At 44.0% G+C, this 144,179-nt stretch overlaps 1 protein-coding gene across 3 annotated transcripts; it reads left to right on the forward strand.

Annotated features, from left to right (window-relative positions):
* Positions 1-17,189: 17,189 nt before the first annotated feature.
* LOC147638515 (Sodium Bile acid symporter family) lies at positions 17,190-117,914 on the forward strand. 3 transcript variants are annotated; one of them, XM_086798430.1, is made up of 8 exons: positions 17,190-17,708; positions 58,076-58,164; positions 65,596-65,662; positions 89,697-89,730; positions 89,850-89,904; positions 90,301-90,384; positions 116,927-117,214; positions 117,508-117,914. In XM_086798430.1, exons 1-8 carry the CDS (start codon positions 17,273-17,275, stop codon positions 117,685-117,687), a joined length of 1,233 nt encoding a protein of 410 aa, XP_086654556.1. In that variant the 5' UTR covers positions 17,190-17,272; the 3' UTR covers positions 117,688-117,914. The 3 variants fall into 3 exon arrangements, with proteins under 3 accessions (XP_086654556.1, XP_086654557.1, XP_086654555.1); XM_086798429.1 differs by lacking the exon at positions 65,596-65,662 and adding an exon at positions 65,867-65,960 and having other exon boundaries at positions 17,191-17,708; XM_086798431.1 differs by lacking the exons at positions 58,076-58,164; positions 65,596-65,662.
* Positions 117,915-144,179: the final 26,265 nt, after the last annotated feature.

Below are 144,179 nucleotides of genomic sequence, written 5' to 3' on the forward strand. Positions count from 1 at the left end.
AAGAACTACATTTTTTCAAAGGCATTATTACTAGTGACAAGCCATTGTTACTACCTTGGATCATAAACATGACAAGCCATTGCTACTACCTTGGATCATAAACATGATAAGCCATTGCTACCCAATCCATGATGCGTCTAGTGTGGTCAAATCAGATCCAAGGTCTCCTTAGATCGCCATTCCCTGAATACCTCATTCTATTGACGAGTTCGACACCTAAGGCTGGTCCTTTAGTAGACATCTTGAAAACAAAACAACATTCAGTTTCATTGCCTTGATCTGGAAATCGGCTTTCATGGAAAAAGTCATAATTGTAATCCCTCTTTAAATGTAGCAAGTCATCATAGCCAAATGATGACTTGGGTGGTCCTTGGCATGCATGAGGTACTAACCTTCGAAACCTACAAGAAAGAAAATTTTAATTACTTTTGTATATATGGCCTTAACAAATTCTTCTCTAATTTAAGTCACCACTTGTTCTCAACAGTGGGCTGAGCTCTTCTAGCACATTATTGAATTCTTTCTTTATCTCCAAGCTCATGTCCTTGATCTCCTTCTTGAACTAATGAAGTTAGCACCAACTTCTTGGCAACACACATCTGCACCTTCCTTGGACCAGAACCTTCATCAACTTTAATTACTCTTTCAACCATTGCTTTAGTCTTATCAAGCAATGCCTTTGATATTCCGGCCTGGACACCATGTGAGTGAATTCTGGTGTGTATTAGAAGCCATGTTAGTCTATCATCACTAGGCATGACATAATACACGTAACATGCGCAAGATGCCTTGCAAGTAGCTGGCTTTTTGTAATAGTGACAATCGAGCTTTCCATCATTAATGGCTAGGACCCCAACTGCACAAGTTTTCTTTATGCACCCTTTGAAACTAATGTCATTCGGGAAGCCATTGTTCAAATACCAAGGGCATGTGGTGTGTAAACAATGCATTTCACCAATGCAATGGCTTATCCTACACACCCCTGGAAAGTTAACATTCGATGTGGTTACCTTTGTCCACAGGTGACCATCGTACTTATGATCCATGCCATCGATTCCTCCTCCAGCACCCATGGTGGCAGGAAACTCAAATATTACATACCCATCATAGAATCTAGGAAGCTTATTCACTTACCTGTGGTATACATCTCACCAGCTTTTTCAAAGTGTTCTACTTCCTCATGTTCAACAAGAACTCTACAGTGCTTTTCGATTTCAAGGGTGAAAGTACTTCATGGTTGGGTAATTGGGTGTATAGAGGCATTGCATCTAATATAGATGTCTTATGTATAGCAGACTCTCATCAAAATTGGTTGAACTTTCACTATTCACATAATTAGAGGTACTGATTGATGTATTGGATTTTGAGCTTACGCATATCTCATATGTAAGAGATATCAAGTCATCAAGGAGGTAGAGGTCCTTATCTTCTATGTCTTGTAGTAGAACAAGGGAAACATGTGTCTCCATATTTGCTGTGATTGTGATCGCCTCTAAAGAAGATAATTGTGATAATAAACATTTTCGAATAAGAAATTCCTTGGTCACAAAGCCTTTGCCATTACTCAACGGCACCCTCATTTCATTGTTGGGGAAAATAAGCTTGGCATCCATAATAGGGATAGAGATAGAGATGTGTGTGTGAGAGAGAGATAGATAGATAGAGATGTGTGCATGCGTGATAGAGATAGAGAGAGAGAGAGAGAGAGAGAGAGAGAGAGAGAGAGAAACACTATTTAGGAGGTCCTAAATAAATGATTACCAAATATCTTTTACGTTACCATTTGCATTAGGGTTAGGGTTAACCTGATTTACTTCATTGTTTTAAAAAAGTGAAAACTTTGAATTTTTAATTTTACTAAAAAATGATAAAATATCTTATTTTTTATTATTTTATTTTTTATTTGGAATGTTCCCTTATCTCTATTAATCTATCATTTAAGCCTTGCCACAATAGGTAATATGTTATATTTCCTATCTTATAAGCATTTCCTATAATTCCTTTTGAGTAGACATGGTAATCAGAGTGATGGTCACGTTAAAGTGTTATGTATCTAATTTTCTTTGTTTCATCATCATATCTTATAAGAATTTCTACTTTTTGCAGTATCAAATAGAAAAAGATATTGTGAGGAGACTTATTATTTTCTTCTATTCTAAGCTTATCTGCTTTTAGCAATTGGATTTCTGCTCTTCGTTGTAATTCTTTAATTTTTACTTTTCACTTGGAACAAATACATTAAATGCAATAGCTGAGATCTTAGCAAGTCAAAGTATTGGGCAACCTAGTTCTTTGCGCTTATCACTTTCAAGACTATATGGATGCAAGTTGGCAAGAAAACCAAGTTGACCATTCCACAACCACTTGGACAAAATGATCAACTACTACCACTAATATTGTATCATGGTTCCTTTTAGTTTTTAGTTTAAGGTAGTCCAACTATAAAGTCCATAGATATACTCTACCATTTCCTTTCAGCTATCAACAATGTGTGCAACAAACAGGGAAGAAGACTCAATTAGATAATTATTCTTTGGTAAGGTGGACTCGAAACCTATGTCTTGGACATGGCTTTTAAACTGGTTTTTAGACGTTTGAAAAAGTCATTTTCTCCAACATTTTGTACACCTGAGAAGCCTGAAAATAAAAAACAGTTACAACTAGCTCGTGGTGCACTCATTTCACCACCTCTCGCATCTCTCTCTCTCTCTCTCTCTCTCTCTCTCTCTCTCTCTCTCTCTCTCTCTCTCTCTCTCTCTCTCTCTCTCTTTCGCTTACCCACTCTATCTCTTTCCATCTCCTCTGTACCCTAAACCTATTGTCGCCTAGGTACAAGAAGAACAGGAGCACAATGCAATTCATGGTGCAAATGAGCAAAAGCATCAAAAAATATGTAATGACGTTGTTCAATACTTTAATCAGTGGATCAAGGGTCTAGATGAGAAGACCAGGTTTGATATATTAGCTCAAGTTCTCCAACATCGCTCCATGAAGGAAATTTCGAGCAATTTTTCCACTTTGGAACCAAACAAGTCTAATAGAGGGCATAGAAAATACACTTAAAGCATTGAAAGTGCCTAGAAACTCTGAGGAGCTATTTCTTAAAAGGTCTATTCCAATGATTCTTATGAATGGTGTCGGCACAAATACATCCTCTCTTAATATTGTAGATGCTTTAAGGCAGTTGAACATACACATACATAATTTCTATGCAGCTAGAGAGTGTTTGCAAATCTCTTCTTATGGTATTTTGCCATTATCTTCATGCCATCGGCAAGCCCATGTAGTAGGCATAATCAGTGAGATGAGGTGAAAGAGCTTGTTTTTAATTTTTGGTTAAGCTATACTCATGTTTCACCCAACAAAAAGGATGTATTAAGCATTTGACACACCTTCTTGATCAATCTCAGGTAATAGCAACAACCCGTGCTCCCAAACACCTGTGTTGATTTGGTGTGCTTTTATACATTACATATTTCTTCAATATAGATTTACATAATAGACAAACAAATGCCAAATTCTCTACCTTGTATGTGCGTTGTTTCCTTCTTTTATCATGTGTCTATGTGTATTATGTCTAATTATCAGATTTCCAGTCAGTCAACCTATAACTCTTAGATTACTTGAGGAAGTTAAGGCTGAAATATCAAGCAAATAAAAAGAAACCATCCTCCCTCACAAGGCAGGGCAATAAACAAAACCAGTAAGAGATTGGTGTTAAACTAGTAAGATACATGATCGAAAACAACCTTTATACACTTAGGCTATAGCAAAAACAATCTTAATAGGATTTTCACCAGTATCACACTGCTCCCAAACCAATATGATACCGGTTGTGGAATGATAGCTAAATACAACTAACACTACAGATAGGGAAAAGACCAGCTATACTGGTTAAACACTGCTATTATACTGGCTTAAGAGCATGGTCCCCTCTAATGTACTCTGTATGTAGAAAATTTTCTAATTGGTATTATATCGGTTGAACACTGGTATGATACCGGGTAAAGACCTGAAGGAGAACTTGGGGTGGTCATATGATACCAGTATTTTGTACCGGTATGATACCCATTGGAACATTAGCTCTATGCAACATGCATTAGATATAAGGTAAAGATCAACTTTGCTTTAGACAACACTAGTTTTGAAACAATATGATTCTGATGTTAAACTAATAAGATACCGGTTAGTGAACCAACTGCATACACCTAGGAACCTATAACTACAAACCAGTTTCAAACCAAATGCTTAACTTACTACGATGGTTTTGTATTGCAGGTTGAACTATATTTGTTGTTTTAGGAGATGCATCCACATGCACCGGTTCATCAACGAGCTTTTGAGAAATTAAAGCCACACTTTATGCACAAGCTTAAGTATCGATACACTTATTGCTGTATAACACATGTTCAGATGTCATTCTTAAAAGATGTCATTCTTAAAAGATGCGATAAACCAGATTAGAGGAACTAATTTTGGGTTGCATGGCAAAGCATGTCAATGTGATTGTGTCATTTGTAATGTGGGTTCTCAGCCAGGTGGGTGCAAGGCTACATAGAAGTCCTGCAAGAGCATCACAAGGGCATGGGAGTTCATCATATGTCCCAAAGATGAAGGTACTATTTTTCATGATTTGAAGTGTCTGATGGGGAGTTGCACTGTCTGTGGTCCTCGAAACATAGCAGTTTGTCCAGTTGAATTTGCATATGTTGGTCAACTTGTCACCTTGAAGATCTTTTAGGGTATAGACTGTGGAACCACTGATGATGACAAGACAAAGAAGAGGAAAGAGTTAATACATAAGGAAATGTCATGCAAGGCACTGAATCAAATGTTCAACGACCAACTCGAAAATTTTATCAAACATAATTTTGTGTATAATACAAAGAATGCTTGTCCAATTTTCTCGAAGATGTGGTAATATTTGTTGTAGACTTTGCTGAGAATTACTCTTTTAAGGAGTAAAATAAGATATAATCAATGCACGGGTATTCAAGCAAGTGTCCATATTTGTGCATATTACATACTTTCACATTGTAGGTGATATCCACAAAACGATACACTTTTATATCTCTCATGATAAGAAGCATGATACCCATTTTGTGCAACATTGTTTCATACACTTTTATATCTCTCATGATAAGAAACATGATACCCATTTTGTGCAACATTGTTTCATGCTACATTATAATTAGGTATTACCCTATGGTACTCTCGTACAATGTCATTGGGTTTGGTCTGATGGCGCTTCATCTCAATTCAAAGCAAAAAGGCCTTTCTACTTTGTTTCTAGGTACACTGCCATCATAGGTTTGCAAATGACTTGTAATTTCTTTGGCTCTGGTCATGGAAAGAGCATGACGGTGCAGGGGATGTGGTGAAGAGAGCACTAACTCATGAACAACTCAAGCCTAATGGTGCTAAGCTCCAATGTGCAGCTAATGTCGTAAAGTTTTTGCAAGGAATGCTCACCACTGTTATGGGCAATTAAGAGAACTCCAAAGGGCAACAGAGTAAAGTGTTTGGGTTATATAGGTAGTAGTAAATGTGGTCACATGATTGTAGGATGTGCAAAAGGAGTGCTTGCACCATCATTTTTTTCAACAAGGTCCCATGCTGCTTGTAAGACTAGTCAAATGATGTGGTTTTACAATAATGACATCATGCATACATGGGTTGTGGACAAGAACATTGACCATCCCCCACACAATGTGCCTACTATATGGCCAGTCGTCGCTGAAGGCACAAATTTTAGAGTTGAGGAGGTAGACGCATTGGTGCTTTTGTAGGCTACAACTTACAGAGTAAGCCATTGGGAAGGGAGCAACAAACTCCATTAAGCTCAAGTCAACCAAAAGTGCCTAGAGGAGAGACACACATTCAAAAATGATATGTCATGAGATGGTCATCACACAAGATACAAAACTGGCATTTCAGAAGAAGCTGCAAAAAGGATCAAGAAAGCACTAGATATAAATACACAAGTTACACAAGTGCAGGTGCTTCAATCCTCCAAACATGAGGCTTTCACCATTGAGACGTTTGGAGAAGGTTCTCATGTGGGAAGTTATGATGTTCATATCAAAATGCATCCATCATGCTCATGTCCATATTTTTTGGGAAGGGTCAACAAGCAAAAACCCTACTTAGCATGCAAGCACTTGTACTTTGTGTACATGAGAGTCATGGGATTCCCAAAATGAAAATATGTTTCTTCACCAACCAATTTTGACAGAAAGGGAAGTAATTTGAATGTCTACGTAGAGAATGAACCTATTGTTCTAGTGGACAACTCATATTCCTAATTTAACTTTAGAAATGTATGGGATGTGTAAAAATGTTAGGGGGTATCATTTTATTGAAACAATTTCCATGGAGTAATTTTATTAGAGCTTGTATCATTTTATTCGAGAAATTTTATTTTTCTATTGAGAGAGATAGATAAGAGATACAAAAAAAAATAGAGAGAGAGAGAGAGAGAGAGAGAGAGAGAGAGAGAGAGAGAAATAAAGAGAGAGAGATAAAAGATAGAGAGAAAGAGAAAGAGAAAGAGACAGAGACAAATAAAGAGAGGTTGAAAGAGAGAGAGATAGAGCTATAGACTAAGAGCCCCCCATTATTAAAAACCTACTCACCATATTTGGGTTTATGCTCGCCTGAATTTTCTTGCCAAAAAAATCCCCCGCTCCTAACCATAAGATCCATTATCACTAGACTTGCTCCCATCTCCCCTCCACGCACTTCCGTCAGCTCATTAGCCCTATTTTCCACCTCATGTTGCACGTCTTAAGCCACCCTCATCCTCCCTTTTGATTCCTTCATTAGGCACACGTCACCCTTCTCAAAGTTCCATCAACCTATTCCGACAAAGGCCACTTCTCCCGGTCGGCAAGACATCCTCTCCACACACTTCTGCCTCTCCCCTTCATGTTTTCCCTTCATCTAGTCACTATGTCCGGCCACCACACAAGCTCAATTCTTACACCATGCCCATGCCAACTCCCCTAGCCCCTGCCATAGCCCAACTACCAATGTCCTTTTTTCAATAACAACCAATGTTGTCTTTCCACTAACGATATTACTCACTTTACACTAATGTCCCTCTTTCACTAATGATGTTATTCACTTTACACTAATGGTCACCACGTTAGCCATTCACTTAAGCTCGAAGGGAGGGGTAAGTGCCAAATCGGTTTGTCCTTCAAGTGAGCCTTCCTATGTTTGCAATGTGTTTTGCGTACTAAGAGCAATACCATCTCTACCCTGTGCAATGTTACAAAACCTATTCGTAGGATGTATACTGACCAAATATAATCATTTATATTTCCACACATACAAATATATAAATCATGTATATTTCAATACATACAAACCTGACCACACATTAAGTGCAACAACCGTAAAACAAATCATGTATATTTCAATACATACAAACAGACCACACATTAAGTGCAACAACCATAAAACAAATCACATGGATCCTTTTCTAGCCTTCCAAACCATGCCAAGACAATATGAAGCATGTAAAGATCTTTTGTAACCTACTTTGGCTATGTACAAAGGCCATGTGAATCATATAAACCATATTGGATGATACCAAGTATGTAAAGATCTTAATTTTCTTGCTTTGACCATGTATGATGTATATGGATTGTATAGACCGCAGCAAGAGGACACCAAGCATGTAAAGATATTGATCAAATCATTCCGACCATATGTTGACCACAGTTGTAGAGCATAACATTCTGACCATGTGGAGAGACCACATGGAATATGAAAAGCACACCATGAGAAGACTAAGCATATAGAGACTACATGAGCCCATTCTAACCATATACATACTACATGAACTATACAAAGAACACCTGGAGATGACCCCAACCGTATGGAAATCACATACATTCCAATCATACACTTGCTATATGGACCATGTAGACCACATGGGGATAATTTTGACCATATAAAGATAATATACAGCCCATCGCCACATTATACTAACTAGAAAGACCATCTATGGATGACACAACCCATCCCACACATATATAGACCATGTACATGTTTCCACTATACAAGCCACACCAAGGCAACAACGAGCATGTACAGATCTTGGAAACTTGTTCTGAATATATATGGATCACATTGAGCCCATTCCTTTAATGTTACAAGGGACACATGGATGGCACAAATCACACAAAGATGACATCAAGCATGTAAAGATCTCAGATATCCCATTCTGACTATGTACAGAGACTACATGGACCATGCATAGCGCACTTTGAGAAGACCAAGCATATAGAGCTCATATAGAGCCCATTCTAACCATATGTGGGATCACATGGACTATAGAGCACACAAAGATATATAGAGCTCACATAGAGCCCATTCCAACCATATGCGGACCACATGGACTGTATAGAGCACATTCCAACCATATGCGGACCACATGGACTGTATAGAGCACACCAAGACAACATTGAGCATGTAAAGATCTTGGTAGTCTGTTCTGACCATACACATACCACTTAGACTGCCATGCAGGGCACATCATGAGAAGAGCGATCATATAAAGATCACATACAACCCATTCTGACCATGTACAGGACATATAGATGATATGGATCACACTGAGACAACATCGAGTATGTAAAGACCTCTGTAGCCTATTCTAATCATGTACAAAGACCACATGGACCATGTAACAAAGGACACCATGGGAAGAAGCATATAGAAACCCATTTTGACCATGTACAAATCACATGGACTATACATAGCACACCACGAGAAGACCATATGTACAGACCATATGGAGGTCATCATGTGGATGATGCATGTATATCGATGTTACACATGATAGCATGTATGTCCATGCCATGTTACATACTAGCATGGACTCATTACATGTTGACATGGGACACATAAAATTGCCATATCATTAAAGTGGTCCACATGAGCAAAACCCATGGAATCAAAGCTTATAAAAAAAGAGCGTGCCACCAAATGCTCACCAAATAAAGGTCCCCAGACATAAAGATCTCATGCAACTTGCTTCAGCTATGTACACAAGCCATATAAACCATAGAAACCACACCGGCGGATGCACCAAGTATGTAAGGAACTCAAGATTCTTCTTCTGACCATGTATGGGGCATATGGACCATATAGACGACAACAATAGGACACAGAGCACATAAATATCTTAATCAGCCCATTCCAACCATGCGCAAACCCTATGGAACATGCAAAGCACACCATGAGAAGACCAAGCATTCAAAGATTAGATAGAGACCATTCCAACCTATATAGACCACATGGACTATACAAAGCACACTTGGAGATGACCAACTATATGGATATCACATACAGTTTGATTATACACTTGTTGTATGGACCATGCAGACCACATGAGGGAAACCCTGGCCACATAAAGATTGTGTGCAACCCATTGCCACAATGTACTGTCTAGAAAGGCCATAGAGACCATACATGGGCTATAATAAACACACACACACACACACACACCAAGTATATAGAGATGATATAGAGGCCCATTCCAACCATGTACGGGACATATAAACCACACCAAGACAATAGTGAGCAAGTAAAGACCTCAAGAAGCCCCTTCCAACCATGTACATACACCACGTGGACCAAGTAGTATAGCACATCATGAGAAGACCAAGCATATACACACTCATTCTAACCACGTGTGCGGATCGAATAAACTATACAAGGCACATCGAGAGAAGACCAAGCATGTGAAGATCCCACACAACCCATTGCATAGAAATGATGTATGGACTATATGAAACATCCAAGTCCATGATCAATGGACGGTACAACCCATTCCACACATGTATGGACCATCCAGGGGCATATGGACAAAACTATGTAAAGATCTCGAGCATTCCATTTTGACCACGTACATGCCATATCCACCATATAAGCCACACCAAGGCAAAAAATGAGCGTGTAAATATCTCAGGAAGCTTGTTGTGAATATATGCAAATCACATGCATTGTGCAGACCACATCGAGATGACATCAAGCATGTGAAGATATTGATAATCCGATCCAACCATGCACACCGTGAGAAAAGAGAGTATACAAAGATCGCATAAAGCCCACTCCACCCATGTACAAGACACATGGATTGCACATACCACATTGAGACGATACGACCATGTACAGAGACTACGTGGACCATGCAGAGCACACTATAAGAAGACCAAGCATATAGAGATCACATAGAGTCCATTCCAACTGTATGTGGATCACAAGGATAGTATGGAGCTCACTAAGACAACACCGATCTTGTAAATATTTTAGGCTGTTCATTTCAACCAATCCAATCATATAGAGATCACATAGAGTCCATTCTAATCGTAAGCAGATCATAAGGATTGTATAGAGCGCACTGAGATGACACCAATCATGTAAATATCTTGGGTCATCTGGTTCGACCATATACATACCACGTTCACTGCCTTATCGGGCATAATGTGAGAAGACTGAGCATATAGAGATCACAATTTTGACCATGTATGAGAAATATAGAGTGTACAAACCATAACAACATGTAAAGACCTTAAGCAACCTTTTCTAACCATGTACAGTGACCACATGGACCTAAAGTTATGATCCTTATGTCCATGATGTATACATGTCAATGATAGATTAGCATGTTTGGTACTTTAATAGTGGTGCTAGCAAGCACATTACTTCTTAGCGTGATTTATTTTCCTCACTTGGGTCTGCTCCTCAAGGAGGAATAGTCACATGTGGCAAACAACTTCTCATATCAAGGAGGAATAGTCACATATGCAAACATCTCCTTGTATGGTGGAACAATCACGCTCTCATAAGTCTTATTTATGCCTGGCATCAAAAAGAAATTGCTGTCAACCTGTATTATTGCTAGGACATGCCTAGTGGTCAGATTTATTAATGATGGACATGTGTAAAATTCATGACCAGAGTGATGGAGATATCAATGTAGTATCTCGTACTCTAAGCCATGGGCTTTATACATTGGACAGGTATGAGAGATTGGCATATAATGCTAGTTCAGTTATCACTCGTGCTATGAGTAATACAGAGCTATGGCATGCCAACTTTGATCACTTGAATTTTGGCAGTTTGTTACACCTTAAAAGGAAAGAAATGGTATCAGAGTTGCCAAATCTTAAGGCCCTATCAAACATGTATATAAGGGATGCATGTAAGGCAAGATGCAATGGGCATCATTCCCGAAAGATGGATCAATTAGGGCTATCCAAAATTTTTAGCTTAGGCAAAGTCAAAGGTTTTTACATGATTTAGATACTTTATTTCTATGGCTGCAAATGTGTATGCATGTAAAGTTGGCACACTTTGTACATATTCAGGGGGAGTATATGTCAAAGGAGTTTCGTGTATATATGGCTGAAAGAGGCATAAAGCATCAATACACGATACCTTATACACCTTAACAAAATGGTGTGTGACTGAGAGGAAGAACAAATCTCTTATGGAGATGGCACGTTGCATGGTTAAAGGCCAAGATTTGCCTTATGTTTTTTTTTGTTAGAGGTAGTTATGTATGCCATTAATGTGCTAAACAAATGTCCCACCAAGGCTTTGCAGATAATTATCCTTTATGAAGCTTGAAATGGAAGAAAACCTTGTGTGGCTCATTTTCATGTTTTTGGTTGTCTTGCTTATACTCTTATTCCTGAGTAGCAACGTAATAGATTAGAAGGTTGTAAAATGTATTTTTGTGAGATACAACTCAAAAAGCAAAGGGTATAGACTCTACCATGGTGAGTAGAGATATTATCTTTATTGAGAACTCAGTTCAGCCCAATCTTTTATGCAAAAGCTAGCAAAATGTATGCTCACAGGACATCTTTGATACACTCCTACCTTTGTACAATGCCGATAAGCCATATGCGAAGCAAATGAATGCAAATCAACCCATACCGGCTGAAAGTTAGCTTAAATTTTAGTCACAGATCAGCCTATTGATGAGGCAATTATGGATGATGCATTGGATGAGAAAGGTGAAACCATACATGCATCCAAGAGTACACAAAATGGCTAGTGCAGATATTGCGGGACAACAAATTAGTTCCTCCTTTACCTAGTAGGACACATGTAGGTTCTCATCATTCATCTTATTCTTTTGTGGATCATGTTCTCATTTCTAGTATATGCAATGAAGAGGAGCTTGTTTCCTTTAAGAAAGCACAAGAAAATATTCATTAGATACAAGCCATGTATGAGTATGATCCGATCCTCAAAAATGACACTTGTTATTTAGTAGATCGGCCTTATGGCAAAAAGGCCATTGGTGCGAAGTGGGTTTATAAGCATAAGCGTAAAGCTAATGGTAGTGTTGATTGTGGTAAGGCTTGTTGTAAAGGGTTATGCTCAAAACAAGGGTATAGATTATAAAGAGACCTTTGCACCCACGTCTCATATGATTACGATCATAGGTGTATTTTTGGTCATCGTTTTATATGTCGATGGCTTGCTGCTCTCATAAGTTCTAATGAGGAGAAGATTTCAGCCTTAAAGGCTGAATTACATGTTTCATTTTAGATAACAGATGTGGGCTCATTATGTTACATTATTATTTGGGCATATAGTTTATACAGTGTGATGTTGCAGTTAAAGTACATATAGATGTTTCTTACATGGTTTTGTCTGGAACTATAAGCCTATTGCTACACCAGTAGAGACATGTGCTAGGCTTAGTCTCCATCAGGATACAAGTGAACCATTTGATGCATCACTTTATCACAAAGCTATTGGATGTCTGAGTCGTACACACTCCATAATCATTGTAAAAGCTACATTATATTTAGCTTCATAGCTTGAAGTGGCCACTATCAGCTGCTTCTTTACTAAGCCATGATATACATGAATCACCAAGGTGAAAGCAAGAGCCACTAGTGGACACTCGCATGTCATAACATCGAAATCACTAAAAGCATGCTGCTAAACATCACCCCCCTTAGTGAGCCCTTAACATAGAATAAGCCAATGGACTAAGTGCCCTTAGCCTATAAGTATCTAAATACTCGCTTGGCAACCTACTAGTGCTTACTTCTAGGCCTGTGCATAAACTTGCTCAATTGGAGAACCCCTAATTAAATGTCTAGCCTCGTATTACATAGCTGGATGAGACTTTTACAGATCTTGGTGTTGGACAATAGTCCCCATCTCCATCTTCACTAATAGCTAGAGTGCATTAGCCATTTTGTAAGGAACCTAATGTTTCATGCTCACATAAAGCATATTGAGGTGCATTATCATTCTGTCATCATGGAGAGGCTCATTGTAGGAAAGATTAGCGTGGCTCATGTCTCCACACATGACAATGTGGCATATATGTTTACGAAGGTTCTCTCACGAGAGAAGTTTGAAGCTTTTCGCAAAGCTTTAGACGTATTGCCATTTGGGGATCAAGCCACAAGATCCTTGTACATGTTTACATCATCACTCTATAGGGGGGGATTTGTTAGCTATTTATATACAGTAGTAACGTGTGGACGTAGGCTAATAATGGGCCAAAACACTTTTTCCCCAAGCATATGTATGCACTCTTATAAGTGTGTTTAAGTGACCTTATCATGTCACTTCACTCATTCTTATCAATCTATACTTTAATTGTTGTGCTTCCATCTATCTCCTCTTGCTTGTTGTATCTATGTGCATTTTGCTACATTGATTACAACTCCCACACATCCCCGTGCTATACTAGAGGGCCAAGATAAAAAGTATGGAAACTAATGAATTTTTCTTCAATTTGCATGCTCCCAAAAATTGATACCTACATTTCTTTGAAGGGGTGAAGAAATAAACTTTCCATTGCCCATTTCATTATGCAAGAGAAGCACCATTTGAAAGAGGCCGCATTTTGCTTGCTTGTTTAAAATTGTTGTTACACGTAAAGGCTAAAACTTAAGCCTTTACACTTTGACCAATGGATAAACTGTTGCTTTTTCTTTTGCCCAAAGGTCTAAGAGATAAGAGTTTTCAAGCCTTGATTTTTGTGAGTCTTTTCTGTAGACAGACCCTACAGCCTTTCTTTCTTTTTCCTTGTTTTAAAAATATTTTTTTTTGACCTCCAAACAAATGGCTTTCTATTTGTTATTTTTAATTCCTTGAAGCTCGAATTTTCTCCATAGTTTGCAAAGCTGCAAATTTCCTCCTTGAAATTTACCTAGGCTCTGATACCACACTGACAAGATCTTAGACAAGGAGAAAATCTCTCTCCTTATACATACTGTCAAAACCAAAGATTGAATAGACTAAGAAATTAAATCAACTCAAGAGCATGAGAAAAATAACATAAGATAAAAACCATTGGGTGTAAGCGAGTGGCTCCAACTCCCTCACGTGGGTAATCTCCTTCCATGTGAGTGGTTCTAACTCCCTCATGTGGGTATTTTTATTATATTTCAAAATTTAGCCTAAGGAGCCACTAGTAATAGCATACCTTTCCAAAATTAGGCATTGGACTTCTCACAGTTAATCTCAATATGATTACTTTTAATAGGCATGAAAACATAACAGCAAATGACACTAGCTCAATATTTAACACCGGAGATAAACTGGCAATACCAATATAAGACTTGCATGGCCTCAAATGCATATACAAATAAAACAACTACCAACATGGTACAATGGTATCTCATTGTCCCCAGCCAATCATAGAGTGAAATATCTAACATTTTTAATCATACAAGTCCTTTGATTTTTTTATATATTAAAAAGTAAATATCCTCAATTTATTGCTTACTCTAGTTAGATGTGATTTTGCATATGTTACAGCTCTCAAAAAAGAACCTAGTGACCAAGATAACAATATTTTTTTAAATCGAGCATAGGTCAATTTGGAGAGACGTGTCTACATAACAATAGGATTCCCATGGTTACACTGTAGCAATAGCAATTTATTAATATGTGCATGGTGGAGAGCCATCCAATCCTTGTTAGATCTTGATGATCAATTAGATATGAGTTTGTGATATTGTAATCATTATTCGTAGAAACACATGAAGATTAAATGATTTAAGAATATCTCTTGCCCATTTACCTCCACCAAAAGATCTCTTAGCCCCTCCTTTGAACTTGAAGTCTTTTTTTTTTGGCTACTAGAGCCTCTAGAGGCTTCGAAGAAGGATAAATTTTTTGGTGGATTTGGTGTTGAGCTTGTCGTGGTGGACACCCTCATCGAGACTACCGAGGGAATCTTCATTAGTATGTGAAGCATGATAAGAATGAGGTTGGGGAGGAGCAAGCTAAAGAAGATATTAGCTATGATAGGGCTCGAATCTATCTACAAGAGTAAGGAAAATGTAAATACAAAAACGTAAGTGTATCGTTGTTATTATATCGCTATGTAACAATTTGCTCTACTCTACTTTCAAGGCTTATGCCACTTCCCCACCATGCCCTCCCCACCATACCTTGTGTATGGTCTTTTTTTAAATCCTTCTTGTGAGTAATTCACACACATATGCATAGATGAAGTGTTGCCATAGTCAAAAAACGATAACATGTTGTAATGCAAGGATTATGTGTGAGGCTTCAACAATCGGAGAATCCATGTCATTTCTAACATAAGTTTTCACATGTGCATTTCTAATAGAATCCTTGTTTTTACGTTTAATGAGCAATCAAAATTATATTTTTTACTATAGTCTTGTGTTCTTCAATGAAGTGGTCTATGTTTCTTTGTAGCAAAGCTGGGAATTAACCTAGGAGACCCTTATTTGGGCATGACAGTGACCCAGTACCCTAGGTAGGGGTCCAGGTACTGTGGGACTTAACATCAATATACTCGAGTAACTTTCCTCAACAAGCAAAGCTAAAATTCAAAGATAGCCTCTATTTCTATACAATAAAGCTACTCATCAAGGTTTAGCAGTAGAGTGCTGGGTAAGGTGGTGGGTATCCTTCACTTTGTTGGCAACACAAGAGGCGCAAGGTTCAATGTTTTAGCTTGGATTTGTAGTAGCAGTTTTTCTTTTGTTGTCAAGTCTTATACCTCAATGCGCATTACGTAAAAGTCTCATTGAACACTCTCACAACACTCGACAACAATGCAACATCAACATCTTCTTGATGTCATCATGTTTTCATCCATGAACAAGTTCAAAATGAGCAAGTTCAATATGAGCAAGTAAGATGTTTGTTAATCATTATAAAGAATTTGATTTGCTCGACTTTTTAGTAAATGAGAAAATGGTATGTTCCCCTATGGCTTTAAGGGGATACTTGTGCCACCTCCCTACTATACCTTGTGTATATATTTTTTTCTTTTCTTTTTCCCACTCACATATATATGCACTTAATAAGCATAGCCATAGTCAGAATAGTTAAATTTACTAAAGACTAATGTTGGTTAAACATGTTCATGTGCAAAGACTCTTGTGTATTCAACGAATAGAGCATCTACATTATTTTTGACATCTATCTTTAGAATTCTAATAGATGCACTTCTATTAGCATCCTTGTTATTAGATAAAAAATTTCAACATGTGATTTTATTTACTAGAAAAAACATGTTGTAGCTCAATAAACACTCAACATATTGTCCATTGAGATGAAGTGTACACATACTGATCTAAAGCAAGTGTACGTGTAGTGATCTAGAGTAAGTATATCTGTATCGATCCCAAGTAGTAGCAATGATAATGAATCATTGACCAAGAAGTGCTTGGTGTCAACATCATAAGTGAGGCCACTCGGAGGAAGCTGGGGATCAAAGACATGCACCATTCAAGGTAAAGATGGTGGATCGGTGATGAATGATGATGCAACCACTTGGCATGGCCTGTAACCTCATAGTTTTCTTGTAAGATAAGGACCTTTGGGCGACTTTTAATGTCATTGAAGTGGAGGGACTAAAAGCTTACCCAATGTTGCTCAGAAGGCCCTAGCTATACGAGTCCAAAGTCATTCACGATTGGCCCAATGAAAATAGGGAAAGCATGCTTGACTTTAAGAGGAGTGGTAGTCCTGAGATGTCGTCAACAATAGATTAAGGGATTTCCTTGGCCTCTTTTTTATATTCTTTATTATGATTATCATTTTCTTAAATCAATGAATTGTTTATTATTATAATTACCATTTTCTTTAGGATCAATAAGTTGGAAGAGGATTAGCAATAAGAAGACTTTATGTTGCACAATAGGAGACCCATAAGCTGCATTAGAAAGCCATGAATTCTGTAAGACTTTATATTGCACAATAGGAGACCCATAAGCTGCATTAGAAAGCCATGAATTCTGTGGTTCGAAGCCCCGCTTTTGAGTCATCAGCATCAATTTCTACGAGTCGACATGTTCTTCATCTGCGATCTCCGTGTGCTTTCCTCTCTCAACCTGCAACAACCTCGACTGCATCCAGGCAGAGAGCACTGTCCTTCTCCTGTGTGAACCGTAGGTTTTACTACTCTGCACGCGGGCTCCGACCCGAGAAAGGCTTTGTTGCCTTCTGTGAAAGGAGGATTGGAGACGGGCCGTCTTCTACCTCAGAGCTGGGTGGTGCTGCCACACATGGCTGGGTTGCAAGCCTTTTGGTCCTTGTGGAGCTTCTCTCAACCGCCTTCCCTGTATGGGTCGCTCTCGCATGTGCAGCCGCACTCGCAAAACCCCAAGCATTTGAATGGATCAGAGGAGGCTGGCAGATCTATGGCCTCACTGTAACCATGCTGGGTTAGTACCATACATTGCTCACATTTTTGTTAAGCGAAAATTTTGGCATTTCACTTTATGTTAAATTATTCACTGGGGCTAGAGCGCCGTCAGACCTTGGCTCGCTGACGTGCAGATTCGAACCTTGGCATCTGTTCTCCAATCCTCCCCCCCAAAAAAAAACACACACACTTTTTTTATATAGTAATACTTATATTACTAGTGGGAAACCGCATTGCGAGGTGAAAACCCACCATGATGCAACCGAGGTCCCTTTGTAGGCCAGGGATGTGACTGCCTAGAAGCAATCAAAGAAGGCCATGTATTGTTGGTTGTCTATTTGTTGCAAGTTTTGGCAGTCGTGTATAAACTGTCTCAACAAGCTTCGGAAGTAAGCGTATTGATCAAGAGGAACGTGTCCATAATGCATCTGGGTTCTATTTTGCCTTATTGTCCATAGTGCCCAAAAAGTAGTCCATGCGAAGAATACCCTGAAGGTGGTGTATTGTTGCGGAATCTGAGCGAAAAGCCAAAATGTCTTCCCAAATTGAGCTCCCGGGAATCGCATGCAAAGATGCCCTGACAGTGTGGCGGGTCGCTCCACCACAAGCTACAAGGTTACATGAACTAACAGCTAAAAGGGTCTACATCAAACTGGTTGCTCCTCCTTGGATCGTGGATCATGCTATGCACTTTGGACAATGCACAAAACAGATAGATGGTGGAGTGATTGTTTGAGGAGAATATGGAAAAATGGTTTGCCACACTGAAAGAAAGACTGTTCCTTTGGAGATGCATCGTGGGAGTTCTGCCAGTCGGTGTATTCTTGGAAAAGAGGCACATTGCTGTGGCAAGATGTCACCATTGCATGATACGTGATGAGACAGTGTCCGATTTGCTATGGTATTGTGAAACACACACACACACAAAGAACAATGGAGATTGCCTCCTTGATTGATAGGTCATCCATACACAAGGATCATGTATCCACGAGTCTCTTTTTTAAAGCAGATCTTTCTATTGCGTGTGAGTAACATTAGGTAAACTCCTCTCACCCTATGTAATGGGAAAATGGAAACTACCACACTAGGGGCTTGTAAAATTACTCCTGACATTTTAGCCTTTTACGTTGGTCTGCACAACCCTTAAAGATAAGGCTTGATGTCTATAAAAGCATGTACTTGGGCGGTTCTAATAACATTGAGCATCATTTGAATTGTGCTTTCAAAAAAGAAAATGATCCAAGCAAAGCTTATCCATGGTACCCAAAATCTCAAACATTGTGAGACCACTTTGCGTCCAACGCGAAGGCTCACATTCCATTATTGCCATGTCAGCACAAAGACTTGCAAAGAAAGGTGTGGATGAAAAACTCTTGTTTGATCCAGCATTGCAAGCCTTGATACACTATCCTCCGATATCTCACGAAAAGCACACTCCAAAGAAAGGACTTGCAAAACTCCGCTATCCACACTCCGGCCACCAATGCATTGACTGAGATGGATTAGAATACCTGGCTACACCAACCCTATTGCACCTTGAAGGAAGAAAGTAGAACCAAATTTGAAAACTCCCAAGAAGACTTGCACCAAATTTGTATTTGTTGGTATTGCTCAACACTTGCATGCCTAATCCTTCATCCTGCAGAACATACTCCAAGTAATACTTGTGCTAATACATCGAAGCAAAAACTTCGATTGTTATCGATACAGTCTCCAAGAAATCTAGGCCTTGTGAAACACACCCATTGGCATATGCTTCCAAGGTGAAGACAAATATGGTGACATGTTCTCCAAACTCTACCCAATGCAAACGGTGTTGAGTATTTCAGAGTTAGTCTGGAGTCTAGTCAAGTCTCTTTAGTGGTGTGAACACACTAAGTGTGAACACCCTCTTTCACACCCTCTTATTTAGGGTCAAAGGAGGGTGCCTATAAAAGCCTGTATTTGGGTGAGTTGTGCAAACTTGCTCTCTCTTGGCTTGAGTATCTCATCTCTCTCTCCCTCTTACTTTCTCTCTATCTCTTCATCTGGTACAACTATTGCTATGGCTTAAACCTTCTTCTTCATCTCCCTTCCATACATCTCACTATGATGAACTTCAAGCCTCCATAGCTGCATATGTGTGATCTCCTGGATGCCAATATGGTATCAAAGCTAGGTTGAACCACATCTACATTTTTAGGGTTTATGCGTTTTCTGTGGGATTGTCCCACCACCAAACCTGTGTTTTTTCTTCCATTCAGCCTTGTTGTTTTTTGAACTGAGCCACCATCGTCTTGATCATCTAGGGTGTGTTTTTCTGAACTGGGGATGTCCAACGAGTTTGTTGACTTGTAGTCATCTGTGTTTTTATGTCGGATTGCTTGGAGCTCTATGGCTGCCATTATCTGCATCATTAAAAGTTGCGTTTTGATGTTGTCGCCAATGTTGATGATGATGATGCCAACGCCTTCACCACCATGTTGCTGCTATTGAGGCTGCTGCAGATACGTAGATTGTCGAGCACCAAGTCTCTACCTTCTGCACGTTGACTACTACATCGCCAGTCAATGTTATGTCTTCTTCTCCACGTACCTTTGAGCCTCTGCAAGCCTTGGGCCTTCCTCGCTGCCCCACGTGAGCACCGCCGGCTCCACCTCTTGGTGCTCCTCTACTCTTGAAGATTTTGCAACATCTCATGTGTGTAAGGTACTTAGTACTCATATCATTAACATCATCATGAAGGAGCTCCTGTTTTTCCTCGGGTCCTCTGTCTTGGCTATTTTGCCTAAAAGGATTGTAGCCATCAGTACTGAAGCACCATCATGAAGCATCTGTTTCTTGCAAGTATACGTCCCACACTTGATCATCAAGTGTCGGAATGGAAATGTCGGCACAAGAAAACGACATCAGATTATCATCAATGTTCTACCGTCGTTCTACCATGCGGGAAGTTTGTTAACTTCCGAAAATCTATCTTTTCAATTGTACGTCTTGGGTTCTCTCCTCGGGTAGTCTCCCAAAATCTGAGTTATATATCTTGGATTCTTTTGGATTTTGTAAGGCCTTGTTTCTACAAAAGGCTGGTCTCCATCATTCTCTTTTTGCCCTTGTTTTAGCCGGGGGGTAGGGGGGTGGGTTTGTTTTGGTATGTCGATGTAAGCGGTCTTTGTCCCCAGGGTAGGACTTGACCTCTGAGTCCTTTGCTCTGGCCATGCTTTATGAACCTTTGAGCCATGCTTTTAGTCCCTAAGCCATGTTCATGAGCCATTGATCAAGTTGCGGGGTCTCTGTCTGGTCTTTGCTTGTGTTGGAGTACGGGACTATTGAAGGTTATGTATGCAACTCCACCATCACTTTGAAGGGAGATTTGTTGGGTATTTCGGAGTTAATCTGGAGTCTAGTCAGGTGTCCTTAGTGGTGTGAACATTTTAGGTGTGAACACCCTCTTATTTAGGGTCAAAAAATAAGGCCTTGATGCCTATTGGATGATAGAAGTGAATATGAGGAGGCCCCTTATATAGTGATATAGGGAAGCTGGCCGACTGCATGTAGAGCTGGCCGACTGCCTCACGACCTACTAAAAGGAGAATAAATGGATAAATCCCAATAAATAGGCATGGCCCCAAAACACTGAGACGCACGATATTCTAACACCCCTTCTGCAGCTCAGAGTGTGCAAGAGTCTGAAGAAGATAAACTGATGAAGATGCAACCATGGACCCTTAAGTACTGTAGATATCGGAATCACCTTGGAGAGAGCACCTGCCAATGTGTTTCCTCAAGACACAATGCCACCACGAACAACAAAGAAATTTGCTTGGCTCCAAATTCCCACACTAGTGTGCCTTGAACTCCAAGGATAGAATGATGAGCCCATTATCCCCCAACAGCGGAGTGTGAACACATCATGTCCCAAAAAACCACGAATGATGAACTCAGAACAGATCCTGTCCATAGTCTCTGCCACACCAAAGCTGATCTTTTCTTGCTAGATTTTTAATGCTTGGAACTCCGACTCAGGGTTCCCATGCACTAGAAAATGGAGCTGCTACTAGCCCCCTCGCCCGCCCACAAGCCTCCTCTGGCTGGAAGCACATGGGGGAAACTTCATGTATGCTAGAGAAGAACATCTTCTTGGTACTCCCGAGTCGGAAGTGCCCTGGGATCCCTAGATGAGTCATTGGAAGTATCTGTGTCACTGTCTTGTGTTATGTTTTTGCCCTTCTTCTGAGATGAAGACTTGCCCTTGGTCTTGTTCTTCTTCTTGGACAAACAATCCTTAGACAAATGTGTTAAAATATTGCATCTTTCTTTTGTGCTGTTGTGGAGTTGTCGGCCTGTTTTCCTATAGCCGACTACTTCATGCACAAGTATATAAGAGGTGCTCACTTTATTCATTCCATCATATCATTCCTTGCCCTATTTGTTGGCTCTTGTACTCTGTAACCTCAAGCTAATAAAGCTCAGTTCTTGCTTGCAATCTTTTTCTCTCTCATGTTCATTGCTTCCGCTTGTGCACATTCTTTCATGGTATCATTCACCTAGGTTCTGGCTGCTGCACAATCTGTTCCTCTACGTTTTTTGCTTCCCTAGATTCTCCAAGCTGTAGATCTTTCAAAACAGTGGCTGCGTTTCTCTCTCTTAGCTGCGTTTTTGCTCTACAAGCTCTCCAGCTGCTGTCGGCCAGTCCCCAGGTTGCGTTTTCTTCTATAGAGGCAAGTGGAGGAGGTCTAGCTGAAGATTGAGCAAGTGCATTAGACAAGTGGCACATCAGCTCCTCTCCCTCCAAGATCCCCTCCCTCTTCCGGTAGGAGGTTCCCGGTGGTGTGTTCTTGCGTTTCTTTTGCTGCTGTCCAGCTTGCATCTTCAGAGGGGGCTATTAGTCCCTAGTTGGATTCTATGGAAAGGTGCTTGAGAGAGCACGTGGATTGCTTAGCTACAGAGGTTGTTTGAGACATAGCTTCTTTGAGGCAGACATGGTTCCCCCCTGCACGAACACGGAGGACAAGCTCAGTGGTACAAACTATGATCACTGGAAGCTACAGATGAAGGTCTGGTTCACACACAAGGGTCTCTGGGAGATTGTTTAGGGCCACGAACGAAAGTCCGAATGCCCTACCAGCTCTAGGAAGTGGACTCAGGACTAGGAGGATGCCTTTCTCACCGAACTTTCAGCTTGGGAGAATCAAGACTCAAAAGCTCACTCTGCACTTGTACGAGCCATCTCACCAGAGGTCTCCCCCGCCATGCAAACATTGGATTGTGCTGCTTCTGTTTGGAGAAAGCTGATAGACCTACATGCACGGGACTCTGCAATGCGATCTATCAACCTATTGGGTGAGCTCTTTTCTCTGGAGTTTACAGCAGGGACTTCCATGCAGTCATTTGTGATGAAGGTTAAGGTAATTCATGACCAATTAGTGGCAATGGGTACTGCCCTGACCTCTTCTCAGTTAGCTGCTCTCCTCCTCATCAGGCTTCCTGCAGATTATGACATGGTTCCCTGAGCTTTGCGGGTTCAGATCACAACACGTTCCCTCAAGTTTGATGATTTGTGTACTCTCCTCTTGGAAGACGAATCCATCCTAGTTTCTAAGGGGAAATTGAAAGTTTCATTGTCTATTGGACCTGATCAGGCACTCTCGACAGTAGAGAAGAAAGTTCGGAGTCGGTGTTACAAGTGTGGGAAGAAAGGCCACCTGTCAAAGGATTGTCAGTCAAAGGACAAAGGCAAAGCCAAGGACAAGGGCAAGTCTTCAAAGAAGGGCAAAGACAAGTCACATGACACTGACACAGACTCGTCTAGTGATAATCCCAGCTCTCCCAAGGCCTTACAGTCTGGAGAGAACATGACTGGTGTCTTGCTCTGATCCTAAGGGCATCCCCCTGCGTGCTGTCTTCCAGAAACGGCTTGTGGGCGGGAGAGGGGGCTTTCAAAAGCTCTCTTATATTAAATCTGGAGTATGGGACCCGTGTGTCGGAGTTCCAAGTATAAAGACAGGCAAGTTCACTTGATGGTCCGGATGAGTTCCAGGATCAACCAAGTTTCCTTCATGGTTCGGATGACTTCCAGAGCTATTGGTTAGCAGAGACTATGGACAGGATGTGTTCCATGTTCATTTGTTCGAGGTTATTGGATGTGATGTGTTCACAGTTCTACTTTGAGTTTGGAGCCAAGTAGATTTTCTTTTGCTCTCTATAGTGGCATTATGTTCTCTGAAGACAACAAGCTGACATGTGCATTTTCCGAGGTGTACTCAATACTGGCCATGCTGAGGTGTCCATGGTCGCACCTTCGTCATCAGTTTTCTTTTGACTTTTTTGCACACTTCAAGATGCAGAGGGGGTGTTAAAATATTGCATCTTTCTTTTATGCTGTCGTGGAGCTGTCGGCCTATTTTCCTACAGCCGACTGCTTCATGCACAAGTATATAAGAGGTGCTCACTTTATTTATTCCATCATATCATTCCTTGCGCCATTTGCTGGCTCTTGTACTCTGTAACCTCAAGCTAATAAAGCTCAGTTCTTGCTTGCAATCTTTCTCTCTCTCATGTTCATTGCTTCCGCTTGTGCACATTCTTTCAAAATGTCCTCTCTTCCCACGTGAGAAGCAACGACTCCGACCTTTCTTCTGTACTGAAGTAAGTGCCTGATTTGAATTGTTAAGAGACACCTTGTTGGAAATTATTTTATCCCCAGATGGACTTTCCCATGCATATTCATGCTTGTATCTGGCTCCATATGAAGCCTTGCATTGGCATATCTTAGCAGAGATTATTCAACATTTTTTCTACCATTTTTTGGTATTTTTAAGGCATTTTATAGCATTTTTTCGCTACAGCCATGCTGTCGGCCTGCTACTGCTGGCCGACCAACATACTGAGGTAGTATAAAAGGGCTGGCTCCCTTTTCCCTCAGATCATCTCTCTATTCAGCTTTTGCAGTGATAGACAGCATCTACGGGATCTCCCTCATGCTACTCCACATGATGTACTACCTTTTCTGGTGATATTCAGCAGTGATCTTCTTTTCTCCTTTATGCTTGCTGTCCATACACAGTGTTGTACAGTTCTTGCAGCATTTCTTTGTGGGTATCACAGTAGAGTTACCCATTCTTTCACGGTATCAGAGCGGGTAATATCTACAGGGACCTGCGTTTTCTATTCCCATGCTGCTGTTGACTGTTTACAGCATATAGGAGCTGTTTACTGCTGCGTTTTCTTCATCAGTAACCTGCATTTTCTTGTGGAGCTGCGTTTTCACTCGGGACTGCCTCAAGCAGTGCAATTTCTTTCTACAGAGCTGCTTTACAGCCTTTACCACTGGAGAGTCATTCTGTTCTCCTCTTTCTGGTTCCCTCCCGCCCACCCTCTCTTCTAGTCTTTCTAAATGAGGCTTGGGTTCTTGGAGGTGATGGCTTCTGGAGATGACACTTTCTTCCTGAGATAGTCTGCTTCTTCTATTTTCAGATTCCCACCCTCCCTTCCCTTTCTTTCTTCTTTCTCTTGTTGTGCATAGCTTGAGAGGAGGTACTTTGCTGTTTTTTAACAGCCCACTTCAGTAAGAGAAGGATTCTTTGTTAGAAGATAGGGCTACTAGAGTATTCTCTACTCTCGTTGCTTCTCCATACTCTTGTGCACTGTAGCAGTGGTGCTTAGTAGGTTGTCAGCAGACCACCTGAGACAGAGGAGGATTATTTGTTGGCAGACATGGCTTCAGGAGACCACTTCTCTATTCCTTCTCCTATCTCTTCTCCCGCTCCATCACAGCTTGGATCCCTTGCTCCCGCCGCTCCACAGGTGGTTCCTATTTCCAATCTTTCCTCTCTGAGTTTCTCTCATCCAGGTCTTGCTCCCACCCTTGCCCACATACCATCCTACAATCCGCCCCAAGTCAGCGACTCCAATGTCCATGAAGCTTACACCAACCAACTATCATACTTGGTCTTTCTACACTCAGTTGTTGTTGGAAGGAGCCGGTGTGTGGATGGCTATCTCCACACTTCACTTGGTGGACCCGCTTTGAGAAGCATATTGGATGCTCGGGCTCGTCTTATCATCATCCATTGCATGACTCCATCCATATAGGCACAGTTTGTCTCCTCCCGGAGTAATGCTCATCAGATGTGGACAGAGATCCAAAGGAGAGTTTCGACAGTGAAGATTGCCAAATTGGAGTCAGATCTGGAGAAGCTTATCATCACTGAGTGAGATAACTTGATTGAGAAGACTGCAGAGTTCTCTCGTATCAAGCTGCAACTTGAGGAGTATGGGAGCACCATCAACAATCCCATCCATAAACTTCTTGGTAAGTTGCCTGCTTCCTTTGATTCTTTCAGGGATAATATTTATTTCCGTGATCCTCTCCCCCCTTTTGAGGAAGTCGTGAGTTATCTCCATGACAAGTGTATGCTTTGCAGAAAAGGCAAGTCGGAGTCTTCTTTTGGTGCCTCTGACAAGGGCAAGGGCAAAGGCAAAAGCGAAAAATGGAACTCCAACAACAACAAGCAGAAAGTCACCACAAAGTCATCTTGTGACGACGATGATTTTGATGATTCTAACAGCATCAAGGGTTCCAGGATAAAGGAATCTTGTGAGTTTTGTGGCCGACTTGGTCATTCAGAGGCCAAATGTTTTGCCTGACAGGTTGCTTCCCGCAAAGCTAAAGCCAAAGCTAAAGCAAAGCAGGAGTCCTCCTCCGATGGCTCAGACAGTTCACCCATGACAAATGGCTCAGATCCTTCACCATTCGCAAGCTTTTTGCCTTTTATGAGGAGGTTGTTCCTTCAGATTCTTTGGAGGATTTTTTGCAACGTGCTAGAGTTGGTCCACCCATCTGGCGTTGAAGAGGAGGTGTTGGAAATTATTTCATCCCCAGATGGAATTTCCCATGCATATTCATGCTTGTATCTGGCTCCATATGAAGCCCTGCATTGGCATATCTTAGCAGGGATTATTCAGCATTTTTTCTACCATTTTTTGGTATTTTAAAGGCATTTTTTTGCTACAGCCATGCCGTCGGCCAGCTACAGGTGGCCGACCAGCATATTGAGGTAGTATAAAGGGCTGGCTCCCTTTTCCCTTAGATCATCTCTCTTTTCAGCTTTTGCAGTGATAGGCAGCATCTATAGGACCTCCCTCATGCTGCTCCACATGATGTACTACCTTTTCTGGTGATATTCAGCAGTGATCTTATTTTCTCCTTTATGCTTGCTGTCCACACACAATGTTGTACAGTTCTTGCAACATTTCTTTGTGGGTATCACAACATAGTACCCATTCTTTCACACCTTGATCTTACCTTGAGAAACGAGGACAGACTCTTCTTCCAAGAGAAGGGAGCTAAGGTCATCAAAATCCAATTGAGTGGTGGTGACGTGGCACCTCAAAGCTTGAGAAACCACATCATACTCCGCGGGAAGCTTGGTGAGGATAAGTGCAACCAACTGAGCAGAGGACAACGCAGCATCCATTGCTAGCATGTCACGTGCATCCCGCACTTGTGCCACGTAGACATATCTGTACAGAAGGTGTAGGACCTGGGATGGTGAACTAGTCCCATGTGAGCCTAGTCCGGGACGAGTCAGCTAGGGATCCATCTTAGTTGTCGGAGGTCAGGTGTGCATTGTCCTGCACATGAGTCCAAGGTCAGGTGTGCACGTCCTGCACATGAAACAGTGCCAGTCCGCGCTGTAAGTCTCCCTCTGGAATGATGTCAGTGATTCTGTGTATCTGGTATGGTACCGGATGCCAGATCACTGAGTAGGTAGTTAGGGTTTGCTTTTAGAACAAGGGGCCAGCCCATAGGGCTATCCCAAGTCTTAGTGTGGGCATGGGGATGGTGTGAAACCACCCCCATGAGGGCCAGGAAGGCCCTGGCTGAACCCACCAGCCATGGAGGGGCTGTAGGACAGCCCCAGGGGCATGCCAGGGGCAGCCGACAGTCCATGAAGCAATTATTGGGCTGTAGGGCAGGTATGGGGCAGCCCATACAGGCTGTCCAGCCTCAGGGTACTTGCAAAATCAGTGCCCAGCCCATCTAGAATCAGGCGCATGATGCCCAGCCATCTAGGGAATGATGCGCAGCATTTTATGTGATTTTTCCAGCATTTAATGCTGAATATCAATCGTGGGACAAATCAGGGTTGGCCGACTAGACTTAAGCTGGCCGACTGCCCTTTGTGGAGTAGTATAAATAGGAGAGCCCACAATCCCATTGCTTCATCTCATTTTTCACCAAGAGCTCAAGCATACAAGGGCTAGACAAGCCAAGGAGGTGCTAAGCAAAAGGGTGAAGGACTGTAGGTCAAGGGCAGAGTTTTCTCAGCCAAGAAAGGTCAAGATTTCTGTATTTTCTTTTCAGATTTACATCATTCTATTAAAGCAAATACACCATCCGTGGTGGGGGCCCTACAGAGGGTATTTGGGACCCAATACTGTGTCCTCTCCATCTCTCCCTCTCTCTCTCTCTCTCTATTTTCTGCACATCTTCATTCAGTTTGTGTGTTAATTCCGTCGCGAAAAGAGTGTTGATTTCTAAGCATTGAAGTTACTGATCTTCTCCGAAGCTTCCGCATGTTACATAGTAATTGGTCATGGATAACCTTGGCCTTCATAAGGAACGACTGCATAGAACTACCATTAGGAAGTAACAGTGAGACCTCCTTTGTAATGGTATGCACAAGCACGGAGTGTGCCTTCGAATCACGATCCTCCTAGCCTTGTAATTCCGCAAGGAATTCATCCTCTTGGAGCTCGTTCCAACGCCTCGAGTTTTGAGGACGCTCGGGCTTCTTCTCACTGCCGTGAACAATCTCCCACAAACCCTTATGGATGAACGAGATCCGCATATTCAGCTTCCAATGGGCATAGTTGGTTCTATCCAACTTGTCCTCCTTGTTTGTACAAGGGGGAGCCATATCCACAGCAACAAAGTACACAAATCTCAGCACTCCAAGACTCCTTTTGAGCATTTTCCAATGAAGTGAGGCATGAGGATCAATCAGCCCCCTCTCAAATTTGAGGGAGAAAGAGGCTGGACAACAGCCAAACAATCCATCAAACACAACGAAAACACAAGTCTCACACCGCCTTCTTTATCTTGAGTTTCGCGAGTTTAACAGTCCACTTTTATCACTTCAAACTTTAAGAGATTTAAAGAGAGAGAGAGAGAGATCTGTACACCGTATGGGGTCCTGAATTACCCACTGAAGGGCCCCCTCCTATTGCTAGGAGTATTTGCTTTTATTACTTTGAAGAGAATAATTTTGGACTGTAGATAAGCCAAACGCAAGATCTTTGAAAGACCAAGAGTTGGGCTGAACTATACACGGCTGTAGAAGCACCAATGATGACCGATCTCAAGCCTATGCACTCTTCCCAATGGAATGTAGGAAGGCTGCAAATCTGAGGCTGAGATATGGGCTGATTGGGACTGGTTCTAGGCTGTGAATGAATGCTGAAAATGAATGTATGAATGCGTTTTACCTACACCGGAAGGGCTATAGCAAAATGATGAGTGTATGGATGCTGAAAACTGTGTAGATGCTGAAAACGCTGAGGTGGCTGAATACTGAATGGTGATGCATTTTGTTGATGAGGGCTGATGCTTCAATTGTTGATGCTCCTTGTGCTGAAGGATGAAACGCTTGAAGGCTGAAGATTGAATGATGATGAATGAATGAGGGGATGAGCAAGTGACGCTATTTATATGCACTCCATGAGCAGGTCGGCTGGCTGAAAGCTATGCATTAATTAAATAATGGTGATAAAAATGTTAGACAAATGATGTAAAATATGGGAAAAAATACTGGATAATATTTTGAGGCTTATGCAATGGTCTAGGTGGTCTAAATGCATATGGGATAAATGCTATTCAAAATGCAAACATGCCCTGATGCAAACCCTACGGCTTCTATGCATCTATATGCATGAATGATTCTCTCCAAGTGGGTTAAGGGACTTTGACTGACTAACTGACTTCCTAAGGCTGAGGAATGACCTACGTAGCTCGTGCGTGACATATCCTGGACTAGGGATTACAATGGGGTCACGACGTACGACAAATATCAAATTCTTTCTATCTTTAGAAGTGCATTTGCCCTATCAACTACTTATTTGTTGTACTAATTCTTTCTATTTGCTACTTCCCTTAGTGCCAGGCTTCATTATGGCTGAGTCTGCCCTGCATCTCCGGAGGTTTGATAGAAACTCAGTAGGAAGGGCTTTGTGTGAATATATGCTCTTATGTGTGTGTGTGTGTGTGTGTGTGTGGAGTGCGTGTGTGAGAGCATATCTTGATACAGAGTTCTAAACCCACTATTGGGCACTGATGACATTAGTGGGGATGTTGTAGTATGTAGTCCATACTATGCATAATGGAGTTGATAGTTATATAGTCTTGTGGGTTGACTACCATGAGTATATAACATGCACGTTCCTAAAAGGTGAATTTGGGCATGTTCCTGGATTCATCTAGGTATATAATTCAGTCGTATTAGCGGACATGCAGATTTCACATTGAGAAGTTTTCATTCAAGCTGCGGCTAGATGATATTGTGCTAATTCTTTCTATCTTTAGCGGTGCATTTGCCCTATCAACTACTTATTTGCTGTACTAATTCTTTCTATTTGCTACTTCCCTTAGTGCTAGGCTTCATTATGGCTGAGTCTGCCTTGCATCTCCAGAGGTTTGATAGAAACTCAGTACGAAGGACTTTGTGTGAATATATGCTCTTATGTGTGTTTGTGTGTGTGTGGAGTGCGTGTGTGAGAGCATATCTTGATACAGAGTTCTAAACCCACTATTGGGCACTGATGACGTTAGTGGGGATGTCGTAGTATCTAGTCCATACTATGCATAATGGAGTTGATAGTTATATAGTCTTGTGGGTTGACTACCATGAGTATATAACATGCACGTTCCTAAAAGGTGAATTTGGGCATGTTCCTGGATTCATCTAGGTATATATATATATATATATATATCAAATCCTAAAGGGTTCTAATACTGTACAATGTTGCACTGATGATGAGCCATCTTGTCACCATGCACTACAGTGCAGAGTGCATGTGACAAGCCAAATTGTTGGCATCGGTAATCACCTCGGAAGGATCATCCCATGAAGCCAATTTGAGAACTGGAGACTCAGAGACAACTCTCTTCATTGCATGAAATGCTTGGAGTGCTTTGCCTGTGACGGATGACGGACACCTTTTGAGAACTATATGCATGGCAGAGAATTACAAAAGAGCGGATCTTGTGAGCATTTTGTAACGTGCGGAAGCTTCAGGGAAGATGGATAACTTCAAAGCTCAGAAAACAGCACACTTGTCGCGACAGAATTAACGCACAAAACTGAATGAAGATGTGCAGAAAATAGAGAGAGAGAGAGAGGGAGAGAGGAGAGGACACAGTATTGGGTCCCGAATACCCTCTGTAGGGCCCCCACCACGAATGGTGTATTTGCTTTATTAGAATGATGCAAATCTGAAAAGAAAATACAAAAAACTTGACCTTTCTTAGAGAACTCTGCCCTTGACCTGCAGTCCTTCACCCCTTTGCGTTAGCAAATCCTTGGCTGTCCTGGCCCTTTTTTTGCGTTAGCTCTTGGTGAAATATGAGATAACACAATGGGTTGGGGCCTCAACTATTTATACTACCAATAAAAGACAATCGGCGAGCTATAATCCAGGCGGCTGTCTTTAAATCTGCCCACGATTGGAATAAACAGCAATTAATATCATTTAATGCTGCGCTTCTTTCCCTTGACTGGCTGGGCATTAGGCGCATGTGCAAAATAGGGTTGGGTACTGGCGCCTGCTGTATAGGAGGCTGGGCAGCCTGTATGGGCTGCCCCCATACTTGCCCTACAGTCCCCTAGGGCTGGATAACCAGTTGGTTACCCTTGCAAGAGCCCTGGGACTGTCCTAAAGCACTCCTATGGCCCTCCCATGGCTGGTGGGTACAGCCAGGGCCTTCTTGGCCCTCATGGGGGTGGTTTACCCTGGCCCCATGTGTCACGTGCACACCAGTCAGGTGTACAGTGACATGGCATCATCATATGGCATCATTAGCATCATAGATATTATCAGGCATTTAATCAGCATTTTACAGGCATTTTTAGGCATTTTATGAGGCAGCCGACTGGTTATATTGGTATTTTATGGAGACATGAACTGGCCGACTGCAGCCATCTGGCCGACCAGCCCTCTCACACACCTATATATAGGCGCCTCTCCATTCAGCATTCAGCACCTCAGCATTCAGTCATCAGGGGCTCAGCAGTGAAGTGCATCCTCCTCAGGATCAGTTGGCGTTTCAGCATATCAGCATCAGCCCTCATCATCAGTAGCAGATAAGGTAACGCATCATCATCTCAGCAGCATCATCAGTTAACGCATCATCCCCAGCACTTGTAGTCAGCAAACGCAGCAGCATACAGTCCCGAATCAGCCATTCAGGTCTGCGTTTTCATCATTCATCAGTATTCAGCCTCTGTTCCCAAAGCTCCCTTCAGCGTTTCCCTCCAGGAGACAAGGGAAAGAGTGGACAGCAGTTCAGCCCGCATATTCAGCATATAGGCAGCATATTCAGCATTACAGATCCATTTGGATCATCATTGTAACATCTTTCATTCATCTAATATAGCTGCATTGCATTGACACAATCTGTTGTCTCTTAAACATCATTAAGTGCAGTTAAGTGTAGACTAAGGTTGTGATTACTACGGTCATAAGCTCCCACATGTCACATTGGTATCAGAGCGTTACAGGGTAACCAGCCTTAGAGCATGTTCATTCCATCAGTCTTTCAGTCAGTCATCATTTTTATCGCTTCCGCACAGTTAAACCCAATTCTCAAAATTTTGCAAGCCACCCTTAGGGATTTTTCCTTAGGTCTGCATTAGTAACCCATCCATCTGCATTCTTGCACAGCATTTAGGGTTGCACATGGCTTGCATAGCAGTTATCACAGCAGTCATCTTAGCAGTCATCCTAGCAGTCAGTCTTGCATACATGTTACCCATGAACTCTCAGGGAAGAAGGACATCCATCGTCAAAGGAGCACATAAGTTTTGGACTTCAACTGGCAGCAGCAGGGAGTTTCTCTTCCACAGAAGACGGAAGTTTGCTCCAACATCGCCTCAGGAGGTACAGAGCTTCAGGTACGACGGAGATGGTAGGTGAAAGGTTTCCAGGAACAGGTCAGGGGTGACTCAGGTATTTGCCATTCAGTTCCCGCAGTACATAGCGTCTTGGCTCAAGGATTCCACTCCTGCAGACGGCCTCAGTCCCAGCAGAAGACAGAAGGGGGCAGTGGTTCGGAGGAGAAGGATCGCAGAAGAGTCGAAGGTTGCCAGGTTTATCACCCAGCAACAGTTTAGCAGCGGGGAATGTCACGTGCACATCAGTCAGGTGTACAGTGACATGGCATCATCATATGGCATCATTAGCATCATAGATATTATCAGGCATTTAATCAGCATTTTACAGGCATTTTTAGGCATTTTATGAGGCAGCCGACTGGTTATATTGGTATTTTATGGAGACATGAACTGGCCGACTGCAGCCATCTGGCCGACCAGCCCTCTCACACACCTATATATAGGCGCCTCTCCATTCAGCATTCAGCACCTCAGCATTCAGTCATCAGGGGCTCAGCAGTGAAGTGCATCCTCCTCAGGATCAGTTGGCGTTTCAGCATATCAGCATCAGCCCTCATCATCAGTAGCAGATAAGGTAACGCATCATCATCTCAGCAGCATCATCAGTTAACGCATCATCCCCAGCACTTGTAGTCAGCAAACGCAGCAGCATACAGTCCCGAATCAGCCATTCAGGTCTGCGTTTTCATCATTCATCAGTATTCAGCCTCTGTTCCCAAAGCTCCCTTCAGCGTTTCCCTCCAGGAGACAAGGGAAAGAGTGGACAGCAGTTCAGCCCGCATATTCAGCATATAGGCAGCATATTCAGCATTACAGATCCATTTGGATCATCATTGTAACATCTTTCATTCATCTAATATAGCTGCATTGCATTGACACATATCTGTTGTCTCTTAAACATCATTAAGTGCAGTTAAGTGTAGACTAAGGTTGTGATTACTACGGTCATAAGCTCCCACATGTCACACCATGCCCACACAAGGACTTGGGGTAGCCCTATGGGCTGGCCCCTTTTCTATAAGCAAAGCCTAACTATCTACACAATGATCTGGCATCCAGTACCATACCAGATACACAGAATCACTGACATCATTCCAGAGGGAGATCACAGCGCAGACTGGCACTGTTTCATGTGCAGGACGATGCACACCTACCTTGGACTCATGTGCAGGACAATGCACACCTGACCTCGGACGACCAGGATGGAACCGTGGCTGACTCGTCTCCCGGACTGGGCTCACATGGGACCAGTTTACCTTCCCAGGTCGTGCACCTTCTGTACAGATATGTCTACGTGGCATCCAAGTGCGGGATGCACGTGACACATTTTTGGGAACATCCCATTTGAGAATTGTCCTTACCTTTTCAGGGTGAGGCTAAACCCATCTGTACTGATAACATATCCCAGATAATGGATTTCTTCTACTCCAAATTTGCTCTTTTTTGCGTTGATGTAGAGCATTGTTTTCAACATCTTGCTCATGCTGCATTGCAATAGTAGAAAAGAGAAGTATATCATCTAAAAAGATGAACACACACTTTTCTATGAGCTCCACAAATACCTGAGATATCATCTTGTTAAATGTCACCGGTGCATTGGTGAGACGAATGGCATCACCACAAACTCGTAATAGCCACGTTCAGTCTTGAAGACTGTTTTTGGAATGTTAGCCGTAACGATTCGAAGCTGATGATAGCCACTCTTGAGATCTATCTTCGAAAAGAACTTTGCATCATCGAGTCACTCAAAGATATACTCAATCTTGGGCATTAGGAACCTTTTCTTCATCGTGAGCTTATTAAGAGCCTTGTAGTTGACACATAATCGTGTGGACTTGTCTTTCTTTTGCACAAACAAGATAGGTGCAACAAAGGGCAAGGATGAGAGTCGGATAAATCCAGCTTGGAGTAATTGGGAAAGCTGTTGCACTTGTTCGCCCTCCAATGCCTGAGAGAGGCGATAGGGGAACTTACTAGCGGTTCTATCCCAGGGACTAACTAAATGCGATGATCCTCAGGACGATTGGGTTGGAGCTGCGGTGGGAGATCATCAATTAGCATGATGTCCTGAAATTGTGCTAAGAGACCATTGAGCTTTTGCTTTAAGGGGGTTGCTGGCTGAACAAAGACTGTTGGCTACAGACATAAATCAACGCGCACTGGGCTCCTTTTGTGATAGCTCGTTGGGCTTGGATGTGTGAGATGAGTGGAATACCCGGAATGCTCCTGTCCCCGTGAATCAAGACAAGCTTAGGAACATCATCAACAATAGTGAAAGTGTCTTGCCTCCAATCAGGAATGGGTGCATAATCCCTAAACCACTAAATGCCGAGAATCATATCACACCCCAAAAGAGGTCAGACAATGAAGTCTCGCTGGAATGTGGCCTTTTGAACCATAAATGAGAACTGTTGAGCCTTATGAGATATATGAGTGCGAAGATCAAGTGTGAACCCGTCTACGTCCAGATGATGAGGTACAAGAGTACAACACATCTTCTTACTCAACTGAGGAGAAATGGCATCCTTAGAGCTTCCCATATTGAAGGGAACAATGAATTGTTGTCCCTTCATTGGACCATAAGCACGGATGAGGCCTTTCTTTTGCTCCTCAACCTCACCCTCCAGGCCATAAGCACAGATGAGGCCTTTCTTGTGCTCCTCAACCTCACCCTCCTGCTTATCTCCAAATACCATTGTGGGTTTTACGTTTAAGGTGGGTAAGAGTTGGATGGCGTTAGTTGGAGGCTTGTACAGCTTGCCACTTGGTAAAGTCTTTCTTACCATGTCCCACGGTATGGCAGAAGAAACATCTATTCTTCCCCTTATACAGCGTTTGCTCTTCTGGTTGGAGATATCCACCAGTGATGCCCTCCTTGGCCTTCTCCTCGGGTGTTTTCTTAGCATGAAGTTTTTATCCTTCTTGCCTCCTGAGGTGCTCTAGGATTCTTTCTTATTGTCTTTGCTATTGTGAGCTCCCTTCCCCCCCTTGAGATGATGACTGTTGGGTGGGGGATGACTGTTGTTGGGGTTTGGAGCTAGCATGGATCTGCTTGGGCTTACCTCCATTCAGTATCATTTCTTGATTCTGAGCAAGAGTGAGCATTGAGAGCCCTATCATAGGACCGTGGCTCAAAATTACGTAGAGTAAAGCTAATGTTATTATCCAGACATCTAATAAATTGTTTCAACTTATCCTCCTCGGACATACCTAACTGCTGTGCTGACGTGATAACTTTGTTAGAGTATGTCTTCACGGGTGACCCATTTTGCGAGAGTCTGTAAAACACATCCTCAAGGTTGGTCATGTACTGTGGAGGTAGAACCCGTTTTTTGAGATCGGACACAAAGGTGTTCCATACGTACTGCGGAGCCCCTATGATCAGGTCTACATGTAAACTTGAGTAATGCTTCCACCAGGTGAGTGCTTTGCCCCCGAAAGGTGAGGTGTTGCAAGGTGGACTCGATCTTGAGGATTTGAAAGCTTAGCCAATGGAAAATATGCTACAAACTAATGAATGAATTGCATTACTGCAGCATGATCACACTTACCATCATACTTACTAAAGTTTGTGAAGAGTGGAGAAGTGCCTAATTCTCATGGGCAATCAAGTGGTACACATGCATCCGATGCTTTGCGTAATAGATACGTGCCTTCAACCCATGGTATGGAACATGCAAATGTGGGCAACAATCTGGTGAAGAGAAGATGTATGAGGATGACCCTAATGTGTTAAGGGCTGAGATTGAACATGTAAAGAGGCAGTTGCATGCCAAGAAAGAGGAGCTGAAAATGTTGCATGAGAACCTGCAGGTTCACAAGCTCATAGAAGCTATGAAGGTTGCGTCTATGATTGCTCGCACGTTCAACTCCATGGTCAAGGAGTTGGGTATAAAACACAGGGAGCCAGCCCTCACATATCTTATTCACAATGGGGATGTGGTGGAAGGTAATTCAAGTGAACTTGGTTTCAAGAAGTCCTTGCGTGTGGAGCCCGATGGTGCAATCTCATGTTTGGACAAGAGGAAGAGAAGGCATGAAGAGGACGGCCACCATGCAAAGAAACTCAAAAGAGTTTACTCAAAAGAGTTTAAGGCCGGTGATAAATCGGTCAAGTTTTGAGTCTTATCACAGCGAGTATGATGCAAGCAAAGCAATAGCTTTCATTGTAATATGCAGCGGAAGTCTTCGTATTGGAGGATCCTGTCACACAAATGCTCACACCGTCTTCTGTATCCTGAGTTTCGTGAGTTTAGCAATCCACTTTAATACTTCAAACTTTAGAGAGAGATGAGAACTGTACACCGTATGGGGTCCCGAATTACCCACTGAAGGGACCCCTATCCCATTACCGAGATAGTATTTGCTTTATTATCTTTAAAGAGACTGACGGTGTGACTGACGAAAAAATTACAGCAATTTAAAAAAATAAAAAATTATAAAATATGCAAAAATATGGACTCCTAAAATTACAGAAGTTTTTTTAATTAATTTATTTTTTTCTTTCTTTCTTTTCTTTTCTTTTTTTCCTTTTTTTAAATAATTATTTTTATTTATTTTATTATTTTTTTTAAAAAAAAATACAAAAACAAGAAAATTAACAAAAAAATTAAAAATTAAAAATTAAAAATTAAAAAAAATACTAACCTTTTTTCCTGGCGCTTTCTCTGCGGATTTGCCTTCGCAGCCTTGTCTCTTTCACGTGCTGCAGTTTTCTCCTCAGATACTGCCTTCTCACCGCCTTAGCTTCACCTTCGGCGGTTACCTAACCACCACCGCTTTCGCCTTCACGCTCGGCTTCTTGCTGCCGTCACCTTCGCTCTGCTGCAGCCCATCGGCTTCTGCCTCTCCCGCGGGTCTTCACAGCTTTCCTTTGCTGCTCTGCTGTCTTCCTTCGCTCTGCTTCACCTTTTGCGCCGGCCTCCAGCTGCCAGCAGCCCCTTACCTCTGCTTCCTTCACACCTCAGTTGAGGCCCGTCCACCTCACGTTCGCACCGGCCTACTCTCGGCCAGTCGCCACTACGCCTTCTTCTTCTCGCCTGCTGCGGGTGGTCCGTTGCCTTCGCCTTGCACAGCTGCTTCTTCAGCCTTCACCGGCACAACCCTGCTGCGGCCCTTTTGCCCAGCTGCCACCTTGCGCCACCTACGTTGGCCACTGGTTGGCTTTTTTTTTTGTTTTTTATTTCACCGCCAAACGCAAGACCTCTGAAGACCAAGTGTTGGGCTGAACTGTGCATTGCTGTAGAAGTACCAAAGATGTCCAATCTCGAGCCTATGCACTCTTCCCAGTGGTATGAGGGAGGTATGCAAAGCTAGGGCTGAGAGAGGGGCTGTTAGGGACTGTTCTAGACTGTATATGAATGCTGTAAATGAATGAGAATGCTGCGTTTTACCTTCACCTGGTGGCTGGAGCAAAACGATGAATGAATGAATGCTGAAAACTTTATGGATGCAGAAAACGCAAGATGGACTGAAGGCTGAATGCTCAACTGCTACGTTTTACTGATGTAGATGGCTGAATGCTCATGCGTTTGAGGCGCCTAGGGCTGTAGGAGACAAACGCTAAAGAGAGATGGCTGAAACTGCAGTGGCCTATGCTCCTGGGATTGAGGATGGTAAGCGCTTGATGGCTCTCTTGCTGAATATGATGAATGACTAAATGATTATGCAATGGCTCTATTTATATGGGTTGCATGAGCCAGTCGGCTGGCTACAGAGCTGGCCGACTGCTTATGTCCATAAATAATGCATAAATGATGTGAAAAATGCTGAAAATGATGGGAAAATCACCAGAAAAATACTAGATAAATCTTGGATGCTGTCTGAGGTTCCTGCAATTGTCTAGATGTTATGCATGAATGATGTGCAATACGCAGGATGCTTTCTGATGCAATTCCTAAGGTTTCTACTGACTGTATATGCATGAATGCGTCTCTTTAAGTAGGTTAAGGGACTTAGACTGATCGACTGACTGACTATGGGTGAGAATGACCTACGTAGCTTGTGCCTGACTTATCCTGGACTGAGGATATACAATGGGGTCACGGCGTACGACAAATATCATCCTGAATGGAACTAATACTGTACAAATGTTGCACTGCTGATGATGAGCCAGTTTGTCACCATGCATTATAGTGCAGAGTGCATGGGACATTCCCTCCTGCTTAGCTTGGCGGTAGGTTCATGGCTTCCAAGTAGTCCGCCAACAACTGGGGGTACTCCTGGAAGAACTCCTCGTCTAGCCATATGGCTTCGTGGGTACCTTGATCTCGGAATTTCGTATAGAACTGACGTATCCGTCTATCGGAACCATGCTTCCAATGATGAAGAAGGATCTGCTCGGGCTCAATGACTTCTGCTTCGTCTACCACGTCTGGTTGTTGTTCATCTGAAACATCGAACACTTCTGGACCAACATATGGTTTTAGCCAAGAAACATGGAAAACATCATGTATTGTCCAACTGGTAGGCAACTTTAACTTCATGGAGACATCACTTAACTTCTTAACTATTGGAAAAGGGCCAAAACTACGGAATGAAAGCTTGGGACAACGTTTGCCCACTTGTTTCAATCTTTGTTTCATGATACGCAAATAGACCCAATCCCCTTTCTTGAAGTGGACATCTCGTCTAGACTTATTCGCCTGTCTGCTATATGCTTCTTGAGCTTTGGTCAAGCGGTCCTTGACTGACTCAATGATCTCAGAAAATGCTTCCGTGGTTTTATTAGCCTCTAAAGATGGAGACACCATTCTCGTCAAAAGAAAAGAAAAACGGCGACCAAGGACAACGTTTGCCCACTTGTTTCAATCTTTGTTTCATGATACGCAAATAGACCCAATCCCCTTCCTTGAAGTGGACATCTCGTCTAGACTTATTCGCCTGCCTGCTATATGCTTCCTGAGCTTTGGTCAAGCGGTCCTTTACTGACTCAATGATCTCGGAAAATGCTTCCGTGGTTTTATTAGCCTCTAAAGATGGAGACACCATTCTTGTCAAAAGAAAAGAAAAACGGCGACCAAAGGCTGCTTCATATGGAGTCCGTCCGACATTGGATGAATGAGTGTCGTTCAAGATAGCTTGGACCAATGGAAGATAATGTTCCCATTTGGTCTGCTGTTGGGGGTAAAGCTCTTGCTGAGCCCCTTGTCACATATGTAAAGTGTGTACATATAAACACAATCTGCAGGGAGTCGACTTCTTCTTCTCTTCTTTGTGTGGTGCTAAAACCTGCTTGAACCCTCACACATTCTCACCGACACACTCTTCTCTACACCCTCTGGCCTCTACATCTGCTGCTGGTCATGATAGTATAACTTGAGAACATCAAAGGCCAACTGGTTATAAATTTCTGTTTGGCCATCTGTCTGCAGATGGAATGCACTAGACAACTGCAACTTAGTTCCGAAGTTTTCAAATAATGCCCTTCAGAAATGCGAGGTGAACTTGGAATCTCTATCATATGTTATGGTGCTAGGCAAACCACAAATTGGATACCAATGCTTGAGAAACAGACGGGCTACATCCGCGGCTGTGACCGTATGCTTGCATGGGATGAGCATGCAGAATTTACTAAAGCGATCCACAATGGTAAAACATTGAGTGTTACGGGATCCGGTGGGTGCTGGTAGAGGCCCTACAAAGTCCATAGATATGTCGATGAAAGGTCCGTTGGGGATAGGCAAAGGTTGAAGTAAACCTGCTTTCTTTGTATGTTGAACCTTGACTTTTTGACAAATCTTACAGGCTTGTACATGTGCATAGACATCACGCCTCATCTTTGGCCAATAAAAGGACCGTTCTAATTTCTCGAGGGTACTGTTGATACTCCCATGTCCTCCAACTAAGGAGTCATGTGCATTGTGGAGAAGAGCAGAATGCTTTTCCCGAGTAACACAGACAGTTCTTGTAGAACAACCAACCGTTCTGTACTGAATAGTGGCCAGGCTCAGAATTGAGGGCCTAACTGTACTGAGTATCAAACTCAGGGAAGTCGACATATTGGTCTTTCATACTATCTAAGTCCTTTCCCGTGATTTCGAGAATGGTAGATTCTTGGACTGCCTGGATGCTGGCTTTTCGACTAAGAGCATCTGCTACTGGGTTATGCTTACCAGGGATATATTCAATCATTCCTCCAAACTGTTGGAAGAGTTGACTCCACCTCTCCTGTCGATCACTCCACTGGACACTGGGCATAGTGTGAAGCCACTTAAGTGCTTGGTGGTCTGTTTTCACTGTGAAAACCTGTCCATAAAGAAAAGGCTTCCAATGTTTGAGTGCTGTGATCACACCCAAAAGCTCCTTGTCATATATTGAATAATTCTTTTCGGCGACATCCAACTTTTTGCTGTAATATGCCACAGGTCTATTGTCGTGCTGGAGGACTGCACCTATGGCTACATTGCTGGCATCGGTGACGACCTCGAAAGGTTCGTCCCATGATGCTAACTTTAATACAGGTGCTTCTGAGACAGCTTTTTGGAGTGCACGGAATGCATCAAGCGCCTTGCCTGTAACTGAGACTTTCTGCTTGCGAGTCTTCACCCCCTTGAGCAAGTCGGTAAGAGGTGCTGTAAGGTTGGAAAACTGATGGACATGGGTACTATAGGCCTGACAAAGACCTACGAATGAGCGGATTTCTTGGGCGGTCTTAGGAATGTCCCAATCTAAGATCTCCTGAACCTTTGATGGATCCAGTCTAATCCCATTGGAACCGATGATGTAGCCCAAATACTGAACTTCCTTAACACCAAAGATAGACTTTTTGGCGTTTATGTAGAGCTGATTATCTTGCAAAAGTTGCAAGACTTTCTCCACATCTTTCTCATGCTGCTCCGCAGTGGCTGAGAAGACTAGTATGTCATCAAGGAATATGAACACACACTTCCCAATGTGGATTGCGAAAATCCTAGACATCATTTTATTGAAGGTTGCGGGTGCATTTGTAAGCCCAAAAGGCATGACTACGAACTCGTAGTGACTACGCTCTGTCCGAAAAGCTGTTTTTGGAATGTCAGCTTAAAAAATGCGGACCTAATGGTAACCACTCTTGAGGTCGATCTTAGTGAAAAACTTAGCACTGTCTAAATGCTCCAAAATGTACTCTATTCTTGGCATAGGAAACTTATTCTTGATAGTGAGTTTGTTTAATGCCCTATAATCTACACAAAGGCATGCAGACTTGTCCTTCTTTTGGACGAATAGGATAGGTGCAGCAAATGGGGAGGAAGAAGGCCGAATGAATCCGGCTCGGAGAAGCTCAGGTAACCGCTTTTCTAACTCACCCTCTAAAGTCTTGGAAAGACGATAAGGAAACCTGCTAGGAGGATCCGAACCAGGGACCAAATCAATGTGATGGTCCTCAGGGCGAGAGGGTGGGAGACCGTCCTTGAGCATAGTGTCCTGATGTTTGGCCAGGAGGTTTGCTAATTGAGGGACTGAAGATGAAATGGATGCTATCAATGAGGTAGAGGTTGTTTGAGCACGAATATAAAGTAGGGCTCCTTCTGCTCCCTTGCAGATAGCTCGTCTGGCCTGGAGATGTGAAATCAATGGGATGCCAAGAATGCTTCTATCCCCACGAATCATGACAGGCTCAGGAAAACATTTACAGATAGTAAAAGTGTCCTGCCCCCAATCGGGAATAGGCTCATACTGTCGGAACCACTGAATTCCTAAGATCATGTCACACCCAAACAGAGGCGAGACGATGAAATCTTGTTGGAATGAGGCCTTTTGAACTTCAAAGGCAAATTGCTGTGCCTTCTGGGAAATGTGGGTGCGAAGACTAGGTGTAAACCCGTCCACATCCAGATGAAATGGGACTAATGTGCAGTTCAATTTATTAGCCAACTGGGGAGAGATGTGTCTTCAGAACTACCCATATCGAAAAGGACTACAAACTGTCGGCCCTTGGCAGAGCCATAAGCTCGGATGAGGCCCTTCTGTGCAGCATCGCTCTCACCCTCTTGCTTAGCATCAAATACCACTGATGGCATCGGATGCATAGAAGGTAAAAGTTGAACTGCATTGGTGGTAGTAGGCGGGGCTGGAGGAGCTGGGGAGGCTGTGGCAACTGTGGCAGAAGGGGCTTTAGCGGTTGTTCCGCTTGCCATTTGTGGCAATCCTTCTTACCATGCCCTATGATGTGACAGAAAAAACATTTATTTTCTGACTGATACTTCTTTTGCTCCTCTGGAGGAAGATAACCTCCAGTAATGCCTGCTTTAGCCTTTTCATCGGGGGTTTTCTTAGGCTTAGATTCTTTGTCTTTCTTACCCCCTGAATTGGAGCTATTACTGCCGTCCTTCTTAGCATCTTTAGAAGATGCGTTACCTTTTCCTGGCTGTGTAGTGGATTGCTGCTGCTGGGGTTTGGTACTGGACTGAGATGACTGCTTGGGCTTGCCTCCGTTCATCTTCATTTCTTCATTCTGAGCGAGAGTCAACGCCCGCTCATATGTACTAGGTTGAAAGTTACGAACAGTGAACCGAATGTTAGGATCCAATCCACGAATGAATTGCTCCATCTTGGCGTGTGCAGATAATCCTAACTGTTGTGCTGTCACCAAGTGGCCGACCATTTGGTCCATCTCCAGTTTTGTCTCGTTCACTTGAGGTCAGGCCGGTGTCTCATGTGAAGAGGCCAGTATTTTTGCTTAACATGGTAGAGCCAGACTGGTGCCACCTGTGTGTTAGCAAGATGGTGTCGTATGGACGGGAGCTAGACTAGTGCCACCCGTGTATGACCTGTGTTGGGTTTTATGCTGTGTATGCACCCAGAGGAGTGCTAGTGATCATCAGTAGATTACTGGGGCACTTTTTACTTCAGTTAGTGGAGGTTTTTTCCCCCAGTTTAGCTTAGTTTCACTTATAAGCAGTTTATAGGTGTTTTGGTCCACCCGGCACATTTTATGGCCGGACATGTGAACACATCTCTTTAGGTCACTTATTATGTGGCTATTGTACTTCACATTTTAATCATCTAGATATACAGCAGTCGTGTTCTCTCTTTGTTGCTCTCCACGCCTGTTTGCAGCATCTCCAAACCCTAATCCCAACACTCCATTGGCCTTCATTTGGTATCAGAGCATTGTAGGCCTGCCCTTGCCCTGCCCGTACACTGCCACCTTCAGTTTCAGTACAACCCATACATCATTGCCCTGCCCGTACACACACTGTAAGCGCCGCCTTCAGCAGGTACACCACAGCTTGCAGCTTCCGTACCAGACGTCGACAGCAGCATTCCGTACAGGTACTTGCCCGGCGCCGACTGCACCTGTCAGCGCCGACTGCACCTGACAGCGCCGCCGTACTGCAGCTTCCGTACCTGTCAACGCCGCCGTACTGCAGCTTCTGTATCTGTCAGCGCCGCCTTCGTCAGTACCTGCACAGTATCAGCCTGCAGTCGCCTTCAGTTCTGTACAGTACAAGTCGACTGTACCTGCACAGTACAGTCAACTGTACTTGTTCTTTTGGTGGACTGTACTTGCATATGTACCACAACCTGCTCAGTCAACTTGTGGTAAGCATTACAAATTTTGTTTTTTGGGCAATTCTATTTTCTCTGTGAAAATCTACAGGCACTACAGGCAGACTTTCTAGCAAAGAAGTCTACAGGCTTTTTGCACAGTTTTGGGTGCAGTAATTTTGGGCATTTTTGGGGCATTTTGGCATTGTGTATGCCATTTTTGCTGCTCTACTCAGTCATTGGTGCATTGAGCTGCACATTCAGAGGATTGAGAGTGCAGGCGTATTTGGGTGAACTGTATTCAGTGGAGTACAGTTGTTTTCAGGGTTCTTGCTATTGGGTTTTTTGATACACAGGTACAACATTGTGCATAGGCATAATGGCAAATCAATAGCAGAGTGATGTATTCACGTATTTGTCTAAGGAAGACAAATTGGACGGCACTAACTACTCCTTGTGGAGTTTTATGCTGAAAAATGTGCTTGTGGCAAAAGGTCTTTGGGATTTTGTTAGTGGTGATGAACCACGTCCAGGTCCATTGGCTCCAGAGACTCCTCCCCAAGGGGGTGCTCGTGGACGAGGACAACAGGTACAGGCTCCAGGGCAGCCATTGCCTGTTCAAAGAACAAATGCTCAAAAGACAGGGGATGCCAGGGATGCACAAGCTTTGTCACTCATTGCATTGTCAGTACAGAGGTCTATTATACCTCATATTCGTTCAGCTGGCTCTTCACAGAATGCATGGGTGACTTTGGAGCAGATGTATGCTGCTCGTAATGAGGCTCGGATCTCATTTTTGAAAAGAGAGCTGGAAAATCAGAAAATGAATGAAGGAGATGATATGTCTAGCCACTTAAACAAGCTGCAGGATTTGAGAGAGCAACTCATCAATGTGGATGAGATTATTCTTGAGACAGCTTGTGTCCACCATCTTGCACTCTTTGCCAAGATCTTACTTGGCTTTTCATACCTCTTTGAACCTTAGCATGAGGAATGCTGTTGAACCCCTTAAGTATCAGGAACTTGTTGCTCTCTTGCTACAAGAAGGGCAAATGAGGAAGAATATGAATATGAACACAAGTGCTGAACAAGCATTTACTACAGGTCAAAAGGGGAAAGGAAAAACTCAGCCAAAGAGTTCAAATCAGAATTCAGGTGATGGTGGTTCATCTCAGGATACCAAGAAAGGTGATGGACAGCCCAAGAAGAAGGGCAAATGTCATTACTGTAAGAAGCCAGGTCACTACATCACTGAATGTAGAAAGAGGATTGCCAAAGAGAAGGCAAAGGAAGCTGGGATGTCTGTTAATGATGCTTCTAAAGCTCCTCTAGAGACTGCTTCTTTTGTTGAGGACAGGGATTACTGTTTTTATACATGCAGCTATGATGCCTCTTGGTCTTCACAGGCACTCAGTATGACAGAGCATGCATGTACTTGGTATTTTGATAGTGGTGCCTCAAAGCATATCACATCTCGCAGGGATTTGTTTAGTCATGTTGGCCCTGCCCCTGTTGGCAAAACTGTTCAGTGTGCCAACAATGCTTCATATCCAGTTCGTGGCATTGGGGAGATTCAGCTCACAACCATTGATGGCTCCATTCTCCACCTTACAGATGCCTTATATGTACCAGGGATAAAGAAGAATTTGTTGTCCATTTCTTCTTTAGCACATTGTGGTATGCAAGTCCACTTTGATGATGATAAATGCATGGTCAGAGACAAAGCTAATGCTTTGACCTTGATGCTTACTGGTACATTATGTCATGGACTTTATCAGTTGGATGCATTTCAGCCAGTGGATCAGTCTGCTTATAATGCATTCACTCTTACTCCAGCTATGGTTGATGCGGAGTTATGGCATGCTCGCATGGGGCATGTAAATTTTGGTAGTCTTATGCTTATGCATCGACATAACATGTTTACAGATCTACCTCTCATGGAGAAGCCTCCAGATCACATTTGTGAAGGATGTATTTTGGGAAAAATGCATAGGTTTTCCTTCCCACGTGATTAGGCTCTACGAGCAACTGCAAAGTTGCAGCTTATACACAGTGATCTTTGTGGTCCCATGCAGATGAAGTCATTAGGTGGTTGCTTCTATTTTGCAACATTTATTGATGACTTCTCTCGTATATGCTGGGTCTATCCTTTGACACAGAAATCACAGGTATATGATGCATTTTTGGCCTTTGTGGCACTTGCTGAGACAGAGTCAGGATGCAAGGTTAAGACTCTCCGTTCTGACCGAGGGGGGGAATATATGTCACACATGTTGAATTCCTTTCTTGGGAGTAGAGGTATAAAACATCAGTATACTACTCCTTAGGTGGAAGCTGTCATGTGTGCTTGTCATATTTTGAATCGATGTCCCACAAAGGCATTGGTTTCTATTACTCCTTTTGAGGCTTGGCATGGCCGTAAGCCTTCTGTATCACATTTTCGTATCTTTGGGTGTCTTGCATATGCACACATACCCAAAGAGTTGAGGAGGAAGTTGGATGATAAAGCCACAAAATGCATTTTTGTTGGGTATAGCCGTGAGAGCAAGGGCTACCGGTTATATGACCCACTATCCAGGAAGATATTCACTAGTCGGATGTGATTTTTGATGAAAAATCAGAAATATCCATGGCTGGTTATGATGCAAATCAGGCTGAAAATGATGTGTTTGAAGGTCTACTACCTATGGAGTTTCATTCCACAGTTGGTGATCCAACTCATGAGGGTACAGGACAGCCAGCAAATGATGAAGGTGGTGCAGAAATTCAGCAGCAAATTGAGCCAGAAGCTGAACCAAATATGGGGCAGCAGGCACCACAGGTCAGACACATACCTAGATGGTATTTGAGGACATTACAGGACAGCCATTTAGAGGGTCCTCTTGCTGGTCGTACTCGTAGGGAGACACGGACCAATGAGCATGCACACATCATGGATTTGAATCTGGTTATGGCAGCCAGTTTACAGGATGAGGATGAGCCTGATTCATTTGTGGATGCACGAGACAATGTGCATTGGAACAAAGCCATGCAGGATGAGCTTGATTCTATTAAAAGGAATCAAACATGGGATTTGGTTGATCTGCCCAAAGGCAAGAAAGCAATTGGTACTAAGTGGGTCTATAAGTTGAAAAGACATGCAGATGGATCCATTGACAGGTACAAAGCCCGTCTAGTTGCAAAGGGCTATGCACAGAAGAAGGGCATTGATTATGAGGAGACATTTGCTCCTACATCCCGTATGTCGACACTTAGGTGTGTCATTGCATTGGCTGCACATCGTGGTTGGGTTGTTCACCAGTTGGACATAAAGACTGCATTCCTACATGGGGACCTTGAGGAGGAAGTTTATGTATATCAGCCCATGGGTTTTGCAGAACATGGTCATGAGGGGAAAGTATGCAGGCTGAAAAAGGCCTTGTATGGTTTGAAACAAGCTCCACGAGCTTGGTATGCAAAAATAGATGCTTTCCTACTCACTCAGGGATTTGTGAACAGTCCATCAAAAGCCACTCTGTGTGTAAAGAAAGAAGAGACAGATTTGCTGGTCATCAGTCTTTATGTAGATGATCTCTTGCTCATGGGATCAAATGATGACAAAATTACAGCTATTAAAGAGATACTGCAACAGACATTTGACATGTCTGACTTGGGGCTTGTACACTACTATTTGGGCATACAGTTTGTGCAGGATAACAGAGGCATTGGGTTGTTGCAATCACGGTATGTTGCTAAACTTCTGGAGAAGTTTAAATTTCAGGATTGCAAGCCTATTAGTACTCCTATGGAGCGTGGGATGAAACTGTCACTACAAGATGACAGTATTTCCTTTGATGCCACTACATATGTTCAGGCTGTTGGGTGCCTTATTTACTTGTGTAATACAAGGCCAGATATTCAGTATGCAGTCTCTCAGTTGAGCAGATTCATGCACAGCCCGCGGTTGTCACATTGGCAAGCTGTGAAGCGTGTATTCCGTTATTTGCAGGGTACCTTGTCTCTTGGATTGCTTTATCCCGAGGGAGGTGACATGCAGTTATACGCTTACAGTGATTCAAATTGTGATTTTGATACCAGACATTCCACTAGTGGAAATTTTTTCTTTCTTGGCTCTTCATGCATTTCTTGGCTAAGCAAGAAACAGACCACAGTGGCCACTTCGTCTTGTGAGGCAGAGTACAGAGCAGCCCACACCACTATTGTTGAGTGTGTTTGGCTGCGTCGTCTCATGACTGATATGGATATTTCAATGGAGGAGCCTACACCTATCTATACTGATAGTCAGAGTGCCATTGCTGTGGCCAGGAATCCTGTGTTTCATGCTCGCACGAAACACATTGAGATTCACTATCATTTTGTTCAGGAGAGACTCCAGGCAGGAGATATCAGTCTGATCTACTGTCCTACAGATCAGAATGTGGCAGACATCTTCACCAAGGCATTACCACGTCCGAAATTCGAAGCATTCCGCACTGCTTTGAATTTGTTTCCTTTTGGTGGATGATGTACAGTGATCACATATCACTCCAGGGGGGTTTGTTGGGTTAACCCATGGAGCATTGTATTTGTTAAATACTCCCAATAATATATCATATATTGAGGGGGGGTTGGCCCGTTCTGGCCCCAGTGCTGGTGTCCTTCTATTTCATTTTAATTTGCAGTTGTTGTTAAGTTGTCCATTTCAAATTGTGATATTAAGTTTTGCTATTACGCGTGTGGGTGTCCAACGGAGTATATTCCCACTTGACGGGATCGGTTTCATTGGTATCAGAGCACGGTTATTTCCCTCTTCTTAGTGGGGAAACGAACTGTGTATTGGACACCCCGCTTCTAGCACACCTATCACAATGGACAGCCAAGGCAACCCTTTGGAAGTGCCTAATTCGAGGGGCCCATCAAGTGCCTCGCGTGGTTCTGAGGCTCTACGAGGAAGGCACAAGCCCCTTGAGAGGGTAAATGATAGTGATTCAAAGGGACAACTGTCTCGAGGAAAGACAGTCATGCAAGAAGAAGAGCCTGATGCAATGAGGGCTGAAATGGAGCATATGAGAAAGCTTTTGCAGGCACAAGAGCAAGAGCTGAAATTTTTGCATGAAGATCCCCATGTGCAAAGTGCCATTGAAGCAAGGAAAGCCGATGCAATGGTAGATGTGACTTTTGAGTCCGTGGCACGGGAAGTGGGCAAGAAGCCAAGGGAGTTGGCACTTTCCTACCTCCTCCGCAAAGGTGATATCAAAGAGGGGGAAGATGGAGAGCTGAAATTCAGAAATCCACCTTGCTTGAAGCATGGAGATCCCGCCTCTCAAAGGTTGAGGTCATTTATGCAAAAGGAAGAGGTGATAGTCACCTCTCGTCATGCATCTTCTCCACAAGGCACAAAGCCTGACAGGTATATGTATGCTAGTGCTCATGGAGGGCATGATGGTCACATGCATTCAAGACATGTATCCCATGGTAGGGGTGACAGGTCTGCCACTAGAAGAGCTTTGCCTTATGAGTTGTCTCATGGAGAGACATTGCCTTATGCAGGAAAGTCGCATGCATCCGATTCTCAAGTTCGTGGAGCACATGCCACCGTGCTTCATGAAACTTCCATGATGGCCCATGAAGCCCATGCAGATAGGGCTGTCCCGTTGGATAAGGGGAAAAGGAAAAGAGAGGACCATGAGCCTCATGCCAAAAAGCTCAAGGAATTTAAAGCAGGTGACAAGTCTGTTAAGTTTGATGTTTTTGATGGAGAGCAAGATGCTTCCAAAGTGTTAGCATTTGTGGCACAGTTTGACATTGCTTTTAGCGATGAGGACTTCACTAAGAAGTCTAAAGTACGCCATGCTAGCATGTTTTTGAAAGGGACCGCTGCTCATTGGTGGATCACTGAAAAGATCACCAAGGATTCCATTTGCACCTGGAAGGAGTTTAAGGATAGATTTTATGCACAGTTCTTGCCACCAAATGCGGAGCAAACTCTCACCCAAAAGTGGGATAGACTTAAGCAAAGAGATAATGAAAGTGTGCAACGGAATGTCAACAAGTTTTGGAAAGTGTTGCTGGAGGTAACTCCTTTTATGCAAATCACTGAGGATGAAAGAAAGAGGAAGTTTCGCTCCGGATTGCAACCAGCTTATCGTTCAGGCATCGAATTGCACCCGAAACATACTTTGCAACAGCTCACAGCCTCTGCTCTTGCTATGGAGCAATTGGTGCTCAAAATTAAGTAGGATCAAGGCGGTTCAAAGGGGAAAGACAAGGCTGTCCCAAATCTGCAAAAAGGTGGACAGCCACCTAAAAAGAACTTCCGGGAGACCCACAAGGGGGGTAAAGTTGAAAATACCTCATCTAAAGATCAAGGCTCAAAGAAGAACAAATTTGGCTTGACCCCGGAGCAAAGAGAGCAATATGCCAAGGAGGGAAAATGTTTTTCTTGTGGTAGCAAAGAGCACATGTTTCGACAATGCCCTGACCGCAAACCAAAGCACGAGGACAAGCAGACCAAGGCTAATGTACATGTAGTTCCCGATGTGCAGGGAAACACAAATCATGATGCAAAAGAGCGGATGGTATGCAAGGCTTGGGGTCAAATCAAGGATCAGCCCGCCTTATTCATGTTTGATGACTATGCAACTGATAACTTCATCTCTATACAAACGGCAGCTACCTTGGATATTGAGGTTGAGAACATGGGATCTCAGATTGAAGCCGAAGCTGCCTTTGTTGGTAAAGAGGTGCAGGTTACCCCACTGACAGGAAAGTTGCGCATACATATCCAGGGCTACCTTGATAATGAACATTTCTTAGTTGCACCACTAAATGGATGTGATGTATTGTTGGGCAAGCCATGGCATCATAGGCTTGAGCCCCACAAAGAGTACAAGACCAACATGATTTCTATTATGCATAAAGGCCGCATGCATTTCATTGATGCTCGCAAAGAAGGGGATTCCATTCCACTTGTATCTCACATCCAAATTAATAAAGCAATGAAAAAGAGTCTTTTTGCGTACTTGGTTTTTGTTCTTGATAGCATTGTACCAAGTCATCAAAATGTGGATGCTATGACTTATGATAGGCTGAATTTTCTTCATGTATTCAACGACTGTTTTGTTGATGCATTGCCAGGTGAATTACCTCCCCAAAGGCCCGAGGATCATCGCATAGATATTGTGCCAGGTAGTTCTCCACCTAACAAACCTGCATACCGTGTGTGCCGCACAACAAGAAGAGATCATGACGCAGGTAAATGAGCTTTTAGAGAAAGGTTTGGTTCAGCCTAGTTCCTCACCTTATTGCTCTCCTGTACTTCTTGTTCAAAAGAAAGACGGCTCATTCCGCATGTGTGTGGACTATAGAGCTTTAAACAAGCTTACCATCAAGAACAGATTCCCAATTCCGCGTATTGATGACATTTTGGATAAGCTTGATGGTTCGGCTTGTTTCAGCCGACTTGATTTGAAGAGTGGTTATCACCAAATATGAGTGGTGCCACAAGATGTCCATAAAATTGCATTCAGGACAGTCTTTGGATTATATGAATTTTTGGTAATGCCTTTTGGTCTCACCAATGCTCCTGCCACGTTTAATCGTATGATGGATAGGATATTCCGACCCCATCGCAAATTTATAGGAATATTCTTTGATGATATCTTGGTTTTCTCCAAGAATGAGCTGGAACATAGAACTCATTTGGTCATAGTGTTCGAAGAGTTGCGGAAGCATAAACTTTTCATTAAAGCCAAGAAAAGTGAGTTCTTCCTTTCAGAGATACATTATCTTAGTCACGTTGTATCCAAAGATGGCGTAACAATGGATCCTGCAAAGATAAGAGACCGTTCGGAATTGGCCAGAATTGCAAAACGTACATCAAGTACGTAATTTTTTGGGATTATGTTCATATTATAGGCGTTTCATAAGGCATTTTGCTATGATAGCCACCCCTCTACATGATCTCACAAAGAAGAAAACCTCTTTCAAATGGACTTCAAAAGAACAGGATGCTTTCTTGCAGCTCAAGCATGCTATCATATGTGGACCCGTATTGATTGTTCCTGACTTGCAAAGATCATTCGTAGTAGAATGTGATGCTTGTGGCGATTGTATAGGGGCTGTCCTAAATCAAGAAGGGCATGCAGTTGCATACGAGAGCCGTCGTTTGCATGATGTTGAGCTTCATATGGATATCTATGAGAAAGAGCTCTTGGCTGTAATTCATGCCTTAAAGATATGGAAACATTATCTTCTTGGGGCTGAATTTGTAGTCAAGACAGATCATCAAAGCTTGAGATAATTTCTATCTTAAACAAAGCTTTTGGAGAAGCAGATGAGAATGGCAAACTTTCTTTCCATGTTTCATTGTCAGATTGTGCATACTCCAGGAAAGAAAAATGTGGTGGTAGATGCATTATCTAGGAGGCCTTATTTAGCTGCAGTCTCAGTGGCCTCTCATGGCGACTTATCTGCTATGCGAGATTTGTTTCAATTGGATGCTGATTTTTGTCATATTTGGACTGATTTGATGGCTGGTCATTCACATGTCTTTTCTGTTTTCAACGAGGGTTATCTTATGAAGGATAATTGCCTGTGTGGTGAAGGATTTGCGTCCAAAGGTTATGGAGGAATGTCACGCTCCACCTTATGCTGGTCATAGAGGTATCATGCCTACTACACGCATGATTGAGAGATTTCTTTTGGCCAAGCATGCGTAAAGACATTGACGTTTATGTACGTGCATGTATTACTTGCCAAAAGGTCAAATTTGAGAGGCAAAAACCTCCAGGTTTGCTTCAGCCATTGCCTATTCCCTCGCAACCTTGGGAAAGTATTACTATGGATTTTATTATGGACTTGCCTCGATCCCAGCACGGGAATGATGCTATTTGGACCATTGTGGATAGGTTTAGCAAGCAAGCTCATTTCTTGCCCATCAAGAAAACCATTAAAGTTGATCATATGGTAGAGCTTTTTCTTGCTAATATCTTTAAGCATCATGGTATGCCTAAATTCATTGTTGGGAATAGAGATCCCAGGACTACGAGCCTCTTTTGGAGGGCTTTATTTGATAATATGGGTACTAAACTTGAGTTTTCATCAGCTTATCATCCCCAAACGGATGGCCAAAGTGAAGCTGCAAATTCAGCCGTGTTGGATTTGTTGAAGTGTTACGTGGCAGATCAAAAGACTGCATGGGAAAAGTATCTTCCACTTGTTGAGTTCGCCTACAACAATACGATCCATGCCTCAACGGGAAAGGCTCCATTTGAGATTATTTATGGGAGAGTGGTATTGCCACCCATCCTTCGTACAAAGGATGAGATTTTTGCAGCTGATGAATAGGTTCGTGACTTGGAAGTAGCCTTTGCTCAGGTGCGTACAGTCATTGCAAGGTCACAAGATAAGCACAAAATGGCTGCTGACAAGCATAGAAGGGACATGCAAGTCAAAGAAGGTGATTGGGGTTTGCTGAAATTTGAGAAGGCTAGGCTTCGGAAGAGGCCAGGACGAGAAGGATCATATCCTGAGCTTTCTCCTTGCTATTATGGACCCTTCAAGGTGATTCAAAAGATCAATGAAGTGTCATACAGGCTTGCTTTACCTAGTCATTGGAAGATTCACAACACATTTCATGTGAGTCTTCATTCTGAGCGAGAGTCAAAGCCCGCTCATATGTACTAGGTTGAAAGTTACGAACAGTGAACCGAATGTTAGGATCCAATCCGCGAATGAATTGCTTCATCTTGGCGTGTGCAGATAACCCTAACTGTTGTGCTGTCACCAATTGGCCGACCATTTGGTCCATCTCCAGTTTTGTCTTGTTCACTTGAGGTCAGGCCGGTGTCTCATGTGAAGAGGCCAGTATTTTTGCTTAACATGGACGGGAGCCAGACTGGTGCCACCCGTGTGTTAGTAGGATGGTGTCGTATGGACGGGAGCCAGACTGGTGCCACCTGTGTATGACCTGGACTGTGTTCTATCCATGGGATTGTCACGCCATGGAAGAGCCAGTATTTGTGCCGTGTCTTGTCTATGGGACTGTCACTCCATAGGGAGGCTCGTGCCTGGAACTGTGTTTTACCTATGGGACTGTCACTCCATAGGAAGACTAGGATTTATGTTTTTATGTCGTGCCATTTTTGTGCCGACAGATGTTTTGTACTTGTTCCATGAACGGGAGATATGTCCATGATACTTTTTGCACATGCACTCATGTTTTGCATGTTTGCAAATGTTTTCGCATGACTTGTATTCTTGTGTTTGCTTGCTTGACGTGCCACTTACTGAGCGGGGACGCCTGCCAATGAGTCGTGAAGTTTGCTCTGTCTTCTGACGAGTTTTGTTGCATGTGAAAACAGGTGGTAAGTGTATTGCACTTGTTGGTGTAATAGTTTTAATTCTACACCTCCCTTTTCCTCTCCAGCAGGCGGCTGCCTACTCTGCATAGCGGCTGCTTCTCCTACACAGCAGGTGGCTGTGTCCTGACTGTGCTCCTCTACAGGCGGTTACACCTCCCCTCCATAGGCAGCTACAGGTGCCTTTGCACCTCCTAGGTGGCTACACCTTCTACACAGGCAGCTCCTCCTCCTCCTCCTCGACGGGTTGTTGCGCCCTGGTGTCCCTCTCAAGTAGCTGCTTACAAACACCTCGGGTATTCGTCTTCCATTTGCGAGCTACAAGTAAGTGAATTCAGATTTAAGTAAAGAACTTTGTTATAAATCTGATAAAGGATTCTATCTACGGCTAACACCCGTTCGGTGCTAGGTAGTCCAAGCTTTTGGAGAACCACGGTCCAAAGGTGCCGAGATCGGGAGAGCCAGGCGTTAGTACGGGAGCGCCTGTTTGTGCATGGTCCTGGAACACCAGTGGGGCGCTCTCCGCGGAGTCCAGTGAAGGCACAGGACTGTAGAGACTGGACCACTCAAGTGGTCGCTCTACTTCGAGCCTCTTGTTTGGTACTGTATTCATTTGTACATGGACATCATCTGGTTCATTGAACCCATGGAGCATTGTATTTGTTAAATACTCCCAATAATATATCATATATTGAGGGGGGGGTCGGCCCGTTCCAGCCCCAGTGTTGGTGTCCATCTATTTCATTTCAATTTGCAGTTGTTATTAAGTTGTCCATTTCAAATTGTGATATTAAGTTGTGCTATTATGCGTGTGGGTGTCCAACGAAGTCTACTCCCACTTGACGGGATCGGTTTCATGTGCTAAAGTGATAACCTTTCTAGAAAACTGAAGCACTGGGGATCCGTTTTGTTTGAGTCTATAGAACTCATGTGCCAGACCGGTCATGTATTGGGGCGGGAGGAATTTGGTCTTCAGGTCATGGACAAAGGTATCCCAGCTGAAAGCTGTGACACTTGTAGTCTGGTCTCTATAGAGATTAGACCAATGCTGCCACCAAGTGACTGCCTCACCAATGAGATGGGGAGCCGCTACGTGGACTCTATCCTGAGGATCTGTGATCCTAGCTAATGGAAAATGAGCAGTAAATTGATGAATAAACTGATTTATTGCTAAATGATCACACTTACCATCATACTTACTGAAATTAGGTTGACTTCGAATGACGGTAGTTGATGCTGCGGACTGCTGGCTGGTGGCACCTGAGATTGGGGATGCTGAAGAGAGGTGCTAGTATCTAAGATGAATGGCCTCCTTTTCCCTTTGGTGCCCGAGTAAAACATATGTTCTCGATCGAGCTCTCGTTGGTGCTCCCGAGCGGCGAGTTCAGCTTAACGCCGGTCTTCGTCGATCCTGCGTTGGGCTTCCTCATAGTCCCGTCTTTCTGCTTTTTCTTGTTGCTTTCTAGCTTCTGCTTCTGTTTTTTCTTCCCTCCTTTGGTCCTCGTCCTCTCTCCTTTGTTGTTCCATCTGAAAGAAGAGGGAGGTGTAGTCGGGTGCTGCTGGAGGCATAGGAGGGCGTGCTGCTATTGCCTCCAAGAGTTGGAGACGCTCCATGAGCAGATGGTTGTGAGCTCTAAGAAGAGCTATGGTGTCTGTGATAGATGGAAGAGCAAGGTCTCCTTCGGGGGAGATGTCTTCCGGCTGATGAGTACTCTCCTCTGTTTGGTCATGCCGGAACGCAATCTGACCATCCAAGGATGCCCTCACACTAGGATACGGTGTGTGTGTGTGGGTGTGTGTGTACAAGTTAAATCTGATACCAATGTAATATGCAGCGGAAGTCTTCGTATTGGAGGATCCTGTCACACAAATGCTTACACCGTCTTCTGTATCTTGAGTTTCGTGAGTTTAGCAATCCACTTTAATACTTCAAACTTTAGAGAGATATGAGAGAGAGATGAGAACTGTACACCGTATGGGGTCCCGAATTACCCACTGAAGGCCCCCCTATCCCATTACCGAGATAGTATTTGCTTTATTATCTTTAAAGAGATTGACGGTGTGACTGACGATAAGCCAAACGCAAGACCTCTGAAGACCAAGTGTTGGGCTGAACTGTGCACTGCTGTAGAAGTACCAAAGATGTCCAATCTCGAGCCTATGCACTCTTCCCAGTGGTATGAGGGAGGTATGCAAAGCTAGGGCTGAGAGATGGGCTGTTTGGGACTGTTCTAGACTGTATATTAATGCTTTAAATGAATGAGAATGCTGCGTTTTACCTTCACCTAGTGGCTGGAGCAAAACGATGAATGAATGAATGCTGAAAACTGTATGGATATGCAGAAAACGCAAGATGGACTGAAGGCTGAATGCTGAACTGCTACGTTTTACTGATGTAGATGGCTGAATGCTCATGCGTTTGAGGCGCCTAGGGCTGTAGGAGACAAACGCTGAAGAGAGATGGTTGAAACTGCAATCGCCTATGCTCCTGGGGCTGAGGATGGTAAACGCTTCATGGCTCTCTTGCTGAATATGATGAATGACTAAATGATTATGCAATGGCTCTATTTATATGGGTTGCATGAGCCAGTCGGCTGGCTACAGAGCTGGCCGACTGCTTATGTCCATAAATAATGCATAAATGATGTGAAAAATGCTGAAAATGATGGGAAAATCACCAGAAAAATACTAGATAAATCCTGGATGCTGTCTGAGGTTCCTGCAATGGTCTAGATGTTATGCATGAATGATGTGCAATATGCAGGATGCTTTCTGATGCAAACCCTAAGGTTTCTATTGACTGTATATGCATGAATGTGTCTCTTTAAGTGGGTTAAGGGACTTAGACTGACTGACTGACTGACTGACTATGGCTGAGAATGACCTATGTAGCTCGTGCCTGACTTATCCCGGACTGAGGATATACAATGGGGTCACGGTGTACGACAAATATCATTGTGAATGGAACTAATACTGTACAAATGTTGCAGTGTTGATGATGAGCCAGTTTGTCACCATGCACTATAGTGCAGAGTGCATGTGACATTCATAGAACAATTTGATATTGCTTTTGTGGTGGAGACTTCACCGAGAAGTCAAATTCGTCATGTAAGCATGTTCTTGAAGAGCGTGGCTGTCCATTGGTGGATCACAGAAAAGCTCTCTAGCTATCTTGTCATTACTTGGGAAGACTTTCAAGAGAGGCTTTATGCACCGCGGCTCTCCTCCTCCTCTCCCCCCCCGCCCCCCCCCCCCCCCCCCAATCTTTTTCCGCATGCCACAACAGATATTCATGGTAGAGGTCAAGTGGAGGTGGTGCCCAATATAAATTTTTTTCTCATGTAAAAAGCTTCTTTCCGTATAATACTTCATTAGTGTTGGGTTTTTTTTCTTGCTCTTGGCATTAACTCCTTCAAAACATTCAGGTATGGGGATGACACTATCATTTGACGACTTTGGGGCTGCATTTGCTATGCCAAAGGAGCTTCTTGCTGGTGTCATGCTTCAATATACGGTATTTATCTTATTGGCTGTTGTTCTTTTTAGCAAGTATGGCCACTGAAAAAAGGAAAATAACTCTTTACCAAGATCATATCTATAAAGCAGTGTGAACTGTTCATGCTTTGGTCATTCAGGCTTCACCCACTCATTTGCTTCTAGAATTGTCTGTATCATAGTGGCATAAAATACTTGTACTTAAACCTTTATTCTGCACACTATGTAGAGCATTATATGGAAAGTTCAGTGCCATATGTCAAAACTTCTGAGTTCATAGATCATAGCATCTGAATTTCATGCTTCATCTTGATTAATCAATGGGCAATTGAGATGTAACCTGCGTTCATGAGCTTAAGCTGTCTTTTGTAAAAAGGATAGTTTGCATGCACGTACACGTGTGCACATTATATGTAGCAAATGATAGCATACTTGTCACAAATTCTTGATCAAAACTTTCATAAACTTCTATGGTTTGTGTATGCAGCATAATTAATGTCGTAAACCACTATGGTTTTGATTTTGTCCTCGCTACGTGGCCAGTGTGCTGAATGTTCACATTGATGCTATCATGCTGCTGCTTTGCTTGTTCCATCCACACAACTTCTGAAGCTGTCTTATCGCACTTAATTCTTGATCAAAACTTTCATAAACTTCTATGGTTTGTGTATGCAGCATAATTAATGTCCTCAACCACTATGGTTTTGATTTGGTCCTCACTACCTGGCCAGCTTGCTGAATGTTTACATTGATGCTATCATGCTGCTGCTTTGCTTGTTCCATCCACAGAATTTCGGAAGTTGTCTTATCGCACTTAATTCTTGATCAAAACTTTCATAAACTTCTATGGTTTGTGTATGCAGCATAATTAATGTCTTCAACCACTATGGTTTTGATTTTGTCCTCACTACCTGGCCAGCTTGCTGAATGTTTACATTGATGCTATCATGCTGCTGCTTTGCTGGTTCCATCCACAGAATTTCTGAAGTCTTATTTGGCCATGAAATGCCAAGTGGACAGTTGACATGCCTTTGAGGTTTGCTGCCAAGTTGATGTAGATGCCGTTCCAGCTGGTCTCTACCAAAAGCCTTTGTGAAGATATCTACAAAGTTCTTTGGTGTCAGGTAGTAAACCATCCCGTGCACGAAGGGTGATGCACCTCAATGTGCTTTTTTGAAAGTGTGGTTTCCAGTTCACTGTGCCCTTATGACCCCTAGAATTCTACTTTTAAATAATCCGCCACTCTTTGGCAGATGTGAAGCTTGTGGATTGAAGTGTCCATAAAGCTTCACATATGATGAAACTTAGAATCTTAGCGGTGTTGCAACCGTCATTTTCAACCGGTTCTTTTGGGTTACACTAGCAAAGGAAGTGAGCTCCTGTGAGCAATGCATTCTTGTATCAACCTAGCTGTATGGATTAACTGTGCCTCCTCATGAGAGGGGTGCCCTGCTACACCCTCCGTGTGAGTTTTCCGGCTACTTCACCTGGGTGGCTTATACAGGCACCACATCATCAACATGTGGCTGAATTTGCTCTGTTCGGCCTCCATGTGCTGCCCTTGATCAGCCCATGCTGCTGGATTTGTTTTGAGCTTGTCATATCCTTTCGGGGGCTGGTCGTGCTGATTTAGGGCTGTTCCGGGCATCCATAGTGCCTGTGGGCCGCACTCATGACCAGTCCTTTGATGTTCACATGAGAGAAATTCATCCACGCCTCTGCTGCTACTTGGTTTTGTGCCCGAGAGTGAGACCAGTGACGTGCGTGGACCCGGAACACCGGTTTCAAGATTGCTTCACTCCAATGATAATTGGGGAGTTGCCGGGAAAGCTCTACATTGACTGAATTATCACTGGCAACATTGTTTGGTATTTGTATTCATCTTTTATTTATGGCAAATCTGGCAAGCATAGCCCATGGATCATTTTGCAAATAAAATACTCCAATAATGTACTTGGTATTGAGGGGGGGGGGTGGGGGTCGGCCCGGGTTCCGGCCCTAGTGTGGTGTCTTTGAGCATATTTTATTTTTCAGCGTTGTCTATGTTTTGTGTTGTTTCCATTTCATATAAGTGATTGCTATTGACAAGATGGTGCAAAATTCGCGCTCACACCCAAGGGGGTGAATTACATTGGTGTCAAAGGATGGTTGTTTGCCTCTCCTCCGTGGGTAAACGATCTTATGGGCTTGGACACCGCGTAAATAGCAGACTTGACATTATGGACAGCCAAACAAAGTGTGAAGAAGTGTCCCAATTCTAGAGGGTACTCTCTTGCTACTCATGCTTCGGATGCATTTCATGGCAGGTATGTTGCAAGCACTCAGGAACCCAATATGGTTTTGGCGGGACATCCGTCCCCTGGCAAGAAGAGGAGCCCAATCCATTGAGAGACATGCCTATGCCAAAGAAGGTGGACAGCCAAGTGGTCACGCTTATGGAGGGCGTGCATCCCAGGACATGGTACATTGCCTATTGAATTGGCTCATGGAGAGACCACACATGGGCTGAGATTTTCCCCGTATATACAGGTGATGCACATGATGACAATATGCATGCAGGTAGGCCACTGTTGCCAAGGCCACCAACTCGGAGAGCACATGCCCTGTGTCTCGAGTTGCATCTGAGCCCCATGTAGCAAGGGCTGCCCCGTTGGACAAGGGGAAGAGAAAGCATGATGATGATGGGGACCATGCCAAGAAGCTTAAGGAAATCAAGGTAGGTGACAAGTCAGTCCAGTTTGAGTCATACCACGGGGAGTATGCATATATCAAAAGGAGCATGACTCGGTACAAGCATATATATCAAAAACTAGAAGATCCTCTTGGAGGTATTATTGTATATGCATATTAGTGATCAAGAAAAGAAAAGCAAGTTTGAGTCCGGCTTGCATCCCGCTTATCAATCGAGTTGGAACTTCATCCAAATCAAACTTTGCAACAGCTCATAACCTCTACTCTTGCCACCGAGCAACTAGAATAAGGATGGGCACATTAATAAGGACAATAAGAGGGCTGTCCAAAACCTGCAAAAAGGTGGATAGCCACCTAAATGGGTCTCAAAAGAGGCCAAACATGAGGGAAAATCTGGGAATACCCTCACCAAAGACAACTCCGACAAAAGGCATAAGTTTGGACTCACACCAGAGCGAAGGGATCAATATGTGAAGGAAGGGAAGTGCTTTTGCATGTAGGAGCAAAGACCATGTGTTGAGAGAATGTCCTCAATGAAAGAAGAATGAAAGCAACAAGCAACCCAAGGTGAACATTTATATAGTTCTTGATGTAGGGAATACTAGTCGTGAAGGCAATGAAAGAGTGGTATGTAAAGCTTGGGGGCAAATCAAGGATCAGCTTGCCCTCTTTATGTTTGATGATTGTGCCATGGATAACTTCAACAACTTCTCCTTTGGGCATTGATGTAGGGGACTTGGGACCCCAAATTGAGGCGGAAACCGCCTTTTTGGGCAAAGAGGTGGAGGTTACGCCTATCATAGGCAAGCTCCATGTGCATATTCAACGATATCTAGACCATGATAATTTTTTGGTTGCACCATTGAATGGAGTTGATGTATTGCTTGGCAAGTCATGTCACCACTATCTTGATTTCCACAAGGATTGCAAGACGAATTTTTTTAATGCATAAAGGCTGCATGCATGTTATTGATGCTGGCAAGAAGGGAGACTCTTCCCATTGTATCTCACATACTGATTAATAAAGCAATGAAAAATGGTATTTTTGCATATTTGGTTTTTGTTCGTGATAATGTTTAACATAGTGATGTGCATGTGGATACTCTCACTCAAGAAGCTTAAATTTTCTTGCTCAATTTAAAGATAGCTTTGCAGACACAATGCTAAAGGAGATACCACCTCAAAGGCCCGACGATCATCGCATTGACTTGGTCCTAAGTTTCTCCACCTAATAGACCCGCCTACTGCGTGAGTGCCTGTTTTGCAACAAGAGGAGATTATGAAGAAGGTAATGAGCTTTTGGAGAAAGGTTTAATTTAGCCAAGCTCCTCACCATTTTGCTCTCCTATACTTCTTGTTCAAAAGAAGGACAGGCATGTCACTCTGCATGTGTGTGGACTAACCGAGCATTGAACAAGCTCACCATCAAGAATTGCTTTCCGATTCCGTGTAGCTTGATGGTACGGCGTGCTTTAGCTGCATTGGTTTGAAGAGTGGGTATCACCTGATGCATGTGGTACTGCAAGATCTTCATTAGACGGCACTCCGGGCAACTTTCAGGCTTTATGAGTACTTAATTATGCCGTTCGGTCACATGAATATAGAATGATGGATCACATTTTCTGCGAGCATTGAAAATTCATAGGTGTTCTTTGATGATATCATAGTGTTCTCCAAGAATGAGGAGGAACATCAAGCTCGTTTGGCCATAGGTTTTAGAGGGCTTCACAAGCATAAGCTCTTTATAAACGGTAAAAAGAGTGAGTTCTTCGTTCGGAAATACACCGTTTGGGACACATTGCATCCAAGGATGGTGTCAAGGATGGTGTAAGGATGGATCTCGCAAAACTTGATGCCCTTTACAATTGGCTAGAGTTGACATCCATACATGAAGTATGAAGCTTTCTTGGCTTATGCTCGTACTGTCATTGCTTCATAAGGCATTTTGCTTGGATTGCCTTGCCATTACATGAGCTTACCAAGGTCCAACAAGCAAGTAATGTTCAAATGGATAGTGGATGAGAGAGAGATATTCCTTTGACTCAAGGAAAGAGTCGTAAGTGGGCCGGTGTAGGCGTTACCTTGTGAAATTTAAAAATTACCTCCCTATTGATGCAAAATGGTTTGATGAAGAGACGCTTTTCAGTTGAGGACAAATGTTTAGAAGCTGGGGACATGTCACCATTTGGCCACCTAAATGGTTCTCGCCAATTTCTTGTGCCACGTTTGTGGGCAGTGTGTGGGTCCGAGTGTCCGGGATCCCAGTTCTTCGTGCCCGTTTGTGGCCAGTGTGGATCTAAGTGCCCGGGATCCCAATTCCGCGCTTTTCGATGTGCTAGACTTGTGCCCGGAAATGCTGGTGTTGTACTTGTTCCATGATTGGGAGATTTGTTCATAGCAAAGTGCACATGCACACATGTTTGCATGTTTGAAACTGTTTTCACGTGAACTGCTTGCTATGAATGTCCAGTTCATGGGCTTGGGACGCTTACCCGTGAACTGTGTGAATGTCTTGGATTTTGATGTGTTTTGTGGCATGTGAACAAGTGGTAAGTGCACCCTAAACCTTTATTTTAATCTATTAAAATGCTTTGTAAGGTTTGTAACCCTTGCATATTCACACTCATTAAAAATTGAGTGGACAACTTATTAATGCACATCTCATTCTTCTCCATCTACAAGCAAAATCATCATCTTCCTACACATGAGCTCCCCATTGTTTTTGCTCATATTTCTGTGATCCTTATCAAAAGGGTGCCCTGCTACACCCCCCCACGTTAGTTTTCGAGGTACTTCACCTGGGCGGCCCATACGGGTGCCACAACATCAATAGGCAGCTGAATTTGTTGCTGTTGGGTCTCCGTGTGCTGCCCCTGATCAGCCCATGCTGCTGGACGGCCTGTTTTGAGCTGGTCAAATCCTTACGGGGGCTGATTTAGGGCTGTTCCGGGCATCCATAGTGCCAATTTGTGCCTGTGAGCAGCGCCTGTGACCAATCTATTGATGTTTACGCGATAGAAATTCATCTACGACTCCGATGTTGCTTGGTTTTGTGCCCGGGAGTGACCACCGGTGCCAGTTCTTCGTTTTCACTATTCCCATCAATCGAGGTGCTAGTACGAGCACACCAATGGCGCATGGAACAACACCGGTTTTGAGATTGCTTCACTCTAGTGATAGGTGAGGGGTTGCTGGGAAATCTCTACATTGATGGAATCATCACCGGCAACATTGTTTGGTATTTGTATTCATCTTTTATTTATGGCAAATCTGGCAAGCATAGCGAGTGGAACATTGTACAAATAAAATATTCCAATAATATACTTGGTATTGAGGGGGTTTGGCCCGGTTTCCGGCCCCAATGTGGTATCTTTGAGCATATTTTATTTTTTAACTTTGTCTACGTTGTGCTGTTTACATTTCATAAAGTGTTTAAGTGATTGTTATTTACGAGACGATACACAATACATGCTCACACCCAATGGGATGAATTACTTTACTGGCCCACAAGAGCCTCGTAGTTGGCACTTGGCTGCCGAGATGCGGTTGGTGTGACGTCCCCAAGGAGAGCGAGCGGCACTGCCTTTGGGATTGCCCCAAGGTCTAGTAGGTATAGCAATGCATCCTTTGACTCTTCACATTTGATTTGAGTGCCGCACGTGGGGTGTAGTCGTCTGGATAGCAGAGGCAAGCCATCGTCCGGGTGCTGCCGGTGTGGTGCCCATCGAGGAGAGCCAATGGTATTGCCTTTTGGATTGCCCCAAGGCCCAACAAGTATGGCAGCGCATCCTTTGAGTCTTCACTTTTGATCCGAACGCCGCAGGTGGGGTGCAGACACCTGGATAGAGGAGGCAAGCCAGGCCCTATTTTATGAGGATGACGGGAGTGGCTTAGCACTGATTCTCACCCAGCTCCACATCTCCGTTGTTACAGTGGCCACTGCCCCAGTTTGACTATGGGTTCTGCCCAGGAGGGGCACCAGCCAGAGATGGGAGCTCATTAGCAGCTTAGCAGCTTGGCACATCTGGTGTGCTCGCTATTAATGGAATGACTACCCCACCTGTGGAGACCATCCAAGCCATATGAGTGGATCCTCACACATTGAGAGGGCGCTTCAAGCGCTTGAACGACTGGCGAGTGGGAGCACATTCAGCAGAGGCAAGAGGCGTTCCTTCATGCTTGGACCCTCGGACCCTTCCTTTCCAGAAAGGACAGAGGAGTTTCCTGGCATTTTAGGCCCCCGTCTGGCTTTCCCCCCTGCCCCTCTGATGTAACCTCCCTCTGAGAGCGGCCAGCCGTGGAGGGAGGTGCCCCTTTCATGTTTTTTGTATATATTGACTACATTTTTGTGGTGTCTGTACTCTGCCACTTCGGCAGGCCTTTTTTAAACTAATGAAAGGATCTTCTCTTGGCTTATTGAGTTCAACAATACTTTGCTTAGATTTTTGATAGGTTTTACTCTTGTGCCTTCCCTCCACATAGAGGATGCATAATATCCTTCACATGTTAAAGAACTGAGTTTTGGGATTCTGCAAAGGTTTATTAACATGACTATAGTCTGCCCAGCAATGACCATATGCCTTCTATAGATAGCCAGAAAGAAGGCTGGTTTCATCCTTTCAAATTTACTTTTTATGGGGAGAATAATTCTAGACCATATGGAGTATTTACTCTCCTCTAAAGTTTTTGTCAAGTCCTTTTTTATAGCAATGTGGTTAGATGGGAAAATGATAATGCTGTAAGGGTGCATCTTATGCAGATCCTGCTTAACGTGCTTTTGAGGGCTCATTTCTGTTTCCTTTTCTATGAATCAGCCGCTCTAAATGGTTCATTCTTGTTCCCCACAATGATAGGATTTGTTTTTCTTACCAGTTCTGGTTGTCCTTGGTTCAGAATACTGAGTTGTTGGATTCTTGCATGGCAAAAAAATGATGTTTTGAAAAGCTTTAATGTGGACGTGTTTGCTATCTCTTTCCCTAATCTCTCTATTGAAATAATATAGTACTTTCTTTTCATGTCTCCTTAAATAGGTGATGCCAAGTGCAGGTGCATTCATCAGCCATTTTTTTCAGCTGCCACCTTACTATGCTGCTGGATTGGTTTTGGTTGCATGTTGTCCTGGAGGTTCTCTCTCTCTCTCTCTCTCTCTCTGTCTCTCTCTCTGCACCTCGACTTTCCCCCTTTATGCATCTCTGAATGTGGATTCATCAGAACATAAAACTGTCCTTCACAGTTGCACAAAAGCGAGCAGTAATTTTTGTTCAAGATGTTTGTGGAAGAGATTTATCTCTTAGTCTACAGCAAGATCTCTGAAGGCTAATTTGTGCCGGCAATTGAGCAGTAGGCACGTTGCCAAGTGTTTCGCCACTCATCATCAACCTCAAATTATGTTTCTCAAGACCTCTCTTCTAGCTTGTGAATATCTAATGATGAAAAAATTCACTCTATAGTATAAAGTTATGCAATGCAGTATAGAATGCATGGCACAATTTTTTTTTTGATGGCATTTTGGAATTTACAGCTTCTTTGTCTCCTGCCCTCACACTTCCTGCTATGTCTCGGATGGACTGTTTAAAATATGGAAGAGAATCATTTGAATTGCTTGAGGTCTTCATGTTAGTGTGTATGCAAAGTAGTCAATTGAAGGTTTGGAAGTATGTTATGGGTTTTTTTTTTCAAGTATGCTGCTTTTGCTAAATGATCAAAACAAGAAACATGAAATGAATCCATATACGGACAAGGTGGTAGCTTGGACAAGTTAGCCCTGCAAACAAAAAATACATCACAGAAAGCATAATTTGAAAGTTTTTTTTTGAACCTGTTAGTTTTGACAGCAAAAACTAGCCTCGCTTGAAACTCATAAGCTACAAAAGATCATCACGCTCTTACCTACAAATCAGAAGAAAATAATTACAAGCAATGTGCAAAGTAGTCAATTGAAGGGAAGGAAGTATGTTATGGGCTTTTTTGTCAACAAGTCTGCTGTTTTTGCTAAATGATCAAAACCAGAAACCTGAAATGATTCCATATATGGACAAGGTGGTAGCTCGCTTGCATCCAGACAAGTTAATCCTGGAGACAAAAATACAGCACAAAAATCTAAAAGTTCTATTTTTATCTGTTAGTTTTGACAACAAAAACTTGCCTTTCTTGAAACTCATAAGCTGCAAAAGATCAATCATGCTTTCACCTACAAATTACAGGAAAATAAATACAAGCAATGTGCATGCCATGAAAATATTCTTACTTTGACATCAAAAACAAAGAGAAGACTCATTGACTGACTTGACTGCTTGAAGAGCTCCTCCTAGACCTGCACACTGTCCCATTTTATAAAACATTGTTTTACTAGTCTGATTCTCACTGTGGCAATGAGCGTCTCTTGCACTCACTAGAGATGCGAGCATGATTTTTTTTCCGGGAAAGAGATCGTTCTATTATTTGAAAAATAGCAGCCTGAGGGGTAGATCTACATGCTCAGAACCCTCAAAGGAGACAAAAAACAAATGGAGGAGGGGTGTTTCCCTCCACGGCTGCCTGCTTTCAGAGGGAAACTTCCTCATGCAAAAGGAGGAGGGGGGGAAGAGCCAAATCAGCGGCTTGTATTGCGAAGTAATCTCGCTAACCCGATCGGTGAGAAAGCGACCCATGCACCATGTGCACAGGAAGGCCTCTCGCTGTCTATGCATGTGATCCGACCTGCCCTAAAGCTTCCCCGACAGACTGCAGAGGGTATGAATGATGTCGGTCCAAATGGAGCGGATGGACTCAGCTCGAGGGGTGAGACTACCCTCGATGGCCTCACTACGGGCCTGTCAAATATGGCATGCAGCTATGCTGCTGATTATCTCCCATCTCATGTTGGTGCACGCAGACCAAGGCTCTGCTGATCTGTCGAGGGTGGGAACTGTTTCAATCCTACATTGGGAGGGTTTGAGGGCCTGCCCACCTATTGTCTCCTTGTAGAAAAGAGCGGGGCCGGCATCAAGTCACCCAGGCTACTGCCCCCCCAAGTGATATTATGCATCGCAGACCGCACCTTCGTGTACCGGTGAAGCATCCTCGCCAAACTTGTTGCGCTTTGGGATAGCCCCAAAGGCAGTGCTGCTGCGACTCTTTGGGGCGGCTGCATCGCATGCACTGTGCCGGTCGTCCTCCAATAGCCAACGAGGTTGCCGTGGGCGAACTGCTAGAGGAAGAGTGTGACCTTCCTAGTCTGATAACTGTTCCACAGCCGCTTCCAAAAACCTTGGAGGAAGTGGGAAGAGATGCCCTAGGATGCCCAATGGTCTGCTGCTGTGTGGGTGTCATCAGTCTCATGAATTTGGATCTTGCGAGTAACAAAAAAAGGGGGTGATCGGGCTCTCCAGGCTGAATGGGTCCTACCACTCCCACTCTCCTGTATCCCACTGGACGTGAGTCAGAGGTCGGCTCTCCTAGAGCCATAGGAGGGTCTATGTGCCACTGATGATCATGAAAAGCCAAGAATCTTCACCCGCTGAAGACATACACCACTGTAGTTCTCTGTGAAAGAGAGGGTTAGCCAGTCGTGGGGACCAATTAAGGAAATGAGTGTGGGCTCCCCATCAGAACCAAGGACTGCTAGAGGGAAATCATGGCAAGTGAAAGTGCCAAGCATCTCCAGAGGGGAAGGGTCCTGGAGGGGGGGTCCACCAATCGCCCGGGGGGAGGGGGTGGGGATGGCTGAGTTGATGATGAGGGTAATCTGATCGCAGCCTCAGATCCATGCGAGGCGTCTGTCCTGTGTCTCTAGGGGGAGCCTCCCAAAGCTGGCCCACTTTCCTAGAGCGACTGGCCGGAACGAGTGTGGAGGGGCCTTGGTGCAATGTGAGAACGAGTGTCTAAGGGGTGACCACTGGGCATCTTGAACAGGGGGTTCCAAATCAAGGGCTGGTGAAGTCTCTCCTCATCAGAGGTCGGGGGTAACTAGGTGAGGGCTGGCTTGAGGTGGCCCCAAGCTCTGATCAAATTTGTAGCGAAGCGGTCCTCGAAGGAGTCGTCGAGGCCGCATGCTCGGGCCTCCACAAAGATCCACCGTACAGTGGGGGTTGAGGGTCTACTGATTCAGTGTGCGGCTCAAGATCTGAGCGAGGAGGAAAGCCCTTGAGGGCTCACTCCTTGGCTGAAGGGTTTGAACGACCAACTTGCCCAGGAGGGCTCTCCTTTGAATAGCTGGATCAATGATGCCCAACCCACCACGATGACGGGGCTTGAATAATAACTGAAGGGACTGCCACTGAAGCCAAAGATTCTCCACTGATGCAAACGGCAACTGTGAAGACTTTCCCTCAAAGGGCTGGCTAAAAACTTCCTCTATTCGTACCGGTGGCCCGATGCAATGAAGCACCCTGGGTGTGTGCTCGAACCAGTGCATGAACGTTCGCATGCAAAGATGGTTTTAAACCACCCACAAATTTCTCAACCTGCTCCAACTGTCGTTAGACGGTCCTTGGGAGCATGAACAAAAGCTTCCAGAAACGAGCGAGATAGTGGGTTATCGATTCGTGGGCGGCTCTCTGTAAGAGCGATCCAACATCTCTAAGCTCCATATCTAGGTCCGCCGTAGCTGATCCTTGTCTGAAGGTAGAGTGTCCCATTTCTCCTCTATCTGTGTGCCAATCCCGGTGTTGTAAACCACACTCTCAGCACTCTGTTGTCGCTCAGGCCGCCAGGGTCCTCAAGGTGGAGGAGGACAGAGACATGGTCAACCGTCAGATAACATGGTGCCTGCAATGATGCCTGTCATACCCCCCTGCTGCACGCGCACTAAAATTTGTCAATGGGAGAGAGGTTCAGTTCGTACATCTTCTTGTCTGACCTAGAAAAACGAAGGCTCCCGTGCAGGCATCCAAACTCTGGTATGTGCCAGGGATCTTGTCCTCTTATGGTGAGAATCAACTCCTCCTAGGAGCACTCAGCCCTTGAGATAGTGTCCAACCCCCCTCCTTGTCTGTCTGCAGCATCCTCTAGCATGTTAAAGTCCCCTCCCATGCACCAAAAATCCACCAGAGGGAGCTCCTGCCACACCTGTATCTAGAAATCCGTCCGCCCCAAGACGCCCTGTTTGGGGGCATAAATATTGAAGAGGCCCAACCGGTCCTCCCCAATCCTGATGATCACCACTGAGCTCTCCCTGAACCATGGTGCGTGAGTCCAAAACTGAAGGGAGCAATTGGTCACTAACTGAGAAGCAAACACCCCTCTGGTTCCCCTCTAGACCAAAAGCGGGTGACCCAAGACACTGGATGTGGCTCGGCAATATCTTGCATCTCCAGGTACCTCCCTGTTGAAAAATGGTGCTTTGCAGGAGCAGAATATCCACTGAGCCCTCACCACAGCATAGTCACTAGAAACGAGAAACGGGAATGGAAACGTTCGAGAAATGGAAATGGGGAAACGGGTTTTTAGGGGTGGAAATGGCCGTTTCCTGTGACAGTATCACCTGGGAAATGAGAAAAGGCCATGGAAACGGATAGGGTCCTGAAATGCGTTTCTAGGGTCTGAAACGGCCGTTTCTTGTGACTATGCACCACAGTCTCTCTGAATCTCTTGGAGGACCCCTTTCTTGGCACGGAAGTGGGGCCCGTCCATCCCATGAATGTTCCAAGAGTCAATCCACATAATCATGCATGACACGAGTGAGACCTGTTTGATGCACCCTCTCCACGGGGGGTTTTGGAAGTCAGTTTGGAAGGAGAGTAGTCACAAAATCTGTGTGTGGCCGAATGTGAGCCAGGTGATCACTGATCCTACCCTCAATTAAGGCCCCACTCTGCTCTAGCCCTGCTGTGGGCATACGCCGGGCTCCATCCGTTGCAATGAAGATAGCGGTATGCCGGTGTCAGAGGGACTGTTGCTACCACATGTAAGAACATGAACAAGACCACCTCCGAGCTCGAAGAGGCCCGAGCTCTGTCCTGCTTCCAGAGGCATGACTCTCCGAGTTCCATGCGAGCCTGCCAGAATTGTGTGACTATATCAAAACGAGCCGCTGATCCCCGTCTCACAAATGTCAGAGAGAGGGCAACTGAAAGTGGATGGTCGAGGATGCCGTCTCACAGTCCCACTCGTTGCTCGGGGCAAGGCTGAGCGGGAACGAAAATATCACCGTGCCACTCTTTGGGATGGCTGCTAGGGAGTGATGGAAAATCACGCTGACTAAGAGGGGAGCCACCATCTCCGAGAACTCACTTGCCTCCACTGAGAGGCACCTGAAGAGGCTGTAACCTAGCGGGGCAGGCCTCCATGATCAAGGGAGGCTGCCAGGGGACTCTGGAGGAAGGGCAGCCACTTATGGGATGTTGCAATCGTCATGTCCACAAGAGCACAGAAATGGTGAATCAAACTGTGAGCCGAACTGGACTGCTAGCTCCGAGAGGGATTAGGAGTGGCCAGGGGGGCGGCAGACATGGAGGGGGGAGGCGTTGGAGGAGGGGGAGAGCACAAAGGAAACAAGGGGGGCGGGGGGGTATCACAACAGGACTAGGGGAATAAAGGGGGCTGCCGGGGGCTGGGTGCCGCCCGCCGGGGGGGGGGGGGGGGGTGCGGGCACGTGCACCAGAAACTCGGGAATTGAAGGCCGAGAGCTTGAACTAGCACCTCCTAGGAGTGGCCCACCTCCTCATCCGGAGATAGATGCTCATAAGAGTTACCAATAGGCACCGTTACCTGGAGGCCCTCACCTGCCTGATGCTTTAGCTGACGGTGCTCATGTTGGGGCTGGTGGTGGTGTCTGTGGGGCCGACGTGCCTGTTGCCACTGGCCAGCATCCTCACCCAGTGTTGTGGAGTCGGGCTCAGTGACTGCCCTCTCTCCGGGCATCTGTCTACGCACGAAACACTGTCGAGGAGTCTTGAATACTTAGCCCACTGTGGCCCTCTTGTAGGCTGGGAAGTGTGATAACCTACGGGAGAGCCTCCAGAGAGGCTACGCAAACTCTGATGAACGAAATCCTAGCTGCCCTGGCTACCACCAAGGCAACAGTCTGGGGGGACTCCATTACCTACCCGAACATCTGTTTAATTGAATGGAGGAGAGGGTTATACTCCTTTTTGAGGCCGAGGAAGCAAACCGTAATTGGGAAGCCAGAAACACCTGCAAGGGGGTCGGATGCGGAGTCGAAGCCATTGTGCCATCTAGCGAAAAATTGCTTGAGCGCCCCAAAATGCTATGGTGCCATAGTCACAAGAAACATTTCAAGGTTTTGAAGGTCTTTTTCGAAAGGTTTCATTGTTCACTAAAAGAACCGCAAGTTTTGTAAAATAAAATTAAAAGTAAATAGATATACACACATAGATAGATAGATAGATAGATAGATGACACCATATTCTAGGGGCTTCTAAAAGATATATATATATATATATATATATATATATATATATATATATATATATATATATATATATATATATATATATATATATATATATATATATATATATATCTTTTAGAAGCCCCTAGAATATGGTGTCATCTCACACATTCTAGGTATTTTCATTTTTGTAGCGCGGCGACTCGCGAGGCATTGTACAATTTGGGATTGTAATTATGGGATTAAGGAGGTGAAGAAGGTAGGGAACTGGGATGAGGAAGAAAAGTGACGGAGAAGAAGAGGTGAAAAAAAGAGAGGAGGAGGTGAAGACTAAGACTAAGAAAAAGGGGAGAAGGACAAGAAGTGGAAGAAGGGAGGAAGGAGAAGAAGAGGGGAAAAAAGGAGAAGGAAGGAGAGGAAGAGGAGGAGAAGGAGAGGGCCCATGGGCACTCAAGTTGCTTCTACAGAAGGATCTACTCAAGGGGGGGGGGGGGGGGATATTATTCTTTTTTTTTTGAAATGTCATTGGCCAGCAAGTTTCGAGTTTTTTTTGGAAACATTTCGCTTTGAAACATTTCAAAATGACAAAATGTGCTTTTTTTCTTTACTAGCATCACTTGATCTACCGTTGTGGGTGAGTCGAACTCTATCTGGGAGTAGCCAAGTCCAAGAAAATGGATATTAGTGATTTTGTTCGCTTGCCAATTGGGGCTGCCTGGAGCAAATCCCAAATTTGTTCGCATGTGGGACTACTCTCTACGATCTTGCAAACTAGGGAAGAGCCCGCAAGGGAGGCAACAATAGAAGCTAAGAGCTGGAGGTCTGCTTCAGAAAAATGGCAAGAGGTGGTGGCCTCAATCGGGGATGACGGAGCGGTTGCCATGGAGTCCTCCTGTAAGGGTAGAGACTGGAGAAGCCGACCCTTGCCGAAAGGAAAAGCACCTCGAGCACAACACCTGAGTAGAGAAGATGCAGGAGAGAGGGGGGTGACGGATGGAGGAGAAAGCTAGGGCATGGAGGGAAGGAAGAGCACCGGATGATAGCTTGAAGAGGGGAGGAAGGGCGACGGATGGAGCGCGTGAAGGAGGTGGCGGGTTCAAAGGGGTGCACATGCGGAGGGAGAGGGGGTGTCGAGCAGGGAGTCCGGTAGCACAAGGGGAGGCAGGGGTAGTAGTGCGGAGGAAGGTGGTTTGGGAGGGGGGGTGAATGGTGCAAAGGAGGGGCTGGGGGTGGCACATGGAATGATGGACTGCACGAGTGAAGAATGGTGAGCAGTGCAGGAGAGGGGACGGAAGCGGAACAAGTAGAGAGGAGGTGGAGGAGAAGAAGGGGGAGGCAGAAGGAAGAGCTACGACTATGGTGAGGAGAGGCACACCTGGGATTAGGGGAAGGCCACAGATAGGCTACAGGTGGCTAGGGTTCATTATTATTAGTGATAATCCATGGTTATTGGCTATTTATAGCTGGATTGTTATTTATAGGGGCAGTAGTTACTATATAAGTGACATATGGGTTATTGTGATTCATTTAGTCATAGAGTTTGACTGATGGTTTGTGCTTGGACCAGACTCCTACCATGGACATGGCGGTTCACAAGTGGTCTTGCTGAAGGTCCCTGGGGACAGGCTTTGGTGGTAAGAGACGCTAGGGCCAACTAGCTTAGCCTGTGGGGAGTGGAACCCTAGCCCGTAGCTCGGGGGAGATTCTTAATGGAATCTACGGGTGGGAGGTGGGTATGCCTGCACCCTTCTATAAGTTCTAAGCTTGTGTGTTTAGCTTGTGTATCAGGTGGTTCTATGGGGCTTTACAGTTGGTATCCCTAATCAGGTAGCACACTTAGGAGAAAAGTTGTATGCGGTGATACACGCATTGAAAATTTGGAGACTATCTATATGGATCCAAATTTGTTGTCTTGATTGACCATTAGATATTTGTGATAGACTTGAGTTAAGAGGAGGAAGGCACGGTGGGCAGAAGTATAGGAAGGGTAGTTTGAACTGGGTTAGAGATGCTTTGAGTTGGATTGCAAAGGTGAATCTTTTGAGTTTCACCAAGGTTAGTGCTGACTTGTATGATTCCCTGAGAGGGTTGTGTTGGATTGATGGGCATTTCAGTCGATATCGGCAAAAGGTTCTGGCAGGAAGCAGGTAAATAAGGCTGGGCCTCTTTAAGCTAGAGAGTTGTTACATCCTCTAGAGATTCCTTTTGGGAAGTGGGAAAGCATTTCCATGGATTTTATTGTCGGATTGCCACGAACTAGCAGAGGGCATGATGCTATTTGGGTGGTGGTTGACAAGCTGACAAAGATGGCAAGGTTTTTACCTAGAAGGTCAATCGTTAGAGCAACTAATTTGGCTCAGCAGTTTGTTGAGCAGTTGTTCAGATTGTATGGGTTGCCTTGTGACATAGTGAGTGACAAGGACTCGAATTTTTTTGGACACTTTTGGCATCTAGTTTTCCAAAAATTGGAGGCTATGTTGAGTATGAGTTCCTTTGTGTGAATATATGCTCTTATGTGTGTGTGTGTGTGTGTGTGTGTGTAGCCGTTTCGTAGACGGGGAGGTGTGTATGAGGCTCGACCTTCAGCTACCAGGCCGCTCCACGTACTCAGAACCCTGCTGCAGCTCCTGCCCTTCGCGCGCGTGCGCATGTTTGTGTATGTGTGTGTGTGCGTGACCGGCTGTTGCTACTGCTCCTCTGCTTCATCTTGTCAGTTCTTCGCACGCCATCCTCTCTCCCCGTGCAGTTTCGCCTTCCTTTTCAGGTTCAGTTCGCATCTGCAGATTTTCTAGAGTTCGAAGTTAGTTTCAGAATTCCAGTGTATAGAGCTTTTTTTGATTCGCATCAGCAGAAGTCAGTTTCAGTATTCCAGTAAATAGAGCTTCATTTTGATTCGCATCAGCAGAAATTTTTTAGGCTCCTGTATACAGCATACAGCTTTCATAAAAAAAAAAAAGTTGTTTAGCAGTGTTGTACAGACTTTACTCTTGCAATTATGTCTGAGACTGTTGTGACCTATACTCGTCGGGATAATGCTGCAGACAGTAACAAGAGGCAGCATGCTGCAATTGAATCTGTCACCATGATTAAGCAAGATTCGTCGGATGCACAGTTTGTATATGAGGCTTTATGTGAGGACTTTGCAGACAGTCGTGTCAAATGGAAGGACCCGCCGCCTCCTTTCAGTTATAAGATTAAATTGCCGACGATTGTGTCTCCTCTGCGTAGATACTCAGAGAAAGGGATTATTCTCTTCTTTCCGGGTAAAATGCCTTCTGCGAAAGAAGTAGCTCAATGGATTCAGTCCATTCTAGGTGGACCCTTTGTAGATGGAGTTCACTTTGCAGCAAGGGGTTTTTATGATGTATTACTGTCTGATGGTCAATATAAGCAGCAGATGCTTGAAACTTCTCCCCTTATGTTTGGTGTACAGTTGGTACATGTGTTACCTTGGTCCCCGACCAAGGACTATCAGTCCTTGATTAGGCATCGTTGTCCTGTTTGGGTCGAGGTCGTGGATTTTCCGGAATATTTGAGGGAACATTTGCCAGGTATAGCAGCCACTCTGGGCAAAGTGGTTTGTGCACCTCGTTCTACAGGAAACAAAAACAAATTTTGCATCTTGTGGGATACGGACCATGAGCAACCACCTGCAATTGCTGTTGAAGTAGAAAATGTGCGTGGCATGGGTGCACGTTACTTCAAATTAAATTGGGGAGTCTTTGCAGGTGCTTGTTTCACTTGTCATAAGTTTGGGCATATGGCTTCTGAATGTCCTTCTCTGCTGCATCCTCCGCCGTTATCTGCTGTACCTCCCATTTCAGCGAATGTGCAGCCAACTCAAGTTAAGAGATACCAACAAATCAAGCCACTCGAAATACTCAAAAGGAGAAAGAGAAAGGAAAAGCTAAAGTTATTCCACAAGTTGTTTCTTCTTTGGCCGTGCCTAATCAACCTAAGGATAAAGGAAAAGATAAAATATCTTCGGCTGAATGGAAAACTCCGAAAAAAGCTACTATGGTTCGTCGTGCTCCCATTCCTTCACGTAATTGGACTGCATCTACCACTATTGCACAGTCTTCCACTTCATCGACTATGCTTTCTAGAATATGGTCGGATGTAGTTCGAGGTGCTTCCTTGAGTATGGATGCCGATGTAAATGCTTTGGATATGTGTGTTGATACGAATATGCATGAGTCTCTCTTGATTCAGGGCGAGGGCTCTCTCCCTGATTCAGTTGTTGTTATGCAGCATTGATTTTGCTGGCTGTTCACTGTATATACCTTTGTACAGATTTGATGTTTGATGCTCCAATAAAATGTCTTTCGTACAATATTAGAGGACTTTGTGATCCTAGTAAATTTAGGTTGTTTTGGCACTATGTACATAAAATACAACCTCATCTGGTGTGTGTGCAAGAACACAATCAGCATACCTTAGTGGGTCAATCAGGTCACTTTGCTGGTTATGATATATTTTATGCAGGCACTCAGCATTACTCGGGAGTTTTTATGCTTGTTAAGCATGATCTGCAACCAATGTTAGCCTACAATGATTCTGCTGGCAGATGGATGGTCATTCAATGTTTATTGTATGGACAAATTTATGAATTTGCAGCAGTTTATGCACCACAAAGCTCGGCTGACAGGGCAAATATATGGTCGCAAATGTTGGCTTATCCCTGGCTCCATAATGCATTCCTTTGTGGAGAGTTTAATAATGCTCCATCTCTTGAATTTAATTTCACTGGAAGAACTCATATGCTTGGAGCTGAACGCAGAACATGGAATGATTTGCTCTCTTCCTGCAATATTTTGGACCTATGGCAGCATGTATTCCCTCGTCTGCAAGGGTTTACTTTTAATCACAATGCTTTTCCACATATCTGGACACGTCTGGATCGCTGGTACGTGTTACATTCTGACCAATACGATGATTTTGTTTGCAAGCTATGGATTGATCGTTCCATGTTACTCTCTGATCATTCTCCTTTATGGTTAGGCCTTTATTTTGATATGCCACAAGATATTTCTATTCTTCAGAAACATAGGCTGTTGCTTTTAAACAACAGTTATCTTGTGCATGCTGATTTCAAGGAAATGGTTTTGCAAGCCATTGAGCCTTTGCCCCTTCAAATGCATGAGGATATTGACATTGCTTGGTTTCAATTTGTTCAGCGCATGCAAGCTGTGATCTGTGATTATGGTCGTTATTACATGGCCGACTTGCGGGATCGGATCTTGCAGGCTAAAGAAACATGTCAATCTATGGCTGATCTTGCTCAGTTTCGGGTTTTAAATACTAATGAACAAGAATCTTTAATGCAGGCTAAGCATTTCCTCATGCTAAATGATCAGAGAAAATTGCAAAAATGGTTGACACGTTCGCGACATCGAGCTATCATAGATAAGGGTTGCTCTTCCAAAGATTTTTTCAAAAATCTACATGCTTCAAGACAAAAGGAATGCATCAGAAGGGTGAAAAAATCTGATGATCAATGGACTCATTCTTTGTCGTAGCTCTCGTATATTGCTAGTCAGCATTTTGCAGCTCTTTTTGCTAAACCGCCAACTACTTCACCTGACATATTTAATGCTCGTTATGCTTTATTGCATCATGTTCGGTCCATTATTTCTCCACAGGTTGCTTTGGAATTAGAATCTCCGTTCACTGATATTGAACTTAAAGATGCTTTACGTTCAATGGGTCGATGGAAATCTCCCGGATGGAATGGATTGACAGTGGAATTTTTCCATGCTTTTTGGCCTTAGCTGGAACAATCATTGCTGTATATGATCAATGAAGCTTGGGCAAATGATGTACTACCATCTTCTTGGAAAGAAGGATTGGTTAAGCTTTTTCCTAAACGGGATCTTTGTGAAGCTTTTTCTGATTAGAGGCCCATTACTCTTATGCCTGTCATCTATAAGCTTCTGACTAAGATGTTGGCAAATCGTATTAAAGGATTTTTACATAATGGTTTGCATCCTGCGCAACATGGTTTTATGCCTCGGAGGCAAATCAATGATAATTTGGCTAATGCTTATATTGCCATTGAATATGCCAAATACACTAAGCAGGATGTACTCATTTTGCAGGTTGATATCGAGAAAGCTTTTGATTCCATGCATTGGGACTATATAGCTATGACTATGAGTTATCTTGGTTTCGGTGTGAAGTGGCAAAATATTGTGTATTGGCTCTATAATGACAGTGATGCTTCTTTGATTTTGAGCTCTTCTCTATCGGATTCTTGGAAATTGGGACGTTCAGTTCGCCAGGGTTGTCCGCTTAGTTCCTTGTTGTTTGCTATTGCCACGCATCCTTTTCTTTGCTACTTGGATTTTTTGCAAGCTACTGATGAATTGCATGGCTTACAGCTTCCTACTGGGCATACTTTCCTGGCTCAGGCTTATGCTGATGATTCTTTTTTTATGCCCAAGAATACACAACAAGATCTTCAGAGATTAATGGAGGCTTTGGAACTTTTTGGTCTGGCTGCTGGTTTGAAAGTGAATTTCCGTAAGTCTACCTTGCTTGCGCTTAACGTACAGCAATGGCATCATGTATTGTGGCCCGGTGGAATACCTCCTGGTAGACATATCGTTCGTCATTTGGGTTACCCTTTGGGTTGGTAGCTGTCATCTTCACAAATGATTCAATGGGTTATGCTAAAATTGAATGGCAAAATTGATTATTGGCAGCTTTCCACTTGGCCTCTTCATGTACGTCTCAGGATAGTGCAGGCTATTGTAATGGCTTACATACAGTTCTTTCTTCCATTGATTATGTGGAGGAAAGCTGATATAGATCGGTTTATGTCTCTGGCAATGGCAATTGTGTGGAAAACTCAACATCGTAAAAAGGGTCTTCGTCTTTTGTCAATGCCAAAAATGTGTTCTCCAAAGATACATGGTGGCTTGAACATATTGAATATTCATTTTCATGTGCTTGCTCGTAAATCCACTTTGCTGTTGGAATTTGTACAACAGCGCCAGCCATGGGCTATTATGTTGGGTCATATGTGTATGTCTATGTCTTCACCTGCTTTTGGAAAGTGGACTGTTACGTATTGGGATGCAATTTTCAGCCATTTCGATGGAAAAATTGTCGGCTGTCCTCTTTCATCTAAGTTAATTTTTGCCTGGAAACAGGTTACGCAATATCTTTTTTGGAATCCTAGGCTTAATGCGCAATCTTCTTCGCTTCGCCTTGAGAGTATTCATTGGTCAAAGGCTTTTGATGTACCCTTGGCTTTACGTGAGCCTAGGAAGGCATATTTCCTTTCAAAGAAAGGAGTTTATCTTATTGATGATGTTTTGGATGCTGGTGGCCATGTGCTTTCTTTTGTGGTTGCCGCCAGAAAATTTGGTCTGGGGATGCATTATAGATCAATCTGGCAGCTTATTCGAGAGCTTCTTGCTCCTTTTGAACCAATTGCATATTTGGATCGTTCTGATCGTTTGGTTGATTGGAGCCTTAGAAGAGAACAACCTACATGAGGTCCTTTATCAATGGCTAAACTTTCGGTTCATTCGATATATCATCTCTTGTTGCCTGCCTCTTGGGTTCAAGAACATGCGAATCAGATTTGGCATCTTCATAAAAGTCAGGCTTGGTGGAAACAGCGGCTTCATTCTCTTTGGAAATGCAGTCTTTCTTTGAAAAGTAGACTTTTTTAATGGAGATGCTTGATTGGAGTCTTGCCAGTCGGCCTTTTCTTGGCTAGGCGACTTTTGGCACCTTCAACTTGTCATAGTTGTAGTGCTTCTCAAGAGACAGTCTTTCATCTTTTGTGGAGTTGTCCTTTGACTAGGACTTTATTGGATCGGATTGCTGCACGTTTGAGAGCCCGCTTCCGACAGGCACCCTTTGGGAAATACTTTTGGATCTTCGGTCTTCTCCCTTCAACCCTTAGATCCTATAAAGTCTTCTTTGATTGGGTTCGCTACTGGGCTTTATGGACTACCTGGCAGTCTCGCAACAGGATAGTTTTGGCTGGGCCTCATTTGGATGCTTACTCATTCTTCCGTTCCTCTCTTCAGCAATCTTTATATGACTGTCTCTCTCTTCATGAGATTGACTCATCTCTGTATGCTCTTTTTACAGATTGTTTTTAGATGTTTAACTATGTTCACACTGAACATAGTGAACACTCTACTAGTCTCCCTTGTATATGGTCTTTTTGGTGGGTTTTCCTCGTTTTGAGGTTTCCCACATGTAATTAATGACATGAAGCTTTACAAAAAAAAAGTGTGTGTGTGTGGTGTTTCACCACACAAAAAAAAAGTGTGTGTGGAGTGCATGTGTGAGAGCATATCTTGATACAGAGTTCTACACTCACTATTGGGCACTGATGACGTTAGTGGGGATGTTGTAGTATCTAGTCCACGCATAATGGAGTTGATAGTTATATAGTCTTGTGGGTTGACTACCATGAGTATATAACATGCACATTCCTAAAAGGTGAATTTGGGCATGTTCCTAGATTCATCTAGGTATATATATGAGTTCCTTTGATCAGCCTCAATCCGATGGATAGATAGAGAGGCTGAATTAGGTTCTGGAGGATATGCTTCGTGCATATGTCTCCATGTATTGGGAGAGGTACATCCCAACGGTCGAGTTTGCCTATAATAGTGCTAAGCATTTGGCTACTAGTTACAGTGCGTTTATGCTGAAGTACAGTTACCAACCTAGATCTGCTGTAACTGTATCAGGACTTAAGGGTATAAAGATTGATGTGGCTAGAGATTTCTTAGCGGATATTGAGGAGATGCTAGTCAGTGCACGGGAATCTAATAGAAGTGCTTAGGATAAAGCACGGTTTTATGCTAATAGGAAGTGCTCGCTGAGGGAGTTTTGCGAGGGAATGCTTGTATATCTACGGATACCCGAGTTTTGAGACGTTGCGGATGGGGAAGGTTGGGAAGTTATCCCCTATGCATTGTGGACCGTATCGGATCCCGAAAAGGATTGGTGAGGTGGCTTATAAATTAGAATTGCTGTCTAATGTAAAAGTTCATCCGGTTTTTCATGTGAGTTGACTCAAAGAGAAACTAAGAGCTGAGGATAGCGTTGTTACACCTCAGGAACTAGTAGAGGTTGAGGACTTGTCCTTTGTTCTGAATGGGAGATATTTAGGGTTAGAGTTCATGTGTGGGAGACATACACAGAGAAACAAGGGAGAGAGAGAGAGAGAGTTGTGGGGATAAGTCAACTCATGGGAATGAGTGTGTGACTCCCCTATCACACATGTATATTGCACTAGTACACATAGTGCACTTAGTACATTAAAAGTACTAAGTGTACTATGTACTATAACTTATGGGCTTGTACACACTATAAGGGTGGGCATAATGCCTTTACCCCAACAACCTCCCACTTAAAGGCAAAGTGCCCTTAAGTAAAGGAAAAGAAAAATCAGCATGTACATGATAATATACAAGGCCATATCAAGGCTGAAAACTGGCCTCATCCAATGCCCATCAAGTGTCTGCAACCCATAAGTGTCTGCAATGAGCAAACCGCTCCGGAGGTAAACTCTTTGTCAACAGATCAGCCGGGTTGTCATCCGTATGAATCTTAACAAGCTGAATTTGCTTGTTCTCTATCACCTCTCTGATGAAGTGATACTTGACATCCACATGCTTCGTCTTTGCATGAAAGACAGGGTTCTTTGCCAACTGGATGGCACTCTGACTGTCACAATGCAACAATGGAATATCCCCTGTATAGCCCAAATCAACCACTAACCGAGATAGCCATAATGCCTCCTTGCAAGCCTCTGTGGCTGCAATATACTCGGCCTCTGTAGTAGATAAGGCAGTGCACTTCTGCATGCTGGATATCCATGACACAGCACCTCCTGTGAATGTAAACATATAACCGGTAGTAGACTTCCGGTTATCTGGATGACCGGCATAATCCGAATCCGTGTAACCATGCACTAATGCATCCTGTTTGTCAAAACAAATGCACATATCCTGTGTGCCCTTCAGGTATCTCATGACACCTTTCACTGCTTCCCAATGCTTCTTGCCAGGGTTGGCCATGTATCTAGAAACCACTCCCACTGAAAATGCAATGTCCGGCCTAGTAGCAACCATGGCATACATGAGACTGCCACAAGCTGAAGCATACGGAATCTTGGCCATATCAGCCCTGCCACTATCTGACTGTGGGCTGTCCATAGCACCGAGTTTCACATATGGAGGCAAAGGAGTACTAGTCTTCTTTCCCCCGTCCATATTGAACCTCTGCAAAACTTTGCCAATATATTCCTTCTGAGACAAATACAACACATGCTAATTTCTGTCCCGAAGTATCCGCATACCCAAAATGTGATTTGCATCACCCAAATCCTTCATATCAAAGGTTTGATGCAGCCTCTGCTTCAAGGCATCCATCTCCTTACGAGATTTCCCGGCAATCAACATATCATCAACATACAAGATGAGGATCAATAGACTGCCATCCAAAGCTTTCTTGGTGTATAAGCAATGATCAATGTCACTTCTCCTGAAATCCTGGGATTTGATGAATGTATCAAATTTATGATACCATTCTCTTGGTGCCTGTTTGAGCCCATAAAGACTCTTTTTCAGCTTGCATACAAGCTTCTCCTTTCCACTCACTGCATAATCCTCTGGCTGTTGCATATATATCTCCTCATGGAGATCACCGTGAAGAAAAGCAGTCTTCACATCCATCTGAATCAAGTCCAGATCATCATGTGCAACCAAAGCTAACACAGCTCTAAGTGTGGTCATTTTGACCACTGGAGAGAAGATCTCCTCAAAGTCCACACCATATTCCTGCTTGAAGCCCTTAGCCACTAACCTGGCTTTGTATCTTGGCTTTGCATCTGGTGCAACTTTAAGCTTGTAAACCCACTTGCGTGGCAAAACCTTCTTGCCTGTAGGCAAATGCACCAACTTCCATGTTCCATTTTTGTGCAGAGAATCCATCTTTGACTTCATGGCACACTCCCAAAGAGCCTTGTCTGCCCTCTGTAAAGCCTCCTTATAACATGAGGGCTCCCCACAGTCAGTAAGCATCAAGTAGTCAATCCCTGGAACAAACCTGTCAGGGGCTCAGGAGGGTCTTGTGGACCTCCGTACCCAATGACCATCATTTGCAGGTTGCTGTCCAGCCTGCATATCACCTATTGGTGGCTCCTGTTCCATGCCATAAGGCTGAAATATCATGCCCGGTATCTCCTCTAACTGTGGCATATCCATAGGGATATCTTCTGCCATCTCTGGCTGTCCATTTGGACCATTTTCAGCACCATTTAAGGGCTGGTTTTGTTGCTGTAATGGCTGATTTTCAGCCCTTGGTTGTTGTCCATGATGTCCATCATCATCAAAGATGACTCTGCCAGGCTCCTGTTGCCTTGCACGCTCCTCATACATGCATGTTTCATAAAAAATGACATAATTGCTGCGTATAATCTTTCTATTCACGGGATCCCAAAGTCTATACCCCATTTCACCTCTGTCACCATATCCTAGGAATATGCATTTGTGAGACTTAGGATCAAGTTTGGTGCGCTTTTCCCTGCGTATGTGCACGTACGCAACGCAACCAAACACTCTCAAGTGCTTGTATGACGGAGGCTTCCCTGTCCATACTTCCTCTGGCACTTTCCCACCAAGCCTCGTGTTAGGTGACCTGTTTATAAGGTGAACGGCTGTCATAACAGCTTCAGCCCAAAAACCACGAGGTAATGTAGCATGTGACAACATAGAACGGACCTTCTCCTGAATGGTCCTGTTCATCCTCTCTGCTGTCTCGTTTTGTGGAGAATTATAAGGAGTAGAGAGCTCCCTCTTGATGCCTTTAGCATCACAAAAGTCCTGAAACTGTTTGGACATATACTCTCCACCATTGTCGGAACGCAAAGCCTTCAGTGTTTTGCCAGTTTGATTCTCAACAAGAGCAACAAACTTCTGAAACACTGAGAATGTATCACTCTTCAAACGAAGAGGATAAACCCACACCTTGCATGTGGCATCATCAATAAAAGACAAAATATTTTGCCCCTCCCAAAGAAAGCTGAGGCATCTCACATACATCTGTATGCACAAGCTCTAACTGAGCATCTTTCTGTCCAAGAGCTTTCTTGTGGGGGCACTGGAGTTGCCTGCCATATATACAATGCTCATAAAACTGAAAACTTGAAAACTTTAGAGAAGGCAAGTAACCAAAACGAGACAATTGCTCCATTCCTTTGACACTCATGTGTCCCAACCGGCTATGCCACATAGAGATTTCCGGCAGCTCGGTTGCATTTACATTAGCATGGTGACAAACACTTGCATGCATGAAGTAAAGAGTGTCCACCTTAGAGCCTCTGGCAACAACCAGTGAGCCCTTACTAATCTTCCACTTTCCACGACCAAATGTGGTAACATAATCAGCATCATCAAGCTGTCCAGTAGAAAGCAGGTTCTTCTTGATCTCAGGCACATGCCTGACATCATGGAGCATAAGCTGTGAGCCATTTGAAAACACAAGCCTCACATCACCTCTGCCAAGAATGTTGCATGCATGGTTATCACCCAAATAAACTACTCCTTCATTGCCAGCTGTATACCTGACAAACAAGTCTCTGCAACCTGTGACATGAAAGGAGGCACCTGAATCAATGATCCATGAGTGCATACCATGACCATCTCCTGTAAGAAGTGAATGGGCATCAAGTGAAGACGTGAATAGGACCTCATCCTCACTGTCACCAAAGAGTCTGACACAGACAACATGATAGTAGATCTTGCCAGCTCATCCATATCTTCCCACTCTTCAGCAGTAAGAGAAGCGGGCTTTACACCCCTTTCTTTGATAGGCTTGTGCTGCTTCTTCTGGAGCAACACATTATAGCACTGGGTTTGCCAAATCTCATAGTTATGTGAGCCTTCAAGCTTCTTGATGTGAAGCAATGAAGAGCTCTCACCTGTGGTTGCCATAGCAATATGCAACCTGTCAATGCCTGACTCCCTGCAAGTGTGCAAACACTGCACCAAAAGCACACAAAGTGCTCACAGTTGTTCTCCCAAGCTTTATCTCCCAATGCGGAAGCACGAATGCAACTTTTCTCCCACTGTATGTGATGAAATCACCAAAATCTGGTTGCTGCAGATTTAGGACAGCACCTTAAATGTGCTCTGTTCCCCTTCCAAAGTACTGTACAGCAGTACTAAGTGCTCACCAATGATGTACCAAACTTGTACCGGCAAGTATAGCAGCTGAAATTGAGATTTTTACTCACTCAAATCAATGTGCAGCCATGCCAAAACTTGTACAAAGCTGTACCAAATCTGTACCAGCAGGTACAGTAGGAATAAATGCTCTCCTGGTTGTCCAAATGAGTGAAAATCAGACTTTTATAGTCCCGAACACTGCATACAACAGTCCCGAACAGAAATTGGGCAAAAGCCCCTCGACTGCAAGCTGATTTCTGAGGATTCAAGGCATAAAAGTCTTGCCTGCTGCTTTGCCAAGCTTAACAAGCATAAAATCTTGAAAAGCCCCTTGATTTAAGATCAATTGCAGATCATACATGGTACATTGACGCATATGAAGGCATCCAGAGTCTTCACAGTGCTTCCCCCTGGCCACATATACATCTAATACATGAAAGCCCCTTGATTTACAGGCACATTGAGTGCTTGACAGGCATCAACACATTGCCCAAAGCATCAACTGCGAGTGCCTGCATGCAAATCAACTTAATCGGCACAAAAGCCCCTTGATTTGCACTGCAATTTGCTGCAATTTTGCCCAAATGTGCGATTTCTCACATCATACAGCATGTATGAATGCCCAATTGCACAAATACATCAAAAGCCCCAAATTTTGACATCCAATTTCCTGCAAATTGGTCCTGATTGTGACCAATGTCACCCAATTTTGCCAATTTTGTTCAGAAATTGAGCAATTCGGCACCTGTACCTGCTCAATTGATTGAATTGATAAGAAATTCCCAAAATTGAAGGCAAATACCTCTTAATTTTCTGATTTTTTCTCTGATTTGCAGGCTGAATTTTAGTTGATGCTGTTGCAGAAATCTGATGCTGCTGTATTGATGAATCGGTCTTGCAGGTTGTGTGGAGCGTGAAATAATTCAACTACGAAGGTGGTGAAGCTATGGCCGCTACAACTGCTGCAACATCTCTGGCGGCAGCTTCGTTTCTGGAGTCTTCAACGCAGGAGCTGTCGTCTACCTCCAAGTCTTTCGGTGTGGGCTGCTCGCTTCTCAGCGTACAGAGTATTCGTGCAGGTGGCCTATATTAGCAACAGATACTACTGCCACGTTGCCACGTTTTCTTTGAAAAAAAAACGGCGAACACAAACTGGCGCTGCTTTTACGTGTCCGCCTGCTGTGCGCTGACTCATAGATGGTTTTACGCCTTCGCCTAGTGGTGGCGGGTAGTGGTCGCCCAGCGATTACACGCGTGTGTGTGATTCAGCGCAGAAATGGCTGCCTGCCACCTTCTCTTTCCGCCCACCTGCCTGCGACTGTTGCCTTGTGGTTTGCTACACGTAGCTCTGCCCGTCAACCCCTAGTCGACCTGCTATCTCAACGATCACACACACTGCTGTAGTAGGCGCCTGGCTCCACCATCATTGGGTAGTAAACTGCACATGTAGAGAGCTGCAGGCTGGCTCTGATACCAGTTGAATGGGAGAGATTTAGGGTTAGAGTTCATGTGTGGGAGACATACACAGAGAAACAAGGGAGAGAGAGAGAGAGTTGTGGGGATAAGTCAACTCACCAAGATGAGTGTGTGACTCCCCTATCACACATGTATATTGCACTAGTACACATAGTGCACTTAGTACATTAAAAGTACTAAGTGTACTATGTACTATAACTTATGGGCTTGTACACACTATAAGGGTGGGCATAATGCCTTTACCCCAACATGTTCCACATGAACCAGAGCTTATAGTAGATTTTAGGGAGAGGAAGCTTAGCAATAAGTTGATCCCTAAGTATACGATCAAGTGGAAAGACAGGGTGGTGGACTCGACTTGGGAGGAGACAGTTGCTAGTTTAGAGTAGAGATTCCCTGATTTTGTTTCCTAGAGAGGAAAGGTCTTAGGAGGGGAAGTATGTTATGTACCTAACACTAATCCTTGGGATTAGGTCTTAGTTTGGTCGGGGTTGGGGAGCCCTGGGATTAGGGGAAGGCCACAAGTGGCTAGGGCTTATTATTAGTGGTAATCCATGGTTATTGCCTATTTATAGCTGGATTGTTATTTATAGTGGTAGTAGTCACTATATAAGTGACTTATGGGCTGTTGTGATTCATTCAGTCATAGAGTTTGATTGATGGTTTGTGCCCGGACCAAACTCCTACCATGGACATGGCAGTTCATAGGCGGTCTTGCTGAAGGTCTCTTGGGATAGGCTGTGGTGGTATGGGACACCAACGTTGACTCGCTTGGCCTGTGGGGAGTGGAACCCTAGCCCCTGACTTGGGGGAGATTCTTGGTGGGATCTATGGTTGGGAGGTGAGTTTGCCTACACCCTTCTATAAGTTCTAACCTTGTGTAATAGGTGGGTTTGCAGGGGCTTTACAGGAGCTCTAGCTTGATGGTTTTTGACACACGTGTGAGATGCAAGCATGGATTTAAAAATAATCTTGTACTTATCAGAGCACAAGACTAAAGAATTTGAGGATTCATGCCTTCTGACTTGGAGAGCAGCTTGCACTATTCTGAGAGGAGCATGGACTCTAAAGATGAAGACTTAGAGTGTGATGTGCAACAAAAAAATAAACCATTCCCTAAGTGGTACAAGCAGTTTGTGGATGGAGAAAAACCCCGCCAGCTGCTGCCAACAATGCACCATTAAATTTCTGTTGTCCAAGAGGATAGAGGAATGGAGTGCTTTTGTAATTAAGGACTTTGTTTTGTGTGATATAGAGGGTCTCCGTTGAGGATAGAGAAGTGGAGTGCTTTTTGTTATTAAGGACTTTGTTTTGTAATTTACAGAGGGTCTCCGTTTAGCACAAAACCCTTGTAGATATAACAGATCACAGCATAAAAACAATTATCCTATATGCAGATCTGCGCAGTTAATTGAGCTGCCTACCTTAAAAAAAACCTTGGCATTTTCGTGCTTTAGCACACAGGTGTTTTTGGTCATCATGGTACATATACACATTAACACGAGAGTTATAAAGGAAACCGAAGGTGGGAGGTGTGACTTATGTGAGTGGGGTGAAGGTGTTTCCATTCTTGAGGTCCGAGGATGAAAATATTCGTGCATGTGGACACTGGACAGGCCAATCTGGTGTGGCTGTCACCAGATATGACTCAAGCAGCTTATGAGAATTAGTGTGCATCGGTACTTGTAAGTCACATGGGAATCAAAGTAGATCTTTGAGGGAATATTATTTTGAGTCCACTCTCACAAACTTTCCAGAAAGCAACAGAGGCTTGTCGTTATTGCTATTTCTTTGAAAATTAAATCGATAAGAGAACTCAAAGATCATTATAAAAGGAGCTTCTAGCTCAATATTTTTTGGCATTAGAGAGTTGGCATGTATTGTTGGAGCCTCATCTCTCAGTGAGGGTCGATGGAGAGATTGTAAGATGGTCATATGAGCTCCCCTCCCAGGTTTTGACCAGTTTTGTGCAGTTATAGAGAAGATCTCATCAATTTTAACCCATTGTGTGCAGGTTTGACCAAAGCTGACTGATGTTGAAACCAATGCTTATATGATCAGATTTGAGTAGTTTTATTATGTTTTGACCATTGGTGACAAGCGTTGACAAGTTTTGGAAAGCAAGTAAAAGCAATGGGATCCCTCCTCTCCCCATTTGCATGCATACGTGGATGTGGTAGGAGAGGAAGAAATGCGTGACCAATAGAGCGAGAGGACATGTTGATGTATAGGCTTTGGGTTGTGCACTAGGCTGCTTGCAAAAAAGGGGGCATTAAATTGAGGCTGTATGGGGCAGCTCCAAAGAGGGGCTGAGGTTTTATAGATGGCTGTTTGCTGTATGGACAGCAGGTAGAAGAGGAAAAATGCCGAATTTGAAATGTTGGCACATGCGTTGCACTCGTGAAAGCATTTATAGAGGTTGTACAGGTGGCAAAGCTCATGTGGGCTGTGGCTGTTTGTATGGACAGCACATGCGTAGCAAAGAATATCTCTTAAAACAACAAAAAGCAGCTCGCAAAGGAAAAAAAATCGAACAAGCTCAAGAGGAGGCTAAGGCAAGGGAGGCCAAAGCTAAACAATTACTCCAAAAGAGAATGTTACACATGAACATAGTGTTAAGTTCAAAGTATTACTTTTTCTTTTTTGTAAAGATGTTGGCCTTTTGGTTTGGTTTATAAATAGTTTTTGCAATTGTCTTTGGAAAGGACATTATTTTGTTAAGAACATGAGTAGCTTGATAGTTAGAGGTGCCTTGATCTGAGTGTACTCTCCAAATTGAATCGTTACATTCTGCTTGCTTCAGTCTAGATTATTTTGTCTGACATAGTGGCTGAAAATTGTCTGCAGGAACAGCAAGTAATGTGGTAACCTATCTTGCTCGGTCAGTACCTTAATTTACGTTTTTAACATTTGGCTTATGAAAGCGTTCTCTATAGTTAACTCAGCATCTCTAGAGTGGTTTCTGGAATTTAGGTTGAAGTTAATATTACTGTAATGCAGGGGAAATGTGGCACTCTCAGTTATCATGACTTCTGCTAGTACTTTTTTGGCTGTGGTATGTCAATCTCAGCTTGTAGTGTGGCATTTTTAGCAGTGATTTAATATGCATGACTATTTTGGGTTCTAGTGTGGTATAATTTAAGCTATTCTAAAGCTACATTTCTCCTTATTTGTAATTGGAAGCCCTTGAAGTTTAGTATGGTACATGAGGACTTTGAACACATGGTTGCTTTGCCATTTTTCCTCTGTATTTGGCAGCATTAGGGTCATATTGGGTCATCTTACTCTCTAGTTGCATGAAGATTCTAATGATAGAATGCATGTGCTTTCTTCACCGAACTTAGGTCATTGTGAAGTCATTTTGTGTGTCCTAGCATTGGAAGTTTTTAAATTTTCAAACTGGGCATGCCTTGCTGCATACAACAATTAAACAAACAATGCAAACATGCAGGTGATGACACCCTTTTTGACAGCAAAACTTGCGGGACAATATGTTGCTGTTGATGCAACTGCTCTTTTCATGTCCACTCTTCAGGTGTTCTTGCAAAACATTTTATATCATTTAAAAAAATATAAATTGGCTTTATGATTCTTTACTACTACGTTCAGTCTTTAAGCTTGCATGTAGTGCGCCCTGCAAACCTCTGGTCACCTGATTACTTCAACAAAAGGATTAATCTCTAAATAAATTTCCCCAATGCAAAGCAAGTGAATTTTTGAGGATAACTTACAATGATGCAAGTATGTTTATGCTGTTAGCAAAAGAATTGGTCCATGAACCAAAATAAAAAAAGAACTCTAGAGTCACTAGTCTCCATCAGAGATTGATAGGGTTACATAGTCGTCTGACAATCTCCTCAACAGATCCAATGAAGTTAAAGGAGGTCCTCTATACTAATGGGCGTGTCTGGCTGTTATTGGAATGTGTGTGCTCGTGCATGTGTGCGAGCGAGAGAGAGAGAGAGAGAGAGAGAGAGAGAGAGAGAGAGAGAGAAAGAAAGATTTTATTAACGTCTTCTAAAGGCCAAAAAATGGCCTATGAGACAAAACCTATGTACATATCATCATGTCTCAATGGACATCAAATGGATACAAAAGGAAAAAAAGTACAAAGTACTCTATAATGTGGAGATAAATCACATACAAGGCTTTGGTTAACTACTGTGGGGTGGGTGGGAGGGAGGGGGGGTAAATACATCCAATAAAGCATCTAGCTCCAACCGGTGCCAATGATTGGGTGTAGGATGTCATACATCGGGTTAGGGGCAAGATATCTCTCAATCTGTGCTAGAATCTAGGGTCTGTCCTCTCTGCTATGTCTCCTCAAGATCTCATCAATCTGTGTTTGGTGGAGACCTGGGGGGCGAGGGCCAGGTGGGCGGGGGCGTCTCCTAGATCGTAGCTCTCTTGCTCGGGCTGATGTCATATTGACCGCGCAAGTAGGATCTTGGTGTATGTGTAGCCTGAGTAGATCTAACCGGATGATCCAGTTGATCTCTTGTTGTGGGAGATCAAGGTAGAGGGAATCCAGGCTATACGTAAACGGGGGAAGACGGTCCATCTGTATGCCATGTGCATGAAACCAGTTGACTACCTCAGAGTACCATGCATGTGTCGGTAATGGTGGCAGCTGTGTCGCTGAGGAGAATGGAAGTCCAGCTTGTCTCAATCGCTCCCTCTCCCTCTTACTGTATAATTGCATAGAGGACTCTAGTGCTAGTCGTGGGAGGCGATCTCTGTCAAGTGTGTATATATGTTGAATATAAGTGCCAGTCTGAAAAAGGGCATCTGTAACCAATGGGGCCACCCAAACTTTGCATGTAGAATGTCATGTGGTACAGATGGCTTACTCCTGATCATGCGTGACAACATCATCACTTGTAGCCTCTCTATGCTCCTCCAGTGATCCTTCCCTAGGCTTGGCCCCCAAAAGGTTGCACCATACATAGCCGCTGGTCGTACTAGAGTATCAAAGAGCCAGCACTTGAGTGCGAGGTTCTTGGAAATGTGCATGGAAACACTGTCTCTCCATACGGGCTAGGGAGGCATGCCTCCTCGCAAGTCGGTCAATGGCAGCTGTGGTCATGCAGAACAAAGGGCCTGTAAAAGTGACTCCCAGATATACATACTTGTGCACAATCTCCATTGGGGTCAAACCATAACCTTGGTTTTGCCCAAATTGACCGAGAGAGAGAGAGAGAGAGAGAGAGAGAAATGAAATGAAATGAAATGATATATTAACGTCTTCAAAAGGCCAAAATGACCTATGAGACCAAAAAGGTTACAACAATTGGTGGATCTGATACAATGTCTGTGTAAGGAAAGCTAAAAACAATTAAACAACTAACTGAAACTGAAACAACTATGAGGAAAAGTACGGTACCAGGAGCTCCTAATGGATAACATGTGGGAGGAAAACTCCAGCAACAAAGGTAAGCATCATACACATCACTATCCAAAGATGTCTCTCATCGGTCGATGGCGGATATCCTCAATGTCCTCCATGGTGAGTACTCTGACTGGACGTCTCCCATGCCGTGCTAGTATGGTCCTGATCCTCGGTTGTAGTCTCCGCCGGTGTCGAGATGGACCTCTCATCTTGGGGCGCCTGGACCGCCCCAGCTCTATAGCCCGATCAATCAGTGTACCTCTGGTGCGGCTGTACTTTGGGGCTAGCTGCAATGCCTGCTGACCTGACTGCTCAATCTCTGGTCGAAAGAAGTCTGTAATCTGCCTCTGTAGGTGTCTCTCCCTCTCTGATCCCCTCCCTCTCAGGAGACCCTCTCTATGTCTACGCAGCTCCAGCAAGTACAATCCGAGGCATCTCTGATCCTGGTATCTCATGACTCTAGAAAGTGGTCCAAAGCCCTCTCTGAACAGGCAGTGAAAACGGCCTCGTATCTCATAATATACTGGACAGTGACATATGTAATGTAACTCTGTCTCTGGCTCCATCTGGCAGAGAGAGAGAGAGAGAGAGAGAGAGAGAGAGAGAGAGAGATTCTATTAAAGTCTATGAAGCATAAGTTAACAAACAAGAACTGAAAGAAACAACATCATGTGTTCATGAAAGGAGGCAGATTGACTAAGTCAAGTTCGCCAAACATTTCACAAGGTCAAGGGGATCAATCTATGAAGCCATGGACTAGGAGATACTCGTTGTGAGTAACTTAGTTTTTCACACCCAAAAAAGTCCTTCACACTCAAAAAAGTCCTTACATTAAGCAAGAAAGACATACACAACAAGTAACCCTTGATGCAGAAGATGCAGGTAGGGTGCCAGATTTGTCTTACCAGTTTGAGGAAGCTCAAGAGTGATTCCAGGTTGTATTCACTCTCCTACACTCCCAATGGCTGAAATTTAGTAAATCAGTCCTTTTTCTTGGTGTAATTTTTGGTCTTTTGGCTGAAACAGCCTTCTTTCAGCCCTAATTTCTCAAGCTAAATCATAGGGGAAGCTTTCCCAGGGTTCCCTGCATCCACTCAAAGACTCTTGTCGCGAATTGAAGATTATAACACTACAAACACTTCCATCACAAAGACTTTTGCTGACATCGACTCTACTTGCAATTGGTAAGCTTTAATGCTCAATTATGAAAGCAAGTAGCAGGAGGGAGGAACAAGACTCCATGTTCACATACCTTGTGTAGTGTTCTCTTGTTTTACGTGCTCTCTTGTAGATTGTGTATACCATATGTGGGTGGAACAATAGAGAGTAGATAGTAGGGACATGGGCACTTGAGAGGGTACTGTGAGTTGAAGTTCTTCACCGACAACCATATTGTCTGCAATATTGTCGACTCAAGATACTCATGATCGTGAATATCTATTGGTTTTTCACGTCAAAACATCTTTTGACTTTTATCATTTTGAACTCAACTTTTGTATTCCAATGTCATACTAAAACAACATGCATGTTCTTTGTTGCCTTTGAACCAACTTTTTTAGTCGTGAAAAACTCGAGATACTCACAGTCATATCTACTGGTTTTTCAAGTCAAAAGATCTTTTGAGTTTCCATCATTTGAAGTGATTTCCTATGTCCTGGAATCCTAAACCCAACTAGAGCTGAGAGAAAGAATAGCCCTGTAAGTGCCAGTGGTACAATGATACAATGAGAGAGAGAGAGAGAGAGAGAGAGAGAGAGAAATGAAATGAAATGAAATGTTATATTAACGTCTTCAAAAGGTCAAAGTGACCTATGAGACCAAAGTTACAACCATGTGACATCTGATACACTGTCTGGAAAAGAAAAGAAAGAACTGAAGGTAAGTATCTAGCCCTACAATACATCAGTAGTGAGCATCCGGAAGTAGCAACTAGGGAGAGTGGGAAGCTAATGCTACTAGTCAAAATGGGGTACATGAGTACATGGATACATGAATACATGAATATGGGGGAGTACAAAAGTGACAGTGAGTACAACAGTATATGGCTGGAGTGGTAATCATCCTAGGAGCTCTAGCATGGGTCTCTGCCGGATGGCCTGGATATCTGCCATAGTGAGATGCCTGGTCGGACGAGCCCGATGCCTCGCAATGATGCTCTGAATCCTTCGATGTAGGCACCGTCTCCGATGTGAGGATCCGCGAGTCCTCTGGCGTCTGGATCTGCCTAATTGGATAGCTCTCTCAACTAGAGTCCCACGGGGTGCCCACTGCTGGGCTGTCGGCTGTGTCCTCCCGAGTAGTCCCTCTAAAGAAGTCAGTAATCTGTCTCTGTGTGGGCGCCCTGCCAGTCGGGCGTCTGCTCCTGATAATGGACTCTCTGAGCCTGCGGATCTCCAGGAGATAAAAACCCAAGCATCGCTGATCACAATAGTCCATGACTCTAGCCAGTGGTCCAAATCCCTCTCTGAAAAGGCAATGGTAGCGCCCTCAAATCTCATAATATGCTGTGCAACGACAGATGATGTGCTCCTCCGTCTCTGGCTCTATCCAACAAATCTGACAAATCTTGTCCCCTGGAGGTATGCCTCTAAATTTGCCTGTCTCTATCTCTAACTGATGTGAAGAGGTGCGGATCTGCCCAATGGCGCACCTCAATCCATGAGACAGATGGGTATCCATGTAGCTCGGTCTAAGTATAAAGCCATCCTCATTGGTGCGGAGAAGATGGTCTCTATATAAAGCCATCCTTAGTGGTGCGGAGAAGATGGTCTCTATAGAAAGCCATCTTCGTCCCCAACTCCTATGAGGGCTATAGCCATGTCCTCCTTGTGTCCAACTGAATGAGGTCCTGTCCGATGACTCTACTAATCTTAGAATGTGTCAAGGTGAGAGAGGGTGCCTCCAGAGAGTACTGGAAGGGTGGAAGTCTGTCTAAACTAAACCCATGGAGCTCAAACTAGGATGCTATCTGCGAATACCAACATGAAGTGTCTCCCTCCATGGCTAGCTGATGAGAGGACTCTACAACAAGTCGTGCATACCGGTGTCGGGGAAGCTCCCAGGTGCTATGAATGAAGGACACTGATCTGGCAAGAGCCTCGACTACGATCGGTGGTGCTCCCATCTCGGCTCTGATAATCTCATGGGGTACCGAGGCCTTAGCCCGAATCATCCTGGAGATCATGGACACAAGTGGTCTCTCCATCGATCTCCATCCATCGTATGTGCGTCCTGATCGACTGTGACGATCTAGGCTAGGCCCCCAGATCTGTACTCCATATAGCATAGCCGATGTGACCAGCGTGTCAAAAAGCCACAGCTTAGCATGTGGCTCCTGAAACTGTACCTATGAGCACATCCTCTCTAGACCTCCTAGTGCTGCATATCCTCTAGTCAATCTGGCCTCTGCTGCCCCCTCATGGAAAATGTGGGCCCAGTGAACACCACTCCAAGATATGTGTATGAGTCAACATACTCCACTGTCTCCTGCCCATATGTGAAAATAGGCGCTGATCTCCAGACCCACTGAGCTGTAGTGTTAAAACACCATAACCTTGGTCTTGCCAAGGTTAACTGAGAACCCACTGTCTTGTGCATAAGCATGTAAAGTATCCAAGTGCCTCTGCATACCCTCTAGTGAGTCTGCTATAAGCACAATATCATCAGCATATAAGAGCAGAGGTATCCAAGTGCCAGCCAACTGGGCTCCTCTATCCCCTCGTGTCCCAATATAATCAGAGATCTCATCAATGTATAGTCCAAATAGAGTCGGAGAGAGCGGGCAGCCCTGTTTCACCCCTATAGTGGAGTGTACTGGCTGGGAGAGACCCTCTGAAGTCCGCACCTGCCCAACTACTGTCTCATAAAGTGCCATAATACCCCAAATGAGCTCACATGGAACCCCCAAGTCTTGTAGCCTGGGCATCAGTCTAGCTCTGGGCACTGGTCAAAGGCCTTGCAGAAATCCACAAAGCCACAGTAGATCCTCCTCCCATGTGCTCTGCCCTCCTCAATGATAGCCTTGAGGGTAAAGATATGATCCAAAGTAGAGAATCTCCTCCTGAAACCGGCTTGTCCCTGAGCTCGGACCCCTTGTCTCTCTGCCCACTCCTGCTCAAGAATAGAGGCATATAGCTTGGCCATCGAGTGACCAATCATAATGGTGCAGTAGTTAGTCGGCAGGCTCGGATCTCCAGACTTGAGTACCGGCACAATCGTGAAAGTACTCCAAGTCCCAGGAAACCCCTCACACATGGCTCTATTAAACATGAGAGCTAGCAAGTCTGCAATCATATCTCTAGCATGTATGAAATGCTCGGCTACAATGCCCTCATGATCCTGTGCCCTCCCTGTATGCAATCTGTTGATGGCCCTCCTCACCATCTTTGCTGTGAAGAAGGTAGAAGTGGGTGGACAAGGCTCTGGAGGGTTTGTCGGTAGTGGTGGCTGCTCTGGTACTGTGTAGAGGGAGGTTGCATACTCGCCCCATGTATCTGGAGAGGTAATGGCCGGAGGCGGGGGGGGGGGGGGTGCTCTCTAAGCAATCTCCAGGCCTCCCCAGAATCCTGACTCAAAAACAGTTGATACATGTGTCTCTCCAGCGGAGCTAAGAATGCTCTCTTCTTCCGCCGAATGAGGCATCGGAAGATGATGCGTGACTGTCTATATGTAGTAACACCTGTGGCCACCTCTCGCTGTAGCCGGGCTCTGAGCTCCCTACAGTCATCATCATACCAACTATTATGGGGCATGCTCCCAGGACGTGGTCGTACTGTGGGCTGCAGCTGTATGTAAAGCCTCTGTCAGGATCTGTGTGAGCTCTGCTAATGGCCTCTATGGATCCTCTGCACTCAACAAGCTGTAGATCTCTGTAGAGAGAGAGAGAGAGAGAAATGAAATGATATATTAACGTCTCTAAGAGGCCATAATGGCCAAAACTGAGTGTACATCTGAAGTTGGTGTCTCATCAAAGAGAACAACCAAATGAAACTGAAAAGGACAATAAACTAACTATCTTACAGTTATAAGAACTGTAAGTAAGACTCCTAGATGATACTGAGTAGAAAATACTGGAAAATGTATATCAAGTAGATCCATGTATGCTGTTCAGTTGAAGTGCTTTCCTCTCCTCAGATCAAGTATCTTCGCCATGGGGCTGTCTAGAATGGAGAGGTTGTAGAAGTGAGGTAGGCGCCTCCGATGCTGAGCAATAATGGCTCTGATCTGGCGATGGTGAGGATGCCGTGGTCTGGATCCTAGTAGTAGGCGTGGCCGACGAGCACGACATAAGACGACTGCTCTATCAGGGTGACTTCCTAGGTGTGTGGCTGGTGCCCTGATGGCCCGATGGAGGAGGTATCAGGAGGTGTGTATGCTGACTACTGGTGCTGGTGCGAAGAAATCTGTCAGGATCCTCTGGCTAGGTACATCATGGCTCGGTCTCTTGTTTGCCAAGAGGGTCTCTCTGTCTCCTGAGCTCAAGTAGGAACAATCCCAGGCATCTCTGATCCTCAAACTCCATGACCTTGCATAATGGCCCAAAACCCTCTCGGAAGAGGGAGTGATATCTCCCTCGGATCTCATAATAGACTGTACATCGGCAAATGTAGTGCTCCTCTGTCTTTGCCTCCTGGTAGCATAGCTAACAAATGCGGTCATCCGAGATTTGATGCACATATCTCAATCTGCAGTTGGTGTGATCAGGTCCGGATCTGTCCAATGGCACAACGTATCCCATGTGCATGTACGCCGGACGGGTGATAAAATCATCTGGTGAGAGGTGCAAAAAATGACTCTTGTAATGAGCCATTTTCATGCCTAAGGGCTCAAGGGGACTAGTCCATGTCCTCTCTATGTCCACTCTAACGATATCCATCCTAATCACGCGGTTCTGCTCTGAGCAGGTGAGATCCAAAATTGGACAATCCAAGCTGTACTCAAAGGGTGGGAGTGCCTCTATCCGCAAACCATGTAGGTCAAACCATGATCTCGTCTGAGCATACCAGCAATGAGTATCTCCATTCTCTACCAACTGTATGGATGAGGTCAATGCCAATCGGGAGTACCACTGCTGAGGGAGCTCCCATAGCGCCAAGAAGGGTAAAGGTAAGGAGATAACAACCCCTACACCTACAATCATTAACATGACTTTGGAAGAGGAACAACGAAGACATACACGTGCTTTGCATGTGAGGATTACCGGCCTTAAAGACGGGGATAAAGTTGAAGAGGAGGTGAAAGAGCTTATGGTGTTGATGGGGATTGACAGTCCGGCACACGCAAAAGCCTCGAGAGTGGGTAAAAAAAGCGGAGGCAACGGGGAAACATCAAAGGAAAGAGCTCTCATACTTCGCTTCCCCTCTATTGAGGCGAAGGAGGAGTTCTTGAAGAGGCGACCCACTCTAAAGAATACAGGCATTTTTCTTGGTGACGATCTTACTCTTTCACAGCTTGCACATATGAAGGAAGTCATGCCAGAGATTAGGGCGGCAAGAGAAAAGGGAAAGATAGCATTTTATAGAGAAGGGAGGGTGGTCATCGTGGAGCGACGCTCTACATGACGGTGCGAGACCTATGGGACCAAATTAAAGCTGGCAGCCTGGAACTGCAATGGATCCCTCAGACTTGATGTAGGTGCCTTTGAGGACAGCTTTAGAGATAGAGATATAGTCTTCTACTCGGAGACTCACCAGGCCCCTGGTCAGATGATGCCACAGGTGACAGGATACAGATGGGAGACAACTTGCAGAGTAGGGATGAGATCAGTACACAGTAGTAGAGGATCAAGGGGGAGGAGCTGCAACCGCTTCTACACATCGTTCGGAGAGATGATCAAGCCAGATATATGTGGGTGAGACTAAGGGCCGACACAGGCAGATTCTTGTATATTGCCATATGCTATTTTGCTCCTAGTATATCGACATATACAGCACCTAGAGGGCAATCTCCTTTCTCTGTGCTAGATGATGACATATGGGAGTTCTCTAGGGATGGAGACATCATCCTATTAGGGGACTTTAATGCCCGGACGGGCAACCGCTAGACAGCCTTTTATGATATCTCAGAGGAGATGCTGAGAGAGCTGGACACTCTGGATATGGGATTAGACAGACACTCACAGGATGTGGAGTGCACAGAGTATGGGAGATATTTGGTAGATATGGGGACTGCACATGGGTTGGCCATACTTAATGGCTTGCAGAGGTTTCCGTCAGCAGCTGGATTTACTTGCTTTCCACATAGACATGGTGCTAGCACAGTGGATTATGTTATGGCTATGCCGAGCTTTGTTTCATGCATTGAGGACTTCACAGTTGGATCTCGGGCCATTGGGGTAGTAGTGGATCATGCATTGTTGACATTGACCATCTCTTTTCACTTTACCACAGCTCAGAGGACACGAGGGGCAGATCACACTCGATATACTTTTACTTCAGAGACTGATGCTGTCTACAGCGATGGGATTTATAGACGTCTGTACACAGAGGAGCCAGGGAGACCTTTGGAGGAGCTGACCCATATACTGACAGAGACTTTACAGGATGCAGCGAGAGAGGCATATCCACATACTCAGCCTGGACAGAGACAGCGTTCTAGGTGTATGCCCCAGAACAGCTGGTATGATGAGGAGTGCAGAGAGACAAGAGCCCGACTGCAGCGGGAGGTTGCTTTGGGAGTCACTATTCACCGACAGTCACGTATTGCCTTCCGGCGCCTTGTGCGAAGGAAGAAGCGGGCCTTCCTTGCTCAGCTAGAGCAGGAAGTATACCAGCTGTTCTTGAGCCAGGATTCGAGGGAGGCTTGGCGTTTGTTTCATGAGTCCTCCCCTGCTTTGGCCATCACTTCTACAGAGGTCTGGGGTAGTTATGCAGCATCTCTATATACAGTTCCTGGACAGACACCTTTTCTTGACCCGCCAACACCATGCCCACAGACATGTACTTTCTTTACCGCAGAGATGGTAAGGAAGGCCATTGATAGGATGAAGACTGGGAAAGCATATGATCATGATGGATTGGTCGCTGAGCACTTTATTCATGCGAGAGACATGCTGGCAGAGCTTCTAGCAGTGATGTTCAATCGTGCTGTGTGAAGGCTTACCCGAGACTTGGAGTAGGTCCACCATCATGCCTATCTTCAAGTCAGGGGACCCTATGGAGCCAGGGAATTATCGCACTATTATGATTGGTCACACACTAGCACGATTGTATGCATCCATTCTTGAGCAACAGTTGAGTAGATGGGCAGAGAGAGAGGGCATTCGAGCAGAGAGACAGGCAGGATTCAGGAGAGGTTTCTCTACTCTTGACCACATCTTGACTCTGCGGGCCATTATTGAGGAGGGCAGGTCGCATGGGCGACGGATTTATTGTAGCTTTGTGGACTTCCGCAAAGCATTTGATACAGTGCCCAGAGCCAAATTGATGAGGCGATTACAGGAGATGGGGGTACCCACAGAGCTCATATGGGGGATTATGGCTTTATATAGATCAGTTGCAGGACAGGTACGCACCCCAGAGGGGGTCTCTACTTTGGTTCACTCCACTATAGGAGTGAAGCAAGGTTGCCCGTTATCTCCTTCATTGTTTGGTATGTATGTGGATGAGGCCTCTGACTACATTGAGAGATTGGGGGACAGAGGAGCCCAGCTAGCAGGTACATGGATCCCACTATTGTTATATGCTGATGATATTGTGTTGATCTCTGACTTCCCTGAGGGTATGCAGCGTCATCTGGATGCTTTACATGAGTTTGCACATGATAGTGGATTGTCTGTCAACCTTGGGAAAACCAAGGTTAATAGTGTTTAACACCACGCCACAGTCGGTTAGGCGATCAGCTCCCACATTTACATATGGGCAGGAGATTGTGGAGTATACAGATGCATATACATATTACATATCTTGGGGTAGTATTCAGTGGGCCAGTGTTTTCGATGAGGAGAGCAGCAGAGACTAGATTGACTAGAGCACATGCAACCCTGGGTGGTTTGGAGAGGATGTGTTCGCAGGTTCAGTTTCAGGAACCTCGAACGAAACTTTGGCTTTTTGACACTCTAGTGACATCAGCTATGCTTTATGGAGTGCAGATATGGGGACCTTCAGTGGGCCATCACAGCGCAGGCGGGTGGAGAGGTATGGAGAGGCCTTTGGTATCTATGATTGCTAGGATTATTAGAGCCAAGGCCGTGGTACCTCATGAGATTATTCGAGCAGAGCTGGCGGCTGCCCCTCTGGTGATTGAGGCTCTTACGAGATCAGTCTCCTACATACATGGCTTGTGGGATCTCCCCCGAGACAGGTATGCACGCCTCACCCTTGAGTCCTTCCGACAGTTAGCTTTACAGGAAGACACGGCTTGTTGGTATGGACAGATGACATCTTGGTTCCAGGCACATGGTTTTAGCATGGACAGATTGCCTCCCTTCCAGTATTCTCTGGAGGCACCCTCTCTCACTCTCACACGGACAGAGATTACCAGACTCATCCGTCAGGATTTAGTTCAGCTGGACATTAGGAGGATATGGATACAACCGACTGAGGAGCTGGGCACGAAGATGGCTTTCTACAGAGAGCATTTTCTTCAGCTCACAGCAGATGGTTTTGTGATCAGACCTAGTTACATGGATGTACACTTGTCTCATGCAGTACGATGTGCTATTGGTCAGATTCGCACATCCTCACACCAGCTTGAGATTGAGATTGGCCGATATAGAGATATACCAACTCAGGCCAGGATATGCCTTTTATGCCATGGGGAGCCAGAGACAGAGCTGCATTATATATGCCATTGTACTACATACTATGAGATACTTGGTCGTTTCCACTGTTTATTCCGAGAGGGTTTTGGACCACTTTCCAGAGTCATGGGGTACCAGGACCAGAGGTGCTTGGGTGAATGGGAGTGATAATTAGGGTTAGGTTTCATGTGTGGGAGACACACACAGAGAAGCAAGGGAGAGAGAGAGAGAGAGTTGTGGGGATAAGTCAACTCATGGGAATGAGTGTGTGACTCCCCTATCACACATGTATATTGCACTAGTACACATAGTGCACTTAGTACATTAAAAGTACTAAGTGTACTATGTACTATAACTTATGGGCTTGTACACACTATAAGGGTGGGCATTATGCCTTTACCCCAACAACCTCCCACTTAAAGGCAAAGTGCCCTTAAGTAAAGGAGAAAAATCAGCATGTACATGATAATATACAAGGCCATATCAAGGCTGAAATTGGCCTCATCCAATGCCCATCAAGTGTCTGCAATAAGCAAACCGCTCCGGAGGCAAACTCTTCGTCAACAGATCAGCCGGGTTTTCATCCGTATGAATCTTAACAAGCTGAATTTGCTTGTTCTCTATCACCTCTCTGATGAAGTGATACTTCACATCCACATGCTTCGTCTTTGCATGAAAAACAGGGTTCTTTGCCAACTGGATGGCACTCTGACTGTCACAATGCAACAATGGAATATCCCCGGTATATCCCAAATCAACCACTAACCGAGATAGCCATAATGCCTCCTTGCAAGCCTCTGTGGCTGCAATATACTCGGCCTCTGTAGTAGATAAGGCAGTGCACTTCTGCATGCTGGATATCCATGACACAGCACCTCCTGTGAATGTAAACACATAACCGGTAGTAGTCTTCCGGTTATCTGGATGACCGGCATAATCCGAATCCGTGTAACCATGCACTAATGCATCCTGTTTGCCAAAACAAATGCACATATCCTGTGTGCCCTTCAGGTATCTCATGACACCTTTCACTGCTTCCCAATGCTTCTTGCCAAGGTTGGCCATGTATCTAGAAACCACTCCCACTGCAAATGCAATGTCCGGCCTAGTAGCAACCATGGCATACATGAGACTGCCACAAGCTGAAGCATACGGAATCTTGGCCATATCAGCCCTGCCACTATCTGACTATGGGCTGTCCATAGCACTGAGTTTCACATATGGAGGCAAAGGAGTACTAGCCTTCTTCCCCCCGTCCATATTGAACCTCTACAAGACTTTGCCAATGTATTCCTTCTGAGACAAATACAACACATGCTAATTTCTGTCCCGAAGTATCCGCATACCCAAAATGTGATTTGCATCACCCAAATCCTTCATATCAAAGGTTTAATGCAGCCTCTGCTTCAAGGCATCCATCTCCTTACGAGATTTCCCGGCAATCAACATATCATCAACATACAAGATGAGGATCAATAGACTGCCATCCAAAGCTTTCTTGGTGTATAAGCAGTGATCTATGTCACTTCTCCTGAATTTCTGGGATTTCATGAATGTATCAAATTTATGATACCATTCTCTTGGTGCCTGTTTGAGCCCATAAAGACTCTTTTTCAGCTTGCATACAAGCTTCTCCTTTCCACTCACTGCATAACCCTCTGGTTGTTGCATATATATCTCCTCATGGAGATCACCGTGAAGAAAAGCAGTCTTCACATCCATCTGAATCAAGTCCAGATCATCGTGTGCAACCAAAGCTAATATACCTCAACTTCTTCATCATGTGGTCTATATGTAGTAAGTTTTGGTTCAGAGGTAGCGGTTGAGGCCGAACCTGTCAGGTAGCTAGCCACCATAGTTGCTAGGCGTTTCATGAAATGTGTTTCATAAACGTTTCATTCATTTTCCAGAAGTTTCAAAAACGTTTCATACAAAAAGAGGGGGTACAGGCCTCAAAATTTATATACAGGTTTATAATATGTTAAAAATATGTTGCCTTCCCTGCAAAACAATATTAAACATGCATCATTTACACATTAAAACATGTTTACAAGCTAAAACTAAAGAATCTGGGTGACCCAGTACAGTGGGCATCCAAGTGAGTCACTGACCAATTGGCAACATCAAGAATCAAGATCTAGATTTCAAAGTGATCACAAAAAGTTTGAATCCTGAGCTGATACAAAAAAAGTAAACTGAAGTCTGAAATACACAAAGTAAAGCATGCTGAAGCCTGAAAGATGCAATCATGCATGAATGATGACAAATAGTAAACTAGAGGAGCTTGATAGCCCCAAAGACTAGAGTCCTCAATATGGAGTGTGGGCACTGCCAACTGGGCACTCAATCCTCAACATCCTCGATGTCCTCATCAGTACTCTCCTCGGTAGACTCAATGTCACTCTCAGAAGATGATGATGTTGGCTCAACTGCCGCACTCGTCTCAGCTACTGCACTAGTACTAGCACCTCTTGATAATGCTACTATAGATGCTCATGTGCCATGAGCAGGTACCATCAACTCCTCATACAATATGGCATATATGTCGCGCTCCTCGTGAGGAATCTTTGGGACATCTTTCATCTTCTCAATGTTGATTTTATCGACATTGACCTGACGAGGCTCTATCGGATTGCCCAACTGCTCAATTAGGCGGAGATTGCAATGGCAATACACCAACCGCTCCAACTGAGTAGTAGACAAAATGTTCCTCTTCTTTGTATGGAAGAGGGCCCATGTGCTCCAGTTCCTCTCAGCAGGACCCGAACTGCAATCTTGTGAGAGGACTCGAATGGCGAGGCGTTTCTGCCATTAAAATATAGAAACTTTGTAAGTATAGGGTACTAAAGTCTAAGTATAATCATCATAGATCAATGTATTATGTAAATAACAGACTTGTCTTTTAGAGTTGTACTCACCAAGTGAGGGCTACTGATCCCATACTTCTTTCTCCCACCATGAGACTGGCTGAAGCTGTCTCTCTCGCATGCATGCAGTCTGTCTACCAAATGCGTGGCTGGCATTCCGATACACTAGCCACTCATCCTCCAAGCGTCTCATGAGCTCCACGTCTCCTCTTGACCATTTCTGAATGTAATCTTGCCATCCATCTTCCAACTCTTCATTAATATACTGGGCCTCACTACGCCAGAGACGGTGCAATATGTGGCCAACCGCGTGGATTGGTCTATGGAACCAATCCCACTGGTCATTCCAAACCCGTCGAATGTCCTCAACCCTAAAAATTAGCCATGAATGATCAAAGCTATTAGCTCACTCCTACAGGCTACGATAGATCATAGTACGATACAACTTACAAGTTACAACAAGAAGGCAACCAGTTGGAAGTTCAGTACCTCTCATCTGTCAAGAGAGTGCATCGGTTAAGAGCCTCTCCAATCCGGTCCATGAACTCGTACAAGAGTCCAAGAGTGCTGCCCTCCATGTCGGTGATGCGAAGAACACTATAGATTGGTTGAAGAGCTCTCAATAAAGCCGCTTCCTCCTTCCACCAATCTTCTTGCATCACTCTGCGTGCAAAAGCAACTGCCTTCGGGTGCTCATGGTCCTCCCAGCTCATCCACTCTCGACTAACCACTGTGCGCATGAGTCTCTGTCGGATTCTCACTACCCTCTCAACCACAATGAACATATATGCAAACCTGGTTTGTGAGGGCTTCAAAAGCTAAATGTCACTATTGGCACGAAACATTGCCAAGACCTTCGGCCTCTCGGTAACAAACTTCACCAAGCTACGCGCAATGTCAAAGATGTCAGCAATCCACCTAATTTTGGCAAGATCTTGAATGAGCAAGTCTAGGCTATGGGATGCACATGGAGTCCATACAATCTGCGGGAACTCATCCTCTAGCATCCGTCCCATAGAGACAGTTGCTACCATTATCAATGACCACTTGCACTATGTTTTGTGGGCCTATCTCCATGATAGTCTCGCGGAGGTGTGACCATATAAATGCTCCTGTCACCACTGTCCCAGGCATAGATGCATCAATGGCACGCAAAAACATAGTGCCCTTGCAAGAGGACACCAAAATATTGTACACATTCCTCTTGCATATATCTGACCACCCGTCACATAACAATGTGCAACCATACTTGCTCCAAGTGGCTTTTAATGGCTCCATCTCCACCTCCACTGCTTGTTGCTCTCTTATGAGCTCTTTAGTGTGCAAGGTCACATCCAATGCGGCTGATTGCCCTCATGGCCTTTTTCCATCATGGTGTGCACACAATGTGAAAAGACAAAACACATTGGATGAAAAGCCTAGTGAGTTCCCTAGTTGCATCTTTAATTGCCTGCTTTTGTATGCTTGCTTGAATACTTGCTCTCGTTAGAGAGACTTTGGGTGCTACGGGCAAAGGGGTTCGTGTTGCCGTGGGGACCCCCAAATCCTACTTGGCTTTATGCATCTTCCTCTGAACCCAACCGTGTGCTCTTTGATGCCTCACATGTATCCTCACTAACCCCGATATCCTCAAGCACAGGTCCACAACCGCGTCTTGCCAGTTGCTGTCTTTTCCATTCTTGTAGCTCGGCTTTGATGTTTGCATGCACCAATGCCTTCCCCGGTTAAACTCGTGAAATGGGCCTTAACACGGATTATGGACCCTCTGAGCAAATCTCGCAAAAATTGCATTTCCACTTTTGTGTGCCTGAACTACCATATTTAGATATGGGAGTGACATGGGCCCACATGGCATCCTTAGTGCGAGGCATCTTGACAAAAGCAAGGCTGGATTAGCACCCTCGTATGAAAACCCCTAAATTTCAAAATCTGTGTTTTTTTTACAAAATCGAAGAAAAAACGCACAACCAACCTAAGAGTTGGCGGGCACGGAACCTCGGAAGTGCGGGAGGAGTTGGTAGCTGAGTTGTGCAAGGCAGGAGCTCCTTAAATCAATTTCCTAGTCGCCTGTAGACGTTTTTTTCGAAAAACGTGCTCTTTGGATAGAAAATGTTGAAAAACGTAGGTTTTCCCAAGCAGCATGAAAGAACGCATTTCATTCCAATGAAATGTTTCGTTTTATTCAGATGGAATGAAACATGTTTCATTGCAACACTGCTAGCCACGTGGTCAAAAAGAGTGGTAGTTGACTTGACTGGTTAGGCCTGGTTAGGGTTCTCACTTCTTGGGACTGGGGATCCTTTCATCGGCTCAAAATCTGACGAAGTGTCGCTGGCCTCTAGTACAGGTCCTTATACAGTGCTAAACTGGGTTCAGATCGAAAGTCTCGAGCCCAGTGTAGGGTAGTACGCGTCTAGCTTGATAGATGCGCTATCATCTAAATAGGTCTCTAATACACGCCCAAATTGCAGGTGTATGTGAATATGAGGTGTTGGAAGGTCCTCTAGATACGTTGGTCAAGTTTGTGAATTTTTGATTTTTTATTTTATTTTATTTTAAATCGAAATTTTTTTGGATTGTCCAAAGTTTTTCGAAAACACGTTTTTGGTGTTTCTTAACCCATTTGGCCCAAAAATAGTGTACTTTTTTCGGGTCAATCAAGGGCTACGGGCGTCGACTTCCATAGTTAAGGAAGCTCCTTAACTACGTAAAAATGCAAATTTTTGGGATGGAACACAAATTGCGTCAATACGATCACAACAGTAAAACATATATTAGACAAGTTTGTGTATGCATTTTTCGGGAAAAAAAAAATTGGCTCTCGGACCTTTTTATCCTTTTGTGCATGCACTTTTCAATTTTTTTTTTCAACTCCCGGATCTTTTTTTCTTTTATCCTTTTTCTTTTTCGCTTTTATTTTTACTTTTTACTTTTTACATTTTCGGTTTACTTTCTTTTTATTTTTATTTTTTACTTTTTACGTTTCAATTTTTGGTTTTACCAAAAGGGGTTTTCCTAGAATCTTTGACTTGGGGCTTGTCTAAAAGCTGTTTGTATTGAGTGCAACCAGCCCATCAAAACTCACCCAAAAATGGGTATTGATAGGCTTTTGGACTTTTTGGGCTAGTGGCCTAAAAGCTTGCACACATTAAATGTCAACAGCTAGTCAAGATGTTCCATATTAGGGAGAGGATTAAGCTTAATTAACTTGCGTTAATTACATTGATGCAAAAACACAGAATGTGTAAAAAACATAAAAATTCATGTTTTGTAAATCTTTCTCTAATTTCTATTTTTATCATGATTTCTCTACCTACTTAAGGAGTCAAAATTGAAAAACATGCACAAAATAAAAAACATGAAGAAATTAAACATAAATTTCTTGAGATTTCAACAATGTAAAAAAATGGATAAATTTTCAGAATTTCGTTTCTACCATTCTCACAAAAACACAGAAAATAAAAATATAATAGAAATCAATCATACGCACACACGCATTCAAAATGCATTGTGGCTATGTGGAGGGAAATTCCTCGGCAACGGCGCCACTTATGGGAAGCCTTGTACCATAGAAAGAGTGCAGGAACAAACCAATGTTATGGGGCTTTGCCCAACCACACTTGGGAGCATAAAACAGCTCAACCGAGAAGCCAATATGCCATGACCTAGCTCACAATTGCATGGGCAAGTTGTGTCACTCACCTCATGAATACTTGTGCGCAGATTCTCATAGGAGACGATATTGTCACGCAGCAACACTCCAAAGCTCCACTCCGTTGCGGCTATCGTTGTCACACTCCAAAGGAAGCTCGACCCTCCTCTCACTCAATTTCTCTCTCTCACATACACTCATACATACACAATGAGCATATAATAGCTCTAATTGAAGTAGGCAAGCAAGACACAAGAGAGTAAGAGAGTAGAGAAGAAGAGCACTCTATTAGTTGCATAAGAGAATGAGTCATGAGAGTTACATTTTAGGTTTTGTTGGTGACCTTGGACTCATTTGGCCACTCTAGCTAGTGTAAACACCTATTCTAAAACTAGCACTCTCAACCTAGGATCTCATGGTGCGCCTTTAATAGACAAGCAGCAAGCACACACGTCAAATGTACAATACATGGTTTTCATGTGAACTCCGACCATTCCGACGCTTGTGTTCCAAAAGAAGTGAAAATAATACGGTGGTTGGCGTCAACGCCATAGAGGTCTCCAACAAGGGTTAACAGCGACTTTATGAGTCAGTTTGAGAGAGAGCTCCTCAGACCTGGACTCGAGACCTTGAGACTACTCCGTACTTACATCCGATGGATGGTGTATACTAGTGGTATGGGAGGCTAGGGACTTTGCACGTGGAGCCATGTCTTTGATGCTGCTATCCCCCTATGCTTAGAGGGGAGACTGAATGGCTCTATGGTTGGGTGGTGAGCTAGATGCCCGAGTTTTCGTGTGTTTTCCTTTTTTGTTTATACTTAATCGCAAGGTTTGCTAGCCTGGGGGCTTGACACTATGCCCCTATGTGGGGCGACGCTAAGCGATAATGATCCGACCATCTCTGTACACCACCCACTTGTCCGCTTTGTGGGTCTCATGAATTGTCAATATCGCTTCCCGCCGTTGTGCTACTTGAGCCAAGGTGAGATCATCCCCTACGTAAACTTGTGTGCCCTTGAGGGTAGCTTGCCCATCTAAGGTTTGTCTGCTAGTGACATCGAGGAAACTGTTGATAAGGGGCCATTCTCGTGTCATGTCTGTCCTTGCTCTCCATGTATTCGTGAAGGGGGCAGGGGTCCCGTCTACGCCCAACATTTGGCAGAGTGCCAAAGCATCTACCTTGGGGAAAGTCCCCCCTTGTAGCCCACATACCAGTGTGAGGTGAAAAAGAAGAAGAAAGACCTTGCCTCTATAGCCCTTCACCTCCCAAACTTGGAAAACACTAACACAACGGAGGCACCACTAGCCACCGGCTGGAACACTTTCCACAATTCTCACCACCCACCCACGCCAGAAAGACAGCATAAAACAGGGGCACCATAGACAAAGCGAACACCCAGCAATTTATTCCCAGTCAACACATCATACAAGCTTCTCCCGACACAGAAGCCTTACTCACACAACCATAAACAAAACACTTTGACCTGTCACACTGCCGAGGATACACCACATCCCCAATCACCGCGAACCTCTCGCCTGCCTGTTGTGCCAATCACACCAGAATGAACCCGGCCACTCACTTCAGAAGGCGCCCCACCAGCTAACCCTCAACTCTCTGCAGCCCATCACTTCTGCATGTGTCGCCAACAGCAGCGACCCAAACCTCTCTCTCTCTCTCTCTCTCTCTCTCTCTCTCTCTCTCTCTCTCTCTCTGTGCTGATCCTCTGCCAGCCACTTCAAACCCTTCCTCTGCAATGCTATCGGCCCCACCAGCCAAGCAGCAACCTTCTTGTTTACGGCCACACGTGCCCTCTTCACCACCCTGTCTTCAGCATCCGGTCGCCAGCATCTCCTTGGCTTCCGCATCCAGCTTCACCTAGCGGCCCTCTTTGCCTCTGCACTTTCGCAGCTCCTTGCCAGCTGCTCTGCTTCTCTTCTTACACGTGCCCTCCACGCTCACCAACCCATCGGCTGTCCTCTTCTGCAACTGTAGCACCTTAAACGCCCTTGTGTGTCCCTTGAACTCCTAGTTTCTCCTAGGCGGCCAGTCAGCTGTGCTCTCCTCATCCGTCGCCAGCCACTGTCTTCAGAGCGGCTGCACCAACTCGCCTCACACGGTTGCCACAGGGGGCTCCAACCACCGCTTCACGTCTAAACCAAGGACCACACCGTCCACGCCGCCAGCCCACACGCTGCTGCAGCTTCTCTCCAAGGCGACCTCCCCTTCTCCGTGTATCTGCGGTTACGCCCGAGAGCCCCACGAAAACAAACAAGGCGACCATCTTTTCTATCTCCCCGGCCGACTCCCATGCTTCGCCAGCTTCGCCAACCTTCTGGAGAGAACCGGCTGGCAGCCATTCAAAGCTCCACGCCAACCTTACCAGCTGGCCACGTTCATCCTTTTTTTAAATATTTTTTTTATTTTGAAAAATGGCCACCATGTTATTCCTTTTCACACCAAATTCAAAGGCAACCTTGGCCCCTTTCAATCTTTTATTGCCCATGCTTTCCACATACCTTCTTCAAATGCAACTTAGTGCCCGCTCATTTCTTTGGGGACGCGTACACACTTCAACCAAGCAGCTGATATCATCTCCAATGAACCTCGTTCCGGACAGGCCTGCAACAAGCCCAAAACCAACCGTCCACCCTGTACATCTGGCAACGCCCTCAAAAGCAAAACCTTCACACACGCCATGCATCCATATATACACAAGCCTAGAATACCTCTCAGAAAAACGCCTGACATACTTTGCCAACCTCCCCATCTGCTAGAGCATTCATGCTCAGCAGCAAAAGACATATTCCATAGCTATCCACCAGGATCAAAAGGAAACAACATTTCACCATCCCATCCCCCAACATCTGTTAAAAAACATGGCTGCATCACTGCATACCAAACATCGACCATATGCACCACAACAGCATTTGAGAACACTTCACCCACAACAAACCTACTCGCCTTCAAAACCTGTGGCATTGCAGCATTTAGCACCCAATTCATCAACACCAGTGAAGGCCAGGTTCCAGCATTTTGAGCTTTTTACACACAAAAATCCAGATCCTTTCCAACAGCAGTGTCTACCAGCACTTCCAGCTCTTGTAATTCAGGCATCTCTTCACAACCATACAGCTCGGCTAGTTCAGAATCCTTGTCCTCCTTGCACTTTGCCTTTAGCATTTCAGCAACACGCAAAGAAGCCTTAGTTACACTCTCAACCATATCTGCATCCATCTCCATCTTTGCCTCCTGTTCATCAAGGCTAGCAACTTCCCAGATATCATCCTCAGGCACAATACTCACCTCACAACGCTCTTTATCAGCCAAATCTACATGCATACCTTCTTGAATGTTGCCAACCCCCCTGGTATCATTGTCCAAAGACTCCCCAGCACATAATGCATCAAATGGAATAACATCCATTTCATTCATCGCAGATACCATACCACCATCCAGCTGTCCAAGAAAATCCATAATAATGGAGTCTTCCTCCACGCTCTCCACATCTGCATTGCAAACCATCTTCACTTGATCACAAGTCTCTACCCCATCCTCCTCCCTTTCTGTATCCAGCTCCTCTTCCTTCTTATCATCAGTCAATCCCAAGGCATCATCCTCATTGCTTCCCTGTGCATGCATATCATCCAGATCCAAATGCAATTGATCTTCAATAGGATCTTCCAAATCACTGTCATGTACAGCCACGGTATCCCCATCCAAAGAAGAATCCACTGGCAACTTCTCATCTTCACTTTGCTCCTTCACTTGCTTTTCATCCACCTGCACATGCTTTAAAGACTTTGGAAAAAAATCAGAAGGCACATAGAGCATCCCCCTTTGCACCTGTATCGGCCTTTGAGGCTCCTGTCTAATCAAACTTTGCATAGAACTCTTATCCACCTCAACCAAATTTACCTGCTTATCCCTTGCAGACACAACACCTTCATACGGATAAATACCCATCTCCATCTACTTCAAAATCTTGCCTTCCTTTTCCCTAGCAACACTAACTGCATCATCAAATGACTTGGGATTCTTTAACTCAACCCTGACCTTCAAATTGCGTAGCAAACCATCAATAAACAAACTATTCTTCAGAAACATAGGAGGAATTCCGTGCTTCAATGTCATACACCACTTACCCCACAAACATGTAAATACCTTCACAAAATCATCCAGTGATTGCCCATGTACCTGCTTCAAGATGCTTAACTCCTGCCAAAGCACACTAGAATCCTCCACTTGCTGAAAACGCTCCAAAAGGTCTTCTTTCAACCTGTCTAAGGTCAAAACACCAGCATCCTGTACTTCAAAATCCTTAAGCCAGCTTCGGGCATCTCCCTTCAAGAAAATCTTTATCAGCTTCAAAACCTGCTCTTCATCTGTCACATGATTGCTAATGCATGCCAGCTCCATTCGCTCCAAAAAGTCACACACATCTTCACCCTTCCTGCCATGAAATTCCGGATAAGACCACATCATGACAACCTGTATCAATCCCTGAGCTCTCCTCAGTGGAACATACGCCCTTCTAGGCAAAGAACAACACCAAAGCTATCCTCTGTGGGGGCACCAGAAGAATGTGAGGTGAAAAAAAAAGAAGAAAGACCCTGCCTCTATAGCCCTTCACCTCCCAAACTTGGAAAACACTAACACAACGGAGGCACCACCAGCCACCGGCTGGAACACTTTCCACAATTCTCACCACCACCCACGCCAGAAAGACAGCATAAAACAGGGGCACCATAGACAAAGCGAACATCCAGCAATTTATTTCCAGTCAACACATCATACAAGCTTCTCCCAACACAGAAGCCTTACTCACACAACCATAAACAAAACACTTTGACCTGTCACACTGCCGAGGATACACCACATCCCCAATCACCGCGAACCTCTCGCCTGTCTGCTGTGCCAATCACACCAGAATGAACCCGGCCACTCACTTCAGAAGGCGCCCCACCAGCTAACCCTCAACTCTCTGCAGCCCATCACTTCTGCATGTGTCGCCAGTAGCAGCTACCCAAACACCTCTCTCTCTCTCTCTCTGTGTTGATCCTCTACAATGCTACCGGCCCCACCAGCCAAGCAGCAACCTTCTTGTTTACGGCCACACGTGCCCTCTTCACCACCCTGTCTTCAGCATCCGGTCGCCAGCATCTCCTTGGCTTCCACATCTAGCTTCACCTAGCGGCCCTCTCTGCCTCTGCACTTTCGCAGCTCCTTGCCAGCTGCTCTGCTTCTCTTCTTACGCGTGCCCTCCACGCTCACCAGCCCGTCGACTGTCCGCTTCTGTAACTGCAGCACCTTCAACGCCCTTGTGTGTCCCTTGAACTCCTAGTTTCTCCTAGGCGGCCAGTCAGCTGCGCTCTCCTCATCCGTCGCCAGCCACTGTCTTCAGAGCGGCTGCACCAACTCGCCTCACACGGTTGCCACAGGGGGCTCCAACCACCGCTTCACGTCTAAACCAGGGACCACACCGTCCACGCCGCCAGCCCACACGCTGCTGCAGCTTCTCTCCAGGGCGACCTCCCCTTCTCTATGTATCTGCGGTTACGCCCGAGAGCCCCACGAAAACAAACAAGGCGACCATCTTTTCTATCTCCCCGGCCGACTCCCATGCTTCGCCAGCTTCGCCAACCTTCTGGAGAGAACCCGCTGGCAGCCATTCAAAGCTCCACGCCAATCTTACCAGCTGGCCACGTTCATCCTTTTTTTAAATATTTTTTTTATTTTGAAAAATGGCCACCATGTTATTCCTTTTCACACCAAATTCAAAGGCAACCTTGGCCCCTTTCAATCTTTTATTGCCCATGCTTTCCACATACCTTCTTCAAATGCAACTTAGTGCCCGCTCATTTCTTTGGGGACGCGTACACACTTCAACCAAGCAGCTGATATCATCTCCAATGAACCTCATTCCGGACAGGCCTACAACAAGCCCAAAACCAACCGTCCACCCTGTACATCTGGCAACGCCCTCAAAAGCAAAACCTTCACACACGCCATGCATCCATATATACACAAGCCCAAAATACCTCTCAGAAAAACGCCTGACACCGGCACATGAAGGGACCGTGCTTTCCTACGTTTTTCCTCCTCTAGGGTCTCATGTATAATGCTTTGCGGGGGTTTGTGTCTCTTCACTGCCTCTACCCAATCTTTTATAGAAGTATGTAGCTTGTCATTTGCAGCCTTGAGCTGCTCCATATCCATCCTCAAGCCCTCACGGAAATTCAGCTCCCCTTCTTCGGTGGCATGGTCTTTAACAAGGGCTTTCAGGAACTCCATCCCTATCCTAAGTTCCCTATCAATGGGGCAGGTTCTGGGGTTGCATGGGTTTCTTTCTAGGCCTGGATTTGTTGTCGACTCAACTTTGTTTCCAACTCTGTAATTTAGTCATTTTTGCCTTGGATTTCCGTGGTTAGGCCTTCTAATTGTCTTTCATGCTGATTTAGAGCTCTGCCTTGCACATCTTTTTGCTTGGACAGAGCCTTTTTAGCATTCTCCTCCACTATTTAATGTAAGCCTCTAGTTCTTGAAGATTCATTTTGGTAGGAGTGTGTCTGAGAGAGAGAGAGACAAAGAGAACAATCATTATGGCCTATGTGCAATTTTATTTGCCATTGTTGATCTGGCGTAAATCTGATATTGATTGTTTTATGTCTGATGCCTTGGAATTGTTGTGGAAAACCAAGCATCATATGAGAGCGCTACGTCTTTTGAGACGATCTTTGGTCTGCACTCCGAAAATGCATGGTGGATTAAATATACTTGATCTGCATTATCATCTTTTGGCAAGAAAAGCCACCATGATTCCCACTTTATTTCACCTTCGGTAGCCCTGGGCCATAATGCTTGCAGGCATGTGTGCTTCTATCAAAATTAGAGCTTATGGCAATTTGCACATTTCTCAAAAGCAGTAATTAGTAAATTTGAAAGAAAATTTCGGGATGCTCTTATGCATCTTCTCTTCTTCGTGATTGGAAATTAGCTCCGTCTTCTGTTCGCTGGCATGGAAGAGATGTGTTGACTAGGAATTCTTTTCGATTAGAAAGCATCCATTGGTCTTTGGTGTTTCCTCGACCACTTGCAGTACAGGAACCATGAAAGGCATGCTTTTTGGCCTCTATTGGAGTTACCACTGTGGCGGATGTTGTCACGGATAATGGATTTGTGATGACTTTTCCACAAGTGTGTTTGAAACATAACTTGGGTTTGCATCACATGCAAGTGTGGAAAACTATTACTATGCTGTTGCGGCCTTTTGAACCCATCCCACCCTTGGATGATCATCAGGACAGATTTCATTATTGACAACTTGTCAGTCATACCAGCACTCTTTCATTGAATGCGCTTTCGGCAAGTAATGTGTACAAAGTGTTGCTTCCTCACCCCGGATTCAACCTCATGCCGATGCTTTATGGGGTTTGCATAAGAATACTAAATGGTACTTACTCACAACCTCCGAGGACGTTTTCCATCGTTCAAAGGAGGAAAATCCTTCTATATTTTTGGTGTTTTGTCATCTTGTATGGCTGGATTTGACACTTTCATCATTTGGATGAGATATTGGGCACTTTGGACTATTTGGAAGAGGCTCGGAATCATGCTATGTTTCGACAACCTTCTCTAGATTCTTATGCTTTCTTTCGTGCCAATCTTCACTAGTCGCCACATGACTGTCGATGGCTGGAGGCTATTGACATCCCACAATTTGAAGTCTTCTTCTACTGTTTTTAGCTTTCTTCATTGGAAGACTTCTCTCTGAAGTACATCCTCCCCATGTATATTGCTTTTTGGTAATAGAGCACTGGTTTTTACTTTTTTTTTTTAAATAGTGTGTGTGTGTGTGTGTGTGTGTGTGTGTGAGAGAGAGAGAGAGAGAGAGAGAGAGAGAGAGAGAGAGATTCTGAAAAGGCAGAAACCCTAAATTGCTCCAAGTCAACCCGGAATGGTCCCAAACCATTAGCCTTGAAACCCACAACAAACTTTTGTTCTGGAGGCTTGCAAATTTTTTCCCAAAACAGCCTCAAAATCAAGCCCCCTTTTTTGAAAAAAAAATCTAGGTTTTCTGCACAAAAGAGAGTAAAATTTCAGCAAAAAATCTTGTTTTTGGGAGGCAAAATGGTTGAGCATATGATGCTCTGGCTTTGCCCATGATGTACACAAGCATTTGGCACCCATAGAAGCATGAATGAGCAAAAATCAAGCAAAAACGAAATGGAGAGGGAGAGAACCTAGAAGTAGTACTGTAATAGAAGTTGCATAAGGCATGATTGAAATCCTAAAACCTAAAAAAGAAAATCAAAAACTAGGTTAGTAGTTTGTTTGAACTTGGGTGGTGGTAATTTGGAGGCTTATTCATAATAACAAATAAGTATGCTGTTAGGTCGATTCGCTCTTACGTGGAAATTTATCTTGTAGGTGGTCCTTCTCCCAGTCTTGGCAGGAGTAGCTATGGCACATTACTTTCCAAAATATGTGAATAAAATCGCCCCTTTTGCGCCCTTAGTGGCAATCATCACAGTTGCTGCACTGTGTGCAAGTGCTATTGCCCAGAACTCTCAAGCAATACTATCTTCGGGAGGTCAGGTTGTGCTAGCAGTGTTCTGTTTGCACTCTGCAGGGTTTTTTTTTGGCTTCTTGCTATCAAGACTTTTGGGTTTTCATGGTTCCACAGCCCGCACAATCTCCATAGAAGTCGGCATGCAGGTATGCTATGTGTTTACAAATGGTGTTTTGGACAGTTAAATAAGCAGAGCAGACTAAGAAAAAGGGCATGCCCATATTTAACCAAACAAGCACAGAACTGTTGATGTTAAGCTGGCTGAAGAACATTCCCTGTCCATGGGAGTTCGGGATGGGCAGGATTCCCTGTCCATCCCTTACAGGCTGCCATGATGGAGCTCCTGCTGAGGAGTGTTCATGTTCTGTAACCAGCCTTAGTCTCACGCTACCGGTTTGTGCAAGTACTGACTTGTGTGGAAATCTTGATGTCCTTACAGAATTCTGTTCTTGGAGTTGTCCTTGCAAATCAACACTTCAGCAACCCTTTGACAGCAGTCCCATGTGCCGTTTCAAGTGTATGCCATTCGATTCTAGGTAGTTTGCTTGCGGCATTGTGGCGTGTCTTCTCAAACAATGAAGTCAGGAATTCAACCACGCAGGACGAATTAGCTGCCTGATTCTTTTTAGGAAGCAGATGTATGGTTGTGTGCATATCCTCAAAGTCTTGTTAGGAAGTGTAAGGGATTTCTGGCACATGCAATCCCGTACCCAGCCCCGTGTGGATGTGCAATGGAAATTGCTCTTTTATTTAGATCATTAGTTTCCACATGAGTGTGAAGACAGTACTGCAAACTCAGTGGGTGCGTGTGCCTTGTTTCTGATTATATTTGAAAGTGCCATTTGGTCATACAATCTTCTTCTTGCCTTCATTTTCTGCTTTTTATATATTTGAGTGAGCTGGATGGATATCTACCTGTCGCTGGAGCTCGCCATTATATATAATGTTCTCTGTGTTAATGCATCCAAGCTCGTTATAAAGTACAACTCCAAGCCATTGATTAGACCAGTGTATGAGATGGCAGGGTATGTATTGATGTCAACAATCATAAAGCTTGTTTAGTCTTGCTCTAAGAACAACTCTGGCTGTGAAAATATTCTTGCAGTTTTCTCTTCCAGACAAATTTGAAAATGCCATGTGTGGTGTGGACTGTTTTCATGCATGTATGTGCCTACATGTGTGTGCAGGTGCACGCAAACATGTGATATCACATCACTAGTCATGTCAGTTTTGTCACCCCCCATGGTCATCCGGGCTCATTTTGGACCCGTTCAGTTCCCGTTGTGTTAGGAATGTGCTTAAAAAATGATTATTCTCAACAGGAAAACTTTAAAATAAGGACTTTTTATGAAAATTACTTAAATGACAACCATGGGAAGTCATACTCTATTAACTACTTTGGTACTTGATAATTTTTTTCCAACTTACTATCTAGAAGTTTCTTTAAAACATAAAGTAAAAATGGTTGTTTGAACAAAATGTTTGGAAAGTTAAAAAATGGTGTATTCTTTTTTCGAAAGAAGACATTTTAATGCATCTGTGTGTTTGAGAGAGAGAGAGAGAGAGAGAGAGAGAGAGAGAGAGAGAGAGAAAGTATTGAATAGTGTGAGGAAAAGAAGTAAGGGAAGGTTAATATATTGATTGTACGAGGTAGTTGTAGTGGATTCTATCCTCAAAAGTAGAAAAAAAGTTGAGGAAAAGAAATAAGCGAAGGTTCATATATTGATTATACGAGGTAGTTGTAGTGGATTCTATCCTCAAATGTAGAAAAGCAATAAATACTACAGAGTATGCTCACAATATACATTTGCCAAGATATTTTTAAAGAAAACTTGCACATGGGCTACTACTGGGCTGTTTTGGGATTACATATGTGAGGTTCTAATTGAGGGAAGTAAAATGAGATCCAACAGGTGGACAATGAATATTAAGATCAATGATGCTTGAAGTAAGTATAATGAGATCCAATACTTGGACAACGAGTGTTAAGATCAATGATGCTTGAGAGGAATTCCCATCATAAAATCAAGCCTACTCAAATGTAGTATTTCCATGTTTCTATACGTTCCTAATTTTGGGATTAGCATACAGGCCTTTGAGACAAAGGCTAAAGATCCTAGTATAGAGACAAATGTTGGAGCCACCGCCATGAGGGATGCCTCTTTACTCACGCCCATTGTAAAAACTTAGCCTCACAAGCTTGTCCTAGATCTAGTGGATGCTAGCTATATGCAATAACATTTCCATGGTCCTATGAGACTCTTGGCATCACTCGTTCAATGGGGTGGTAGGATAATGTCATCTTCATGGAAACCAATGAGCTAAGCTTATTGGTTTGCTATCTAGCTTGACATCTCTCCTACATTCACCAGTTTTCTATTTTATTTATGCCCAAGTGTCGTTATTAAGAAGGCTAGTGATCACACTTCACTTATTGGTTTGCTATCTAGCTTGAAATTTCTCCTCGATTCACTAGTTGTCTAGAGGATTGCAGGGATACAAAAGGGCTAGGAAGCACCAAGCCCTTATTTTATTAACAATGGTTTTGTATGGAGCCATAAAATTGGATTCACCCAAGTAAATGGTGTACGATGGACCCACACAATTCACCAGCACAGAGATGTGGCTTCAAATGAAAAACTTTATTGACCTCTACTGCACCAACGTCCCTGACCTGCTATAGTGGTCACATGATGGTTCTTCTAACTCATCATCCTTAGCCCAAGAACCAACGGACAAGCAAAGAGTCTCTTGTCTTCGACCTTAACGAAGGTCCCAACTTTCGACATGGTCAAATAGTTCCCCACAACCACAGGGTGGTCACCTTCACGAAGACATGCCAAATATTAAGTTCTTTAAACCCTTTGATTTCATGATGCAGTAGTCTGGTTATTTTCCCCAAAAAGCCCTTCAACACGTCCTTCGATGATGTTGGCACCAATGTGAGTTGATAAGTCTCATCCCCATACCGGTCCCCCTATCTACTACTTTTATAGGACCCCCTATCTACTACTTTTATAGGACCTAAAGTCGGTACAAAACCCTCGTTTAGGGGTGCTAGAAACAAGCAGCATGGAAAGAGTCGAAGAAAGGCATAAATTAAGAGTAGAAAGTAGTGTTAAAGTTTTCATCGGAAGGAGTTTCTACTCGAGCACAGCTTTAGCCCTATACTCATGCATGATGGCACCTATAATACACACGTGCTTTGTGTTTAGTAGACACATCTAATTGGAATAGGCACCACTAGCTCAAGCACCTATGTCCCATCATTGACAAAACCGTCAAAGTACAATTCTGGATGGGGAGACCATGGAGGGTGAAAGCCTGGCCCTTGGAAGAAGGACCCATTGCCTAGATCCTCCTCAAATTAGCAAGAACCTTCCATGGCCTCTTCTTCGACCACACCAATCATTGCAACGTCAAATCCCTCGAGCAAGAGCCCCTCCTCTCCTTAGCTCCATTGTACCTATGGGCAAAGTTCGTTGCTCATGATCTTGACTTCCCAAGAAGAGGGATGTCGAGAGTAAACGTCGAGGAAAGTAGTAAAGAGAGTTGAAGAAAGGAGTTGAGTTGGAATACACACATATGGTACACCTTCGGTCCATTGCCCATACACGTCACTTGCATATTTCACTATGGTATTATAGGTTTTTCACATCTTGCACCTCACGACATGCACGAACACATGCACCTACAACTAAGCTCATCAAACCCAGCCCTTTAGGTACATCTTTGGATTGGGGGTACCATGGTGGGCACAAGCTTGGCCCATGTTACAACCCATCGCATGGGTAACAATCTACCTTAAAGGTACCTTCAAAAAGCTTCAAAGAATACAACCTCTATTTTGACTCCAATTTACCATAAACACAGCCTCTACTTCAACTCAAATTCAACATAAACACATCACCTTAGCTGATGTATTAACCACGAAGAAGCCTAATCTGTGTAAGCTATGAGATCTCGCAAATATTATGTCACATGAAGAAGGTGCAAACCATCACATCTCCCATGCAACTCATTCATTGGTGGTCGTGGCGCTTGTTTTGCCAATCAAAGGGCACATATTGCTTCTAGCAACTACCTGAATTTGAAGGGCCCAAGCCACTTCCACAACAAAAGAAGGCCTCGCATCATATACCTTTTTTTTTGGAAAGCCCCCCCTTTTGAAGGCATGTAGCCGAGCTAGAGGCTACACCACTCACAAACACAACCCTATGGTGTTAGGGCTTGAACCCACGACCTCTTGGGTAGGGTGGGTTGTGATGAGCTGAGCCACCCGGGTAAGTGCCCGTTGACATGCATATACTTTACCTTAGGGTGAGCATGAAAAAAGACACGACACATGGTGTAACAATATACTCTCAATAATAAGAATCAAAATTATAGTGGCTTGCATTATCTAGTTTCCTCTAAAACAACAGTGAATCCTTATGATTTAAACTCATTAACTTGCTTGTCTTAAGTAATGTCTAAGCTAAAAGAAAAAAATAGGCAGGCGGGTAGAGCAGAGGAGGCAGGGAAAAGAGCCGGAAGGTCGGAGGCGATGACGGAACCGGGGACGGACGGAAATGTGTAGGCGGCCGACGGAGTGCACAAGAGTCATCGGAAATTTGCAGGAAGTCGGGCGATAGGAAAACCACTGCCAGGTTCTAGGCCATGATTGACTGCTCATCAACATTAGCAAGTTCCGGAAGGTCAGAAGTCGGGGCATCAACAGGAACATGAGTACCCGATAATGGATGCAATGAATCGGCTCCTCGAACCATTGCTGAGGCCAAAGTCGCCCCACCCCAAATCCATCATCAGGCATAGACTCCGAGGAAGTAGGAGGAGTTTCGGTCCAATTCCTGTTGACCACTGGCCTAGCTTTAAGTGGTTTTTTTGATAGTTGCCAATCCAACGAGGCAGCAACCTTAACCGCACAATTCCCCTTGTCCCAAGTCTTGACTAGCGGGGTAGACACTTAGCTTTCCCTTCTTTAGTTGCTGTGGGTGGCGAGGGACGAGACTTAGGTGTAGGAGAAGGCCCGGAGAGAGGAGGGTCTACCGGCTGGACGACAGCAGGTGGGGAGGGCATACCAGGCATACCAGGCATATCAATTTTAAACGCCACATGGGGAGGATGTCAGAATGCACAGCGGAAATGAAGACAACTGCTATAGAGAGCAAAATGCAGATGAGAGAGGGAGAGAGAAGCTGTATATACACTAGAAAATCTCGGTAATGGTACAAGACAATGTGGGAGGGCCAGTGCCATTTTATATGCTGCTGATCAGCTAGCCCAAAACAGGCCGACAACAGCCAGAGATGCTCACAACCAGCAACCACAGCAGTTGGCCTGGAAAAAATGCAATCGGCCAGAACTGAACTAGGTCGGGTAGCAACTCCTCCAATCGGCCAGCAAAAGATGACAGCCGACGTGTTGGATTATATCATCTCCAGAGGGTCTACATCACCTTTTTCATGCTTGTATTGGCCATTTATGAGGCCCTGCATTGGCATATCTCAACAGAGATTATTCAACATTTTTCTACCTTTTTTGGGTTTTTAGGCATTTTTGTAGCATTTTATGCTACTGTCATGCTGTCGGCCTTCTATAACTGGCCAACTAGCATCGTGGGGGGAATATATAAGGGTTGACTCCCTTTCGCCCAGTTCATCTCATTTTTCAGCATTTAGTTGAGGTCATTAGCAGCTGCTACTGCTTCTTACCATTGTACAACACCTACGGGCTTCCCTCGTGCTCAGATTTCAGCAATAAACAACAGTTTCCAACATTTACAAGTCTTGTACCTGGGCCTACATCTGTGTTTTATATTTGCTTCACTTTCTTTCATGGTATCAGAGAAAAACGTTGACCTGTGTGAGCAGAAGAAAGCTGTGATTTCTATTTCGAAGTAGAGGCTTCGACAGTTTGCTGCGTTTTCTGTAGATTTCAGCTTAGAAGGTGCTGCGTTTTCTTCCGGGAGCAGAGGCTTCCTCAAGAGTGCTGCGTTTTCTTCATCTAACACTTGGGACTGTTGTATTTCTGAATTTTCAGCAAAGATTGCTGATTTTTCTGATTTTGCTGAAGCCCTCTTCTAGGTGTTGAGGACAGGGAACTACATCATGGAGAGATCTTCTTCCTCTCCTTCCAGTTTCCCACCCTCCCTCCCTTTCTTCTTGTTGTGCACAGCCAGAGAGGAGGACTTGCTGATTTTTTTCAGCCCCTTTCTTCAGAGAAGGTTTCTTGTCAGAGGACATGGCTTCACGAGGTTTCTCTACTGCTTCTCCTTCTCCTGTTGATTCTCCAGCACCTTCACAACCTAGATCCCCTGCTCCCGCCGCTCCACTGGTGGTTCCTATTCCCAATCTTTCCTCCCTGAGTTTCTCTCATCCAGGTCTTGCTCCCACCCCTACCCACATACCATCCTACAATCCTCCCCAAGTCAGTGACTCCATGAAGCTTACCGCAACCAACTATCATACTTGGTCTTTCTACACTGAGTTGTTTGCTGGAAGGAGCCCGTGTATGGATGGCTATCTCCACACCTCACTTGGTGGACCCTACTTTGAGAAGCATATTGAATGCTCGGGCTCGTCTTATCATCATCCATTGCATGACTCCATCCATACAAGCACAGTTTGTCTCCTCCTGGAGTAATGCTCATCAGATGTGGACAGAGATCCAGAGGAGGTATGGGAGAGTTTTGACAATGAAGATTGCCAAATTGGAGTCAGATCTGGAGAAGTTTACCATCACTGAGTCAAATAACCTGATTGAGAAGATTGGAGAGTTTTCTCGTATCAAGCTGCAACTTGAGGAGTACGGGAGCACCATCAACAATCCCATCCATAAACTTCTTGGTAAGTTGCCTGCTTCCTTTGATTCTTTCAGGGATAATATTTATTTCTTGATCCTCTCCTCCCTTTTGAGGAAGTCATGAGTTATCTCCACGACAAGTGCATGCTTCGTGGGGGAAAAGGCAAGTCGGAGTCAGCTTTTGTTGCCTCTAACAAGGGCAAAGGCAGAAAAGGGAACTCCAACAACAACAACAACAACAACAATAAAAACAAAGGCAAAGGCAAAGGCAAAGGCAAAGGCAAAGGCAAGGGTAAAAAGGATTTTAAGGAATCAAAGGACAAAAGCAATGAATGTGATTATTGTGGCAGTACAGGTCATAGTGAGGCTCGCTGCCTTGCTCGTCGTGATGATTCTTGAGCAGCAAAAGCCAAGTATAAAGCCCAGGTCATTCCTCCGGACTGATAATGGTGGCGAGTTTGTACCATTTGATGACTTCCTTGCTTCGAAGGGCATTCACCAATACACTACAGTTCCTTACACTCAGCAGAATGGAGTTGTGTAACGAAAGAACCGGACCTTCAAAGAGATGGCTCGTGCTTTGTTGCATCATGCAGGTCTCCCTCCTGCTTTCTCGGGTGAAGCTGTGGCTACCTGAGTTTATCTCATTAACAGCTCTCTCACAAAATTGATTGAGGGGATGACTCCGGAGGAGGCTTTTCCAGGCCACAAGCCGTCTGTTTCTCATCTTCGTGTTTTCGGTTGTGTTGCTTATGTGCATGAAATAGATAAGAAAAGGACCACACTCGCCCCGAAGTCAAAGAGGATGATCTTCACAGGCTACAGTCTCAGATCCAAAGGGTACCACGTCTGCTAGGATCAGGAGATTGATGACATCATCATTTCCCGTCATGTTCAGTTTTTGATGAGAGCTTGTTTGGCATTGATTCCTCTCCACCTGATGCATCTTCCGAATTTTCGAATGATCCATTCCTGACAGATGCTAGTGATCTTTTACCTCCTCCTTCCCTGCTGCAACCCCGGTGCCAGCTGCTCCTTTATAGTCACCCGTTCCCGTTGCATCAACTTTTGCAGCTCCCAGTCCCTCTACGAGTCTTGCTTTGACTCCGGGGTTACCCTCACCAGTGCTTACCTTATCACCACTTCTAGCAGCATCGGATGAGTTGTCATCAACTTGGACATTTCCCAGTATGAAAGGGGTCTGGTGGACTCCAGGATGTCTAAATATTTGGAAAGTACAAGCTTTGGGAATGGGGGATTATCCTAGAATACAAAGGACCACACTCCTAAAATTTAGGAGAGTTGCTATTTTTGGCCCGACTCCGATGGAAATTCTGTTCATGTCATTACATCTGGAATTGAGCAGATACCAAGAGTTGGCAAAGTGCCTATGACAAAATGTCTACTAGTTTGGGATATTTTTAGAGGTAAAGATTATGGGAGAACCCATCTCTTAGATTGGAACATGTGGCAAGAAAGTGGATCAAAGTGAGACAAGTGGCCTCACACTTGTCAGAAAGTGGATCAAAGTGAGACAAGTGGCCTCACACTTGTCACTCCAGCTATTGTGTGGCTCTCCACTTGTCATCATAGCCTCTCTCTATAAATTGGAGCCCTCTCTCTTCATTAATAGAGGCTCTCTTGCTGCACACTAGCCTCTACCCACCGTTACAGGCTGCCCTAATGATGGCTACTCTCTTTCTCTCTCTCTTGAAGGCTGCCCATGAAGAATACCGATTGTTGGGGACTGTTTTAGAGGCTTCCATCGCGAAGAAATACTAAAGGCAAGGGTATTTAATCATTTTATTATGATTTCCAGCCATTGAACTTGTTGTACCAGTCCTTGTACTTGCTGTACCAACCATTGTACCTGCATTTATACTTGCTGTACCGGCCATTACACCGGTTGTACCAGCCATTGTACTTGTTGTATCGACTGTACCAGCCACCACTGTACCTACTGTACCAACCATTGTACTTGTTATACGGGCTGAATGGAGAGTTGTACTTGCTGTACCAGCTCTATTGCATGAAGACCCGTGGTTTTGGGGAAGAATCAGTACCCACACGGAGGTATATGGATTATATTGTTGGCTCGGCATTTCTACAACCTATGTTCCGGCTTTGTAGCCTCGTGTTGGGTTGTGTTATGGCATTTGTATATGGATAATCCGGCATCTCCCGTGGGGAGAGTAAAGCCCTCAAAGCTTGTACATGATATTATTCTCCTTGGGTAATAAAATACTCCAAGGAGGGGGTCAGCCCATTCCGGCCTCTATGTGGTGTCACATGTGCAAGCTCCATTTTCAGCATTTGTGGATGTTTTGTCCAGCTTTTATGTTTTATGCAAAGTGATGATGGATATGTGTTAAGGTTGTGGCCATGTTTTAATGTTTTAATATGCATTGATGGTATCAACAAGTGAACAACAAGTGTGTCAAAGGCCCTAGTCCCCCAGGCCCCGCGAGTTACATGAGTCCTCTACTGTAGCTGGATCTTCTTCTTCACACTTTGAGAGGAAGGCTGGCCTACCTCGGTGGGTTCAACAACTCTTTAGAGATTGTGGTCTCACTGATGCACAGCTCCATAACCAGATCTCTACCGCCACCCCTGGACCTCGTCGTTCATCTTGGGCTTCCACATACCAGGTCATTAGCAGCTGCTACTGCTTCTTACCATTGTACAGCACCTATGGGCTTCCCTCGTGCTCAGATTTCAGTAATAAACATCACTTTCCAGCATTTACAGGTCTTGTGCTGGGCCTACATTTGTGTTTTATATTTGCTTCACTTTCTTTCACGACAACCCTCCCACACCCAAAAAATGGAAAAATACATGGAAAGTGAGGAAAAATGGGGGAGCACCAAAAATGGGCGAGCACACCTACAACAAAGGCCCTGGTATAATATACAGACAGGAGATGACTGCTAACACCCCCTCTCAGCTCTTGGATGTGGAACCAACCCTAGTGAGCTGGAGTGCTGCCGGAGCATAGCCTGAGGTAGAGACTTCGTGAAGAGGTCCGCCGCATTGTCTTCCGTCGAACAATAAACAAGAAAGATGTCACCAGCCAAAATCTTCTCTCATCACGAACAAAGTGATATTGTATCTCTATGTGCTTGGTCCGGGCATGGAAGACCGGGTTCCGAGCAATAGCGATACAGCTCTGGTTATCACACTGGATGACCATGGGCTCCTTCTGTGGAAACCCAATCTTGCCAAGCAACCTCCGCAGCCACACAACCTTGCAAGCAGCTGCACAAGCAGCTCGGTACTCTGCCTCTATAGGCGACAAGGCAATAGTTGGCTGCCCATGAAACAGCTGCTGAGCCGAGGGTAAATCGAGGGTAAATCCGTAGCCTGATGTGGATCTCCTCGTGTCTGGATCTCTTCCCCAATCTGAGTCACTTGGCGAAGTCCGTCGTTTCCCCTCCAGTGTCGTAGAAGAGTCCAAGATCCTTCGTACCCTACAGATACCGCAAGATTCGCAATCCTGCGTCCCAACATGAGTCTTCAAAGGCGTCTGCATGAACGAGCTCAACAGTCCCACAAGAAAACTCAAGTCCAATCTGGTGTTCAGCAACCAGATCAATGAACCAACAAGCTTCCAATACAGAGAGGCATCAACCAACTCACAAGGATCATTCACTGTAAGCTTCATGTTCGTGTCCATTGGTGACGTGATAGGCCTGCAGTTCTCCATCCCAAAGACCTCAAGCAACTCATGAACATACCGCTACTAAAAGACATCAACCAACTCACAAGTATCATTCACTGTAAGCTTCATGTTCGTGTCCATTGGTGACGTGATAGGCCTGCAGTTCTCCATCCCAAAGACCTCAAGCAACTCATGAACATACCCTCTAGGTCTGCCAAATCTCCAATCCTAAGAAGAAGTGGAGTAAGCCTGAGTCAGTCATCTCAAACTCCTTTGACAAGGCAGTCTTCGTCACTACTATGTGCTCCACATGACCGCTAGTGAGAATGAGGTCATCCACATAAAGGATGATCAACGTGACCAAACCACGTTCCCGAAAGAGATACAAGTTAGGATCTGCAACTGATCTCTGAATCCAATCCGTAGAAAGAAGGAATCAATCTTCTGATTCCAAGCCTTGGGAGCCTACTTAAAACCATACAAGGCCTTCCGCAACCTGTAAACCATCCCCTTTGATCCTGGAACCTCAAAGCTTGGAGGCTGCTCAACGTACGCCTCCTCCTGCAAGTCACCATTAAGAAATGCAGATTTGACATCCATCTAATATACGGGCCACCGCTGAGAAGAGGCAAGGGCAAGAATGGTCTGAATCGTGGTCAACCTCACAGTCAGTGCAACGGTATCCTCATAGTCAATGCCAGGCCGCTAAGCATAACCCTTAGCCACAAGTTTGGCTTTGTGCTTGTTCACCAACCCATCAGACATATACTTGGTCTTAAAGACCCACTTGACACCAATGACTGACCCATAGTTGTCAGGAACGATACCGTACGGTTCGTACGATACGATACCGTATGAGAAAATACGGTACGATATAAATTTTTTTCTTATCGTACGATAAAATACGGTGTTTTAAAAAAATACTTATAAACTTAGGTATTTTCAAGTCTAGAAATGAAGTATTCTAGAAAGGAGGGAAGTATCATAGTACAGAGGAAGCTCAAACAGACATAGATAAGCAAAAAAAAGACCATTATCTTCCAAAAAAAAATTTGGGAAAAAAATATTTTGAATTTTTTTTTTGAAAAAATCCGTACGAATCCGTACGAGTGCGTACAGTATTGTATCGTATGGTATTCTGTACGATAAGGCGTCATACGCCGTACTACGAAAACAACCCTGGACTGACCGTTTTGACGGCCTCAGAACCAACTCCCAAGTTTTTTTCTTCTCTATGGCATCCAATTCCACTTGCATGGCTTTCCTCCAAGTATCTTGAGAAAGAGCTTCCTTTACGGAATTGGGCTCTTTGTCCCGCATGATACGAGATATCAAAGCATAGTTTACCTGTTAGAGCTCCGCTCAATGGCTTTTGTCACGAACTCTATGCGATCTTCGAGGTCCGTCCTCTATGGTCCACTCAGAGGAAAGCTCCGTAACACCCGACTCTCGAAGGGTGTCTAACAACCACATAGGTACTCGAACAGAGCGCGGAGCCTCCTGCTACTGTGCAGGGGCTCAACTCTAGTCGCGGGCTCAACCTCTACAACTAACTGAGGCTATCCAACTAGAATAATAGATTGGGAATCATCATAGACTCATCTAGGTCTCCAAGAAGTGGCGGCTCATCAACAGTGGAAGCTAGAACATGCTCATCAAAAACAACATCTCTCCTGACAACAACCTCGTTCCGCTCCGGGTCATACAATCTGTACCCTTTGAAAAGAGAGTTGTATCCCACAAATACAAGCTTTTGGCACTTCGAGTCAAGCTTCCCCCTCCGCTTCTTTGGAATGTGAACATAGGCATCACTCCCAAACACACAGAAATGGAAGACATCTGGTTTCCTGCCAGAATAAGCCTCAAATGGAGTCATCTTTGGTACTGAAGTCGTTGGAGATCGGTTGAGCATATGAACAGCTGTAGCCACAACCTCTCCCCAAAGTGGACGAGGAAGATCACGATGTTCCAACATCGTCCTCGCCATCTCCATCACAGTCCGGTTCTTTCGCTCAACCACTCCATTCTCTGAAGGCGAACTTGTATTGGCCAGCTCTCGCTTGATGCCATGTACCGCACAATACCACACAAATGCATTAGAAGAGAACTCTCCTCCTTTGTCAGCCCGAAGATTCTTTATCTGCAATCTCGACTCCTTTTCCACCATAACATGCCACTCCTTGAACAAAGCAAAAGCTTGTCCTTCTGGGAAAGAAAATACACCCATGTGAATCTGCTACAATCATCAACAAGCAGCATGAAGTACAAAGAACCTCCCAAGGATGGGGTCTGCATAGGTCCACACAAGTTTGTGTGTACCAACTCCAAAGGTTTCGAAGCCTGCCTAGAAGCCTACTTCCGAAAAGATTCCCTGTGCTGCTTACCGTGAATGCAAGAACTACAGCGTCCCTACCTGCTACCAACATCTAGCAAGCCATCCACCATCTGGCCCCGAAAAGCCCACCGCAGCGCACCCACATTCAAGTGGCCAAAACGGAAGTGCCACAAGTCACCGATCTGAGTGCCTATTAGAGAGGAAAGTGCTGAGAGTTCGTAGATATAGTTCTCCACTCCACCTTCCCAAACAACCTAGCATGTTTCTCTACCCCGTAGAGCAACAGAATGCTCCTCAAACTCCACGTGGAAGCCAGTCTTGCAAACCTCATGCACTAACAATAGCTGAAAACCAAGTGCGGGGACGTAAAGAACACGAGAGGAATGCTTCCCCCCTTTGCCATCAGGAATGATCTCCATCCTGCCCTCACTATGAATCGGTATAGTGGAATTGTCGCCAATGAAAATGCGACTTGACTGCCGTTTAAGATCATGTACGAACTCAAGGGAAGAAGTCATGTGCCTGGAAGCACCACTGAATCCACTCCTAAGTATCCTTGGCGGTGAAGCCAATTGCCTCCTCGCTCAAAGAAGATGAAGCATCTGTGTCCAAAATCTCGAAGTGCACAAAGGCAGAAGTCTTTGCTGCTAAAGCTTAAGAATTAGCACTCTTCCCGGTATTCCGCTTAGGACACTTTCTCCAATAGTGGCCTTTCTCACCACAATCGTTACAGGTCCGCTTGGCCTTCAGTTTCTCACGGTCTGAATCGAACTTCTTCTCGAAAGACTTCTCCGATGAAGACTTCCCTTTGCCCTTATAGTTGTTGTTGTTACGGCCTTTCGACCGTTGGCCAGTCAAAGACTCGGAACCTCCACCCTGTGGAGGGTTCGTAAAACGCTCTTCCTGGTCCAAGACCATAGGCACAAGCTCCTCCCATGTGATGGTGTTAAGCTTGCCACTAGTGATCAAAGAGGAGTAAAATGCTGAGTACTGAGAGGGCAAATGAGACAACAACGTGATGGCCATGTCCTCTGAGGATATCTCCTTCCCAGCCTGAAGAACCTCCTGTTGAAGAGCCTACAACTTGTTGATGTGCGCCCGCATCGTCGAAGACTTTGCAGGATTCATCACCCGTATCTGCACCTCCAAGGAGATCCGCTTCATGGGTGATACCCTGTTATACAAAGAAGCCAAATGCTACCAAATCCCTTTGGCTAGCGTCATATGCTTTATATGATTGATCACCTGTGGTGTGCAATTAAGGAAGATGAAAGAACGCACACGGGCATTGACACGATCCCATAACTATGCCTGAGCCTCCCGTTCTTTCCGTGTAGAGGGTAACTCCCCATCTTCCAACTCCGGCCGTAGAACACCAACTACAATGAAATCAGCCAAGTCATAAGACTCCAAGATGGACTCCATCAGTACCTTCCATATGCCGTAGTTGTTCCTGGCCAACAGTCAGTCCACAGGGAATGTGGGGAGTGTAGGGATCTTGACGTGCTTCTCAACCATCTCAAGCAAGTCTGCCATCTCAAAGGTTCACAAGGTCTTGTGAAGGGAGGGAGGGTGGGAAAAAAAATGAAGAAGAGGCTGCAAATAGTATGCAAGGTGGCTGTCCAACAGTGATGGCCGCCTTATACCCGATCTCCAAGTCCCGAACAGCCCAAGCAATCTCGAATTAGCACCACAAATCAGCAAACCCTCGAGGTCCCACTGTCTCCAAGCTTCAAGCCACCTGGGGCTCTGATACCATGTCAGAATGCACAACGGAAATGAAGACAACTGCTGTAGAGAGCAAAACACAGATGAGAGAGGGAGAGAGAAGCTGTATAAACTCTGTATATACACTAGAAAATCCCCGTAATGGTACAAGATAGTGTGGGAGGGCCAGGGCCATTTTATATGGCACCAAGCTGCTAGTCGGCCAGCCCAAAACAGGCCAACAACAGCCAGAGATGCTCACGACCAGCAACCACAACAGTCAGCCAGAACTGAACCAGGTCGAGTATCAACTCCTCCAGTCGGCCAACAGAAGATGACCACTGACAGCCCTCCCACACCCAGAAAAAATGGAAAAATACATGGAAAGTGAGGAAAAATGGGGGAGCACCAAAAATGGGTGGGCACACCCACAACAGAGGCCCTGGTACAATATACAGACATGAGATGACTGCTAATAGAGGAGTGGGTTTCTATGTGTCCCACAGCATGCAAAAACAATTAACATTGCCATTCGAACGAGGTGGACATACAACTTTCCCCAATGCTTCGGCTAAGAACGATAATGCAAGTCTGCAATACAAAGTCAAGTCCAACACCTCCACCCAAACCGGGCATTTGTGCCTGATAAGATTTTGATAATTCTTGGTTGGCATCCAAGGAAAAACATGCACCAACTAACGACCATAAAACAAGGGAGATTTCTCCAAAAGCATTTGCTTTTACTGTGGCTCAATAAAAATAACATCATAAAAACCACGGACAGCTTTGTAACAGCTTGCAAACAAAGCATCCTTTAAGCAAAGACTTAATCCACTGTGCAACATCCCCCGCATCAGGCATGCGGCCTAGAAAGACGAGCACAACCGCTTTCTGTGCCAAACTCATTACTTGAGCATACAAGACCTGTCCTGGGATAGAAACACGAAAAGCAGGCTCTGGCCCATCCCAAGCTTGCTGAATTTCAGAAAACACTTCTTGCAAGGTATCAGCAAAAGGCTATAATTCTAGATTCACGCAACGAGCAAGCGCATCATCAACCAAAACCTGGCAACGCTTAAGGTTGCCTCTTTGAAAAGTCTTCACAGGCTCCATGAAGAAAACCCTGACCAGAAAATTCACACACAGCTACACACAAGCTGGTTGTACACCCCCTCCCCCCCGCACACGCACACACATACACACATAAGTCGCAGGGGAAAAGGAGTAGGAAGGGAAGATCGGTGATGAGGAGAGGAAAAAACAAGTGAAGAAGAAGAACCCGCACGGCGCAGGAAGAAGATAGGGGAGGTTGCAAACCAGAGGCAAGGGCAGCGCAGGGCTAAAAGCCCTAGGGGGCAGTCACAGCGGCACAACAGGGAATTCTCTGGCAATCTCTCTCGTAGGCACGCACGTCTCCACGACCACACACGCACTCTTTCCCCATGCACACACAGAGACACATAAGAGCATACATTCATACAAAGGTCTGTGTATTGAGTTTTTGTCAGAGCTCCCGAGATGCAGGGCAGACTCAACCATAATGAAGCCTAGCACTAAGGATCATAACAAGTAGAAAGAAATATTACAACAAAAAGGTAGTTGATAGGGCATACGCACCACTAAAGATAGAAAGAATTAACACAATATCAATTGGTTGCAAGAATTAACACAATATCAATTGGTTGCAACTTGGACGAAAACTTCACAATGTGAAATTAGCATGTCCACTAATACAGCATAAAGATACACCTAGATGAATCCAGGAACATGCCCAAATTCACCTTATAAGAAAGTGCAATTTATAACCTCATGGTAGTTATCCACAAGACAATAAACCATCAACTCCATCATGCATAGTATGGACTAGATACTACCACATCCCCACTAACATCATCAATGCCAAATAGTGGGTGTAGAACTTGGTATCAATATATGCTTCCCCCCACACACACACACACACACAGAGGAGTGGATGCATGTCTATCAACCCGTCTCTTCTTGAAAGAAGCCCCTTCAAAGCAAACTGGCATCGGGCATCAGTAAAATGCGAGGGAAGCTCTATGGGAAGTGCCAGTGGGGTTGGAGGATGATTGGCTTGAGAAGAAGCCACAATGCCAATCAACGGGCGGGCGGCCAACTTGAACACAGTAAAAACTTTTCCGTATGTTGACGCAGGCAAAGAAGCGGGAGGGGCAGGAGGTGAAAGAAGTTTTATTCAAGACCACTACAAACAATTTCGAATTCGGGTTTCATCAGGCTGCTCACTGTGGATCCAACTTCTAGTTCCTTGAAGCCCTGTTTCATGTGTCTTTTTGGCTGTAGTCTGGCCTGCACTCCTAGCTGCACCTTTTGAATGGGCTAAAAATTTGTGTACGCTACTCGAGACACACACAATTGCCTCTCAGAAGAATTAAGCCTCCCTCACAGTCAACCTGGCTCTCTCCTCCTTATAGAATAGCAATCTCTCTGTCCACGAACCTGAGAATGATTTGGACACCTGAATTGTGTGTTTTTCTGAAGTGGAGAGGACTCTGCTAGTCACCCTGCCTCAGCACATGAAGGCCTGCAGTTTCTTCAACATGATGTGCGCAAAGCTTCTAGTGATGAAGACCGCACTTGCCTACAGGTGAGGTCACACAGATAGCAAGAGGAATTGAAAACGGTGAAGGTTTAAATCTCCGTGTTACATGCTTTTGATTTTGTTATGAATCTAATTTTTGCTAAGCCAAGCCATCTAACTGCCAATAATCCTACTTAATACTTTTAGGGTTGGAAAAATTATGTCTTGCGTGAAGCATGACTTTCCTAAAACGATTTTTCTTCTTCAAGGTCTCCAGGGGCAATGGGGATGACCGTCCGTGGCAGCTCCGCCACCAGGACCTTCAGTACAATGTCCATGCCTGTGTGATTGTAAACTCGGGTAACCCTATTCCAGCGCATTATCGACTCAGGTGCTCAAGCTGATGATAATGTCCAGCCAGGGCTGTACTTTAGCCCTGATAAGAAGCAGCCAAATCCTCACCCAGGAACACTGGAGAATGGCTGCACCTTGGCTCTCTTCAGAAATAACGTAACTGTCATAAAAGTCCACCAGCCATGAGTGGCTCCTCTTCGTCGGAAAGAACATTGATTCACCCCTCTTCAGAAGAAACCCTCGCAATCTGAGGAGGGATGGCTGCACCTGAATCAACAAAATTCTCTTCAAGAGAAACCCTAATTCTTCAACACGTATGCACCTTGTGTTCCTCTTCATCCATGAAGTGAGTACTATTTGCCAGCGCAAATCCTGATGTTTCGAGCACAAATACAAAACCCTAAGGGCAGGGGGTAACCCAAACCATAATTTCGTAAAAAGTGAGAGAAGAAGGTCATGAAGTCAACCTTATCAGTTTTGCAATGAATGGACCTTGTCACCTCTCTTCTTTTTCTTTGAAGACAAACAGACCTACATTATTAGATTTTACTTCACATAAAGCAGAATACCTATGTGGACTCTCCTTTCAAAAGTGTGGTAAGTATCCTTGGTGCCTCTTGGAAGATATGTTTATTCTCTTGTCGAATATATGCCTTTCACAATGCCCTTTTCTTGGTTTTGCAAAAACCGAGTTGTTGTGAGCTTCCCAGATGGTATTGATGGAAGTAACTCCGATGCGTTGCTATCTAGAGTCCCCTGGAAGTGCTAGTTCCAATTGTTATTTGGGGTTCCGACTGCTATATGAGCCAATTCTTAATGCCTCTCCAAAAGTAGCTAATCATCCAGCAATGCCCAAATAGGTGAAAACTTCCCTCTAGAGCCTTCCTTATGAATGGGGCGTGTTGGGTTGATATCTAACACAATGCAATACTCTCCAAAGTAACAAATTGCACCATGCTGCTGAGGGGGTAGCTTTCCAAATTGTTATTATGTATCTCCTCATACCCTTTTTTTAATCCCATTTTAGAGTTTCAAAGCCAATTTTTGAACACAACGTATGTCACTTCCTTCCAATTCCAATCAAGTTAGTTGAGTTCACAAAAAAAAATTAAAATTAATTCAGAAACCTTTACGCGAGACTTTTAGTTTTTGACACATTAACTATGATATGTTTATCAATTTAAAGGTAAAAATCTTAGCCCCCAAGGGACCCCACCACCTTCTTTTTTTTATTAGCACCTCCACATGTCCCTATGCACAACCAAGTCCCTGCCTCTACCTCCTCTTTCTCTCTACCCAGCACATCCATGAGGGCCCACTTCATGGGTTCTCTATCTCCTTGCTCGACATGCCAAATTACCTCCTTGCATGCTCCACCTACCCACAAGCACTTTGTTCTCCATCTTGTTGCCCCACCACACTATTGGAGTGGAGACAAAGGTAGCAACACACACACACACACCATTGGAGTGGAGACAAAGGTAGCACCACACTTTTAAAGATTCATGTTCTCCATCTCCATGCCCACCACGTTGTTGGAGTGGGGACAAAGGTAGCACCACACTTTTAAAGATTCATATCCTCCATCTCCTTGCCCACCTACACTATTCGAGTGGAGATAAAGGTAGCAACACACACACAAAGCAGTAAGCAAGCAGAGACGGAGATAAGCACAACACTCAAAATAGATTAATGATAATGAGTGAAGTACAAGTGAAGTGACATGTGATAATACACAAGGAATAGCCATTTTGGTGAGCACCCAAGCACCTAACAGTTCCTAGTTTAATGGCCAAATGTGACCGAATGCATAATGCATACTTCGTTACAAATGGTTTTTACAATGGTCCAACTAAATGTACCCTCTATGTAAAGAGAAGTAAATATTATTTTTTGGTCATTGTATATGCGTTGATGATATGTTGCTCACAAGCCCTAATGAGGATAAGATTTCAGTCTTCAAGGCTGAATTACGTGTGTCATTTGAGATTATAAATTTGGGCTCGTTGCATTATTATTTAGGCACATAGTTTCTGTAACATGATGATGGTATTGTGATGTTGTAGTCAAAATACATACAGAGGCTGCTTACACATTTGGTCTTGAAGACTATAAGCATGTTGCTACACCAATAGAGATATGCACTAGGCTTAGTCTCCAAGATGTAGTTGAACCATTTGATGCATCATTTTATAAGAGCAGCTATTAGGTGCCTCATTTATCAATGCAATACGAGGCCAAACATCTAGTTTGGAGTCTCCTAGTTGAGTAGGTTTATGCATAGTCCCGAAAGTATCACTTTATAATAACAGGTTGTTGGGTGCCTCATGCAATAATACGAGGCTAGCCATTCTGTTTGGGGTCTCCTGGTTGAGCAAGTTTATGCACATTCCCAAAAGTAAGCATTGGCAAGCTACCAAGCAACCGTTTCTGATATGTACAAGGCACTCAATTCCTTGGACTATTCTATGCCAAGGGAGGTGATTTTCAGCTTCATGCTTTCAAATTGAGTTGGATGTTATTACACGCAAGTGTCCACTAATGGCTTTGCTTTTATCTTGGTGATTCATGTATATCATGCCTTAGCAAGAAGCAGCCGATAATAGCCACATCGAGCTGTGAACGTGAGTATAGAGTAACTTTTACGATGACTATGGAGTGTCTATGGCTCATACGCTTTTGGTAAATCTTAGTGTTGGACAGCAATCCCCCACCTCCTGTTGAAATATACAAGTGAATAGGGTGTGTACGGAAACAAGCCCTTGGCTAGAGGCTGTAAAAGAGAATCTGTAAATGTGAGAACCTGTGAAAAGGTGAGAAGAATCTACTGGAGAGAATAAAGGGTAGCATGAGGAGATTTAGGAGGTGTGGAGATATTTTGGGAGAGGTGGAGAGGTTGAAATATACAAGTGAATAGGGTGTGTACGGAAACAAGCCCTTGGCTAGAGGCTGTAAAAGAGAATCTGTAAATGTGAGAGAACCTATGAAAAGGTGAGAAGAATCTACTGGAGAGAATAAAGAGTAGCATGAGGAGATTTAGGAGGTGTGGAGATATTTTGGGGGAGGTGGAGAGAATCAAGCAAAAGAGGTGGAGTGAATCAAGGAGAAATCAGTGGGATTAGATGCTTGGATGTAAACCCTATAAATTGAAATGCATTCACCTAAAGGATGAGCAATCGATCACAACTGTCGTAGGGCACTTACCAATGCTTCGAACTTGAGTCCCTTGAGGCCTCCAAGCTCACTTGTTAAGCTCTAGACCTCCATGCTGTCATCATAGAGTCGCTCGCACCGTCGCATAAGGCAATTTCTCTCTCTCTCACTCTCATACAAGCATAGAAGAGGAACAATGTTAGAATGCTCTCTCTCTCAATCTCTCAAGACACAAGGAAGAGCTCTCTATAGCACAAAAGGGGATTGTGTCTTTTCATTATGAGAAAATGCCCTATATACATTTGGCCCTTATTCACACTTGGGCACTCAAAACTTACTTAACTAGGCCTTGGCCTAATGAGAATTTGCTGGTTTTTTATTATCCATGTCTACATTAAGCTATCAACAATTAATTGCTCATTAATCACGTCTTAATTATCGTCTAATCTCTTGTTGATGTTGATTCTAGCATTTGATCCACCATAGCTCAATACATTACTGTAATTTTTACATGGTATCAGAGCCTGGCCTAGAATCCATCAATTAGTGAGCCCATTATCTTGTTAATCACTTGGCTAATTAGGATTAGTAGATAATTATTATTTTTACTTCTTTTTCAACAAACCCTCTGTACCCCCAGCTGGTGGAGGAGCTCTATCTCCCATCATACATCAAATTAGCTCAAGCCACTTTAGGCGATCATAGCTAACACACTTGTGCTCCAACCATCTAAATAAAACCTCAAAAAATACCACGCGCTGCTGCTGATTTTTGTGATTTTACAGGCGTCACTTTTTTGAAGAGAATCTGAGATCTTGTCTTCATCAGTTGCAATGGGTCTAATTCCTCTTGGCCCTAGGGGTTTTCAAGGATGCTCTACAAGCTGGTGAAGTCAGAATTTGATTTGATCAAGTCTACATTGAGATCCAAGCTCTTCATCAAATCTGCATGTGACTTTGGTAAAATAGAGATTAAGCATTCAATGTTTGGTCAAATCTTGTGTTTCTTGGCTTAATCCTCTACTAGACTAATTGCTATTGATGGCCTTGAAAGAATTTGAGCTCATTTGAACTCTAAGACCTCAGATCTGGGCTCCCCGCATACTCTGTTTTCTACACACAAAAAATAGAGGATTAATTTGCTAATCAGTTATTAATCAATACTAATCACTATTTTTGGTGCAATTGAGGGTTCAAATTAACCATTAGGTATCTGATACAGATCCCTATAACTTCAGATTGCAATTCGGAGATGGTTTGATGCTCCAACCATTCCGTACAAATTGGTTACCCTTGATTTAATGTAATTTTTGGTGATTTTATGCTTCTGTTGTAATCATCTCCTAAACACCAGATTGAGTTGTAAAAGGATAGACACTACCCTTGAATCTTGAAATTGGATCAAGAGGTAAGACCCCCTTCACATTATCATGAGTATGGCACAAGAAATAGCCAAATTTAATGGGGAGCAGTTTTACAGATGGCACACAAAAACCATGTATCTGCTCATGAGGAGAAATCCGTGGGGGCTAGTTGAGGGAAGAGATGAATGCCCAGAGGTGAGGGGAAAATGAGTGGAAGATCAATGAAAAAGCATTGGGACTTATCGCACTCAGTTTAAATGATGAAATCATTCATCACATCATGGAGCTACAATGGGCAAAAGATGCATGGGATGAACTCAATAAATTATTTGGCACACAAGCTAAAAATTCAAAGATAAATCTGTTAATGCAATTTTACAAATTGTATATGAAAGAAAGTGAACCTTTAATCACACACTTGAACAGATATAAAAGCATTAAGTAACAATAACTGGCAACTATTGGCAAAAAGGTAGAAGATGATGAGGCACTAGCAGTGCTTCTGAAGAGTGCGGACAAAGGTGAATATGAAAACATTGTAGCAACACTAAAGAATGTACCTAAATTGAAGCTACACGAGATAGAAGGAGCTCTACTAGAGCAAGAGACCAGAGGCAAAGAGAAGAAATGGCTGGACTCAACAGCAGGAGAAGAAAAAGCATTCTTCACCTGCCGAGGAGGATTCTCTCGAGGACGAGGAAGAGGCAAAGTAGGAGGAAGAACCTTCACTTGCCCCCACAACTGTGGAAAGCCAGGACACATGGCAAGAGACTGCTACTACAGCAAACCCAGTGGTGGTGGAGGAGAAGGAACGACATCAGCAAACTTCATGGAGGCTCCTAAGGAAGTGGAGTCAGATCATCTTTTTTGAGAGAGAGAGAGAGAGAGAGAGAGAGAGAGAGAGAGAGAGAGAGAGAGAGAGTGAAACCCCACAACCCAATGTAACCTGCCCCAACAGAGTAAAACCACCTCTGAGCCACCGATGATGTAGGCCATGTGGTAGATGTATGTATGAGCACTTTAGTCAAGGTCACAGGCACTTGTAGTAGCCTTGGACACATAGAGAGAGTGTGTCAAGGAATGAGTTTAGGGACTTGAGGCACTGGTCGCGGACTATCAAGTAAGAGGGAAACTTGGTATAGGGTCCAGGTGTGCTAGGAGTTTTCACTTGAGGGGTGGTGTTGAAATATACAAGTGAATAGGGTGTGTGCGGGGACAAGCCCTTGGCTAGAGGCTGTAAAAGAGAATCTGTAAATGTGAGAGAACCTGTGAAAAGGTGAGAAGAATCTACTGGGAGAGAATAAAGGGTAGCATGAGGAGATTTAGGAGGTGTGGAGATATTCTAGGAGAGGTGGAGAGAATCAAGCAAAAGAGGTGGAGTGAATCAAGGAGAAATCAGTGGGATTGGATGCTTGGATGTAAACCCTATAAATTGAGGCATTGGCCTAATGAGAATTTGCTGGTTTTTTATTATCCATGCTTACATTAAGCTATCAGTTAATTGCTCACTAATCACATCTTAATTATCATCTAATCTCTTGTTAATGATGTTGATTCTAGCATTTGATCCACCATAGCTCATCACATTGCTGTAATTTTAACACCTCCATCTTTACACCAACAGCCAAAGGGCATTAGCCATTGCTGGAAACCCATTGTTTATGCTCATACAAAGCACATTGAGGTGTATTATCATTATGTCAGGGAGAGGCTCATTACAAGAGAGATTAGCCTGGCTTGTGTCTCTATATATGGTGATGTGGCATATATGTTCATGAAGACTCTCTCATGAGAGAAGTTTGAAGCTTTTCGTAAAGCTTTGGGCTTATTGCCATTTGGGGATTGATCAGCCATATGATCTCTGTACATGTTCACATCATCACTCTACAGGGGAGATTTGTAGCCATTTATATGATAGTGATATGTGGACATAAGATAATAATGGGTTGGACCACGTCACTTTTTTCCTCTTTAGGAGGGATTTCTAGCCATTTATATGGTTAGTAGTGATGTGTAGATGTAGGCTAATAATGGGTCAGGCCACTTTTTCCCTCTTTAGGATGTTTTTTTCCCTCGAGGCCATATAAAGCTTTTTTTAGCCTACATACTTTAGATTCATGTGTCCCTTCTCAACAAAACCATGGGCTCATAAATCTCGCGGGTGCAAAGGTTTCATCATAATCTATGCCCTTCTCCTAAGTATAACCCTTTGCAACAAACCTTGCCTTGTAGCAATTAATGCTACCATTAACTTTATGCTTAAGCTTATAAACCCACTTCGTAGTACAAGTGGTACTTTTACCATAAGGCAAATCTGCTAAATACTAAGTGTTATTTTTTAGGATTGAGTTGCACTCATCCTGTATGGCCTGCATCCAATGTTTATTTTCATGTGCTTCCTCAAAGGAAACACATTTCTCTTCATTGCATATAGTGGCAATGAGAGCATGATAATAAGATGCATGATGAGAAGGTGCATGTGTGTTGCTAGGCAAAGTAGTAGCCAATTTGCTATCCTGCAATGTTTGCACCAGCCATTTTTGCATACTGTTGGACACCTATATGGCTGCCCTTTCCTCATCCACAATTGCCTCATCAATAGATTGATGTATGGGATGAAATTCGAGCTAATTTTCAGCCTGTATGGGCTGATTAGTAGCACCTTGTTGAGCATTTATTTGTTCCACATATAGCTGCCCGGCATTGCACGAAGGTAGGAGTATATCAAAGATGTTCTATGGGCATACACTTACAAAGGGTGCCAACTTTACATGTGGACACATTTTCAACCATAGAAACAAAGTGTCTAAAGCATGTAAAAACATGTGACTTTACCCAACGGATACACCCACTAGGGATGCCTATAGTACTCATCAATGAAAGTCATAAATTAGAGATATTCTCAGATCGATGGTATCCTTATAGGACCACATACAGTACTATGTATAAACTGTAATTTTTGGGTAGCCCTTACTGATCCATCTTTTAGGAATGATACTCGATACGTCTTTTCCCAAAATGTGTCCCTCACATACGTGTTTTGATAGGGGCCTCAAGCTTTGGAAACTCTCATACTATCTCTTGTCTTTTAAGGTACAAAAAAACTACCAAAATTCAAGTTACCATAGAGAGCATGCCATAGCACCGAATCACTTAACACATGTGGTAGTAATTAAACAAGAATTATGTGCCAATCTCTGATACATGTCTAACCTATAAAGCACATGGCTTAGATTGCATGATACCACAGCGATGTCTCCAGCACTCTTGTCATGAACTATACACCTATCATCAACAAATATGACTACTAGCCTTAGAAATGGCATAGGCTGACAATATTTTTAATGCCTCGCACAAACAAGACTTTTGTGAGAGTGATTGTCCCACCATTTGTAGCAGGTGAGAACAACCTTACCAACTCCTTTCATTATATGATGAGTTGTTTGCACATGTGATTATGCCTCCTTGAGGAGTAGACTCAAGGGAGGAAAACAAATTATGCTAAGAAGTAATGTGCTTGCTACACCACTCTCAAAATAATATACTTGTTGATCTATCACTGACATGTATACATCATGGATAGAAGGGTCATAACTGTAGTGCACAATAAATGCACCACTCATCATGTGCATAGTTCACTGACTCCTTCTTTTCAGCACTCGGTGTGCTAATCAGCCCACAGCCATGCCTGAATCTTTCTTTTTCTTCTTCTCTAGCCTCTTTTTCTACATTCGTTTTTGATATAATGGCTTGCGCTTCTTACATCAATTGCATTTTTCTTTTTTCTTGGGCTTATCACCCCCCTTATTAGCATCTTTCCCAAAAGCCTAAGTGGATTTTTCATTTGGCTTGTAACTTCCCTGAGAGAGAAGGCTTTACCTTTAGCTTTTTGTCAAGATTACTCTTATTGTAAGAGCACTGTAACCAACTCATCAAACATCTGAACTAGTATCATCATCCAAAGTACTTAATAAGGCATGCCTCAATACCAATAATAAAATTCCAAAGCCCTTTGGCACAACTAATACATGATGCATCATATAGGACCATAATGGGTAGTTGGTCTCATCAAGCTTATCCTATCAATGAAAAGCATCTAAATACATCACTACATGCCATTTCAGCTTGTAAATAATGAATCTTTGGCACAAAGTGTAAATATCCTAACCACTTTTAGTAGTAGCAGGTACTTTCAATGCCCAATGAATACGACTCAAATGATTGCTAGTAGATCCTTGATAATGAAGAAAACCTGCAAAGTGTATAAAAAATGGCAGAGTGTAGAGATGTTACTACTAGCAGGAATGTAGAAATTGATGGCCATGATGACGATGATGTCAAAGTTGTTTTGTTAATGATGAGCTCTAAGATGTGATGCCAATGATGATGATGGCCCTATCTACACACTAAATGCTACTACTGCAGTGTAGAAAATCCAAAATCAAACAAAGAAAATTTAAACTAACACTCCTCTGAGATGTCTACGAAAACCTTTTAGCATGCGAACAAGCCTTGAAATGCGCCTAAAATGCGTTAAATTGTTTTGAGAATGTAGTTAACAACACACTATAGGGTTTGAAAACTCACTTTTATCCATTTACATAGAGCTATAAAGTTTGTGTATGTATAATATTTTTTTGCAAGTGTGGTCATTAAGTTTGTGTATGTATAATTGTTTTTTTTGCAAGTGTTGTCATTAAGTTTTCACCCTCATATCTCATGAAGTAAGCTAGTTGTTGGAATTTTCTAGCTAGCTTTTAGAGTTATGTTATTAATGATTAGGATGCCAAAAGCATATGGACATGTAGTTTGAAGTTTAGCATTGCTTGGTCTAGTTGGAGCTCAAACTTGGTCAAACATGATCAAAACATGGAAAAATAAGGGCTGCAATTTTTGACACTAAAACGATACTTGTATTTACGTTTTGGAAAATAGTCACAAACATCTGGAAGAAACACTAACAGGGTCAACAATACATTTATCATGTTTGGTGAGAATCTTGTCAAAGTATTGGATGAGATAAACACATTAGATGCATGCACTAAAGGTGATGGGGATGTCAAATCACATGCAAATTTTGGGGCTAAAAGGTAAATAAAATCAAACTTTGGGGCTGAAATAAAATCAAGTGATCCTCATAGTCCATTCACTTTAAATGCATTGGTAACATGGTTTGC

The sequence above is a fragment of the Cibotium barometz genome, chromosome 5 (assembly GCF_041138505.1).
Source record: "Cibotium barometz isolate CiBa-2024 chromosome 5, ASM4113850v1, whole genome shotgun sequence".
In the NCBI taxonomy this organism is placed as follows: Eukaryota; Viridiplantae; Streptophyta; class Polypodiopsida; order Cyatheales; family Cibotiaceae; genus Cibotium; species Cibotium barometz.

Excerpts from the sequence above, each read along its gene's own strand:
- LOC147638515 (XM_086798429.1), top strand. The coding sequence starts at position 17,273 with ATGAATTCTGTGGTTCGAAGCCCCGCTTTTGAGTCATCAGCATCAATT. Across the intron at positions 58,165-65,866 it reads GTGTCATGCTTCAATATACG|GTGATGCCAAGTGCAGGTGC; the intron begins GTATTTATCTTA and ends CTCCTTAAATAG. Across the intron at positions 90,385-116,926 it reads TTTTCATGTCCACTCTTCAG|GTGGTCCTTCTCCCAGTCTT; the intron begins GTGTTCTTGCAA and ends TTTATCTTGTAG.